The 143,871-nt window shown below is 34.8% G+C and overlaps 11 protein-coding genes, 3 long non-coding RNA genes and 1 pseudogene across 18 annotated transcripts; 10 read left to right on the top strand and 5 right to left on the bottom strand.

The window, feature by feature from the left end:
* Nucleotides 1-8,600: 8,600 nt before the first annotated feature.
* LOC132631512 (uncharacterized) lies at nt 8,601-13,990 on the top strand. Its single transcript, XM_060347086.1, has 8 exons — nt 8,601-8,884; nt 9,000-9,117; nt 9,304-9,671; nt 9,831-10,299; nt 10,380-11,279; nt 11,378-11,552; nt 13,315-13,352; nt 13,409-13,990. The coding sequence occupies exons 1-8, from the start codon at nt 8,601-8,603 to the stop codon at nt 13,988-13,990; spliced, it is 2,934 nt and encodes a 977-aa protein (XP_060203069.1).
* A 12,262-nt stretch (nt 13,991-26,252) lies between these two features.
* On the top strand, nt 26,253-26,942 carry LOC132631511 (secreted RxLR effector protein 161-like). Its single transcript, XM_060347085.1, has one exon. It carries the CDS (start codon nt 26,253-26,255, stop codon nt 26,940-26,942), a length of 690 nt encoding a protein of 229 aa, XP_060203068.1.
* Nucleotides 26,943-35,986: 9,044 nt separating this feature from the next.
* On the top strand, nt 35,987-39,485 carry LOC132633231 (protein DETOXIFICATION 16-like). The gene is made up of 8 exons (XM_060349499.1): nt 35,987-36,324; nt 37,229-37,773; nt 38,089-38,175; nt 38,280-38,336; nt 38,430-38,668; nt 38,764-38,882; nt 39,054-39,140; nt 39,239-39,485. The coding sequence occupies exons 1-8, from the start codon at nt 36,031-36,033 to the stop codon at nt 39,296-39,298; spliced, it is 1,488 nt and encodes a 495-aa protein (XP_060205482.1). The 5' UTR covers nt 35,987-36,030; the 3' UTR covers nt 39,299-39,485.
* Nucleotides 39,486-40,879: 1,394 nt separating this feature from the next.
* Nucleotides 40,880-47,966, top strand: LOC132633230 (protein DETOXIFICATION 16-like). The gene is made up of 8 exons (XM_060349498.1): nt 40,880-41,177; nt 45,677-46,221; nt 46,539-46,625; nt 46,731-46,787; nt 46,941-47,179; nt 47,275-47,393; nt 47,552-47,638; nt 47,724-47,966. Exons 1-5 carry the CDS (start codon nt 40,884-40,886, stop codon nt 47,167-47,169), a joined length of 1,212 nt encoding a protein of 403 aa, XP_060205481.1. The 5' UTR covers nt 40,880-40,883; the 3' UTR covers nt 47,170-47,179; nt 47,275-47,393; nt 47,552-47,638; nt 47,724-47,966.
* A 4,844-nt stretch (nt 47,967-52,810) lies between these two features.
* On the top strand, nt 52,811-54,945 carry LOC132634330 (alpha-1,3-arabinosyltransferase XAT2-like). The gene is made up of 3 exons (XM_060350595.1): nt 52,811-53,133; nt 53,231-53,317; nt 53,649-54,945. The coding sequence occupies exons 1-3, from the start codon at nt 52,995-52,997 to the stop codon at nt 54,830-54,832; spliced, it is 1,410 nt and encodes a 469-aa protein (XP_060206578.1). The 5' UTR covers nt 52,811-52,994; the 3' UTR covers nt 54,833-54,945.
* Nucleotides 54,946-57,582: 2,637 nt separating this feature from the next.
* On the top strand, nt 57,583-60,637 carry LOC132633228 (alpha-1,3-arabinosyltransferase XAT2-like). Its single transcript, XM_060349497.1, has 3 exons — nt 57,583-57,950; nt 58,319-58,396; nt 58,499-60,637. The coding sequence occupies exons 1-3, from the start codon at nt 57,809-57,811 to the stop codon at nt 59,677-59,679; spliced, it is 1,401 nt and encodes a 466-aa protein (XP_060205480.1). The 5' UTR covers nt 57,583-57,808; the 3' UTR covers nt 59,680-60,637.
* A 105-nt stretch (nt 60,638-60,742) lies between these two features.
* Nucleotides 60,743-72,829, bottom strand: LOC132633227 (DExH-box ATP-dependent RNA helicase DExH3). 4 transcript variants are annotated; one of them, XM_060349493.1, is made up of 19 exons: nt 72,158-72,829; nt 70,951-71,105; nt 70,718-70,805; nt 70,378-70,620; nt 69,092-69,187; nt 68,507-68,695; nt 68,255-68,414; nt 68,032-68,162; nt 66,751-66,921; nt 66,407-66,679; nt 65,433-65,627; nt 65,067-65,270; nt 64,514-64,583; nt 64,262-64,410; nt 62,989-63,294; nt 62,645-62,704; nt 62,365-62,517; nt 62,073-62,183; nt 60,743-61,871 (listed from the first exon to the last, which is right to left on the bottom strand). In XM_060349493.1, the coding sequence occupies exons 1-19, from the start codon at nt 72,536-72,538 to the stop codon at nt 61,401-61,403; spliced, it is 3,606 nt and encodes a 1,201-aa protein (XP_060205476.1). In that variant the 5' UTR covers nt 72,539-72,829; the 3' UTR covers nt 60,743-61,400. The 4 variants fall into 4 exon arrangements, with proteins under 4 accessions (XP_060205476.1, XP_060205478.1, XP_060205477.1 ...); XM_060349495.1 differs by lacking the exon at nt 72,158-72,829 and adding an exon at nt 71,870-71,889; XM_060349494.1 differs by lacking the exon at nt 72,158-72,829 and adding an exon at nt 71,783-71,800.
* A 3,221-nt stretch (nt 72,830-76,050) lies between these two features.
* Nucleotides 76,051-78,112, top strand: LOC132633224 (T-complex protein 1 subunit delta). The gene has a single exon (XM_060349491.1). It carries the CDS (start codon nt 76,210-76,212, stop codon nt 77,827-77,829), a length of 1,620 nt encoding a protein of 539 aa, XP_060205474.1. The 5' UTR covers nt 76,051-76,209; the 3' UTR covers nt 77,830-78,112.
* A 142-nt stretch (nt 78,113-78,254) lies between these two features.
* Nucleotides 78,255-81,226, top strand: LOC132633225 (T-complex protein 1 subunit delta-like; annotated as a pseudogene).
* A 69-nt stretch (nt 81,227-81,295) lies between these two features.
* On the bottom strand, nt 81,296-81,829 carry LOC132631510 (probable auxin efflux carrier component 1c). The gene has a single exon (XM_060347084.1). It carries the CDS (start codon nt 81,827-81,829, stop codon nt 81,296-81,298), a length of 534 nt encoding a protein of 177 aa, XP_060203067.1.
* A 3,360-nt stretch (nt 81,830-85,189) lies between these two features.
* On the bottom strand, nt 85,190-87,682 carry LOC132634329 (WAT1-related protein At3g18200). The gene is made up of 7 exons (XM_060350594.1): nt 87,480-87,682; nt 87,317-87,379; nt 86,906-87,022; nt 86,574-86,808; nt 85,988-86,146; nt 85,739-85,890; nt 85,190-85,486 (listed from the first exon to the last, which is right to left on the bottom strand). Exons 1-7 carry the CDS (start codon nt 87,680-87,682, stop codon nt 85,321-85,323), a joined length of 1,095 nt encoding a protein of 364 aa, XP_060206577.1. The 3' UTR covers nt 85,190-85,320.
* Nucleotides 87,683-94,349: 6,667 nt separating this feature from the next.
* Nucleotides 94,350-99,726, bottom strand: LOC132633223 (probable protein phosphatase 2C 8). 2 transcript variants are annotated; one of them, XM_060349489.1, is made up of 10 exons: nt 99,344-99,722; nt 98,398-98,506; nt 98,201-98,237; nt 98,023-98,067; nt 96,936-96,988; nt 96,156-96,317; nt 95,535-95,618; nt 95,151-95,240; nt 94,996-95,043; nt 94,350-94,864 (listed from the first exon to the last, which is right to left on the bottom strand). In XM_060349489.1, exons 1-10 carry the CDS (start codon nt 99,601-99,603, stop codon nt 94,751-94,753), a joined length of 1,002 nt encoding a protein of 333 aa, XP_060205472.1. In that variant the 5' UTR covers nt 99,604-99,722; the 3' UTR covers nt 94,350-94,750. The 2 variants fall into 2 exon arrangements, with proteins under 2 accessions (XP_060205472.1, XP_060205473.1); XM_060349490.1 differs by lacking the exon at nt 95,535-95,618 and having other exon boundaries at nt 99,344-99,726.
* Nucleotides 99,727-111,633: 11,907 nt separating this feature from the next.
* On the top strand, nt 111,634-114,259 carry LOC132634328 (uncharacterized). Its single transcript, XR_009580115.1, has 3 exons — nt 111,634-112,137; nt 112,889-113,012; nt 113,719-114,259. It is a non-coding gene; the product is annotated as an uncharacterized LOC132634328 (long non-coding RNA).
* A 9,171-nt stretch (nt 114,260-123,430) lies between these two features.
* On the top strand, nt 123,431-133,682 carry LOC132633221 (uncharacterized). Its single transcript, XR_009579609.1, has 2 exons — nt 123,431-123,839; nt 125,431-133,682. It is a non-coding gene; the product is annotated as an uncharacterized LOC132633221 (long non-coding RNA).
* On the bottom strand, nt 130,049-130,797 carry LOC132633222 (uncharacterized). Its single transcript, XR_009579610.1, has 3 exons — nt 130,661-130,797; nt 130,225-130,385; nt 130,049-130,118 (listed from the first exon to the last, which is right to left on the bottom strand). It is a non-coding gene; the product is annotated as an uncharacterized LOC132633222 (long non-coding RNA).
* Nucleotides 133,683-143,871: the final 10,189 nt, after the last annotated feature.

Genomic DNA, 143,871 nt, shown 5'->3' with positions numbered 1-143,871 from the left:
GTTGGTGTTTAATATGAGGACCACACTTTTTTTTTAATGCTTAACGGACGACGAAGCATGGGTTGAGACCCATGCTTCTATATAGGGATATTATGTTCAAAATACGATTAATATAACATTGTTGTTTGTGCTCCGTATTTAAAACTTTATTATATTAGTGTTTACTACGAATACAAAGTCTGCACTTTTTTTTTGACATTGTTTGTTTTTTTAATATGGGGATTCACTTTTTTTTATATTACTTGATTTTGTTAATATGGGGTCCACCTTTTTTTTTCCCGTGAGTTTGGAGAAGGTGGGTTCCACTTTTTTTACTTTTTATTTTTATTTTTTAATACTGGTTGATGTTTTTTTTTTTAATATTGATTGGTGTTTAATATGGGGATCACACTTTTTTTTTTCTAATGCTTAACGGATGACGAAACATGGGTTGAGACCCATGCTTCTATATAGTAGTAATATGTAGATTAGTTGGGGATATGTATTAGATGTTAGCCATTGTAGGTCATATGCTTTCTAAGGGCGGTTTAGCCTTTGAGAGATTTATGCGTTTAGAAAATATACACAATATCTAATATTTTGTATTGGCATTAAATTGGTATGAGATAAGTTTATATGGAGTAACATCTCGGTAAGTATTGATATGGTCGACCCAAATCTTTTGGGATTGCGGGTAGTAATAGTTGTTTTACTTGTAGTTAATCGTTTGAGCTTCTAAATCCCATCAATCCTGGTGCAGAATAGTATTCTTCATGATCAGCCGATCATGTTTTTCGTGGAATTAATCAGGTGGGCGCAAGCTAACCGGGCTCCCACCATTTCTCAAAAAGAAAACAAAACGCCTTCCTGATGATCCTATCACATCTTCACTTCACTATTCTTTATTGGAAGTTTCGCAGAATTGGTCTGTTTTCAAAAGCTTTACGGTAGGCTTGAAATTCTTTGACAAGATGTACAAGGAGCTAAGGTACTATCTAAGTCTAAAAACCACTGTATAGTGGAAAGTTTTTCCTTAAATTAGAAATTTTGTGACGGGTCAATCAATTTACACCAACTATTGTTATTCCAAAGTCATAGTCGTCCTAGAGATCGAAATATGCGACTCATCACTATCTTAAGAAAAAGATCTGTCTTTTTATTTTTGCCATCTAGAATCTTGTTGTAAGAGGGAAATGATAATAAACCCACATGCGTGTTCAGTGGGACAATCACACATGCACATTCCGAGCAAGCAGGATTAGTATCTTTCGGGAAGCGGAAAACAAGGAATTTTTGTCCTTATTTTTTTAGTAAAGCAGGCGGCAGCTCTGTTTTCTCCTAAAATGATGCTCCTTCCGTTTCATATTATTTGTCAATGTTACTAAAAATATTTATTTTTTTCACAAAATTAAAATGAGATTAATTATTTTTATTTCATTTTACTTTTAACATTAAGTATTCTGAAACATAACCAATATTAATTAAAAATAACAGAGGTTATAAATTTGAAGAGTTCAAAATAGATGACTATCGATTGATATTATGATTGTTTAAATACCAATAAGATCAGAGTAATATTGTTTTTAAATAGAATGTAATTTATCGGAGAAAAATAAGGGTAAAGTAGTAATAGTTTTTTTTGTTTATACTTAAGGGCATACAAAAGGAAACATAATATTAACTAATATGGGACTAAGAGAGTTTGATGGGTAAAACTTACTAGCATTGGGTGTTTACACTCAATTTAATTAAGTTAACCATAGAAGGCAAACTACAATTTCTCCCGCAATTCTTCTTCTAGCTCTCTGTTTTCATTTGTGATTTCATGAGAAGTTATGTTACCTTTTCAATGATGCAACTGGAAGTTTAATATATATTATTATGCCCAAAAACTCAATCAAGAGTATAGATTGGCTAAACCATTTTGCAGTTAAGCTTGGGATATTAGTTGTTGCTAAAGAGTAAGGAAAACTCAACCAAAATTATAATGTAAAGTGTGGAATTTTCTTTATATTTTCATTGAGTACACGAAACCAGGAAGGAAAAGTAGTCTACCTCTTCTTCTTTTTTATTTCTTTCTTCTTTTTCTCAATAATACGTAGTAGTAAACTGCATCTTTGTTTTGTTGTACAATTTGTATAATTTGATATAAATGTATGCCTACGGGTAGAACGGTTTTGCATCTTCGTTTTATGCAATTTATTGATATTCCTTGATCGATTTACTCGACGTTAACGTTAGAACATACCAAAGAATTACAAGAATTATTAAGTATTCTTTACATTATTATATATTTTACTCCCTCCGTTCCATAATAAGTGGTTTTTAGCCTTTTCAATTTTTTAAAAAATAAGTGGTGCTTTAGGATTTCAGAAGACTTTGAACAAATTCTTCCAAGATTATCCTTATTTAAATAGTCAAGATTCATTAACTACATTTTCTTTTTTAAAAAAATAGTAAAGTTTGATTAAGGGTAATTTAGTAAAAAAATTAGGAGTAAGCAATTTCTTATGAGGCGTGCATGAGTCTAAAAACACTTGTTATGAAACGGAGGGAGTAACAATCATTTCAAAACAAATTATACTTAACCATAATTAAGTACTAATAATTGTAGTTAAATGAAGTGACACATGTTATTTATCTATTGGTCGGGTGTAAAACACCCAGTATGGATAGTTTCCTGCCTTTCCGTAAATATCTTTTTTTCCAGAAGGCTGACTAAGAATTATATAATTTTTCATCACCCTTCTGAAGATACGCTGGAGAAAATTTATTGCACAAAATGCAATGAGCTAGATTTTAGTTTCATGCATCCGAGAAGCATATTTAATTTGCAAATCTCAACTCCCACCAAATTTGACTCGTTAAGGAAAGTGGTAATTAATCTTTCCTTGAAACAAATGTATCTAGTCTAGAATTAAGAAATATTGACAAAGTACTACTTGCTCGCAATAAACGATTAGCGCGTGCTATGTCAGCTTTTTTAATGTAAGTCAAAATTCACAAAGCTCAAATTTGATAAAATTTATTTATTAATTTGATTCGTTTTAATTCAGTTCAAATTTGATAAAATCTTTCCGTCGACACTCAATACTCTGCCTGCTAATTTGACAAAGTACTACTTGCTCACTTGATGAGAATTTGGGTGATATTCTATGCTCCAAATATCATTCAATTCATGTCCAAACGCCCATCAATTTTAACATTTAAAAATAAAGTAAAGATACACATCACTTGATCATGCATACGTAATAAATAAATATGTATTTTACTATCATTTATTTGACATAACATAAACACCGAAGTAGCATATGGACTGTGGAGCTATGATGTTTACCGGAGTTTTTGTCTTATCGTTTTGGTAAGGCAAATGTCTATTCCTTGTATTAAAACAATCTGCCTTCCCTAAAAATTACTAATGTATCATGCGACAAAATAATTTGACTATGACTTCCCTTATCTTTTTATACCCTACTGAAGGTATGCTGCAGAATAGTTTTTCTGGAAAACTCAATTAGATTTTGGTTTCATTGTATGCTAGTAGCATATTGGCAAAACTCTACTGGCAACAAATTTAACTCTAAGAAAAGAGACAATGTAGCTCGGCGCCGATCTAGTATAGAGGAATATTGACAAGCTCCCTCCAATATATTTACTTGTCATCCTTATTAAAAATAAATGATCCAAAATAATTATAATTTTAAAAAATAAAAATATAATTAATTACTCCCTCCATCCATTTTTACTTATCCAGTATGCTAAAAGTAGATGTACGCTTTTACTTATCTATTTGGAAAATCGATTTACTCTTTTTTTTTTATACCTATTTTGTCCTTAATCATAAATTTCAAGAGTCGTTAGTAATTGCACAACTTTTAATATATGTTTGATTGATTTTAGTTACTTAGATGATTTATAGTAATAATTATGAGTAATATAGTAGAATTGTCATTTTATTTATTGCTCCTTAAAGGATTTGCCAAGTTAAACATGAACAAGTAAAAATTGAAAGAGGGAGTATTCGTTTCCCATCTTGCTCAGTTAATGTGGAGACAGATTATAATATGGTTAAAATTGAGATAAAAAATAAATAAGAATAATTTAATTAAATTATCCTTTTAGTTAATGTTTTTGTAAGTGGTATGAAAAAAAAGACATGACAAGTAAAATAGACGGGTAAGGAGTACTAGCTTGCACACAGTACCATTAGCGCGTACTATGCGAGCTTTTGAACGTATAACTATGCTTCATATTTTTTATATCTATTTATTGATTTGACTTGTTTTAACTCGCTCATTCGAGACATCTCTGACGCAAAACACAAGCTATGCTAATCTAGTTTTATTCTTTGGAAAAGTGAAGCTGCTTTAAGTAGGATTATCTATGCTCTCTCCTTTTTCCTTTTGATTAGCTATTTAAACCAGCAAACTTTGTACGGTTGAGAAAAAGAGGTAAGAAAATTCTCGTACTCTAGTAATTGATTAGTCCATGTCGTCAGGAATTTTCTTGTTAGTGGTCTCCCTCAGAAAGCAAGAGAAAAAGGTGAAAAGTGAAAAATTATTGTTAGAATTTTATTAATTCTAATATGTGACCCAATTAATGTAAAACTCATAATTAGTATTTAATGAAGAATAAATCTCGTCCGTTAGATCGGTTACTTAATGAACGTACCAGATTAAGTCTCAACCCCTATAAATTGGTCCTCCCTCCACCCATTAGGGTTACCACATATTTCATATACTTTTTCCATCGCTGACGGCTGTGGTGACATAAGGCTAGGACAAGGAGATAGAAATCAATTTCAAACTTACACTTACGCTCTTATCTCTCTTATCTGCGATAATGTCTTCCGCATCAGGTATGTTTTCCGTATTATCTTCACGTAAGATTATTGTGTTCAAGATCCTGTGTACATTAAGTTAATCTTACATGTGGTATCTGATGGAAATCAGGCATATGCAGCGGAAGCAAACAGTCAGGATCGAACTTGCATATAATATAGACAACACATAATCAAAGATTTTAATCAAACATAAAATCGATACTTATCTCTTGGAGCGTGACTGCGCCTGCAAATCGAACCTTCAAGCACGAGCAAAAGCTGTCCACGTGTTCATCCTTCAGTTCCACAGTCTTCTGCTATGTAATCCGAATAATACCAGAATTTGCGAAATTCATGTGGGCGAATTTCTATGGAAAAGTTAAAGAAACTTCTAAAACCCTTGCCTCCTTATGGAATAAGACCCCTATTTTATAACCACAGGTTTAGGGTTTTCACCCCTTTTCAAAACCTATTGGGTCTTTATTTTTCACCAAGAAATAATATTCCATTTAATTCTTCATTATTCGGGCACAACAGGGACCACGGAGTTTAATTAACGAGGCTTCCCATTATGGAATTAATTCAAAAAATCTAAATTAATCCTACCATAATAAATTACAAATTATTTCACTAAAAATCGTAATTGCACTCCTCAGTTCAATTTCGAAATCATACATTAAAACTTATTTAACTCCCCATGTTAAGATTACAGATACCAATCAATTAAATTAAATTACTGACAATTTAATTCGTTGACTAATTGAATCATTTATATTTCTGCTTAACTTACATCATGTGACGGGTACAAAATCCACCTGCAGGATTTTCACATGAGACTTATAAGTATCCATAAAGGGGTATCATCAATCTCAAAGTCGAGACATGGATTCTATCAACTAATTATTATTTGACAAATGTAATTTGCCATTATCCAATTCACCAGGAATACATAGACCCGCAATTGAGTCGTACCTTTTAATAAATCAAAATAATGAACAAATCACATTGATCATAATAATTATATCAAGATTAAAAGTATAAATACATTTAATGAACTAGAGAATTTGTTTTATATATTCAGTACAAAAACACTTATCTTTACTTGGTCCGTTCAGTACATACAAAATGTACTAGCACAAGAAGACGGAACTATATCGTTCCCATAATAAAAATACATTATATTAATCTTGGGCTACAATCATACCAATGGCTTTCTTCAATTTCCATCTTAGATTGTGAACATAAATTTTATACTTATAAGAACCGACGATTTAATCTTCCGTGTATAAGCTAAACTCTATACACTAAATCATCTACTATATAAGTAAAGGACACACATACTAATACATGATCTATTTAATTCATTATTAAACACTGAATAAATATTTGTTCTATAATAAATACTATATCCAAACACATGGTTAATAGTATATATCCCAACAATCTCCCACTTAGACTTTTAACCATGACAATTGTTAGAATATACCATGTCTAAACGCATGGTTAATGGTATATACCCCAACAGTATCAAGAGCCTGGATATTTGAACCGATAATCTTCTTAGAAGAAAGACTAAATTTTATGTTGAATGTATAAAAATGTTCACGGTATTACCTTATTGCTTTCGACATCACGATATGATGCCCGTAATGATTTATTGTTTAACAAAGGATTACACGCTTTTGTTGTTTCTATTGATTTTCCCTATGATTGGAATCATTTATACTTGTTATAAAAGGAAAAAATAATAATTATTATTATGATTAGATTCCAACAGCAATCGTTGATGAATAAGTCTACCATATGAAGCTAATCTAGGTCTAAATGAATATGGCTTGGTAGCATGTTTGTTTTATGTCTCAGATTTTTTTTCTCCAGCCAGTAAGACACACCTCCACTTTCTAAGTGCACGCATTACGTATAATTCTAAATCTGCTAAAGGTGTTTGGTTGTTTTAAGCTCTGCCTATTAAGCCCACAGTTAAGGTGATAAAGTTTAGATCATATTTTTGTATATTATGTAATGACTTCACTCAGTTCCCGCATCAGTGCAATAATGAAAAGTGCTGGCTGCTGTATGTGTTTAAAATTTATACAATTTGTTAGTCACCAAAGTGGCCGAACTAGTATGTTTAAAATAAGCTCACACATAATATTATGTTTATTTTGTGCATGTAGTATGTTTATAGTTTGTTAGTCATCAAAGTGACCAAACTCGAATGTTTAAAATATTCACATGCATAAACTTTTTATGATATTTATTTTATGTGTGCATTTATGTTAATATAGTTTGTTAGTCACCAAAGTGGTCGAACTAGTATGTTTAAGAAAAATATGCATACACAAAATTTTCATTTATCCATTAAACTAATGAAATGTCAATTACTGAAAATGAATGGATAAATTAATTTTCACTATTGCTAGAACTTAAGGATTTTCCCAAAGGTTAATCAATTATTCTATGAGTAGTGAACATAATGAGGTGAATTAATATTATTTAATCAAATATGTATGTATATCCAAAGATGTCGTATATGTTTGATTGAAAATATTTAATTGCCTGTTAAAGTTGAAAATGACTTTTAAATTATGATAGTATGTCGTAGTATCACCCAAAGGAGAATTACGATATACTTTTATTATTTTGCTGAATCCACATTATTTTCTAATTTATGAGCACGTATATCTATTTTGCAACTATTCCTTTTAATTCGCTTGCTTCATCTGTTATTGTGTTCAATGGATTGAACTTCTCTGAGTGGCATGAACAAGTCCAGTTCCACTTAGGTATGATGGATCTTGACTTGGCTTTGCTGAAAGAAAAGCCTGCTGCTATTACTGATACAAGCAGTGAGGATGAGGAGTCTTTCCATAAAGCATGGGAACCCTCTAACAGATTGAGCCTTATGTTTATGTGAATGACTATTGCCAACAACATTAAGAGTACTATTCTACAGACAGAAAGTGCTTGGGAATACCTGAAGTTTGTGGAAGAACGTTTTTGTTTTGCTGATAAGTCTCTCGCTGGTACACTAATGGCTGAACTCACGACCATGAAGTTTGATGGGTCGCGTAGTATGCAAAATCATATCATCGAGATGACTAAAATTGCAGCGAAACTCCGGACCTTGGGGATGAAAGTGGATGACTCCTTCTTGGTTCAGTTTATTCTAAACTCATTTCCTCCTGAGTATGGACCATTCCAAATTAACTATAACACTATTAAGGATAAGTGCGATGTTAGTGAATTGTCTAGTATGCTCACTCAGGAGGAATCAAGACTTAAGAAACAAGGAGGTCATTCTATTACAGTGGGTTATAAGATAGATGTTTTTGACCCAGACCCACCAGATCCAGGCCTACTAAATGATGTAGAATTCTCCATTGTTGATAATTCTATTTATAAGAATGCCATGGAAGATATCAATATGGAGAATGAAGAAAGCCTGGATATTATTGCAGAAGACAAGAACACCTCCAATTCAGATGATGAAATAATGAGGAATTATCCTAGCAGATCCCACCAGGATGGAGATGCCAACAACCAATTTCAACAAAAGGTCTCTTTCTTCAACAATCTGTCTCCAAGAAATATGATGAACCATGGAAGCATCAATTTCCCAGCTGATCCTGAGGAAAGGATTAGCAGCAATCATCAAAATAACCCCTCCCTATAATATTACCAATGATTAGCTTCATATCATGGAACATTAGGGGGATAGGGTCAAATGGATCCTTAGAAAGATTGAAAAACTTCAAATAGCAATACAATACTCCTTTTGATGTGCCTGCAAGAACCTATGGTTAATAGCAACAAACTTGACAAATACAAGAGGAAACTTGGGATGCAACATATGTTCCATAACTGTTCCAACAAGATCTGGCTGCCGTGGACTAATGAGATTATGATCGATATCATTCAAGACAAAGACCAGCAGGTCCTTATCAAAGTCTTCCTTAGTAATGTCTCAATATTTTTCCTTACTATTGTCTATGCTAAGTGCTCTGAAGAACTTAGACAAGAACTATGGGAAAATTTGAGAACTACTGCTACTTCCATCTCTGGTGCTTGGGGGGGTTACAGGTGATTTCAATGTCATAACCTGTAGTGAGGAAAAACAAGGTGGAAGACCCCACAGAATGGAAGAAAGGTTAGACTTCCTTTCCTGTCTTCATGACTGTGGCCTTCAAGATGCAAGATATAGTGGATCTGATTATACTTGGTGTGATAATATGGAACCTCCTATCACTATATGGAAGAGACTGGATAGGTTGGTGTTCAACTCAGCCTGGTTTGACTTATTCAATATCACATCAGTCTCCCATTTGTCTAGAACCTGTTATGACCACACTCCCCTTCTCATCAAAAGCAACAATGAAGTCTCTAACATCAAGTATTTCAAGTTCCTCAACATGTGGACTGAACATCTTGATTTTACTCACAGAGTCCAAAACAGTTAGGGCCAGATCATCTATGGTAATCCCCTTTATATTCTTCATCAGAAATTGAAAGTGACTTGCAAAGACCTAAGTATATGGTCAAGACAAGTTTATGGAGATATCTTTGAGGAGCCTAAAAGGTTGGAAAACCAAATTAGAGTACTGGAGGAAAACTGCACAAACAATAACTCTGCTGAAAATAGAATGGAACTATCCAGATGCAGAGCAGAATTTACTAGATACCTCAAGATTCAGGACTCTATCCTTAGACAAAAAGCTAGAATTAAATTGTTGGAGAAAGGTGATGCAAATACTGCTTATTTTCGTAGCATTATTAAAGATAGAAGGAGAAGAATCACCATCAAGAAGATTATGGATGATAATGATCAGTGGTTAGAGGGAAATGACATTATTGCAGAAGCTGCAGTAAGGTACTATCAACATCTGTTCTCTAATGATAGTCCAACCACTTCTCAAGACCCTCTCAATTGCCTCCAGAGTTGCATCACAGAAGAAAACAACACTTTCCTAATGGCACATCCCACTATTTAGGAAGTTAAAGATACTGTTTTCTCCATGGATATTGACAGTGCGCCTGGTCCAGATGGACTTAGTGCTTGTTTCTTCCAAAAATCTTGGACAGTCATTGCCAATGATCTACATAATGCTATAATAGCAGTCTTTGAAGGTGCCTCTCTCCCAAAGTTCTACACTTATACTTGCCTTGTAATGATCCCTAAAGTGGATAACCCTCAAAAGTTTAGTGATCTCAGACCTATAAGTCTTTGTAATGTGTCTAGAAAAATAATCTCTAAGATTATAAATGCTAGATTGGCTACCATACTGCCTAGGATCATTTCTAAGAATCAAAGTGGCTTTGTTAAAGGAAGAGCAATAACTGAAAACATCTTACTCACCCAAGAAATTTCCAATGATATCAAGAAACCAAATAGAGGGAAACATATTGTTGTCAAGTTGGATATGACTAAAGCATATGACAGAGTCTCTTGGAACTTTCTATGCTCAGCCCTGAGGAAAATGGGATTCTCAGAGACTTGGGTTACTCTTATTCACAGATATATATATATATATATATATCTAACAATTGGTATTCGGTGATTGTTAATGGAAATAAGCAGGGTTTCTTCAAATCAGAGAGGGGATTGAGACAAGGCGACCCTTTATCACTATCCCTTTTTTTCTTGAGTGCTGAACTCCTTTCTCAAATGCTTAATGGGTTAAAAAGGAAGCCTGGTTACAAAGGTTTCTACATGAAAGAAAATGGACCCCAAATAAACCACCTATCATTTGCTGATGATACTATTTTATTTTGTAATGGTGGCAAGAGGCCCCTGAAGATGGTTTTGGAAGTGCTTAAGACCTATGAGAACATCTCTGGGCAACTCATTAACAAGAGCAAAAGTTGCTTTGCAGTTGCTGAAAATTCTTCTCTTAGCAATATTACTAGATTGCAAAATATTACTGGTATGAAGCATCAAAAGTTTCCGATCAAATATTTGGGTTGCCCCATTATTTCAGGTAGGAAAAATCTTGCTCATTTTTCTGATATTGTTACAAAAGTGATCTTATTGATCAGAGGATGGCACACAAAACTTCTTTCTATTGGGGGCAGGGCTATCCTTATAAAACATGTTCTCCTTGCATTGCCTATTCACCTCCTATCTACTGTTACCCCTCTGAAAGACACTCTACAAACTATTGAAAAGTATATGGCGAGGTTCTTCTGGTCAGGCCTAGACAGTGGTGGTAAACACCATTGGGCCTCTTGGGAGAACCTATGTTACCCTTTCAAAGAAGGAGGTACTAATTTTAGAAGACCGGAAGATATCTGTCAGGCCTTTAACACCAAGCAACGGTGGTCACTAAGATCTACCAATTCTCTATGGAGTGACTTCATGAAGAACAAATACATATCTGGAAATCATCCTGTCAAGTCTCAATGGATAAGGGGTCAAGCTTTATTTTGGAAAAATCTCTGTGGCATCAAGGATGACATGGATCATAATATCCTTTGTAAGGTTGGTAAGGGAATATCTCCTTTTGGTATGACAACTGGCGTAAGATAGGCCCTCTGTATCAACAAATTGGCAACAATAACATGCTTACTGACATTAAGATCAATGAGATCTTACAAAATGGTATCTGGGAGTGGGACAAGCTGAGCACAGCCTTAACAGATGATATAAAAGATGGAATCATTGTTGAGAAAGTCAACATCAATAACAACAAAGAAGACACTCCAATCTGGACCCTTTCTCAAAATGACAAATTCTCTATTGGTTCAGCTTGGAGTGAGATGAGATCGGAGAGGAACACAAATCAGATGGACAACAGGATTTGGCATTCTAACATCTTCTTTAAGATATCTTTCCTTATCTGGAGGGCAATACATAACAAACTCTCAACAGACCAGAGAGTGGCAAGATTCAGAATCTCAATGGAACCAAAATGTTATTGTTGTAACCAAATAGAGTGACTACTGAGTTTGAATCAGTAGATCACTTATTTTGTACTGGTGATATTGCTAAAAAGCTCTGGTTTTATTTTACAGGACCTCTAGGCATCAATCCCAGGAACAACAACTTGAAATTAACCTTACTCAATGATGTGCAACACATTTTATGCCTTTGTAACTAGAAGTGTTGCTTGTTTTTAAGTGTTTTTATATTGTTTCTTATGTTATTTTTGTGTTTTATAGGGTTGGTTGACTAAGGATCGGAAATGATAAGAAATGTTGAAAAATGGACAACTTAGAGCTAGAGGACGGTCCGTAACTCATGTTACGGGCCGTAACGAGATCCGTACCAGAGAGGATACGTGCCGCTATAAAGGACGGTCCGTAACTCATGTTACGGGCCGTAACGTGTACCGTAAATGAAGGATAATTTCCAAAAATTTGCCTAAGTAGTGTCACAGGTTACGCCCAGAAGGATGGTCCGTAACTTAGGTTACGGGGCGTAACGTCATGGCATAACGCATTGGCCACTGAAGACTGAGGCCATGATCCGCTGGGAGATACGGACCGTAACCTGTGTTACTGTCTATAACGATGCCGCGTAAGGGTGTTTTTGTCCAGAAACTTGGCGCGATTTTTGGCCCTATAAATACTTAAAGTTGGGTTTTAATTCATTATTCTGATATTTCTTTGGGAGCATTAACTTTAAGTCTTGAATATTTGAAATGGTTGGAGCATTTAAAGCAACAACTTCACTTCCATTCCGTATTGTATTAGCATTGTAAGTATATTATGTTAACTTTTAAGCTTTCTTTGTTAACCAAAATGATGAGTAACTAATTTTAATACTAAAGTTGTGGATCCCATGATGGGTATTATGTGAATGAATTTCTACTATTGATATATGCATAATGGTTGTTAGTATTTATTCTATCTTTGTGCGTTAGTGATGGGTAATGATTGCAAGCATTAACCTAAGCCATTATACTAACTTTTCTTAGGAAAGAGAGTCAGTATTGGTAAGATTGAATAACAATGACTCGGGGCGTTAACCCTCGTTTAATAGACTGACTTAGAGATAAGAACAAGTCTAAATTGGCATTATTGGTCGCTCTTCGATTTCAACTCTTTTACATCTGGAAAAATCATAAAGAGGAAATACGACCTAACTGTTGGGAAACATTAGGAAGTCCTTAAGAGATCAAGTGCATACTCTTAGAACAACCATTAGAAATATATCACATTGAAACCTGAAGCATAATATCTAATTAAAATGGAGAACACAACCTTAGTCTCTCTCTCGCATTAAGTACAATTCAAGTCAAAGTATTCAATTACATTACTCAAAAATTATTTCAAACTGTCCAGAATAGGATTAAAGCCTTTAAAGACTAGTATCGTATACAATTAGTATCCTTTTCTCCCCATATTCCCTGTGGGATTCGATCCCAACCTTGTTTGCGTTACTATATTTGACAACGTCCGCTTTACGCCATTAATAGGTGTAATTTGAGCGTATCACTCAACTGGTGGAATCACAAAACAAAGAACCCCTTTTGTGCCCTTATTGTCAAAATCATCCCTGGTTTCATCTGCAGGGAGATATGGAGGGCAAGATGTAGCAACAAGTTTGAAGGTATAAAACCTTACCCTCCTAGATTAATATCTAATGTTGTTTCCTCTATGGTGCAGGTTCTAAAGAACAAATTTGTCAGCGGAAGACTAGGAGAAAACTGGAGTACAATATGCCAAGCATGTGACACTAACATCTATCAAAGAACAACTTTACTAGTCAAATGGATAAAACTAGTGGCCAACTGCCTCAAACTAAACAACGATGGAATTTGTGTCCAAGGTATCTATGGAGGAGGAGGGACAATTAGAGATCACAATGGAAAGATTATTTTTGCCTACTCTATTCCATTGGGACCAGGGACCAGCAATATGGCTGAAGCTGCTGCCTTACTATATGGACTGAAATGGTGCTCAGGAAATGGTTTTCACTCCGTCTGGGGTGAAACTGATTCCCTGCTTCTTATAAAATGCATCAAGAAAGAGTGGAAACCACCTTGGATGATCTCCAACATCATTGAGGATATCCAGAAGCTAGTTGAAGACCATGAATTCGTTATCACACACTGCTATAGAGAAGCAAACAAGCCTGCAGATAAACTTGCCTCTCTAAGACATGGATTTGATGAAATTCAAATTTTCAACTCTTTCTCTGAAATCCCTTCATCTGTACGAGGATCAATATGGATATATGGAATTTAGCCTCCTTTAGGATCAAACAAATAAAAGATAGCAATATCTGTTATGATCCTCCTTAGATTAGCAAGACACAGTATTTTTGTTTATATTAGTCTCATCTCAATGATCATGTAAAGTTTGGAATGCCAAACTCAAATTGTATCTTTTTGCACATCAATGATCAATGGAGACAAAGTTTAACTAAAAAAAAAAACTCATGCGTCAAGGAGCTGGTAAAGGACTTAAAGTGAAGGCCAACAAGTTCAAGAAGAAGAAAGCACCTACTAAAGTTCAACAGGATGCTCATAAGGAACTCAAGGCAGATGTGTGTCGTTTATGTAGAAAGGAAGGACACTATCAGAAAGATTGCCCGAAACGTAAAGCTTGGTTCGAAAAAAAAGGTAATTCTAGTGCTTTTGTAGGTTTTGAATCAAATTTAGTAGAAGTTCCTAATAATACTTGGTGGCTTGATTCTAGTGCAACTACTCATGTATCCACTATTGCAGGGATTTCTTACGATCCAAACTACAAATCCAAATAAGGATTTCTTGTTCATGGCAAATCGTATGAAGGCTCCAATTAAAGGCACAGGGACTTATCGTTTGATCTTGAAGACTGGACATCACCTTGATCTATTACAGACTCTTTATGTTCCTTCAGTTTCTAGGAATTTGGTTTCTCTTTCAAGACTTGATGTTTCTGGATTTGATTTTAAGTTTGAACATTGATGTTTCAATTTATATAAGAATGTTGTTTTGTATGGTTCTGGTGTTCTTATTGATGGTTTATATAAATTGAAACTCGATAATGTTTTTTTTGAATCCCTTCTTGCTATACATCAAAATGTTGGAATCAAACGTAGTTCACTGAATGAAAGTTCTGCTTACTGTTGACACCCAATTTTGTCCCTCTTTCATTTAATTTACTCGGGTTTCTAAATTTTCTGACGAGATAAATACTTTATTTTTCACAATATTTTATTGCCACTACTATTAATATCACTACTTTTATTTTCAACATTATGATCATTACTTTATCACAAATTTTAAAAGGGTTCGTCATCGTTGCATTTTTGGGATTTGTACTCGTTAAATTAATTTTACTTTGTTAAATCCTTACTTTCTATATACTAATTACTATTTATCTTCACATAATAAATATTGTACTAGTTGTCAAATTAGAAGCCCACAAATAATTGAAACAAAGAAAGAAGAACTCATTTTCGGACCAACAAACGGACCAGCCCACATTATTCCCCTACCCAAAATAATTCAGCCCATACCCATTACCCGACTGGCCCAACTCCTTATCTTCTCCTTTACCCTAATCTTTCCCCTTCTCTTTCTTTTCCCTTTCTCTCCTTTTCTCCTTCGCCGCCGCACCCCCCTACCCACTTCCCCTCTCCCACCATTTCCGCTCCTCCTCTACCCTACTTTCTTTTCTTTTTCTCCTTTCATCATCATCATCATCGATGACCCCACTCCCGCTCCTCCTTGCCCCACACCACGCTCCACCCCACTCAACACCGACGACCCCACTCTCCACTCATCGCCGCTCCAAACTGCTCCTCTTTCTCTTCCCTAAAACCCTAGTCACAATCCTATAAATAATCTGAATTAGGAGGAGAAAAGGGGAAAAAAGAATCAACGGAGAAAAATCAACAAGAAAAACAGATCGAAAAAAAAAACAAATTTTGGGGAGCGAAACCTAGTCAACTTTAGACAAAGGAGATCGGAAAAACCCCCAGATTTGGAATCTATAAAATTTCCCTACAAAACGCTAATTTCGGTCGCCTCAAATTTCCCCAGAAGTCCTTAGATTTTATTTGATTATCATTCTAACTTTAAGACTATCAAACATTCATTTCTGTCTTGGTGGACTTTGGCCACGACAGAAATCTTTGAATATATTCGAGCAAGGTTCGTTCTGTTCGAAACGAGAGTAGATTCGAGGCCTCGACGCCCCACTTCACTGTACCACAAAAAGGTAATATCGTCTGCTGTTTAGTTTCTTTAGCTGATAATGTTGTGTTGAAATCATGTTTGGACTTGAAACTGTGTATGTTCTGTTGCTATTCAGTATTTCCAATTGGATTCTTAATTCTGCGTTTCTGTATTATTTAGAGTTCAACATGGCTTAATCGATTTTATAAGCATCGTAGCTTCACTTTGCCTTGGTCTGTGAATTGTGAAGCATGATTTATTCTGATTATTGAGTATTTGAAATGGTTTTACATGTAATATTATGAGACTGATTGTTTTAGTCGTTAGTTTCTATTTTAGTTAAAATCCCAGCTTATTTCTGTTTTCTTTGTAGTAATTATGTAGTTTCTTTGTTATCCTGTTATTTGCCTGATGTTTGGGTGCTGTTAGGATAGGATATCGATCGCTAAAGGATTGGGATTAATAATAGTTTACTGGAAGAAATATAGGATTTCTATTGAACGCTTTGAACGAATTATACAATATGGTTCATCGGACTGTTTAATTCCCTGTAGTTGATTTAGAAATATGGGCGTATTGATGTCGTTTAATTTTTCACTTGTTTGTCTATTTGAGTCATATTTGCAACATGAAGCTTATGTGGATTTATGGGGATGGAGTGCAAATCTTTCTTACTAATGCATCAATAGGTTTAAAATGCTCCATACTTGGATGTTGGCTTGTTAGCATTTGGCTCTGATTCTGCTCAGAGTTTGTTTAAATAAATATAAGCAGTGCACATATTTGGTCCAATTAGGTGTTCTTGTGTCTGGCTGGATTCTCATAAACAGATAGTCTATGTGAAGTGTTTGTTTCTTCCTCGGCTTCTCTTTAAGTTGTTGGAGTTTGTTTTCAACTTTACTCATGTATCGGTGTTCTAGAAACTGAATCAAGGTGAATGAGCAACTAAATCATTATCTGCCAGTTTTAATTCTTCTAAATTCAAGGTTGTTTGGCTGCTGGTCATTTTCAACTTATTGTTCGCCCTGATTATTAAAACGACTAGTTCGTACATCAAGAGCTGAAACTGCTATCTTTTAAGAAATTTCAGAGATGATTTGATTGCTTGATCGTATTTTGTTTAGTAAATGAGGGGTACCCGCTCTTTGAAATCAGTAGGAATATAAAATTATTCAAATCTTCCAAGAGGGTTAGCTTATAAACATTAGGGTGATCTTGAATAAGTTCTTAAATTGAGAAGTTATTGATTTTCTCAATTTTTTTAAATATGTTTCATTTCACAAAATTCCTACTTGGATTGCAATACATTTTTTGGTAAACCTTTCAATCCTCAAAGATGAAAAGTCCTCTCTTGCAGGTCTGTCTAAATAATTTCCGTATGGGTGTTAGTGTATGTCTTATTTGTAAAATTCAGTGTCCCTGCGAACAGTTGCTATCGTCCATGCATGTTTGAGGTGCAGTTTGCCGCGGCATATTATGTAGTTTTCTTGCGTTGTTCACTACTATTACAGTGCAAGTTTGTCTGTTTTTTCTGGTGTATGTGTTCCCTTTTATTCTGTGGTTATCCCATCGTGCAGTTTAAACGACTAGAGAGTCATTTCCCTCTTGGATAGTTTAGATTATAATTTATCCATGCTTGAACATCTTCATGGCTGAAACAAGGCAAATGGTTCATCCCACGCTATCCCCATACTGGTTATGAGTTTCCCATCGTCAATAAATGCTGGTGTAAGAGTACTGTGTCGAAGTGTGCCATTGTGTATGTGTATACTGATATTGAACTGATGTGAAACCCTTCTCTTTCCTCTCCTTTTGTTATCTCAGTTAAGACCCTCCTTATGCTTGTTCTGTAAAATCATATGGCCTCCAAAGCATTTCATCTTGCTTGGTATTATGACCTGCATTTTGACCATGTACCCTAGTTTAGAAATCTGTCCTCCAACTGTTCTTCTTCTCTTCTGCTTCTTTGAATATAAATCATTCCATCTTCTGCCCAGTTCTCTTGATGGTAGTTGTTCTACTTACCTCTTGTTGCACCTTTTCTCTTTTTTTTTCTTGTATATATGTGTATATGACTGGTATACGTTAGCTTATACATCCTTATGAATGTGTACATCTGAGATATACCAAAATACACATAGTATATACACAATCTATAAACTGTTTTGAGTGTCTATTTTACGTGTTTAATTTTATTCATCGATTATGTACTAATCCTTTTCTTTTCGTTTCTATGCATGATATATCGCATATGAGTCCAAACGACTCGTCATCTCCTCCCGCATTTGGTGTCGGGCTAAAAGCCCAGCACGACTCCCCTTCTGTCCGCAGCCAACTAAGAGTACAAAAATCTGGGCTAAGCCCAGTAGCAACAGCCAATCTGTAGCAATCAGTCTAAATGGGCCAGTCCATTTGATTGCATGCCACTGGGCCGAAACCCAACAGCGAAACAGATTGCAGCAGCAACAGTCCAGAAACGGACTGATCCATTCGCTCTTCTCTCTCTTTGCCTTATTTTTGCTATGTATTTGACTTACTTTGTATGATTAACATCTTATTTTTTACCTCTTAGCTTTATATGAATTATAGGAAATAGTACGGGTAGTTCTATAAACATTGGGTAGTTACTTTAAGAAAACTGTTAGTTAGTTCCACCGGTTTTGTTCCCTTTTTACTCATTCCACCTTACTTATTTCTAAATTGATTATAGTACTTATAGTATTCGCTTTTATTAAAACAATCGATCTTTCAAGGGCGTGAAACCACGAACATATACTTTAATTATATTTTCATTCCTACTACGTTGGGAATCTAAAGGAATTACTGATATGTAAATATTGACCCAAGTATACTTTATAAACATTATTTTTAAGATTTTATCCGATTAGGCATACTCTAGACGAAGAAAATTAAAGTTAATGAAAAGAAACTCAGGTCCTTTATATCATATCAAAAAATGAAGCTAGCTTTTGTTTGCATTATCATATTAACACAATTTTGTTCAAAGTTTCAAAAATTCGCTAAACTTATTGCCTACACAAAGACTCTTACATTTCCAAATTCACTTTCAAATCTTTTCATGTAAATTATTATATTTTACAAGTTTTATTTTTGATAACATCATTACATTTTCCTTTAAAATTTTAGCAATATTTATAAGTTATTTCCCAAACATTTAGAATGCTATATTTACGCTTAGCCTGATTAAATTTGAGTCCGGTCGGATTAACCATTATTAATGGAATTTAGAGGATGCCTAATATCTTCCCTCTAGATTAGTTGAACCCTTACCTAGAATCTTAAGTTTCGCAGATCTTAAACAGAGCTGACTTTAAAATAACTTTAATAAATTTAGGTGTCCTAATTCACCATAAATAATTAGGTGACGACTCCTTAAAAACAACAAAAAATAGGAATCTCCAATATGTCGTACTTCTAATTTAACCCGGGTTAAAAAAGGGTATAACACTTACTTGTGGCATAGGCGTTTGGGTCATATATCCAAAGAAAGATTAGTAAAGAATGAGATTCTCCCGAATCTAGATTTTACTGATCTTGATATATATTTGGATTGCATTATGGGAAAGCAAACCAAGCATAGTAAGAAAGGTGCCACAAGAAGCACCCAGCTTCTTGAAATTATACACACTGATATTTGCGGAACTTTTGATGTTCCATCTTTTGCTGGAGAAAAATATTTTCACTTTTATCGATGATTTTTCACGTTATGGATATATCTACTTGCTGAAAGAAAAATCTCAAGCAACTAACGCCCTCAAAGTGTACGTCACTGAGGTTGAAAGGCAATTAGATAGGAAAGTGAAAATCATTAGGTCAGATAGAGATGGTGAATTTTATGGAAAATACAATGAATCGGGACAATGTCCAGGTCCATTTACAAAGTTCCTCGAGGAGCATGGCATATGTGCACAGTATACTATGCCAGGAACACCTCAACAAAATGAGGTTGCAAAAAGGCGTAATCAGAAACTTATGGATATGTTTAAGAGTATGATAAGTAATTCCTCATTACCCAAAACTTTGTGGATGTATGCTCTTAGTACCGCAGTGTATTTATTAAACAGGATTCCTAGTAAGGCAGTTTCAAAGACTCCTTTTTAACTGTAGACTGGAACGAAACCTAGTTTAAGACACCTGTATGTTTGGGGCTGCCCAAACGGAGGCTAGAATTTATAATCCACATGAAAAGAAATTAGATTCTCGAACAGTAAGTGGTTACTTTATTGGTTACCCAGAGAAATCTAAAAGGTATAGGTTTTACTGTCTAAACCATAGCTCAAGAATTATTGAAACTGGTAATGCAAGATTCATTGAAAATGGTGAAGTTAGTGGGAGTGTCGAACGTCAAATTGTGGAAATAAATGAGGTAAGGGTTAATGTTCCATTGCCCATGAATGTGCCTATTTCCACACCAATAACAAATATTGTTCTTGTTGTCGAAGAACACTTTAACAATACTGAACAACATTTGAATGAAACACTCCAGGAAGGAACTAACTCACAAATATCTGACGCAAATGAACCACAAACAATGCCATTGAGAAAACCTCAAAGGGAAAGAAAATCGGCTATTCCAGACGATTATGTGGTTTATTTACAAGAGTGAGATTTTGACATTGGACTTAATAAAGATCCGGTTTCATTTTCACAAGCCATAGAAAGTACTGAGTCTGACAAATGGATTGATTCCATGAAAGAATAGTTAAAATCAATGGAATACAACAAAGTCTGGGATCTCGTTGAATTGTCAGAAAATTCTAAAACAATCGGGTGTAGATGGGTCTTTAAGATCAAGCGCGATTCAAATGGCAATATTGAATGATATCAAGCCAGACTTGTTGCTAAGGGTTATACTCAGAAAGGAGGCATTGATTATAAAGACACCTTTTCACCGGTCTCAAAGAAAGACTCGTCAAGAATTATTATGGGTTTGGTGGCTCATTATGATTTAGAGTTACACCAAATGTATGTGAAAACTGTTGACACCCAATTTTGTCCCTCTCCTATTTAATTTACCCGGGTTTCTAAATTTACTAACGAGCTAAATACTTTATTTTCACTACTATTATTTTCACTACTCTTATTTTTTTTTAAAACATTACGAGCATTACTTTATCACAAATTTTAAACGGTTAGTCATCGTTTCATTTTCGGGTCTGGAATCGTTAAATTAATTACAAGACAACACTTTGTAAAATCCTTACTTTCTATATACTAATTACTATTTATCTTCACATAATAAATATGGTACTAGTTATTAAATTAGAAGCCCGAAAATAATTAAAATAGCGGAGGAAGGATCAACAATTTTCAGCCAATTAATGGCTTAAAATACAAATACAATATTATTTTCATACCCAAATAAATAACCCACACTTTTTATACCCAACCCACATTTTAAACCCACATTTTCAGCCCATGTTTAAATTAATGGGCCAGCCCAAACGGACCAGCCCATTACCCGCGACCCGACCCGGTCCAATTCTCTTCTTTACCCTAATCCCCCTTCCGCTTCCTTCATCATCATCTCCTCCTTTTCTCTCGCCCTCCCCTCTTTCCTCTCACCTCTCATCGCCTCCTCCGCCACCTGCCACTTCCACCACACCTGCTCCACTTACCTTTGTCCCCTCACCTCCTTGTCTGCTCCCACTCTCCCCTGTCTCCCTCACGTTCCCTCCACTAACTATTTCTCTCTGCTCCTCACCCTCGTCTCCCTCACGTTCACTTCCACCATGCCTGTCCTTCACTCTGCTCCACTTACCCTTGTCCGCCACGCCTTCATCTTCTCTCATACGCTCCTTTTCTTTTTCAAAATACAAATGAAACCCTATAAATAGAAGGGGAGTGGAACGGTTGAAAGGGGGGATTTTTCAGTATCTTTGGGGATTTGGGGGAGACAACACTCAACATTTCCTATTTGTGTTACTCTAAATCTGAGTTTGTTCAAATGCTCTTGTTAGAATTCTGGGAGTGAAAACACAGGTTTTAATCATAAAAGAGGGCCTTACTCAAAAAAATAACGGCCAACATATCACTCTATTTTCATTTGGGTTTGAAACTTTAACTACTTTAATCGGGATTCGTTCGAGTTCGAGTAGATTCGATGACGTCGACGTCCCACTTCACTGTACTTACAAAAGGTCAGTAAATCTCTCTTCGTTATCTGTTTATCAGTAGCTTAAGTATTTTCCTGTTTGTTTCATACGTTGATGCGTTCCATTTGTTCGACAGTTAGCTGTTAGGATAGGATATTAACAGCTAAAGAATGAGTTGAAAGATGTATACTGTAATTTGGATGCTTTAGACTAAATTTTCTAGGATTTAGAACCTATTTAAAGTCGAATATACATAGGGTATACAATGGTTTATCAAAGTAAGAAGGAGACATACATTCGATATACATCCGATATACACACTGTGGTGTATATATCTTAGGTATATTGTGTATGTAGTTAAAACATATCAGCACTGAGTCATCTCTATAATTGTCTTTCATCTGTAAGTTTAAGTTTCTGGTTGGTCTAATATTATGTCTAGTGCCACCTTATTGACTTCGGATGGATTAGTCTATTAATGGGCCCTTTATATATTTGTTTGATTGGTTTAGCCTGTTTTAGTTACTGCTTCAACCTCACCTGAGTTAAGATAAATTCACCTAACCATTGGCATTCCTATAAATTTTGTTCAAAGTGGAGATCATCCAATTAGGAATTGATTAGAAGCTGTTTAGTCCATATGCCTTAATAACTCTGTGCTTGATTCATATTTGTGTCTTAGCCTGTTGATTCAAGGTAGAATATTTACTTGGTTACTTTGATTACCTCTAACATGTATTTAGTTATGAGAAGGTTCATGTGCTAGTGTTTTGTATACATTATTATTTAACTCTAGCCTATGTTGAAATATTGTTTGGTTGTGTTAGTTATAGATGTCATTCCTATCTAATATAGATAAGTGATATTAGACATCAGCATACTTGTATCTACTTACTCAATATAGTCCCATGATATGAAGGGTAACTTCGTTTGGGTTTCAATCTGAATCTTATACATATTCACGTGCTGTTTTCTTTGTAGAGTTGATTATGTTAGTTGTCACATGATATGACTGATAGCATTTGTTTGTCTCCATTAGATTAGTTGATCCTCTGGTTAACCAGCTAGTCTGAAATTTCTGGACATTGTGTTCATGATGGTTTTAATAAGATGCATGTGTTTAAGCTGATCTAATTCTGTATGCTTAAAGTCTGTAATTTATCTAAATGTGTCGCATGTTGCCCCTGTAATTTATACATAAAAATGCATGATCCTTGTGCTATACATTTAACAAGTGTGTCGAGTATGCATATTTTCTGCCAGTCAACTACAAGGGATTGCATGCATAGAGTCCTGAAGTGACATGTTTAGATGGGTATAGATGTTTTGAGGTTCAGTATTGATTAATCAAGTGTTCAGAATGTCAGTTGCATCTCAAAATATTCACTCTTCGATGCATCTGAATCTGCCTCTTTCATTTTATTTTATTTTATTTGCACATTGGTTACCCTCCAAGCATCATACGAATCTATAAAAATGTTTTCCTTTTCTTAGAAATGCATTCTCCACTTTAATTGCTTGTGGTATATTTTTCTTTCATGTAGGATATGCTTATTTCCCTTCCACAGGTGCTGCATATTAAGTCCTTTGCATATTAGAATTATATGAAATACCCCAATGTATCAACCATGCATCTGATGGTATATTAGTACTGGATTGCTGTTTTTGTGCACATTAGGAATTGGGGCTGTTTGTGATTTGTTATGAAATAATACTACTTTGACAAATGCTACGCTTGATGGAAAGAGGTCATTGCACTTTGTCATTGTTATGGCTATTTGCTGGTTTGGAGTATTAGGTTGAAGAAAAGGTTGTTGCTTTATTAGAGGAACTGGTCTAGTTTCCAATGCCTCTAAATGCATCTCCCCCTCTATAATCTCTAGATTCTGTTATGAACGATGCCCAGACTGTTATTTGTTTACCTTCTGTGATGATTCCTTAATTTGGCAAAGTTATCAAGTCTTACATAGGCATAAGAATAGGTTGCTTGAGTCATTTTGATAATTGGTTGCTGGTTCAGTCTGTGTATGCTTGTCATTGGTGTAGAGGAACTTAAAATAGCAGGCTGTGGGTAGCAGAAATCATTAGAGGTTAATGTATTCATGCAGTTGACTGCTATACATTGGGCAGCGACTGAAAGAAAAATGCCCTCTGCCATATTGAACTGTTGCATAAAGAATTTAACTATATGGAGATAAACCTGCAAAAACATCTTATGTCTGCTTGTCCATTTTTACGCTCTTGCATCGCAAATGTGTTGCTATCCATTATATATGTGCATGTATACACGAGATATACATAATATATACATAATTTATTGGTTTACTTACGTTATATATGTTTAACCGTATTTACTGAGTGTATACTAATCCTTTTCTTTCATTGTTTATGCATGACTATCGCGCACGAGTCCGAAGGACTTTTTCCTCCTCCGCATTCGATGTTGGGCTAAAATCCTAACAAGATATTCTTCTCGTGTCCAGTCCACTCGAAGCAGTAAAAAATGTTGGGCCGAAGCCCAATGGTACCAGCAGATCATACAGCATATCGAATGGGTCAAACCCATTTAGCACATCTGTTTCTTTTATTCAATCTTTGTGTGTTTGCTTACTTGCCTAACATTTATCTTGTTTTTTTTGTCTTTCTTAGCCTAGATGAATTCTAATAGAATCAGTGGGATAGTCTAGTAACAATGGATAATTAGAGTTTTGAATTTGCTTTCACGGTTTAATAACTCAGTCTAGTTCGTTAGTTCAAAGTTTTCTGTTAATTGCTCTTTTACAGGTCTAAACAGGATTGAGTTGTCCGATCAAGAATTAAATTCGATTTTAACTACCCACTTACTTTAAATTATAACTTAACTTTATTTTTATAAAGTGTTTAAAAAGTTTTCCGAGGGGGTTCTATTTAAAGGGGTAATAATAACTATATCTCCCAAACGAATCATGTTGATCTCAAAAAATACTTTTAAAATGATCATTCTTTTAAGCATTAAAATCCTCTCCGATTTCCGACGTTTTCGTCATATTTTGATATTGTGAAACTTTAAAATTTCACCGATACTAATCTTGTAATAACTCTTTTAATTTGTGCGTCGGCATAGCTCACTTCTTTCCAAATACATATAAATATCATATATTTTGCTTCTTTTAGTTTATTTTAACTAAATCCTTTACGCAAATTATTGTGTCTTCTACAAGTATTATTTTTAAACAACACTATTACACTTTCATTTAAAACTTTAACAACATTTTATAAGTTGTATTTCAAAATAGCATTAAAAGTATTCTTTTATACAAATTATTATTTTCTACAAGTTCTATTTTAAATAGCATTCTGACATGTCTATCTATAACTTTAGTCATACTTACAAAGCTACTTTCTTTTTCTATAACATCATATTTACACTTAGCCTAATTAATTATAAGTCCGGTCGGTCAACCATTGTTAATGGGTCTTAAAGGGTGCCTAATACCTTCCCTTTAGACTAATTGAACCCTTACCTAGAATCTTAAGTTTCGCAGACCTTAAACAGAGTTAACTTTAAACATAACTTTAATAAACTTTAGGTGTCCTAATTCACCATAATTAATTAGGTGGCGACTCCTCCTTAAAACAAACAAAAACAGGAATCTCCAATATGTCGTACTTCTAATTTAACTCCGGTTAAAATGGGGTGTGACAAAAACTGTCTTTCTTAATGGAGACCTCGAGGAAGAAGTTTATATGGACCAACCAGAGGGTTTCGAAATTAAAGGAAAAGGTCAAATGGTGTGTAAATTAAAGAAGTCAATATATGGACTCAAACAAGCCTCACGACAATGGTATATAAAGTTTAATGATACCATACCATCTTTTGGATTTAAGGAAAACATCGTTGATCGGTATATATACCAAAAGATCAGTGGGAGTAAGTTTATATTCTTAGTCCTATATGTTGACGATATTTTCCTTGCTGCTAATGATTTGGGCATATTACGTGAGACGAAAGATTTTCTCTTTAAGAATTTTGAAATGAAAGATATGGGTGAGGCATCCTATGTGATAGGGATAGAAATATTTCGTGATAGATTACAAGGACTATTGGGACTGTCTCAGAAAGGCTATATCGAAAGAGTTCTTGAGAGATTTAACATGAACAATTGTTCAGCAGGAGTTTTTCCAATTCAAAAGGGGGACAAATTTAGTCTCATGCAGTGTCCAAAGAATGATGTAGAATGAAAAGAAATGGAGTCAATTCCTTACTCTTCTATTGTTGGAAGTTTGATGTATGCTCAAACTTGCACAAGACCGGATATTAGTTTTGTGGTCGGAATGCTAGAAAGATATCAGAGTAACTCGGGAATTGATCGCTGGAAAGATGCAAAGAAAGTTTTGAGGTACCTGAAAGGAACAAAGGATTACATGCACACGTATAGGAGATCCAACAGTTTGGAAGTTATTGGATACTCGGATTCAGATCATGGTGGATGTGTTGACACTAGAAAGTCCACTTTTGGTTACTTGTTCCTATTAGCTGAAGGAGCAATATCGTGGAAGAGTGCTAAGCAATCCGTCATTGCTACATCCACAATGGAAGCAGAATTTGTGGCATGTTTTGAAGCCACAATTCATGCATTATGGCATTGGAACTTTATTTCAGAACTTGGGGTTGTCGACACCATTACCAAGCCGCTGAAAATATATTGTGATAATATTGCAGCAATATTCTTCTCCAAGAACGATAAGTACTCCAAAGGTGCCAAACATATAGGATTAAAGTACTTTACCGTCAAGGATGAAGTTCAGAAACAAAAGGTGTTACTTAAGCATATTAGAACTGATCTCATGATTGCAGATCCGTTAACGAAAGGTTTACAACCAAAGATATTTAAAGAACATGTACATAGAATGGGTATTGCTTGTACGTATGATTAATAATTTCTTTATGATGTTTGACACTCTGAGCTCAATTATGTGTTTCTGATATACTTTAATGAATTTCCTGTTTCTCATAATGGTGTACACATTATTGTTTTGAGATATTACAGGATGAGTCTCAATGCGACATTATTGTGGGCCATAATGTTAAATGTTTTATAGCTTATGAACCTAGTATGATAAGTTGCTAATGTTGTAGTATATGGAGGGGAGTATGTAGCACAAAATTATGTATAACCGCCATAACTCGCATTAGTGGTTTGTCATATTAAGGTATGTATGATGGACATCATAGAAGAGATTTATTTTATGCGCTACTAATGTTTTATGTCATTTAGTATTAGTGTTATGTGGTCATTGGGCCAAGTGGGAGAATGTTAGAATTTTTTTAATTCTAATATATGGCCCAATTAATATAAAGCCCATAACTAATATTTAATGAAGAATAAATCTCGTCCGTTAGATCGGTTACTTGATGGACGCACCAAATTAAGTCTCAACCCCTATAAATTGGTCCTCCCTCCACCCATTAGGGTTACCACATATTCTATATACCTTTTCCATCGCTGACGGTTGTGGTGACGTAAGGCTAGGGCAAGGAGGTAGAAACCAATTTCAAACTTACGCTTCCGCTCTTATCTGCGATAATGTCTTCCGCATCAGGTATGTTTTCCATATTATCTTCACGTAAGATTATTGTGTTCAAAATCCCGTGTACATTAAGTTAATCTTACACTTATTACTTGGGTCAAGTAAAAGAAACATATCAGGTGAGTTAACGTTTTCCTTTGTCCCTCGCAAAGAGGATGCGATACATGTAAGGTTTGTTGGAAAAATATTAGAGATGATCAAATTAAAAAGAACAAATAAGATACAAATAAAATATAGTAATAACAACAACAATAAGAAAGAATTGAAATTCGAAAACTCGGTTCAAGGCAAGCTATGGATGGCCTTGTCTTTAGAGTAGATTTCTGTCGCTATCCCGGTGCAAATAGCAAAGTGACGTTCTACTCCCAAGATATAATGAATCATTCAAAATATTCTAATGTGCACTCAAATAGAAGTGCCGGAGAACCCTTTTAATCTCTTAACTGCCTTTGTAGGAATTCGGAATAAGAAGAAAAATGGAGTCTTTAAGAGAATGACATAAAAAATAGCCTAAACATCTAGATCTGTTGTTAATTTTTTTTGCAATGTGATTGTAATTATAGAAAGTAAAACACACCTCTTCATGAATAGATGTAACCCTTAAGATTGGATGACGTTTTTTCACAATGAATAGATGTATCCTTTAAGGAATGGAAAAGGGCCTAAAATGCCCTCGAACTATGGGATTTGGTACAAAAATGCCCTTCGTTTACCTTTGCGCTCTAAAATGCCCCTGCCATCAACCTATTGGGCCCAAATTAACCTTATTTTTAACGGCAAGAGCATTTTTGGCCCAATAGATGGACGGAAGGCAACATTGTGCCAAATCCAAAGTTCAGGAGCATTTTAAGTCATTTTCTGAAAAAATAATTTTTTATTTATTTATTACATGACACGTTTTAATTGGCTAGTTTTAAAATTAACCTAAACTAATTATAACCCAACACAAAATTCGGATCCACCTAACCCGCCCCGACTTAAAATGATGATTGTAGCAACATCCGTCCCCGCCGATGGGCCACCATTAGTCTCCACTGTCCTTTCCTCTATTAAAACAGCCCAAACCTCTATTAAAACCACCACCATAACATCGCTCATCCAAACGGCCCATCGAGCCACCAATAAATAGCCAATATTAGTGATAGTGTTACGGTAGTGATTTTAATTACCCTTAATTTCACTTGAAACCTAGTAACTATATAAGGGAAATTAATGGGAATGTATATCTGGCAAAAATGATTACCCTTAATTTCACTTGAAACCCAGTATCGATTTAAGGGAAATTAATGAGAATGTTCATGTGGCAAAATTGATTACTCTTAATTTCAATTGAAACCAAGTAACTATATAAGGGAAATTAATGGGAATGTTCATATGGCAAAATTGATTATCCGCAAATATTCATTTAAAAATATATCACACTTCATAACTGCATGAGATAACCATCCATGTAGTTCAATTAATAATCCGTTCTTTTAACATATTAGATTATTTGTCTACATAGAACCACCAGCTAAGAATATTCTCTAGTTAATGGTGGCTCGATGGACCGTTTGGATGAGCAATGTTATGGTGGTGGTTTTAATCGAGGTTTTGGGTTGTTTCAATAGAGGAAAGGAAGGTGGAGATTAATGGTGATTCACCGGCGGGGATGGATGTTGCTACAGTCACCATTTTAAGTCAGGGCAGGTTAGGTGGATCCAAATTTTGTGTTGGGATATAATTAGTTTAGGTTAATTTTAAAACCAACCAATTAAAACGTGCCACATAATAAATAAAAATTTAATTATTTTTTAGGAAAAGGGCCTAAAATGCCCCCGAACTATAGGATTTGGTACAATATTGCTTTCTGTCCATGTATTGGGCAAAAAATGGCCCTGCCGTTAAAAATAAAGGCAATTTAGGCCCAATAGCTTGACAGTAGGGGCATTTTAGAGCGCAAAGGTAAACGGAGGGAATTTTTGTACCAAATCCTATAGTTCGTGGGCATTTTTAGCCCTTTTCCATTTAAAGAATGGGTACCACCTTTCATAATAAATTGTGTCTGGCTTAGGGGCGAAGCTAGGTAGGTTTCAGGGGGTTCGTCCGAACACCCTAGGCAAAAAATTACTCTATATATAGAAGGTTAAAATTATTTTTTATGTACATATAGTAGATGTTGAACGCGCTTAACTTCTTCTTTTTTACTTCTTTATATTTTGAACCCCCTAAGTGAAAATTCTGGCTCCGCCACTGACCAAAATGTGCTTTTCAATTTTGAATCATATCTAAATAAATTCCAACAAGGTTCATAATGCTAGAACACAAGTGGTTGTAATCAACAAAGCTTGTGGTAAGTGCTTCTTCATCTTTAACCAGATATATTGAGTTTGAGCTCTGCTGGGTACGGAGTCGCCTTTGTTAGGGAGCGCTACCCTCTAATGTCGTACTTCCCAACACAAATCCGAAGTTAGTCGTGATGGAATACAGGCATACGTAGCGGAAGCAAATAGCCAGGATCGAACTTGCATGTAATATAGACAACACATAATCAAAGATTTTAATCAAACATAAAATCGATACTTATCTCTTGGAGCGTGACTGCGGCTGCAAATCAAACCTTCAAGCATGAGCAAAAGCTGTCCACGTGTTCATCCTTTAGTTCCACAGTCTTTTAGTGTGTAACCCGAATAATACCAGAATTTGCGAAATTCATGTGGGCGAATTTCTATGGAAAAATTGAAGAAACTTCTAAAACCCTTCTCTCCTTATGGAATAAGACCCCTATATTATAACTACAGGTTTTAGGGTTTTTTTTACCCTTTTCCAAAATCTATTGGGTCTTTATTTTCCACCAAGAAATCATATTCCATTTAATTTTTTATTATTCGGGCACAATAGGGACCACAGAATTTAATTAACGAGGCTTCCTATTATGGAATTAATTCGAAATATCTGAATTAATCCTACCATAATAAATTACGAATTATTTCACTAAAAAATTGTAACTGCACTCCTCGGTTCAATTTCGAAATCTTTTATTAAATCTTATTTAACTCCACATGTTAAGATTACAGATGTCAATCAATTAAATTAAATTATTGACAATTTAATTCATTGGCTAATTGAATCCTTTATATTTTTGCTTAACTTACATCATGTGACGGATACAAAATCCACCTGCAGGGTTTTCACATGAGACTTATAAGCATCCATAAAGGGGTATTATCAATCTGAAAGTCGAGACACGGATTCTATCAACTAATTATTATTTCACAAATGTAATTTGCCATTATCCAATTTACCAGGAATACATAGACCCGCAATTGAGTCGTACCTTTTAATAAATCAAAATAATGAACAAATCACATTGATTATAATAATTATATCAAGATTAAGAGTATAAGTATATTTAATGAACTAGAGAATTTGTTTTATATATTCAGTACAAAAACACTTATCTCTACTTGGTCCGTTCAATACATATAAAATGTACTAGCACAAGAAGACGGAACTATACCGTTCCCATAATGAAGATACATTATATTAATCTTGGGCTACAATCATACCGATGGCTTTGTCCAATTTCCATCTTAGATTGTGAACATAAATTTTATACTTATAAAAATCGCCGATTTAATCTTCTGTGTATAAGCTAAACTCTATACACTAAATCATCTACTATATAAGTAAAGGACATACATACTAGTACATGATCTATTTAATTCTTTATTGAACAATGAATAAATAATTGTTCTATAATAAATTATATATCCAAACACATGGTTAATAGTATATATCCCAACAATCTCCCACTTAGACTTTTAATCATGACAATTGTTAAAATATACCATGTCTAAACGCATGGTTAATGGTATATACCCCAATAAGTTGGACTCCAAATATGGATATCAAACACTGAGTAGGTGTAGTAGACCATCTGGTAATGGAAAATGATAATGGCATTATCTGTCGCTCATATACTGTGACAGTGACACAAGCTATACTAATCTAAAATCTTCCAATTTGAATAAAAAAGTTGCTTTAAGATTTAGTAGCATTATGCTTTTCTCTCTTTTTCCCTTTAATCAGTAGTTTTAAACTAGCAAATTAACTTCGTATGGTTGAGGAAAAGAAAGTAAATAGATTGAAATTAACATAACAAAAAGAAAGCATAGGCTAATAAATATAAGAAATACTCCCTATGTCCCAAAATAAGTGTCATCTTAGTCAAAAAAAAGTTTGTCCCAAAATAAGTGTCACGTTAGAAATTCAAGACAAAAATTAGCAAGTGTTTCTAACTATGCCTTTAGCATTAAAGAAGTAGTCCTCTTTAATATTGCTCAATTCTGAAAAAACTTTTAGTCCTAATAAATAGGGATAATTTAGTAAATTTCATATTGTATTTGTTGATTTCTTAATTGACGTAATTTTTGCTAACGTGACACTTATTTTGTAACGAAGGGAGTATATCTTTATAATTAACTAGAAAATTTAGCGCGTTTCGCGCGGTTGTTAAAAGACATCACTAAAATGACTTTTTTTTTTATAATCATTATAAAATAGATAATACTTTTCATATATCTTATTGAAAATGAGAAAGAAAACAATTACTTGCTTAATTTTCTTAACCCACACACTTGAATTGCTAATGTATGTCTCTCACTTTTAAATATAGAGATACACTAACTAAATATTCTTATTAGTTTCTTCTATCATCCTAAAGAATCTATATTTAAAAGTAATCTAAATTTCTTTCAGTACTATTTGTTTTATATTCTATTTGTATTTTTACATCGATTTCTGCACCTTAGTTAAGCCTGGATAATGCATAACCGCTTTATCTACTAAAAAAAATACAAAAATGCAATCATAAAAGGAAAGTATCTTTCGACTTGTCACAACAAATTTAAATTTCACAATGGAGATACAAGAAGAAAATGAAACTAAACAAATTTTCAACTTCAATCTTACTTGGAAATAAAATCTATAAGGCCTTAAAAATTCAAACTGAATAAACGGTGGTAACAGGCCATTCCCTTCAAGTTCTGATACCATTACAATTCTTTTGACCCCAAAATTTTCAGGAAAATTACATTAGGTCACCCAAGAATAACTCTTATAGTAATTGTCAATAACTGCTATAGTAATTGCCTAATAAGAAAACTAAAGGAATCCATTAAGTAAGGTATTATCGACATCAATCCGGGGAGGATAAAAGTCTAATTAATGTTAAGAATAAATTAGAAAACTGAAATAGAAAAGGAAAATTCATTCAGGTAAATACGAAAAGCAGAGTAATGTACTTCTATTTTTGTGCCAGGGAAATTGGAATGTTATATTACTATAAAATCTCTCCTGAAAATGAATCAAAGAAGAGAACAGAAAATAATATCCATCACATCTCAACCAAGAAGAAATATGTTTCACAGAGTTGGCAACCCTGTTGACAACCCAGCCTGTAGTAAGGTGATTTTTTTCTTCAAAACTCATGAGTTTCCTTACAATCTGCACACGCAAGGAGAATAGAAGAATACGCCATATTAATGGAATAGATCAGTAACAGATGGAGCCCACTAATATTTTAGCATTATTTAAATTAGTTTGTAGGGAAAAAAAAAAGGTGAGATTAGTCGCAAGATTACATTTCTAAAACATCATCATTAATTTTATTTTATTTTTGAATTGTAACTGTGTGAATATGGAGTACTATCAAGTAGAGCTTAAAGTTATAAATAATCTATTGTACATTTTCAGATCCATAGAGATCAGTTAGATGGAACTGCAGTAACTCCAAAAATACAATACAAAGCAAAAGATTAAGGAGTGAAAAAAAAAAAAAGTCTGTTAGAAGTGAAAAAAGGAAAAGAAATATCATGTTAGAAGTATTATTGCTAATCCATAATTGTCGCTGTCCAAATCATACAATTCAAAGTTATAAATTAACATCATATAGTAACTCTTTTAGCATGTTACCTACTGTTGTCTGTATTCAGTACTAAGTTTTTTTTTTAAAAAAAAAAAAAGGAAAAACAACAAAGAACATTACCTTTAAATACTTGTTATATGTCTGATCTACTGACAAAATAAAAACAAATAGAAATTATCCAAAACAGAAAATCAAATTAAAAGCAAAAGTAACTTAAACTACCAGATTGATGAGAGGTTAATATTTTGTTAATAATTCAATATGAAAAGAAAGCAAAATCTTCTCACCGTGAGTATGGAGTAGTTGGAAGTGCTCAATTCACTTGGTTTGGTCAAGATTTTAAGACTAAACTCTATCTTTACAGATCTTTCATCGCTAGGAATTGGCCTATTCACATATTCATATAATAATTTCATCACTTTTGATTTTAGAATGTTGAAATTTACCTAAAACAAAGAAGTTTTGTCTTCACATAAGAACTAATCAAAGAAGAGTTACAGAAGATTGGACATACCTGACCCCAAAATAGAAATGGGAGACAAACAACTGCATGCTTTCCACGGACAACCCTTAAATTATATTGAAGTGGTGTGACTTTTGGGTTTCTATAACGATTTCTTATTTAATTGACCGTTTTATATGATTTTAATATTTTGAATAGGTGTAATTATTAGTGGCAAGTGATGGCAAATATAAAGCTATTAAATGGTGAGGGAGTCATGATTGGAGGGATGAAACCTTTAATTGTAATTTTATTTAATTAAATAGAGAAATGAAGAGAAAAATGTCAAAAAATTGAGAAAAAAGATAAATTTCAATGAAAATCATAGAGAAATACCACATAGGATTGTTTATGTCTAGCTTTATATTATATATAGATTCGCATACCTTTTGCTCTCACTTTACAGAAAGCAAAGGAAAAAGGTGAAAACTTACTCATTAGTCCAATGAATAACGTTCTGTCCGTCGCAAAGCAGGATTCATTCACAACCACCACTTTTTGCATAAATTAAATGTGCTACTAAACTACACCAATCTTTAGATCTGAACTAAACTACACCAATCTTTAGATCTGAATTATGATTTATGACTTTTATTTGTCCGACTGCAACATAGGACGTCTGTTTTGATATCAATGAAATTTTACATCTAGGACTGAGCTCGGAATAGAGGCGGAGTCAGAATTTTAATTTTATGAGTTTTGTATTTCAAAACGGTGATTTCAAATACTAATAATTGAATTTTAAATTTTATACATCTACCTATTTAATAAATTTCTTTACACAAATATATTGTTTGAATAAAAACCATAGAATTCGGCCCAACGCATTTCTGGACCTCTACCTTTGAAAAATGTATTTACTTTGGGGATGGGGAAAAGAAAAAATGGCGTAAGGGCCAAAAGTTGCTCGAAACTATAGGAACTGAAATAATTTTACCTCGTTAAAAATTGTTTCAAATCTATTTTAGCCGTTATCAAAAGTGGCTCAAAATTCCCGTGATTTTTTTAAAAATTTATTTTCAATTAGTATTTTTAATCCACATTATATGCCACAGGTCCTACCTAAACCAGACCAGATTTACCCTAAAGTGTATGCAGGGCGGAGCTAAAATGGAGGAAGCGAGATCGGTAGAATTCAATAAGTTTGGTTCAAATTCTATATTTATTTTAAGAAATTTATTTAATATATATAAATTATTAATTTAGAGCTCAATATCTCAAGAGAATTAAAATCGCGAACTCATAAACTTTACATTCTGGTTCCACCTTTGCGTGTATGGCTTAGTTTTGGTTCCTCCTCCACCTCTCGGTTAGCCACCATCACGTAAATTTCTTAACCAAAATGTCATTTATATTATTGAACAAAAAATTCTTAGGGAACTTTAGTAATTAACCATTCTATAATAACTACAAATACATTGAACTATCAATTTAAACATTTTTAGATTATATAACCAAGAAATACGAGCATAATTTAATTAACACAATATACTAAGTTTACTAATTAGGAGCTAATTAACAAGTAAATACTTTCCAAGAAGACCAACAAATAACGTAAAGTCCTTTCTTGCCTTTTTAACTTATTTTTCTTTTTTGGTCTTTTTCTCCATCTTTTCGTGCACTACAAAAAAATTGAAATAAATTACGAACTTAGTCGCTAATTGCTCGTAGATAATTTTTAAAAATCTGTCGCTAATTTGTCTCTAAATAAGATTAGCGACGGATTTTGTTGTTTAGCTATAGAATTTGTCCGTCGCTGGTTAAATACTTACCCACACTGATTTAAATCGATTATTTTCTTAAATTTGGTTAACTAAAAATTATAACAATAATACACATCACTTAATTATAATTAAGCAGTAATAGATTAGTAAATGAAAGGTGGTAGGATGTAAACACCCGTGATTAAATTTTACCCTTTTGGTATGAGATTTTGTTGACCGCTAATTTTTTACACATTTATTTATATCACTGGCTGCGTGGTTGAGACTGAGACACTTAGAGAGATACAGAGGTGACCAAAAATGGAAGCAGAATATGGAAAGTCATCCTCTGTAAAGACTCCATTGATCATCGACGACCGTGAAAAACAGTGTGTTGTTGATGAAACAGGAAATAATGGTGGTTTTAGCAAGGAACAGATTGTTGAGGAAGTGAAGAAGCAAGTATGGCTAGCTGGACCTTTAGTCAGCGTTACTCTTTTGCAGTTTTCTTTACAGCTTATAGCCATCATGTTTGTTGGTCATCTTGGTGAATTGCCTCTCTCTGGTGCTTCCATGGCTACTTCCTTTACTTCTGTTACTGGTATTAGTCTCTTGGTGAGTACTTCACCTTCTTTTTCTTCTACTTTCTCAACTCAAAAAGATCTTTCTTTTTCATCTCTGGACATTCAAGTTTAGATTTTTTTTATTTACAACAATAATTACTACTCAACTTTAGTTTAACTTAAGAGTAGTTCTGAGTTTCTTTCAACATGTTCAAGTCTCTAGAACGACTTTCATTTACTGCTAATCATCAAACCACTTACATATTCTATTGACTAAATATTTATCCAATTTCAATGTCCCTCTATCCTGCTATCCATTTAGTATTATTTGCCTATTTCTGCAATGAGATCTTCCAGTAAGTTTGGAGTATTATGAGTGCCATAAAGATAACTGTTGTTTGTTTAGTCTGGGTAGATTCAACATGCCCAAAAATTAAAATAAAAAGAGATAGACTTGATTCAGTGGCTGTAGTGCGTCATCTCTTATCCTTTTCCAGGAAATTAAACAATCTTTACTTTATTGTTAGTAATGTCTGGATATTGCTTCCAGGAATGGTGATTTCAGAAGGTAAGGATAAGTAATCTGCTATCTCTTTGTGCTACACTCACCGCCACACTAGACCAATCAAGCTCATGAAGTGCGCGATTCAACAATCAATTATCACATATATAATTAGGGCAACATTTATGACTAACATCAAATCCAGAATGTTTAAAATGTAAACAAAAATAGAGAAATTAACATAAATAGTCACCCAACCAAAAATAGCCGGTAGATGTATAATACATTTATATATTTATGTATATTGGCTAGAGGCATAAATATTTTTGGCCGAGTGGCTAACTGTATAACTTCCCCATTTCTAGATTCTTCATGAATCCTTCATGACAATCTTGACTACATTTAATTAATATGGTAGATTCTAATGGAAATTCTTCTTCCCTGTTTACAATAGATGGGAATGTCAAGTGCGCTAGACACATTTTGTGGACAGTCTTATGGAGCAAAGCAGTATCATATGCTTGGCATTCACATGCAGAGAGCAATGATTATACTTTCACTTGTAAGCATACCTCTTGCAGTCATCTGGGCAAACACTGGCCCTATTCTGAAGTTTTTAGGCCAAGATCCTAGTATATCTGATGAAGCTGGTCATTATGCCTTGTATTTTATCCCCGGTGTTTTCGCTTACGGCTTGCTCCAATGTGTTGTGAGATTCTTACAAACACAAAGTATTGTCATCCCTATGGTGCTATGTGCTGGAGTTACAACCTTAATCCACATCCTTGTCTGTTGGATTTTAGTTTTCAAGTCTGGACTTGGTGGCAAAGGAGCTGCTCTAGCAAATTCAATCTCTTACTGGCTTAACTTCTTGTTTTTGGCTCTTTATGTCAAGTTTTCTCCTTCATGTGCCAAGACTTGGACAGGACTGTCAAAAGAAGCTCTCAAGGATATGCTTACTTTCATCAAACTGGCAATTCCCTCGGCCATCATGGTTTGGTCAGTCTACATTTCTTGATTTTCCTATAAGTAACATGAAAAGAAAGGGATAATTACATTTTTGGACCGCTCAAAAAAATATACATATAATATACATATCTTATAAATATACATATTGTATACAAAAAATGTACATATAATACATAAACAGTGTATATGTTTTGTATATTTTGGCTAGCACCGTAATTATTTTTGGCTGACGGGCCAAAAATGAAGAAAGCTCAAAAAGATCCAACGTATTATGTCACTGGATCATACTTGGAATACCGGTTTATTTGTTGATTTTAACCTGTCTACTTTCATGATTATCAACAGCTTGGAAATGTGGTCGTTTGAGTTTCTGGTTCTGCTTTCTGGCCTTCTTCCTAATCCGCAGTTGGAAACCTCAGTTCTCTCAATCTGGTTCGAATTGTGCATCTCTCATTTAATCCAGTATCTTCCCACTGGTTTATCAAAAAAAGATTTTCCATTTTCAAGCCTTACTGATTTGCTTCATTGATTCCTAGTCTTAATACAGCCGCAACAGTTTGGATGATCCCTTTTGGACTCAGTAGTGCTATAAGGTTAGTCATCGAAAATATGTATCTTTTTGTTTCATATTAATTATGAAGTGCATTTTTAGTCCTGTTTCTGAATCATATTTTTGTGTGATTCAGTACACGGGTCTCAAATGAACTAGGAGCAGGTCGTCCTCAAACTGCACGTTTGGCGCTGTATGTTGTCTTAGCGGTAGCTGTTATTGAGGGGCTTGTGTTGGGGTTAGCGGTGGTTTTGATACGTAACGTATGGGGATATGCTTACAGCAATGAGACTGAAGTAGTTAGATACATAGCCACCATGATGCCACTTCTTGCAGCATCAAATTTCTTGGATGGCCTTCAGTGTGTTCTCTCAGGTTCGAACTTAAATAAAATGCAACGGTTTTGATTAAGGCCATATACATGTAGTTAAAAGACTTTTTGAAACTATATAGTAATATTTCACATCCAGGTGCTATAAGAGGATTTGGATGGCAGAAAATTGGGGCAATTATTAACCTTGGATCCTATTATCTGGTGGGAATTCCTCCTGCTGTCTTGATGGCTTTTGTTCTTCACGTCGGAGGGAAGGTAACAATGTAACTTATTATCACAAATTAAACTGCACTGATAGTGTAAAAGATCTTTATGTTATCCGTGCATATATCTTAAAAACCTTTCTTTATCTTCTTGATGGTGCAATATTACTTCAATGTCATGAAGATTTGATTAATTTTTCCTTTCCTTTGCGATTACAAACAGGGATTATGGTTGGGTATTATATGTGCACTTCTAGTACAAGTATTGTCTCTTCTTTTCATCACCCTACGCACTAACTGGGAACAAGAAGTAAGCAACCCTCATCCTGCCTCCCTTATTAGTTGCCTGAGGTTTTCTTTTTTTTTTTTTTTTTTTGGTTACATAACTGATAAGTTTTTTTTTTTTAGGCACGGAAGGCTCAAGAGAGAGTAGAGGAAACAACATTACCAGTGGAGATAGTGTACTGAATGTGCAGTTTTTATCTAATTGAAGTAACTAAACAAAAGATTTTGACCTGTTAGACGGTTTATCGTCTAGGAGAAATGTAACAACTCTAATACAGTTTTGTGGTTCTGATATGTGGCATATCATGTACTAGAGTCTAGAAGGCCAATGGCTTTCTTAATATAAATTTAAACTACTTCCCAATTTAAATTCTCCAAATTGGAAAATATTGCGTATGTATCTTTCCATCTGGGAAATACATAGTAGGAGGTGTTGGGTATGCGAACAAAGTTTCACAATGGTAGCTGAAAAGAAAAGGGAGCTACTTATAAGGTGTTGAGTACTCTTAATGATGTGAGGCGTTTTGGGGAAAATCGTGCGGGCTTGACTCGAAGCGGACAATATCACATCATGTTAAGAGTATTTTTGGACCGTTTAGCTCAACAATGAGCATGTTGGTTTACGACCTTTATTCATAGTTTTGAAGAAGCATACACAGCCTCTTTAAACCGTTTGGCCCAACAGGAGATTTATCAATGGATCATGTTTGAACCAGAACATGGTATATATGTTCTGACCCAGCCCAAAACCTGTCCAATTAGTCCACGGACCACTTGCTACATGATTCTACTCCGTTTTCACGTGTAAAACTTCTCCATAAAATGGACAAGTAGTCCACTTTTCGAATTGCCGATCAAGCTTTAGCCAGCATTATACCAGATTAAACTTCATTAAATTTTAAAACGAAAATATCATTTGGATGATTATACCCTCGACAAAAACAAGGAAATTCGGTGCAACTTAAAATACGAGGGTTCCAGGAAATATTTTTGGAGTTAGAACTGATACGGTTGAAATTTCAGAAAAAAATCATGGAGTTTGAAATTTGAACTGTACGATATTCCGACTTCTATTAGTTGAAACTCCAGACTTTCTAGTTCTAGAAAAATCTTTAGTAATTAACCATTCTTTAATAACATAAACACATTGAACTATCAATTTAAACGTTTTTAGATTATATAACCTAGAAATAAGAGTATAATCTAATTAACACAAGAAACAAATATACTAAGTTTACTAATTAGAAGCTAATTAACAAGTAAATACTTTCCAAGAAGACTAACAAATAAGGTAAAGTCCTTTCTCGCCTTTTTAACTTATTTTTCTTTTTTGTTCTTTTTCTCCATCTTTTCGTGCACTACAAAAAAAAATTGAAATTAGGTACTGTACGAACTTAGTCGCTAATTGCTCGTAGATATTTTTTAAGAACCTGTCGTTAATTTGTCTCTAAATAGGATTAGCGATGGATTTTGTTGTTTAGCTATAGAATTTATCTGTCGTTGGTTAAATACTTACCCAGACCGATATAGCCAATCGATTATTTTCTTAAATTTGGTTAACTAAAAATTATAACAATAATACACATCACTTAATTATAATTAAGCAGTAATAAATTACCAGTAAATGAAAGCTGGTAGGATGTAAACACCCGCGATTAAATTTTACCCTTTTGGTATGGGTTGGTATGAGATTTTGACTGCTAATTTGTTTACACATTTATTTATATCACTGGCTGCGTGGTTGAGACTTGATCATCGATGACCAAAAATGGAAGCAAAATATGGAAAGTCATCCTCTGTAAAGACTCCATTGATCATCGACGACCGTGAAAAACAGTGTGTTGTTAATGAAACGAGAAATAATGGTGTTTTTAATAAGAAACAGATTGTTGAGGAAGTGAAGAAGCAAGTATGGCTAGCTGGACCTTTAGTCAGCGTTACTCTTTTGCAGTTTTCTTTACAGCTTATAGCCATCATGTTTGTTGGTCATCTTGGTGAATTGCCTCTCTCTGGTGCTTCCATGGCTACTTCCTTTACTTCTGTTACTGGTATTAGTCTCTTGGTGAGTACTCCACCTTCTTTTTTCTTCTACTTTCTCAACTCAAAAAGATCTTTCTTTTTCATCTCTGGACATTCACGTTTAGATTTTTTGATTTACAACAATTATTACTACTCAACTTTAGTTTAACTTAAGAGTTTCTTTCAACATGGTCAAGTTTCTTGAACGACTTCATTTTGGTGCTAATCATCACACGACTTGCCCATTCTATTTACTAAATATTTATCCCATTTCAATGTCCCACTATCCTGCTATCCATTTAGTACTAGTATATGTACCCGCGCGATGCGCAGTCGTTTCAAAAGAGAAAAGGGTGGTGAGAGATTTTTGTAACAATTTTGGCTTTAAATTCTAATCATCCGAAATAGTGCTAACAAATTAAGAAAATATACCTACATAACATTGTAATAACATGAAAGATGTTGAACAGCAAAATGAATTCATCTTAAACTTCTTAGTGATGCCCACAATTCAATTTTCTAATTGCCTGATGCCACCATTATCGTGAGGTTTCGGATATACACAGTTTGAAATAAATTGTGATTTCAATATTCGAGATTTCAAATGGTTTAGTTTCAAGCACTTATCTTTATAAAATAGAAATAGAAAGCTGTTTTATACCAGAAATATAGACAATACGAAAAACATCTTTTTCGTGACAAAAATAATTGCTAGAAATAAAATAAAAATCTGACATTAACTAAACATACTTCTTTAGAATCACTAAACTATATTTTATTTTCATTGTTCCAAATTTTATCATCTCAAATTAAAATATTTTTGTCTTTCATTCAGATTAAATATTTTATATTTCAATTCAAATTCAATTTTGGCTAGTTCAAATACTTTTATCTTTTTATCCCAATTAGATTTTTTTTTTAATAATGCCTATTTACTCTGTTGTTTGGAATTTCTTTAGTTTCAAACTCATATTTTTCTCTCAAATTAAATATTTTTATCTTACCATTCTAATACATGTTTTGTAATATTAATTCAATATTTTTTTTCTTATTACACATGCTTATTCACTCTGTTAATCGGAGTATTTTATTGTTTAATTATTTTTTATTTTTGTCTTTAATTATTAAGATCTCAACTATGCAGTATTATTACTGTATGATTTTTTGTATCATAATTTGAATATAATTTTTGATTTCAATCAAATAAATATTATCATGCAAAACTACTTTCTTAAGCACTTTTTGCTTCAGCCAAAACATTAATAAGAATGTCAGATAAGGAATAAAAAAGGTAAAAAAAATATATTAATACTACTGAAATTGTTCAATGGTCGTGCTGTAAAGATAAAATGCTCATTTTAGGTGTGATCAAATTGTACTTTTGATATTTTGTTATTTGAGTCCCTAAAACAATTAAATCTAAATACAAATCACTAAATAACAAAACTGTCACAAATGGAAAAATATTTAAGAAACTATGATGGAAGATACAACTTTCAAATTAGAAGAATAATTATCTTAAAAATGTTTTTCCTTCTACAAATATAACAGCTATAAGAATAAAAGAAAAGGGATTAGCCAGTCAAACATGTTAGCTTATATAAGCATTTTGTTTGACCGTATTTTATACAATTTTATTTTTGACATTTTTTCTTAAATCTCAAAATATCCTTTTGCAAAGAAAAGATCGCTAACAGATTTATAACTTTTTGTAAAATTGTAAGGATATTTTAATTATTTGATTAAAGAACAACCTATTAGCATTTGTTTTACCAAATAGATTAATTGTTTAATATCAATTTCAACATTTCTATTCAAACACGTAATTAAGTATTTATAATTATAATATCAGTTTCAACACTTGAAAATATTCAACACTTAAAGCTTACCAGTTATTTAAAATAATGGAAGTCAAAGGGGCTCTAAGAATTGAATGGTTATAAAAGTCTTTCAAATCATAGAAACATAATTATTTTTTTCTATCAATAGACAACAATCCATTTTGCTATTACAAAGAGATCTATTCCTTTATATGTGTATATTTTAAATAGTATTAAGAACCAAATAAAAATTTTACGGGAAGGCTTCTATTATTGAAGTTATTCCTATGTAAATAACTTAAATACCTCACCTTCTAATTTTTGAAAGTAAAATCTTATTAACATACATAGTCATCATTAAATACAAATCAAAGTACTAATTTGATTCAAAATACATGCATCTGATTAATGTAGAATATACCATAAGCTAACTATTAAGAACAAAAATTTACCATAGTGTCTCTGAGTATCTTCAAATCCAACAATTTTTGGAAAGACCGGCAAATACTGCAAAATTTAATATCTCAAAATTTGAGAATTTCATGGACGCAATCAATTAAATAAAAAATATTTAGTGGTGAAGACAAAGAAAAATTTAATAGATGTATATGTATTGTTGATTTCTAAAGATCTAAAACATGAAAAATAAGAGCAAATTAGAAAAGCGTGCTTGAAATAACACCAAACACACTTAGCCTTGATGAGATGAAATGACAAATACTATCTTTATGAAATATTTATCGAGAATGAAATACACAACTTGTTATCATAGCTCCGTGCTATCAACCATAAACCCCAAATTGGGCCCATTAAATAAAGCCATTAATGTGGCGATCATCCTTTAAATGATTGAATTAACGTGTGTTAATTTTTCACTAGGATTCAAACTTCTGAAAAGTAGTTCAACTCTGTTGTAGTTGCTACTTGAAACTTGACAGACTCCAATAATGTATCCTTGTACGGATGATCACGCAGGAGTGAAATAAGGAAAATAGGGAAGTTGCAAACGTGGGCTTTGGGGTTGGTTTAGGTTAGTTTTTTTTTAGGGGGGTCTTTTTCTTATTTTTTCTTTTTTCTTTTGTATGTACAGTTTTATGTTTCCAAACGTAAGTTTTTTTTTTTTTTTAATTTTTATATCTCAATGGAAATGGACAAATAAATTAAAGATATATAAGGAAAATTGAGTTGAACTTTTCTTCTATTATTGTACTTTGGATCCTTTCTCAGGCAATTGTGCAGTTACTAACACGTGCTAGCACTTCTTGTTTTTTAAAAAAAAAAAATCATCTGTCGTATTTGTTCCTATATTTCTTTTTTACAAAGGGACGTGGGGGGTTTTGGTGCATGAAGTGGAATTAGTGGGCAAATTGGGTATGTTTTTTTTTTTTTTCTCTTTTGTATTTTCATATCATTTAAGTTTCAAAACCGTAGGCATTAACATAAATACGTTAGTTTAATTAACAATTATTTTTTAATTTAAAATAGTTAATATAAAAAATCTGATAACTTCCACATCAAAAATAATTAATAACTAATCTAACTACTTTTTATCCTAAAACTATCCTCTTTTTAATAATATATAGATATAGATTATTTGCCCATTTCTACAATGAGATCTTCCATTAAGTTTGGAGTATTATGAGTGTCATAAAGATAAGTGTTGTTTGTTTAGCCATTCAACATGCCCAAAAATTAAAATACAAAGAGATTCTTGATTCAGTGGCTGTAGTGCGTCATCTCTTATCCTTTTCCTAGAAATTATACAATCTTTACTTTATAGTTAGTAATGTCTGGATATTGCTTCTTCAGAAGGTAGGGATAAGTAATCTGTTATCTCTTTGCACTGATCATGTCTCGTACTCTTTCTTCAACTATGATTTTCTTCAATTCTTTTCATATATTGTAAATTATTAAGTATTTAGACTTATAATTATTAAATTTTCAAATATGTAAATTTTATTATAAAATACTTGAAATATCTACATTTAAAATTAAATCAAAGAAAAAGTTGTTTGGCTCTACAAGCTCATCAACCTTCAAACAAATTGGGACGGAGGGAGTATTTTGTTTGCTGCTATTCTAAATGTCTTAGAAGCAGAGATACCAAGAATTCATTAGTCATGTTATTGCTCTGGAATCTGAGACTCCCTCTTAACAGCCAGGAAGGAAATAGAACATAATGTAAGAATATTAACACAATAAACCCCAGATGAAACATGATAGTAGGACAAAAAATTAGTGTAGATTAGCAAGGATAATTGCAAATCTATTTTCTAAGACATAAATTAAAGACTAGTTTTCCTCTCTATTACCCTTTCACTGTATGGCGGCATCAATGGTACAACTAGTGTACACAACAAATATTGTGAAATAACTCTGATAGTGTGTATATATAAAGGGCTAGAGAAGGGACGTGGCTGAAATTAATGGAACCCTAGCCCTTCCCTCACGGGCCTCATCAGGTTAAGCCTACACTCATCGCCACACTAGACCAACCAAGCACGTATAGTGCAGGGTCCAACAATAAATTATTACACTTATAAATGGGCCTACAGTTATGGTCTAACATTAAACCCAGAACATTTAGAAAGTAAATAAAGTAGAGAAAATTAACAAAAATAACCTCCCACCAAATAAGTGTGTGCGTGTGTATATAATTTGACTATATTTAATTATATGGCTAGACTTCTAATGGAAACTCTTCTTTACTGTCTACAAATAGATGGGGATGTCAAGTGCACTGGACACATTTTGTGGACAGTCTTATGGAGCAAAGCAGTATCATATGCTTGGCATTCACATGCAGAGAGCAATGATAATACTTTCACTTGTAAGCATACCTCTTGCAGTCATTTGGGCAAACACTGGCCCTATTCTCAAGTTTTTAGGCCAAGATCCTAGTATATCTGATGAAGCTGGTCATTATGCTTTGTATTTTATCCCCGGTGTTTTCGCATACGGTTTGCTCCAATGTGTTGTAAGATTCTTACAAACACAAAATATCGTCATCCCTATGGTGTTATGTGCTGGAGTTACAACCTTAATCCACATCCTTGTCTGTTGGATTTTGGTCTTCAAGTCTGGACTTGGTGGAAAGGGAGCTGCTCTAGCAAATTCAATCTCTTACTGGCTTAACTTCTTGTTTTTGGCTCTTTATATCAAGGTTTCTCCTTTATGTGCTAAGACTTGGACAGGATTGTCAAAAGAAGCTCTCAAGGATATGCTTACTTTCATTAAACTCGCATTTCTATCGGCCATCATGGTCTGGTCAGTCTACATTTCTTAATTTTTCTATAAGTAACATGAAAAGAAAGGAATAATTACATTTTTGAACCACTCAAAAAAATATACATATCGTATATATGTACATATAATATACATATTGTATACAAAAAATGTACATATAATACCCATAACCAGTGTATATGTTTTGTATATTTTGGCTAGCATCGTAATTATTTTTGGCTGACGGGCCAAAAATGAAGAAAGCCAAAAAAGATCCAACGTATTATGTCACTGGATCATACTTGGAATACCGGTTTATTTGTTGATTTTAACCTTTCTACTTTCATGATTATCAACAGCTTAGAAATGTGGTCGTTTGAGCTAATGGTTCTGCTTTCTGGCCTTCTTCCTAATCCACAGTTGGAAACCTCAGTGCTCTCAATCTGGTTCGAATTGTGCACCTCTCATTTAAACACAGTATCTTCCCACTGGTTTATCAAGCAAATTTTTTCTATTTTCAAGCCTTACTGATTTGCTTCATTGGTTCCTAGTCTTAATACAGCTGCAACAGTTTGGATGATCCCTTTTGGACTCAGTGGTGCTGTGAGGTTAGTCATCTAAAAATGTACTATTTTGGCTCATATTAATTATAAACTGCAACCTCGCAAAAGATTAGCAGCAGTGATTTCCTTGAAGATGCATTTTTGGTCCTGTTTCTTTAATCAAAGATCTGTGGGATAACATATCTTTGTGCAATGCAGTACACGGGTCTCAAATGAACTAGGAGCAGGTCATCCACAAACTGCACGTTTGGCGCTGTATGTTGTTTTAGCGGTGGCTGTTATGGAGGGGCTTGTGTTGGGATTGGTCATGATATTGATACGTAATGTATGGGGATATGCTTACAGCAATGAGACTGAAGTGGTTAGATACATAGCCCCCATGATGCCACTTCTTGCAACATCAAATTTCATGGATGGCCTTCAGTGAGTTCTCTCAGGTTCGAACTTAAATAAGATGCAACGGTTTTGATTTAGGCCATATACATGTAGTTAAAAGACTTTTTGAAACTATATAGTAGCATTTCACATCCAGGTGCTGTAAGAGGATTTGGATGGCAGAAAATTGGAGCAATTATTAACCTTGGATCCTATTATTTGGTGGGAATTCCTTCTGCTGTCTTGATGGCTTTTGTTCTTCACATCGGAGGAAAGGTAGCAACGTAACTTACTATCACAAGTTAAACTGCACTGATAGTGTAAAAGATCTTTATGATGAATGTATATATAACTTAAAACCTTTATGTATCCTCTTTATAGTGTAATGTCATGAAGATTTGATTAATCTTTCATTTTTTTCTAATTACAAACAGGGATTATGGTTGGGTGTGATTTGTGCACTTCTAGTACAAGTGTTGTCTCTTCTTTTCATTACCCTACGCACTAACTGGGAACAAGAAGTAAGCAACTTTCGCCCTGTCTACCTCACTGGTTACTTGAGTATTTTCATTTTTCTCACAACTGATAAGCTTTTCTGTTGTTTAGGCAAGGCAGGCTCAAGAGAGAGTGGAAGAAACAACATTACCAGTGGAGATAGTGTACTGAATGTGCACTTATATCCAAATGAAGTAACTAAATAAAAGATTTTAGACCTTTTAGACGGTTTATAGTCTAGGAGAAATGCAACAACTCTAATAAAGTTATGTGGATCTGCTATGCACGGGGTGACTCGACTATAAGGCCAATAAAGCAATCGCTTGCGGCCTCAATTTTTTTGGGGCATCATTATTTCTGTATTTTAGATATAAACTGTTGTCTCAACCGAAAGAAATTTGTCAAAATTAAAATTGATAAAATCTTATCTAAGATCAGTAATGTCTCAAGAGAGATTGAATGGATTATATATATTATCAATTGAAAAGAAATTGTTAGAACAAATAGATTATAAAACAGTAATTAATGACTTCGCATATGAAAAAGTTAGAAAAGTAGACATTAAATAAAAATGTATATGACGATTTTTCCTTTAAAAACAACTAGAGCCTCTGTTTGAAGTTTCACTTTAGGCCCCAATGTTTTTGAGATGGCCCTACTGCTATGTGACGAAGGCCAATGGTTTTTATTAATATAAAATTTCAGCTACTTCCCAATATAAATTCTCCAATTTGGAAAGGGCAATTTGACGATTTCCCTTCATATGGACTGGTCTTTAATTTTTTGTTCCTCAATTCGCTGGTCTTTAATTTTTTCCCTTCGCTTAAAAATGTGGCAAAAAATACCTCGAGGTTCTGGGTTCGAAATCCAGCAGAGTAAAAAATAATAATAATTTCACAAGGCATAGATTTATAACTATTCGGGCGAAGTTACATAGAACCTATGCCCGAGACGGCAGACTTTGCCTTGTAAGACAGACTTTTAGTTATGCCTTAAGGCTGCAAAAGCCTTGTGTTGCGATTTTTTTTTTCTTTTTGACTGAACGGGAGTTCGAACCTAAAATCTCCGTATTTTCGGCCATTTTTTTAAGCGAAGGGAAACAAATTAAAGACCAGTAATTTGAGGGACAAAAATTAAAGACACCCCAAAAGTAGGACAACGACGATCCGTGCAAAAAAATGAATCGGAAACTATTAGGAGGTAGGCTTATCAATGGATCAGGTCTGAACCAGAACATGGTATGTTTGGGCCCAGCCCAAAACCTGTCCAATTTTAGTCCACGGGCCACTTGCTACACACTCGGGTCATTTGCACTTTTGTTCCTATTTTGGGCTGGTCATTAATTTTTGGCCCTCATAACAAATACTAACTTTTTCGCGGGATGTACATTATATTTTATATATCTCACAAGTTATGTCCTTAAAGAACTTATGCCTCAGTAAAAATAGTTCGATTGCTAAAGGGCAAATATTAAAGACCAGTCCATTTGAAGGACAAAATTAAAGACCAGCCCATTTGAAGGGAATTCGTGCAATTTCTTCTGAGTGAAACCGTTATTACGCGATGATTCTAATTCATCTTCACGTGCAAAACTTCTGGGAGAAATGGACAAGCTGTTAAAATTTACTTTCCTTCCGCTTCGTGATTTAATTAGTGGTAGAAATATTTACTTCCTTTTTTTGCTAGGAATATTCTAGAATATTTAGTTTCCTTCTAAGTCTAGTTACTACATTAATTATAGAATATTTAGTTTAGTATTTATAAGAAAAATATACATTTTCCTTTTATTTTATTCTCTTTAGTTCTCTATAAATAGAGATGTAGGGTTTTATTTTTCTATGCAAGAAACAATTCAAGAATCAATAGAAAGAGTTTTAGTTTATTCTATCTTCAATTTTCTCTCTAGTTTTTATTTATTCCATAACAGTGGTATCAGCGCCAAATTCATTCATCTCAATGGATCTGTGATTTCATTGAAGAAGAACGACTTTCAACTCAATTTTTACCCTTGGATTTATTTTTAATGCGGGGCTACTTTAAACTAATTTTAACCCTTGCTTTTATTTTTAATGCAGGGCTACTTTAAGCTAGTTTTAACCAATTTTTTAAACCATACTATTTTTAACCATATTTCAAATCGTGGCAAGAAATAATCTCTCTTTCAATGCCCCACAAACCTTCACTGGTGAAAACTATCAAATTTGGTCAGTTAAGATGAAGTCTTATCTTGAAGCTTATGATTTGTGAGAAGTTGTAAAGGAAGATAAACCTATAGAATCACTCCCTGAAAATTCTACTCCTGCCCAAATCAAAGCTCACTCCAAAGAGAAAAACCAAAAAGTACAAAACCAAAATTGTGATTAAAAATTCTGCTGTTGATTCAATTTTTTCTAAAATTATTGCATGTGAAACAGCAAAAGAAGCTTGGGAAACACTTGAAAAGGAATATCAAGGAAGTGAACGAGGCAAGCAAAATTAGATTTTGAATTCGAAAAGAGATTTTGAATCTCTTAGAATGCAAGAGGGTGAGACAGTCACTCAATATTCTGACAGAATTTCTTTGATTGTCAATAGAATCAAATTGCTTGGCAAGAATTTCAAGGATAACAGAATAGTTGAAAAAATCCTTGTAACTATTCCTGAGAGATTTGAGTCTTAAATCTCCGCTTTAGAAGAGTCTAAAGATCTCTCTACTATCTCTCTTGCAGAATTAATAAGTGCTCTTCAAGCACAAAAGCAAAAAAAAAAAAACCTTTCACACAAGATAAAGTTGTTGAAAGTATTTTTTATGCAAAACACCAAAAAGGAAAAGTCCACTATTCTCCTTGCAAATATTGCAAAAAGAAAACACACTTAGAAATTTTTTATTGGTGGAGATCAAATGCAATATGTGGAAATTGCAAACAAGCCGGTCATGTTACAAAAGTGTGCAAGTTCAAAGACACCCGAGACAATTCACAAGCATTACTGGTAGAAACAGAAGATGAGGAGGATCAACTCTTTTAGATTGGCGCAACAAAAGTAAGGAAGAGTGCGTTTTTCTAGAACAATCAAGTCTTCAAACTCGAATTGGATACACCAACTTGAGTTTGAGGGGGAATGTTAAAATTTATTTTCCTTCCGCTTCATGATTTAATTAGTGGTAGAAATATTTACTTCCTTTTTTTGCTAGGAATATTCTAGAATATTTAGCTTCCTTCTAAGTCTAGTTACTACATTAATTATAGAATATTTAGTTTAGTATTTATAAGGAAAATATATATTTTTCTTTTATTTTATTCTCTTTAGTTCTCTATAAATGGAGATGTAGGGTTTTATTTTTCTATGCAAGAAACAATTCAAAAATCAATACAAAGAGTTTTAGTTTATTCTCTCTTCAATTTTCTCTCTAGTTTTTATTTATTCCATAACACAAGTAGCTCACTATTTGAATTGCCGATCAACCTTCAGCTAGCATGATAACAAATTGAACTTTATTAACTTTTAAAACGAAAATATCATTTGTATGATTATACCCTCGACAAAAACAAAGAAACTTTAATTTCAGCGCATCTTAAAATACGAGGAATCCAGAAAATACTTTTGGAGTTAGAATTGATCATACGGTTAAAATTTCAGAAAAAAAAATCTTGGAGTTTAAAGTTCGAATTGCATGGAATTTCAACTTCTGTTAGTTGAAACTCCAAGCTTTCTAGTTCTAGGAAAAATTTTTAGTTTGTTCCCGATAAGAAAAGACTACTATAGGCTTGCTTAGTTCTAGGAATACGAGGGAAAAAAAAATAAGAATAGTCATATCCCATCTTAAAACATCATTATTAAAGACAAACATCTTGTTGCAAGTTTAAAGTCCGAAATAATGATCACCAAGGAAAAAACTCTAAGGAGTGATATATCATCCAACAAACAATGCAATGGCCATAATCATCTCATGGACACTTCTCAAAATTACAACATTTGTATCATCACTTAATCAAAGCGGTAAATGCAATCTTTTGTAAAATTTATTGGCACATGGATAAATCTGGCACATACTAAGTACTTGATAGTCTTTTGGCTTCTTTTTTTAAAAAAATAAAAATTGTTGAAGTTATTTTCAGCATATGAAGTGGTACGTCGTGGTAAGTCTTAAGTTCTAACACATCAATTCTTGATGGGAAAATGACAACCACCTCGTTGAAGAATGAAGAGCCTTATGTTAGTGCTTTCCACTTCAATTCTATAAGAAGAAAGCTGGTAATTAACCAAGGAACGATAAGCCTTCAAAGAGTCATTTACTGCATAATTCCAATTGAGATCAAGAATAAAAGTCAGCAGATTCCGTTACCACCTAACTCAAAATGATAACTAAAATATGACAGGCAGGTTAGACTTTTTTCAAAAAATATATTCTCGTCCACTAATTTCTTGATTAGGCTGCACGTAATAAAAAGGTACCACCTCTTTTGTAATCATATATAGCTTAATTGAACCATATGTTTTGGACCTAATTAACGAGGGCAGGTGACACGTTTATATTATATATGATTAGTTCTTTGACGGTGATCATGATTTTAGGTTGTTTATTACGTTTGTTCCTATTTATTTCCTTTTTCATCATAATATAATTGATTGCTGCTTGGTTTTTTAGTAACAACTTATTAAAGGTTTATAGGTAAGGCAACATAAATATTACTAGTAGAGTTTAACTTATGCAATGTTAATGCAAGAAAAAAATCATTGTCAGCTCACCTAAAGAGTATTTACAGTTAAGTCTCTATGAAATGTGAGCTTTGTTAAAATTAAAGTAAGACATATACCTGCTACAATAAAGATAAATTGATCGTGTGAAAATTTCATGGAATGAAGATGTATTGGGTTTAGACTCATACTAGTCCTGATATGTGTTCCTACCTTCTAGTTAGTGCATGTTTTAGCTAGTGTTTTGGCTATTATAAGTGGAAAGAAGGTGACATAAGTCAGCCAAATTGGTTGTCATTTTACTCTAATGGTAAGATACTTATAGTTAATTTACTTATTATAATTGTAGTAGCTGTTGACTCTTAAAAATTTCTAAGTGATTTCATAACAACTTTAGTTGAAAAGTTCCTTTCAATGCTGAAAATCGTGACACGAAATTGATACTCAATGAAACACAAACACAGCTAAAATTATAAAATAATATCCATATGATTGCCTTACCTATAACCAACAGTGTCTTTTTCCAATTCATTCACGCAAACAATATAATCATTATGCACTCACTAAGCAAGCTAGTTCAAGTAGCGACATAAGAAGTGATGTTTAAATAATAGCATCTTCTCTTTACTTTCTAGTAGATTCTTTGAGCTAAATTAAGTAGAGACAGTATCAGCCTTCGCCCTTCTGTCACAAGATTGGAAAAAAATGTATAATCCCATACTAGCAAAGAGCTTTAGTCACTATGAAAGAAAAACACTTGGATGGTATGCTTTTGTTGTAATGTTGATTGTTGTGTTTAGCAGTTGCATGGTTTTCAAGAACCATTTGTATCCTCAATCAGTTAGTAAGTCCTCTGCACTTAGCTATCATTTCCAGTAATAATTTTCTAATTTAACCTCTAATAATAGCTTTGTTATGCTGATTTTACTTTTGTTTTCTAGATGGTGATGCCATGAATTTACAATTATCTATAAATGCTGCTGAAGACATGCTTGTGATCAAGGACACAACCCTTCTCAAGAAATTAGGTAAGTCAACATTGGAAATTCAAGAATCTCATTGGAACTTAGTAGGCGTTTGGACATATAATGGGTTGAAACTTTGAAGTTAAGAAGAGCTTTTCACGTTGAAGTTGAAAAATGGAATTTGGAAGTCGAAGTCGTGTCTTAACATGCATTGCACATGAAAAAAAGTTTTGCGAGTGAAAAAAGATTTTCACTTGAAAAACCGGTTATCTTCCGAAACTAACAAAAAATTAGTTTAATGTACAACCAGACAATGTCTCGGGAAAAAAAAAATCTATGTCCAATTGGCTCCTTAAACTTCTTATATTGACATTTAGATGAAACTATTTTGCAGAAACAGAGACAAAGGATACAGAGCCAATGTGTAACTGTAATGTGTTTGAACCATTGTCTGATTACTGTGAGACTAAAGGGGACATAAGGGTCCAAGGAAATTCGTCATCAATTTTTGTTATGTCTCATGATTTCAACATCTCAGCTAAAAACAATTCATGGACCATAAAACCTTATGCAAGAAAAGGGAGTGCAGGGGCAATGTCAAGTGTTAAATCTTGGACAGTAAAATTAGTACAAGACGGCGAAAAAATCCCAAAATGCAGTATCTATCATGGCTATCCCGCAGTTTTATTTTCACTTGGAGGCTATTCAGGAAACCATTTTCATGATTTCTCAGATTTACTCGTCCCAATCTTTTCAAATTCGCAACATTTTGACTCAGAAGTGCACTTTCTTGCCACGGATTATAAGCCTTGGTGGATAGGTAAGTACAGAACATTGCTTAACAACATGTCTAAGCACAAAATTCTTGACATTGACAATGAAAACAAGGTACATTGCTTTCCTAGTGTGACAACAGGCCTTAAATCTCACAAAGAATTCGGGATTGATTCCTCAAAATTCCCAAATATGGTGTCAATGCACGATTTCAGACATTTCTTAAGGAGCTCATTTTCTCTAAAGAGAGTTGAGGCCATCAAGATTAAGGGTGATATTGTTACGAGGCCACGTTTGCTGATTATATCAAGGAAAAAATCACGAATTTTGTTAAATGAGGGCGATGTCAGAAAAATGGCTGAAGATTTGGGGTACGAGGTTGTCCTGGCTGAGGCTAACCTTAGTACAAATTTGTCAAAATTCGCGCAAATTGTTAATTCTTGTGATGTGATAATGGGAGTTCATGGAGCTGGATTAACCAACATGATTTTCCTCCCAGATAATTCTGTTTTAATTCAGCTAGTTCCATTAGGAGCAATGGATAATTTGGCTAAACGTGATTTTGGGGACCCTGCAGGAGAAATGAACATAAGGTACTTGGATTATAAAATAGGTGGGCATGAGAGTTCTCTAATGGAAAAATATCCACTTAATCATAAAGTTTTTAAAGATCCATCATCATTTCATAGGAAAGGATGGGATGTATTTAGATCAATTTATTTGGATAAGCAGAATGTGAAAGTTGATCTTAATAGGTTTAGGTCCACTTTGTTAGAAGCTAAAAAGCTTCTAGCCACTTCTTGATTTTTTGCACTCTAGTGTACATGTTCCAAATTTCGTCCGTTGTGTAATGGCATTTTTATCTACTTGAGTGATTTGATCAATTTAGTTTATGAACATCTTGTGCGATGACACAATTGAAGGGATTTAAGTTATCCTCTTTTATAGCTTATATTTTTGCGTCCACACTAAATTTTAACCTTGAAATTTGTTAGACATTTTATACTATTTACGCCATGTCTATTGTCTAACCATGTAATTATAGCGCAAAATAGCAACGAAAATAAGATAAAATATACTTCCAGCCATTGTTTTCGATGTTGATATTCTAGTTCAGGAGTCTTCTAAGCAGTCAAAAGCCTCACTCTAGATGGTATAAAGTTCGAAAGGAGTAATTTTTGTGCTAAGAGACCCTAAATCGGATATTTCAATTATATGACTATTTTTCCATCAAGAGCAGTTTTACTAGAGGGTAGTTTCAGACTGAAACGGGAGAAGTGGAGTTCAATTGATCCAAAATTTGGAGACCATTTCAAAGTTCAAATTTAAACGTGACTAACAAGCTAGTTATCATTTTTAGTAGCTTAAATTAATACTTAGCAAGAGATTTACATGTAATTAGTTAACTAGTGATCTGATTATGTAAATATTTTATACCCCGTCATTGCATACAATTTAAATTCTAATGGAAAAGATATGATAAATAAGAGTATAGGTAGAGTAAAGAATAAATAGTTAAATAAACTGGATATTCAAATCTTTTGGTGCTTCTGCATGCTACTTGACCTAACGTTGACTTGTGCTCTGATCAATTAGCACGATCGTTTTTATGTGAAAGATTTCAAAAAAATTGAGGAAAAATACAGAGGAATATTCTGGTAAAATAACGTCACGCGTGAATATTTATTTTGCTCCAAAATAAAATTGATTTCTTTTTTCAGGTACATTCTTCGTCACACTTGTCTATAATCTAGAGGATTCAAATTTCCTCCCAAACGTGGCTTCCACCATATTTGAGGAATGTTGGTAAAATGTCCTACTCTTAAGCCAAACAACTTTCTTGGACCATTCAACATAATTTTTCCACTGGCTCCCTTTCTATTTTCCTATTTCTACTTTATATTTCATTTTCTTTTTGTAAGATAGCTAAAAAGATAGAAATATCAACTTGATGTCAATAGAAATTGGGCAAATATAGCTCTTAGAAAATTATTTTTCTGTTAGATTCAGGCAGAGCTGGAGTCCGAATTTCTACTTTGTGGGTTTGAGATTTTAGAACGACGATTTCAAGTGTTGATAATTGAGTTCTAAATCTTATAAGTGTAATATTTAATGAGGTTTTTTTTTTATAACACACACATGTTATATGAATAAAAGCTATTGGGTTCGATCGAACCCGTATCCGGACTTCTACCTCCGCTTTTGGACTCAGGTCTAGTTTTGCTTATATATTGCTCAATCTTACGGACAAAACATTAAATTATCGCCTAATCTTTGCAATAATACACAAATTTCTAAACTTCAATCTAACATATTGACATAAGATTTTCAGTCTGCTCAAAAGATATCATTAGACTGGGATCTAAGAAATCCTAGGTTGCAAACAAAATAAAAATAATCCTTTACTAAGTAGTTATGTCAAAAAGGGACGGCCGACGAAAATTTCACGTTAGAAAACTTGGTGGAATGCAGCGGTTTGGATGGTAACAATTTATCCTTTCGTAAGCATATCCACAATTTACTCAACTGAGACAAACTCAATCAGGCTAACAACCGACATTTGCATGGCAACACGCTTCTAGTAATGGACTCCATATTGGTGTCTAGGTGAACAATCATTTAAATGGATTGAAGATATTATTAATTTATAAGATTTGAGACAATACTAGTACTAAAATGTTCCAAGTTACAATGTACTGGAAAGATAAATATGTATATATGATATAAATTTTTTAAATTTTGACCAAATAGATGAGGCATTTTCTTTATTTTTCTAAAGATAAGGAAAATACACCTAACTTCAATTGAAAGGCCGGGAAAAGGAAATTCCAGTTAAATGGAATTGAACACAGATAAATATAACTATTTCAAGGTTATTTGGAATTATAGAGACATTCTAATTTTCATTGGTGACTCAACTTTTCGTTATAGAAAGTAGTAGAAACGAACAAACTTAATTACCGGGAAAGAAAAAAAATAAAAAGATGCAACCATAAACATGAGATCAATAAGTTTATTTCTAGATATTTCATGATATGCACAGTTATTGTTAGACCTCATTTTAGGAAAACTTAGAAATAGTACTTAAGCAGCCATTAATTGAACCCACTTGCTCACACTGAGGCACTTAATGAGCAATAAAAATAAGCAAATATAACTCTAGACTCTAGTAATAGCAAATGATGACCTAAATTGGTATGTTGCATTAAAACTCATAGTCCCATACCACTTAAGCAAACTTAACAAGTTCTTGATATCTATATATATTGAACTAGTAATTTCTATCCAAATAAGAATATGAATGCACGTCTATTTGCCACCAAAATTCGACAAAATGCGTAAATACCAACCCATAAGGTAAGAATCAACAAAATCTTAATGATGTTTACCTATCGGGTATGTTTGGTAATTAACTGGTAAGTGAGTTGCCGGCCATCCTAAATCATGTTCTTAGACATGGGTATTAAAAGGGACACAATTTGTGACAAAACATTTATCTAATAGTCAACCTTGATATCTCTTTCAACGAGAAACAACATAGTATTTTTTTTATTTGCACAAATCCCCTAGATTTATGCAAAACGTGGAGAGCAATCACTAAAATTAGATAAGAGAAGAAAGAGCAATCTGTTCATTCATGCTAGTCACTTAGATATAGGACGACCTCTCTATATATCTTGAGAACTGCAAATACTAGCATTTTCTCACTTATTTAGATAGTTTGAGGGGTTTCAAAAAGCTTCTTGTTTTTTGTAGTTACATTATTAAGTTTTAGCAAAAATGAAGTATGATAGTTTCTTCGCGAGGAGTTTTAGCAAGCATGAGCAGAAGAAATTAGGAATTGGAGCTTTCGTTAGTTGCTTCATCATAGCTGCCACCTTTTGTGTTCTCTTCAAGCCTGAAATTCGTCATTTTCAAGTTGGTAAGTTTCTGGAGCTTTTCTTCATTTAATTTGCAAGTTGTTATTTACACCGTCAGTGTATATAAGTTAAAACGCTTTATCGTTTCCTTTTTTCAGAGTGAATTTCCGTCTTTTCTTCTTTAAGTCAAACTCCTTAAGTTTTGCTAACAACTATCTTTCTATCGACGTGTGGCGCTTCCTTTTAATGTTTTTGGCGTCTATGTCGTAAAGATTCAATTTATATCCACTGATAGTATAATAAATATTTTACACTACAATTGCTTTATTTTTCAGGTTACTAATTCAACCTAGCATGGATAATTACATATATGTTTGCATTATCAATGTATCTAAGTTGTAAATAACAGTGTTATGTTCTTGGCTTCCAGTGAATGTTAAGGTTTCTCTTCGTGGTGGCCCCAAAATTCTAGCAATAACAGAGGAAGTCGCCAAGCCAAAAAAGCCATGTAAGTATTCAAGTAAATTAGCATAATACTCTGCAAATGAGAAAATTTGCATTTTCCAACTTTGTCTAATATTTTACCATACATGTAATTTTCTGATTTCAGATTTTGAAATAGAACAAGAGAAACCAATTTGCAATGTCACACATCCAAGAGCTGACCTCTGTGAGATGAATGGCGACATAAGAATTCATGGAAATTCATCAACTATTTACTTAGTTTCAACTTATCAATTAGCAGCTGAAAAAAACAACTCATGGAGCATAAGACCATATGCTAGAAAAGGTGACAACAGAGCAATGGACAGTGTTACAAATTTAACAGTCAAAAAAGTTCACATTTCTCAAGAAATCCCAATTTGCTCTAGAAATTACACTGTCCCTGCAGTTATTTTTTCAACTAAAGGATATGCTGGAAATCACTTCCATGATTTCACTGATGTGCTAATTCCATTATTCCAAACTTCGCGACGTTTCAATGGTGAAGTCCAATTTCTGATTACTAACAAAATGCCTTGGTGGATCAACAAGTACAAACCGGTGCTACAAAGATTATCAAAGTATGAGATTATTGATATTGACAAGGAAAAAGAAGTGCTTTGTTACCCAAGTATGACAATTGGCTTGAAAGCCAATAAAGAATTCAGCATTAAAACTTCAGAATCTCCTTACTCTATGAGGGACTTCACAAAATTCTTGAAAAGTACTTATTCCTTGAAGAGAAAAATGGCGGTGAGATTGAAAAAGAATGCTGATGATCAAGGAAGAAAAAATATGCCCCGGCTTCTTATAATTTCAAGAAGCAAAACGAGACGTTTTGCCAACGTTGAAGAGATTGTTACATTGGCTAGAAGCTTGGGATTCAAAGTGGTTGTGGAAGAAACAGCGGAAAATTTGGCTAAAATTGCCAAAAAAGTGAATTCATTTGATGTATTAATGGGAGTGCATGGTGCTGGATTGACTAATATGGTTTTTTTGCCAGAAAAAGCAGCTGTTATACAAATAGTGGGATTGGGAATGGAATGGGTATCTAAAGTGGACTTTCAAATTCCAGCTATGGACATGAATTTGAAGTGTTTGGATTACAAGATTAGCGTAAATGAGAGTTCTTTAATCCAACAATATCCACTTGAACATCATGTGTTAAGGGATCCTCCTGGTAATATGATTTCTCCTCAAGGATGGGTTTCATATAGGAAAATTTATTTAGATCAGCAAGATGTAAAAATTGATGTAAATAGATTTAGAGGAACTCTCTTGAAAGCATTAGAGCTTTTGCGGAGTTGAGTGTTTTTTTTTTTTTGGTGTGTGTTCTCTAATAAACAAAGGCACAGAAACAGGAAAATCTTTATTCAATCTTTTCTTGTTTCACCATCGTTTTTTTTTTTTTTGGTTTAACTTAGATTGTGTAGTTAATTGTTCTTTCTCTTTTTGCTTATCCTAAATCCAGATGGCATATTTTTGAAAGTCAATTTTGTAGCTAAAAAAAAGGAATAGAGAGAAAAAAAATTAATATAAAAACCTTATGCATATTAAAAGGGGAAATAGGTAGTTTGTGTCCAGAGACTAATAAATTCAGTAATTGAAGAAGAAATAATAGCAATATAGGTTGACATTTAGATTCGCACGACTCTTAGAGCCTTCTTGAGTTTAAATATTTTTCACAATCGCCTGTTCTTTTTCTGTTTTCTAAATCAGAATAGCTACTTGTTAGAATAAATATCATAATTCAAACCAAGAGCAAGTGCATTTAAAATGATTTTCTGAACCACGGAAACCATCCATTGAATTTGAAAAAGAAAAGAAAAAAAGGGAGCCACTCATTCTTGATTAGTTTGACGTACTTTGCGCTTTCACTCGTACATTCATAAAGTCCCAAGAGAGTTGCCATAGACTATACCTTGTTTAACAGCTTAAATGAATTTAGTAGAGAAAATTTCATGGAGAAGTACGAACATTTTGCAAGTTGTTCAAGCTTTGCTCTATGTGAAACTCAGACAGAGAGCACCGTTCATTTGTTCTAACCAATTATGACAACTTCTCTTGAATTCCATTGAAACAACCTAACGGTTTTTGTTTCTGCTAGAATTTGAACCCCGTTCTCATTTCACTTCATGGACTGCTAGACCCTAGGGTGCTAACAGTTGTCTTACATTAGACGGTGACAGGAAGAAATCATCAACCCTAAAAGTGAAGCCATAAAAATTGTTACAGCTCCTAGCAATAATTTATCAATCCCCTTCTCCTACAATACACAAACACATTCGCATCTTGAGATTGTTTTAAGGTGTCACAGGGTAACACTTGCAAATAATCTGCACCAAGAATTCCCCAGCAATGAAAATCACAGTGAAACCGGAAACGCACCATTTATATGTAATCATTGTGAGTAGAAGGCAAATACATTCTTAGACATAGAAGTCTATATATCATGATCACGATCATTCACGAGTGTCCGTAATACAACTTTGTATTTGGTGTACAACTCTATTTTCCTCCTACAGATCCTTTCTCATAAGTAATAATGAATTAGAATCAGATTCATACAAGGTATAAATATTACTGTGTACCTTCTGTAATCCGAGCCTGAGCTGACCGTAGGTCATTGCACATCTGCGCATCCAAACTAGGTGGCCTTCCACTTCTCGGCGAAAGGATTGATCAACTAGGCCAAACTCTTACTTGAGAATTTGACTAGCCTTTGTGGCAGGAATGCTATGAGAACAAGACATCATGTAGTGAACTTTAACCAAAAGTCACCAAATAGGAAGATGCCGCATTGATTAATTCGTCCCACAATGCCTATACTCAAATACAGTAGCTCCCTCAAGATTATCTGCAGCCCGCTTAAAAAATGAAGGCCCAATAAGACTGATTATATACAACCTTCAAGCTGCATCTTCTTTGCCAAAAATAACTTATCCTTGTTCAACCAAGAAAAATAATGCCCGCAAGAACCTCTTCATCCGCGGGACTGTCAGGTTAGTGACCCTAACTTATGCAGACAATTACCTCCATTTTGTACTATGAAGTTGTTTCTTACTCTTGCTTTTCTTCAAAAGTGCTGACATATGTTCAACAGCTTTAGAAGACGATTGGGTCTCACCAGTCAACCACTGCAGAGCTTCAGCAGCTGCATCTTTTTCAGCTTCCTTCTTACTACTGCTAGGCTGGCCAGCAAAATTCAACCCATTGAATATTACAGTGGAGCGGAACTTATTATTTTTTAGTTGTGTTGTCTTGTAATTGGGTGATTGGTGGCCAGCCCGAAGAAGCAACGTCTGGAGATGAGACTTCGGATTTTCACCACCACTGCCCTTCGTTGGAATGATGGTTTTCTGTAACTCCTTTGCAGACTTCTTTGGGGTTGGTTTACGACCAAAAACAAATTTACCTTCACATTGATCCTCCGACACCAGTAATCTAACAGCTTCTAATAGCTCACCATGACTGCCTATATCAAAATTACGGTCCGAGAGCTGCCAGAAAAAGCAAACATCAGGAGAGAGAAGAATTTGTCATATGCATCCCTTGTACCATTCTTTCCGAAGAATGCATTCGGATAGTTACAAACAATATCATCCACTCACACAGTTGACAAGGAGCAACACTACAGAAATGTCAACTATGGAAAACTCAAATGGATGATAGCACAAACAAAGATGGAAAGATATACATACTTTCTTATGGACAAGTTCATTAAGCTCCCTCTTCAAGCTTACATAAGTATTTGCCAGTGAGGGGCTCATGAAAAACTCCAAGTATCCTCCAAGCATCATCAAGTGTCCATCCTAACAAATGAAAAGAGGGAGTTTTAAGGGAACACCAAATAGTAAATTGTACAGATAATCATGGAGGATTCAAGAACATGACAGCGGGAACTCTGCAAAACAACAAAGAAATCAACCTTGTCCCTGCGGGCAGGGGAGCTGGAGGTTGGGGTAGGTAGAGTCAGATGAAAGAAGAACTTACTAGAGCTTTTCCAAAAATGCTTCCGCCAAATAAGAGTACCACAGAATCAGATACAGCTGTAGAATCTCGCAGGAATACTGAATTCACTTTAACTTTTTCGTTGAAGACAAGCCATGGGTATGGAATCCTAGGTTCTTGGGCATTGACAGAGTTCTATGCAGAAAAAGGAAAAGCACCATTAAAAGAATGGAAAACTTTCGTCAAAAAATTACATGGCACGTGTAAAAATTTAAATGACACTAAAAAATTTAAATGACACTAATTATACTATGAAGCTTACAGAGTACAAAAGGACTCCACCATCCTCCATTGTTTTCAGTGAGATTGACTTCTCCTTGTTCTGTCAATCCAAATATGCTCAATTAGCATGCATAGATACAGGAAGGAGGGATTGCCATGAGATTTTGATAAAAATGCATAGGAAAACCAGTCTGACCTAGCTCAACACTAACCTTTTTATTGATGAAATAATCTAAGATGGAAGTGCAAACATGTATGCAGTGAGAGAGCAGAAGAGTTTAGCAATCAGTATCATGTACCAGCCAACTTTCATTTCATGTAAATACCAGATGAAGTGCTAACCTCAAAGAGAGAAGGATTGTTAATCAAAAGAGCATAACTCACCACAACAGAGCATATGCCAGGGAATAACCCACCACATATAATCGCTCGAACCAGATTTTGATCATTACTCCAGGCATTACAACTCTGAAAGCTATCAACTAAACCGATGTCCTTAAGCAAATGCAAAAATTGCTTGCGGAGGGAGTCCATCGCTCTGAGAGTTTGCGCAGAAAGGAAATTTCTCCAACAGTACTCATGACCAGATTGCTGCCTTTCAGCATCTTTCCAGCCTTCATAAGCTCGAACAAGAGCAAGATGATCACTGAAGTCACGAGCAGAAAACTGGGCTTTGGCAGACTCAGCAAGCTGCAAGAAGTGATAATTCAATACAGCAACCCAGAATATAGGGTGACCAATGGCTAATCAAAGAGGTTCAACATATGGGAAAATAGATCTCAGTTCAAACATTGTTCCCAAGCACTAGGATAAAGGAGGTGCAAAGGTTAGCAGTACACTTTAGCAAGTTTAGGACAATATAAAGATTCACGCAACTGAAATAGTTTTCTACTCAAAAATCCACAGGACTTGTGGCAATTCCCCAGTCTACTGCTGATAACTCAATAAAACTACCAAAATTCACATTAGTAAAAGCACACTCCCCACACCCAGTTCAAGATAGGTCAGGACCTCTATTTCTTCTTCACAAGCTCTACCGTTCTCTTCTAAAATATTGTTTAAATTTCCCGGCTAGAATTCAGCACCAACCCTTGTTTTCCAAATATAATAAGGTAAAACTGTGAATGTCAGCTAAATGTTTCATATTTTGCACATTCAAAAACTTGTACACAGAATAAAATGTTAGCATGATCCAAGTATTTCAGTAGCAAAGACCCTCAATCCTAGCACTAGCGCTGTTAAAGAAAATAAGTCCATCTCATTCTACAGTCCTCAAAACCAACTGGGAAATGTTGGCATAAGCCAGTTCTAGAGTGACAGACCACTATTCCCTTGCACTAATGCTGTAAATGGAGGGAGTAAATTTACATTTTACAGTCCCCAAAACTAACTTGGAACAAATGCAACTAAAAACCTGCCAAAAATAAAAGGATATGTTTACAGAGCAACTTTCGGGATGCATGCACATAAAACATATTAAATCTGTTGCTCATTAAGACAATGCACAGAGATTCCTTAAAGAAAGAAAGACATGCATGTATCACTGTAAGAAAAAGACAAAACAAGAACATATCTAACTTATTTGAGTCACTCTAAGAAACAAGAAGATGGTAAGATTAGTCATCTTCATCCATAAAATCAGAGAATATTAACTTACATCCTTTTTGTCAAATGGCATTAAAAATGGGTCTCTAGCACTTAAACCAGCAACAACTGTAAGAACTGGATCCAGGCAGTTGAATACTGCACCTAATATTATCATTTTCCCCAGTTTTGGCTCAACTGGAAGCATTGATAAGTTGTGTCCTACAGGAAAATCCAGAAGTCAAGTTTTCTTTTCCCAAAATAACGGTGAAGAAGCCTATGGAGAAAATGCTGGATGATTTATAAAATTCAGCTGTGCTTTTACCAAGTACTGTCAGATTTTCATTTTCATCTAAAGCCCCTATTGTCTTCAAATACTCAATAGCATTTTGAACCTGCAAAACAATAATCGCAATTACATGAGAATCAAATTAACCACAAAGCAAACAAGATATATGTCCATTAAACATAAAGCCAGGGAGCCAGAATTGTCAAACGAAGAAGTATACTAGACAACTTAAATCCAGGTCTGGTGAAAGGCAGATGATACGTATTCTTCACCTTATAGGATGCTCATACATTTACCCGCGTTTTCATGAGCAGAATGTGGAAATTAAGAGAGTTCAGTGGTTTACCAGTCTAAACACTTAGACATGATGCCATATGTGCATATTAGGTTGTTCGGTGTCACTACCCATTGAAAATTTTGGAATGAAGCGTTTGCAAGTTCATTGCTTTTGACATCCCTCCTGATTATTTCCCTCCCCAGACGATCTAAACCATTTCCCTCCATTTTACTTACCCTCGTTCTCTACTTTCACTCTCACAAACCACAACACAATTCAAGAAACTAGGTGAAAAAGTCGGTCCCAACTTACAGATAGTGGTTCTGGTGACTGAATTGCCTTGGATAGAAAGTCTGAAATACTTCCAAGTTGTAAGCTTTTAATCTGTAGACATAGGGACTGTAAAGGTGTTCTCAGAAGCTCTGGCAGTTGATAATCTGCAAAAGCTTCAAATACACATCTAGGATAGAGATGATAACACTCCCCAGATTGAACACGGCCAGCTCTTCCTTTTCTCTGCAAAGTTAAAAGGACATTCACTTATGATGTCGATTCCACAGCAGTTACTAAATAGCTCAAAAACACTAAAAAGCTGGGGGCCGGAGGACCTATTCCCCGAATTATATAATCATTTTAAATATTGCAAAGGTTGAAGCAGGTAGATCATATCTGTCTTACTTGTCGAGCAGAAGCTTTTGAAATCCAAGAAGGAAGCAAACATGGAGTGTTGTTGATTGCATCATAAGATGTCTCTTTTGCCTTTCCACAGTCGACCACAAAAACCACGTCATTTATGGTGATACTTGTTTCAGCCATGTTGGTAGCTAACACAATTTTCCTGATTCCATCTTCTGGCTTCTCAAAAATCAATTTCTGTTTGCAAGCGAACAGAGATCCAAAGTTAAGAGGGTACAACAATATGTAAATTACGGGAATAGCAAAAGTATTTAAGTTATAAAAATTAGTACTTAACCATAAACTAATGATTTCGACTAGATTTTAAAGCTCCCAATCGAGGAAGGATGAAACTCAAACTCAATTGACATCTCTAGTCCTCAGGATTATTTCAAATGAACTTAAGTTGGAAGGTAAGAAAGAACCTATTGGCGCCTAATTAGTTCCATGATAATTGTTAGTTGATGATTTTTGTCATCAAAACATGTCTTCTGTACTAGGATCAAACACAAAACACATTTAACAGAGATACCATGAGAATACACACTAATTCATTCTACAGCCCTCAAACAAAAGAAAGAGAATTCATTAAATAATTCATAACAAAAGATACGAAAGAAAAAGATCATCCACTATTCAAAAGAAAATTCCTTGATAACCACTAAAACAATATAAAAGAGACGAGCTCCTCAAAATCTCAATATTTCTTACATCAATAGGACAAAGATACCTCACCTTTAAATCCAAAAAAGTTAGCATTGGCTTTTCAGAGATACTGGAAGGGCCTAACAGATCACAGAATTGGTATGGTCGTTCTGCTTTTGAATAACCGAAATTCCTCCATAAAGCCATATATGATGTTCTAAAATACTGATTTTCTATGGAAGCTAAATGAATATAAAAACGACAACTATGGGAAAAGAGCATAACACTTCCTAACAATCAAAAAACAAATCAACACTCCAACTTGGCAATACCTGCTCCGCACTGGCCATGGAACCATGGCATGCAAGCAGCAAAACTCTGCTTGGATCCCCCAACAGTGGATGAGCATGCAGCTGGTCCTTCACAGCATTAATGTCATCCCAACCAGTCATAAAAACCAACACAGCACCAGGCCTTTCGTTTCTACATATGTGACAAAGCACATTCTCAATGAGGTTGAAACCAATTGAATCAGGATTCCAACAGGATAGTGAATCCCGAGTCAGAGGATTATACTGCCCAAAATCAGCTGCTTCTAGCGCTTCCTGTTTCAAAGCTCAAGTGTCAAACAAAAAACTATCATACAGAGCCCATAAACAGCATACAGATTCCATACCTCAACATCTGAAGCAATTTGGGTCTTCCTCTTCTTAATAGTCTGCTGTTTCTGCATTTTCCACATCTTGTCTTGACCATAATTATCAATTTGATTATATGGAGTTAAACGGTATCTAGTCATTTCCAGGATATTTTCCAGAAAATGACTTCGGACTGGATAAGTAAAACCCTGATGAGAACGAAGAGAGAGATTAGTCCCCCAAAAATGAAAGCATCCAGTTCTAGTTTTCAGGAACTCTACAGCAGCTCAATACGAAGCTTGTGTCATAATCCTTTGGCAACGCAAATACAAAAGATTCTGTGGTATTGCTGAAGTGTAAAAGCCTAAATTAAATCATGGATATTAACATGGATGATCGTAATAAAAGGATTTTATATGTGAAAAGTGAAAACTGAGTGCATCTTCTCCATTTCATTTTGTTTTAAAAATCAACCAACCAACCAACTACGCTGCAGTCCAAATTGGTTGAAGTCAGCTTTATAACTCTTCTTTTTCCACTCTATTCTTTTTTTTCTTTTGGCAAGTCAAAACAATTTTACCAAACACCAAGTCGGTTTAAATGTATTTCTACTATATACAGGCCGTTCTCATATATAAATCCTTTATTTCCGTTATGTTACATTTTTAGTTAAGCCTACATTGATTCCAAAGGATTCTAAGTTTCAGAATACAACTTCCTTCTATAAATTTTAGGTCTACCTCATCTTTTTTCCTTTTTTTTTAACCACATATCATGTTGTCGCAACAACAGTTAGTGCATCTGGATATCTACTTAGAACATAGCAAACAATCTTAAGCAACTTTTTGTCATTTTATACTCCATGTGTGCTACATGCATGCTCTGTTGCTAGTGATCATTCCTACTCTTGACCATTTGCATATGACCGCACATCTATTCGAAATAAAACTCTCATATTATACATGTATTGAGCCTTTAAGGCCCAATACTTAACCCTATGTAAAATTGCTGGTCTCAAATCTGTTCTATAAAATTTGTCTTTCAGTATGGCAGGTATCTTCCTATAGCATAGAATGTTTGTGTGATATCATCACATACAAATATCTGATTTGCATGCATTTAAAAGAAACTTCAAACATGCATAAAATTGTTTAAATACCGTCTACAAAAGTCTCCTAGAAAACCACTTCTATGAATGTTCCTATTTTCTCTCAATATATATTTTATTCTTTTTCTGGTCGCAAAGGAGGGCATCAGGATGGGTATCACATGACTGAAGCCTGCATCATGACAGACAACGTTTTAAACCTTCAACTTACAGGAATATGGATCATTGGAGCACCGCCAAAATAGGAAGAGAAGAGCTCAGCATTAAGAGTAGCACTCATCAGAATCAGCCTCAATTCAGGTCGACGGAGAAGGAGATCTTTAAGGACAATTAAAAGGAAATCTGAAAGGGAAGACAACTATAGTAAGCAAATTGGAGTACAAGAGTTTAAAATTTTAAAAGAATAAAAGCAACATTGCCAGGTGGGCAGATACCTTCATTCATTCCGCGTTCATGAATCTCGTCTACAATAACGTGAGTGACACCTTCCAACTTTCTATCAAGCAGTAATCTCCTCAGAAGAATGCCAGTGGTGCAAAATAAGAGGCGGGTATCCCTTCCTCTCATGCCCTCGAGCCGAACCTTATAGCCCACCTAAAAAAAATTGGAGAACATAACCAGAAAATTACCATTTTATATACCCAATGCAACACATATAGCAGATATAGCAAAAGCCAAAAACTCACAGATTCTCCCAGATTCTCCCCACGCTCAGCAGCAACTCTTTCAGCCACAGACATAGCAGATATTCTCCTTGGTTGAGTACAAATAATATTGCAAGTAGCTCCACGAGCAGCTTCTATCTCAGCTTCTAAAATGTACTGAGGCAATTGGGTAGTCTTACCGCATCCAGTTTCCCCAGACACGACTACCACCTGCACAACTAATTTCGGTCAGGACAATTCTTCACATGAACCATTATGCCGAGCCTAATTCTAGGAAAGCAAGTGTCAATCCGGTTAAAGTATTCCAACATATAAGTACCACTCTTTCACTCTAATTGATATTAAAACAATGGACTATCAGATATGCAGGTTAGAGCCATATCAGAACTTCTTGATGTGGTATTTTCACCATACTACAATGTCCACATAAAGCAACCAAAATTGTGCAACATTGTGATTGATTCATTGGTCAATCAAAATTGAAAGTGGAAGATTAAAATCAAGTAAAATAAGAAGCCTTGAAAGGGAGGCCTACTATTATTCAACCTAAATATACAGCATCAGCAAAGCCATACAAGTGAATAATTTGACAGAACTGCAGATAACCTGATTCTCAGAAATGGCTCTAAGCAATGCCTCTCTCTCTTTATACGCAGGGAGATTTCTTCGAAGTTCTCGCATCTTCTGGCCTTCTGGAGATCCCTACAGAAAGATGGCTGTTGTCAAATCTGATATTTAGGATAGTGCACAAAGATGAATTGTATCATTGCAGTACGCATTCAAGAGACAACTTAATAGTTACATTTTACAAAAATTCTACATGTAAATTACTGAGAACTTCAGATCAAGTATCCCTTGGTAGTCTAAACCAACTTTACAGTCTAATAACTAAGAATAAACTTCTAAAACCTTTAACAAAGACAAAAGTAAAATTACCTGTCAAATATAACGTGACCTTAATTAATTAATTTGTTCTAGTTTAAGAAGAAAACATATCGACCATCCATTCTCTCATGCACTAACTTTACAGTACAAAATTTGCTACAATAGTTGTTCATGGTTTGGTTATTATGCATTTCGTCTTTTTCTGCTTTTCCTTTTTTTTATTCTTTTCTTTTGTGATAAAAGTTATTGTGCATTTCGTTTTTATTTGCAACTTGCAAGAACGAACAAAGAAAGGATAGAAGACAGGGAAGCACATTGAGCATGGAGGATGCTTAAAACAGGTAGATCTCGACCAGAATGGGATATATTTATGAAGTCCACATGCATGGAATACAACAATAGTCATTAGATCTCTTGAACTTCCCACTCCAAATACATGATTCAGAATGAGTACCATAAACATGTGTAAAGGGTGCAATTGCAAAAGACCATGGAAGGTAAATGCTATAATGTTAAAGCAGCCCTGGTAGAACAGGACCACTCTGCCATTTTAAATGGGTCAAGATAGTTTTGACTCTTTAGAGTAATTCAACCTCCAAGGAGCACTAATGTGTAATACTTGAGAAATGGTAGTGAAAGATAAAATGTGGAAAGTTCTGGAATGCAGCTGAATTACAATAGAAGGCCAACTTTCCTGAAATACAGTTTACTTACTTTATGCCCTCTTAATAAATTCCATTTACCTCTTGAGGCCTCACTGGGCTCTGTTCAAGTGTCACGCCACTAGACATTCTTTATGTTAACAGTGACCAAGTTTTTCAAGGTTGTAAGATCCAAAACATTTTGAAAAGAGAGAAGAAGGCAGAAGCCTAACATGGCCCAGCTAATAGAGGAGAAATGAGGTCTGAACAACATACAGCTAACAATTGTACACCATCAAACAAACAAAAGTCCAGAAAATGAAAAAAGTGTTAGTTGCAACAATCTGGCAAAAGATAGAATATAACCTGCCAATCTTCTTGTTTATTACGCATCAACAAGCTCCTTCGCATGAGAATTCTCTCCGCAACAACATTTCGTGCAAATGGCTTCTCATTGTCATAAAGCCCTTTATCATTGGGAGAATTGCTGTCTTTGCTTCCTCTCAAAGAAGCATTTTGTGCAACATTTTCCTGGTTTACTGACTTTTTAGAAAGATGTGCTTCAAGAAGATCACCTACCCTACTTTGCAATCCGTAAGGCAACACTACCTAAATATCAACGAAGATGCATTAATTGAAAAATGCACTGAAAAAAGAATGAAGCATAAGGAACAGACAGCCTGACAAAAGCTTCATGTTAACCTACCTCTCTCTGTGGCCGCTTAACATCCAAATCTGGCCTATAATTTGGCAATGGGTCTTTGCTACACACAACTACTTTTTCATACTGGCGGCTGCATCAATATATATATATATATATATATATATATTAGAATTAAAGAAACTCACAACAAAGTGAACACAAAATGAATTGAACATCCTTCTTTCTGACTAACCATATGGAGAAACGAAAGTAAATGCTAAGGAAATTTGATATACCAGTGTAAACCCATTCTAGTTGCCAGAGCTGATATATGCTCAAAATCACGGCGGTCCTTTTTGTCCCGTGAGACGACCTCTTGGTCATCTTTTTTTCGCATTAGCATGCTTAGCTTCCACCTCCATTCTTCAATGTTATGAAGGGTTGACTCACCCTAGAGTTGATAACACATGAAAGTGAGAGAAAGGGATAAGTTTTTTTTTTTTTTCCTTTTTGAAAAGAGGAAAAAAAAGAGATGAGTTTTTAAATTTAAACGCACACAAGAAGACAATTGCTACTCCCTCCAACCCATATTAGTCGTCATGTTTCGCTTCTCGAAAGTCAATTTGACTGATTTTCGAAGCTAAATTAGATTAGAACAACTCAATATTTCACAATTAAAATTTAGATATTCAAAAACTATAGGACAAGTACTACAAGTTGCAAATTTTCTCATGTCAATTTGATAAACATACATATTTTAAAATGTTGGTCAAGTTTACATAGTTTGACTCACAAAAAGCAAAACATGAGAACTAGTTTGGGACCGAGGGGGTAACTAAAAAATAACTGCCCAGTCTGATAAGATTACAGAGAGAAAAAAAAGGCAAAAAGATTTATGGCCAAAAATGTAAACGGAAATGGTTGAATTTAAAACAATGCCAAGAAAAGTAACAGAATTTGAAGTATTCAGACCAAAGACACTTATACAGTAGCCATTTTAATCAACAAGACATATTTTTTACTACCGTACAATCCAATAAACTACAAAAATGAACAAATCCAAATGTTCGGACCAAAGAAACATTATAGAGTAGCCGTTTTAAACAGCAAGATATATTTTTTTATTACCATCCAATCCAATAAACTACAAAAGTGAGCACCACGATAGAATTTTTACTACCGTAAAATCCAAACGTTCGGACCAAAGACACTTACAGAGTAGCCATTTTAAACAACAAGATAGAATTTTTACTATCCCACAATCCAATAAACTAGTGAATTAGATGAAATACTTCCCTTTTCTCAATTCGTTTGTCTTACTTCCCTTTTTAGTTTGTTTAAAAAAGAATGCCTCTTTCCTAATTTGGCAACTCTTTTTTAGTTTAAGATCACATGATTCGAAAGTTATTTTTTAGTTTCTTAAACTCCGTGTCAAGTTAAAGTAAGACAAATAAATTGAAACGGCAAAACCCCAAGGATGTTAATTGAAAGTGGTAGACTCACCAGTTGCTTATTAGAGGAGTCAATTTCTCTATCAGAGTCGGACTCAGACTCATACTCATCATAAGCAAACCGCCCATACCCTAAATTCTGCTGATATAAATACGGAGAATATGACGAAGAAGAAGGACGACCATGTCTTTTCCGCCTCAACACAACAGACGACGAAGAAGAAGAGCCTTTAGCTGAGCAAAAAAATCCAACACTTGCATGAAGGCAACGTTTGTGAGGTACTACTATGGATTGAGGGAAAGTGTTAGTTTTATTAAAGTGGAAACGATTTGGACAAAATTGGAGACAAGTGGTGGAAGACATGGTGGCCAGAAATTGAGTGGCCTTGAGCCTCAATTGAATAAGGTTAGTGTAAGGCATGGGCATGGGCATGGTGGTGATATGCCTAAAGATTAATTTCAGTGAAACATTTGTGGTTAGGGTTTAGGGAAGGAGAAGAAAATGAGGAATGGAGACGAGGTGTTTGCATAATAGTCACACAAAGGAAACGTAGAGCGTGCAGTAAGCTTAGCAGTGTTCTGTAATTGGCTGATGAGGGGTTTAGGGTTTTGAGATTTGTTTAATTTTTCAAATGACAAGGATCTTTGAAAGGGGTGTGGTGGATGAGCTAGTACTCCCTAATCAAAGGTCTTGTATCCAAATCCCATATATGAAAAAATTCTGATTAGGAAGTGCTTTTGCGAATAGGCTCTACGCGACGGGAATTCAAATTTAATCGCCTTCATACGGATATCGGATACTGAATTGGAAAAAAAAAATCTTTAAATTATGACTTGAAGGGTGGGTGGTTAATGGTAAGTCCCCTCCACTTTTAATTCATAAGTTAAAAGAGTTCAAACCACATAAATAAATAAATAAATAGTGAGTTATATTCCAATTGTTTTTAAAGTGATAGTAAGAAAGAAATTTGTCAAAGATTTTTTAAAGTTAGAATATTTTTAAAGTCATCCAATTTTAGTACTTTTATAATCGAATATTTTGTGAAAAATAGTAGTGGATATTTAAGATTCAGTGGATGATATGCTTGTTTCTTTATTATTGTGTACTTTAGCTTAGTATATAATAAACTTTACAATTTCTTTTTGTACTAACATATGAATATAGTTCTTTGAAACGAAAAGATGTGCAGAATTTATAAACAAAATTTGATAGAATAAAACTATTCAACTTGTACTTTACCTCATGTTATTCTAATTTTTTAGTTCTAGTTAGAGTGACAGAGCAACGACATTGAGGCTCTACCTCATTTTCATTGTATTTTTTTTATTTCGAATTGTTTTAGATTAATAACGAGACATGTCGTTTTTTTCTCTTAATTACTTTTAGTAATTGAATTTTATACAAATTCTTGTCTATATTATTTGGTAATATATATATTATAAAGCTAGGCAATAGAAGAGTGATGTGACACCTCGATTTAGCCAAGGATTCTATTTTTATTTTTTTATTTTTTTGAATTCTTCTCTTATTTTTCTCATTTATTTTATTGTAAAAATAAAAAAGCATCTTCATAACTCACACCTCTGCGTATTCATCATCATAACTTATGCTCTTAATTAATATTAGTAATAGTAAAATTCATAACTGCCAAGCTCTTTATGTTTATAACCTCCCAATTATTTAATATGCAAGTTTATAACACCTTAAAATTATACCAAGATGGTATTCCTATCCAAATAAATTATGTTTGAGCTTTGCTATCTTATACTTTTGCTGTGCAATAGCCATCGAGAAAGAACAAATGGTTTGTTTTCTTCATTGCATGAATAATTCTTTCGAAAATGATTGCAATTTTTCTCTTTCTTTCTCTTTTAGCTTTTGAAGAAACTTCATGGTGACAGTAGAGTTCTTCTTTCTTCTTTAAAAATATAAGCATTTTTCTAAATTTTCATTTATTTATCTAACTTTTTTATTTTATTATTATTGATGTTGTCTCCGGGCTATGGATCTTTTTTTAGAGCGGAAGTAGGGGAAGGAAGTCAACGTATATGTGCATGTTGCTTAAGGAAGTATGTATCTCTCCGCAATTATGTTGATCAACTTTTAATAAGCCTATTAATAAAGCATGAATATAAAATTAATTTGTAATTTGCAGAATATAATTTAACTCAAAGAAAAGTTATTTATTAATATATTAAATTGCAATCCTCAAGTTTTTCATTTTATGTTGTTGATAGGAGTCCTCCAGTTTTTAAGGTTTTCATAGATCATTGTTATTCTCAAGTTTAACTCATATAAAAATTATTTATTGCTGTGTAAACTTATATTGCAGTTCTCAATTTTTTCATGTTACACTATTGATAAAAGTCATCAGGTTTTTCAGATTTTCACAGATCATTGCCGCCTATTATGTTGAGTCTGAAGCCTTCGAGCTTACTACTTGAAATAATGCAGAAATGTTGGTTCAGGGTAAGACTCTATATATTCTATAAAGTTGATCTTGGCGAAGATGACGTGGCACATCTCTAAAACCAAGATATTTATATATCTATTTTCTTACTTTTTTGCTCTTTTCCCCTCTTATTTTGCACAAAAATATCTAATTATCTTGATCCTTTTGGAAGTAATGGCTGCACATATTATTTCAATTAATTTGAAAACAGAAAAGAAGTTACCACTTAATTATGGAATTTAAAGGGAGACGTGAAAATTAAAATTAATTAATTATGGGATTTGAAGGGGTACAACACTATACGTAGACTTGTTTTGTATCCTCCGGAGTTTGGAATATGAAAAGGTCCGCCTTTTATAGGTGTATAAAAAAGATTTGATGAGAGGAAGCAGCTACCGAATCTTTACCATAAGCAAATTCAATGAGGCAAGTTTTACTTTTTTACACCATCAAGGAAGAGAAGAAGTAAAGATTTCAAACGAAGATGAAGTAAAATATAACTCTACATTTTTACTCTTCTTTTGATGAAATTATCATTCTCCCATATTTACTTAGTTCCAAGAAAGAACGAAAAGCAACTTCATGGGCATCAAAGCGGAACAAAAATAAGAAAATATTGATGGTGGTGGCGCTACAGTGCTCTAGAAAGCGAAGCAAAAGTGTAATTTCCTTACCATTTGATTTCATTATGTCAAATTTTCTATTTAAATTTTGTAGTTATTGGCAAAATGAAAAAGGAATAACATAAACGATATGGGTTTCAAACTTTTCCATAGTCGGTCATTGTCACATAACTTATTCAAGTTAAGGAAAATTTTGAGTTGGCTTTAGTAAATAAGGATTATTCGCCTTTGTAGTTTGTTAAATTTTGCTTATGTCATCGACAGGTTTGGTGGATTGAATAGCATCTTTCACCTTTAACTAGAAATTTCGAGTTTGCATGCTAGAACGGAAAAATTTCTGATAGAGAGTGTTTTCCCTTTTAATGAATTTTACGCTGTGCGAATCCAAATTAATCGAGATCCAACAACAGCCATTAAATGGGGAAGCAAAATAAGGTTTGTTTTTATAGCTCATACACGTATAATATTCTCATAGATGCGCGAAGCGCGAATATATTTTTCTGGCGGGAAATAAGAGAAGGTTACACAAACACTTGAACCTATAAGAAAAATACCGCACATAATTAATACATTTATATTAGTAAGTGCATTTATATAAACTCTATCGTCTACATATGATTAATCGATATGAATGTTCATCACAATCACTTAACTACGGTGAAGAAATGCCGTAAATACATGCAACTGATGCGCCCTTTTTTTTTTTTTTTTTTAAACACAGAGCAACCTGTTGTATCATGGGTCGATTTTTGGGTGAAAAATGTATCCATGGTTTAAATCGGGGTCGAAACAGAATAAAAAAATTAATCAAGGGTAGAAATAGAAAAATGAAAATAAATATCAGGAACCCTCTAGTAGAAGAGTTGAAAAAAGCCCAAAAGCACCCTCCAAAATTTCAATTCCTCCATAACTCACGCACGCTCTCTTCTCTCTGCTCCCCTAGGGTTTCAAAAACACATTCCTCATTTTCCCACTCCACTCAAAATCACCTCAATCCCCAAATCTCTCTAGGGTTTCCTTCTAACAAAATGGCATCGCCGGCAGTAGTCTCCGCACCACGCGCCGCCGCCACGTCATCCAAAACCGAAACCTTCGTCGACAACAAGCGCAAAGACGATATCCGTATGGCGAACATCGCCGCCGCACAAGCCGTCGCAAACGCCGTCCGTACAAGTCTCGGTCCTAAAGGTATGGACAAAATGATCTCAACCGCAAACGGCGAAGTAATCATCACTAACGACGGCGCAACAATACTTAACAAAATGGAAGTTCTTCAACCTGCTGCTAAGTTCCTCGTTGAACTATCCAAATCACAAGACGTTGTCGCCGGTGACGGAACAACAACCGTCGTTGTTATCGCCGGCGCGTTGTTGAAACAGTGTTTGTCTCTTCTTTCTGCTGGGATTCACCCAACTGTTGTTTCTGATTCGCTGCATAAGGCGTCTATGAAGGCTGTTGAAGTGCTTACTGCTATGGCATTGCCTGTTGAGCTAACGGATCGCGATTCGCTTGTGAAATCGGCTAGCACTGCGCTTAACAGTAAGGTAGTTTCGCAATACTCCACGCTTTTAGCTCCATTAGCTGTTGATTCTGTGTTATCTGTTGTGGACCCGGAGAAACCTGAGATTGTTGATTTGAGGGATATTAAGATTGTTAAGAAATTGGGTGGTACTGTTGATGATACTGAGTTGGTTAAAGGCTTGGTTTTTGATAAGAAAGTGAGTCATGCTTCGGGTGGGCTTACCCGTGTTGAGAAAGCTAAGATTGGTGTCATTCAGTTTCAGATTTCGCCTCCGAAAACTGATATTGAGCAGAGTATTGTGGTTTCTGATTATACTCAAATGGACAGGATTTTGAAAGAAGAGAGGAATTACATTTTGGGTATGATTAAGAAGATTAAGGCTACGGGGTGTAATGTATTGTTGATTCAGAAGAGTATTCTGAGGGATGCTGTGACTGAATTGTCTCTGCATTATTTGTCAAAGGCGAAGATTATGGTGATTAAGGATGTCGAGAGGGATGAGATTGAGTTCATTACTAAGACGTTGAATTGTCTGCCTATTGCTAATATTGATCATTTCAGAGCAGAGAAACTTGGGTTTGCGGATTTGGTTGAAGAGATATCTCTTGGGGATGGTGGAAAGATTGTGAAGATCACAGGGATTCAGGACATGGGTAGGACTACTTCGGTGCTGGTTCGTGGGTCGAACCAGTTGGTTCTTGATGAGGCTGAGAGGAGTTTGCATGATGCGTTGTGTGTTGTAAGGTGTTTGGTGAACAAGAGGTTTTTGATTGCAGGTGGTGGGGCACCTGAGATTGAGCTTTCTAGGCAGTTGGGTGCATGGGCAAAGGTCCTACAGGGGATGGAAGGGTATTGTGTGAAGTCTTTTGCTGAAGCACTGGAAGTCGTTCCCTATACTTTGGCTGAGAATGCTGGGTTGAACCCAATTGCAATAGTGACTGAGTTGAGGAACAGGCACGCACAGGGCGAGATCAACACAGGGATCAATGTGAGGAAGGGACAGATCACTAACATTTTGGAGGAGAATGTGGTGCAGCCATTGCTGGTGAGCACAAGTGCAATTAGCTTGGCTACCGAATGTGTACGGATGATTTTGAAGATTGACGACATTGTTACAGTGAGGTAGAGTGATGACATGTGAAATTGCCTGAATAGAAGTGTTTTGTCATATCTTCGGTTCTTGACTTGTGTCCTTCAAGAATTAGTGGTCCTCTAGTACTTCTCTATTTCGGATTATATGCTGGATTTTCAATTTGTCATTTTTGCTTAGCTAACTTTTACTCGTTGGGTTTTTCTCACTTGAATGCTTAGTTTAGAGTGCGCAGACTCTTTTTCATGTATTTTGATTGGTTGACATGGTGCAGTATGTAACATGTGAATCACTATCCGTTTATCGATATTTTTTGTCAGATGCTCTTTAGTTGGTGAATTTTGTTTCTGTCCAACAATTTGCGTTCCAATTAGTTATCAAATGGTTCTTCATGTTTTAACGTTTATCTGTACCATGTGCTTCTTGCTCTTTGCTGTCCTATGACCCACCAAGAGGAGCTTGCTATCCCTTTTACATTGGTGTGTGCTGACAAATGTTCTCAAGCACTACCTAGATCTGGTCCAGTTTTGAGATCTAGTTGCACATTACATATTTTATATGCTAAGATTTAGTTGGAGAAAGAACAAAAGCAAGTCTACTCGGTTAGTTTACATAGATATGTGTGCTGTGGCAACTGACAGTTGAGGTATAGTAAGGGTGATGTAAGCTCACCTAATATTGCTTTGTTATTAAAACATAAAAGTGTGAGATGTCAGCTGCGACCTATCAATTTTTTCCTCCGATTAAGTTTTGAAATGGAGGACTCTGTTTAGTGTCAGATTCTCCAACTTCCAATTGAGCTCAAGAATTGTAGCATCTTTAGAGTAGACTAATGCTGAGGTGCTTTGATTTTTCTTTACTGATCAGTTCTATAAACAACTTTACCTGAAACTGCTTTGAGCCTAGTGTCGTTCGTTATATTAAGTGATAGGATCGGGTTGACTCCGAATCGGCTTTTGTGGTTGGGTTACGACACGATTGAATTAATCATCCTTCTTTTCTGAAGAGTGGTTTGGTTTTATAATTTATCATATAAGCTAATTGTAATATCAGATTTTTGTCGGTTGAGATGCCTGCCTCTCTTTCTTCCTCGTCCTTGGGGAAATAGTATTACTGCACCTTCATTTTAATGCCTAAAGCAGAGAAAATGTTAGCGAACTATGATCTTTAAATTGCATGAATGGACGATTAAAAGTCAAATGTCTTTTTAAGGAAAAGGCAAAGACCAATAAAAGAGTGAAAATGAAAGCCCTTTTCTGTTCACTAAGTCGGGGCTACCTTGTTTGTTGGGGCATGGGTCTAGGTAGGAGATTAAGAATGCCATGACAAATGGCAGGGGAGATGGGAGCTTATATACAGATGCGAAGAGAAAAGGATAGACATGCAGCCAGGGACTGGTTTTGCTGTGACCTCTTGGTGATCAATGAATGAAAAAAGCAAATAGAAGAAATGCGAGTTTTTTTGGATTGTCTCGATTGGCTGACCTAAGGAGTAATTAAGTAAGTCGTTGCTCTAGTCCTGTCACTGCTTGTAAGATATGGGAGTTGCTACTTTGTCTACATAGGTAGTACTCTCTTAAGATTGTTAAGAAATTGGGTGGTACTGTTGATGATACTAAGTTGGTTAAAGGTTTGGTTTTGATAAGAAGGTAAGTCATGCTTTGGGTGGGCTTACACATGTTGAGAAATCTAAGATTGGTGCGATTCAGTTTCAGATTTCGCCTCCGAAAACCTAAGTTACTTGGACTCGGGTGCGGGAGAGTCCGATACGGGTGCAGATCTAGATGTCGGATCCTTCATGATCTAAATTTAAAGGTTCGGGGATACGGATCCAGTTATGGATACGGGTGCCTGGATTCGGCTAAAATTCAAATATCTAAAAATAGAGTTATAAAACCTAAATTATATGTGGAAAAATTGAAAGAATATTGATCAAGAGGAGAATCCACAAAGGAGATAAAAGGAAACGGAGTGAGAGAAATTTTTATATAGAAGGTATTCCATTTTTTTCAATTTCACCTTAGCTTTAGTTTTGATTAAAGAAATCATTGAATCTGTCCGGAATTTTTACGTCGATTTTGGTCAAAGTATCCAAAATCGGTTGACCAGATCAGGTAGGATCCCACGCCCACACCCGTGTCGTGTCGACACGGGTGCGGCACCGAAAGTGAAGAGTCCGAGTAACATAGCCGAAAACTGATTGTGGTTTCTGATTATACTCAAATGAATAGGATTTTGAAAGAAGAGGGGAATTACATTTTGGGTATGTTAAAGAAGATTAAGGCTACGGGGTGTAATGTATTGTTGATTCAGAAGAGTATTCTGAGGGATGCTGTGACTGAATTGTCTCTGCATTATTTGTTAAAGGCGAAGATTATGCTGATTAAAGATGTTGAGAGGGATGAGATTGAGTTCATTACCAGGACCTTGAATTGTTTGCCTATTGCTAATATTGATCATTTCAGAGCAGAGAAACTTGGGTTTGCGGATTTGGTTGAAGAGATATCTCTTGGTGATGGTAGAAAGATTGTGAAGATCACAAGGATTCAGGACATGGGTAGGACTGCTTCGGTGCTGGTTCGTGGGTCGAACCAGTTGGTTCTTGATGAGGCTGAGAGGAGTTTGCATGATGCGTTGGGTGTTGTAAGGTGTTTGGTGAACAAGAGGCGCTTTTGATTGCAGGTGGTGGGGCACCTGAGATTGAGCTTTCTAGGCAGTTGGGTCATGGGCAAAGGTTCTACAGGGGATGGAAGAGTATTGTGTGAAGTCTTTTGTTGAAGCACTCGAAGTCGTCACCTATACTTTGGCTGAGAATACTGGTTTGAACCCAATTGCAATTGTGACTGAGTTGAGGAACAGGCACGCACAGGGCGAGATCAACATAGGGTTCAACGTGAGGAAGGGACAGGTCACTAACATTTTGGAGGAGAATGTGGTGCAGCCATTGCTGGTGAGCACAAGTGCAATTAGCTTGGCTACCGAATGTGTACGGATGATTTTGAAGATTGACGACATTGTTACGGTGATGTAGAGTTACATCATGTGAAGTTGCTGAAAAAATTAGAAATGTTTTGTCATATCTTTGATTTTTGACTTGTGTGCTTCAAGAATTAGTGGTCCTCTAGTTCTTTTCTATTTCGGATTATATGCTAAATTTTCAATTTGTCGTTTTTGCTTAGCTAATTTTTACTCGTTTTGTTTTCTCACTTGAATTCTTAGTTTTGAGTGCGCAGGCTCTTCTTCATATGCCTTTGGATTGGTTGACAGGGTGCAGTATGTAACATGTGGATCACTATCCATTTATCAATATTTTTGTCAGATACTCTTTAGTTGGTGAATTTTGTTTTTGCCAGCAATTTATGTGCCAATTAATAACTAATGGTGCTTCCTGTTTTAACTTTTATCTACACGATGTGCTTCTTGCACTTTGCTTATCCTATGAGCCACCAAGAGAGCTTGCTATCTCTTTTACATTTGTGTGCTCTGACTAATGTTCTCAGGCACTATCTAGGCCTGTCCAGTTTTGATCCAGCAGTATCTGGAATTTGCTCAGAAATAAGCATTCTTGCACCTCTAAACTCAAAACAAAAAAGCATCAAAGTGTACCAAATAATACACTGTAGCACAACTATTTGCACCATCAAACTCCCAGAGAAATCACCATACATTCCCTTTAACAAAGGAACACCCATAACTAAAGTATTTGGAAGAGTTGATAAAGAAAAGAGTGTTATACTCCATTCTAAACTACCCCTTTTGCTTAAATTAGCACACACAGCAAGAGCCCCAAGAACAATAAGTTTCTGCGTAGTGTCAGCAGCAATGAACCTTAAGTTCATGTTGTATGGATTATTAACAGCAATAAAATGGAAGGACAAAAGTGGAACAGCAAAAAGTGCTACAAATCTGTTAATTCCAGAACACTGGTCTGGTGAGAAAATTTTCCACCATTTAACACAACCAAAAGCTAATATCATAGCCACATAAAGTGGCACAACAACAGTCATAACATGATAAAAATCAGCTAAAGTTATCATCTCTACTAAGTTCTTGAAATACCCAGATCAAGAAAAAATACAAGGGTAGAGAAGTTGAGAAATAAAAGAAAGTTTAGTAGAAATGAGGAAGTGGGGTTGGTAAATATGGGGTTGGTAAATATAAGCCAAGTTATGGAGGAATAAGAAGGCGAGCATGTGTTTTGGTTTATGGGGTTGTGGGGATTTTGCAGAAAGGAGCAATATTTTTTGGCATTAGAGAATAGAGATTACAGAAAGAATACAGCTTTGAGAGTTGTGAGCAAGCTTGCAGTCTCCAAGGCAAAGGGGGATTTTTCTAATTATATTTTTTGCCTATTACTCTCTTTGTTGTCTCCTCTTTGTTTTGAGCTGTGTTTGGATTGGAAAGAAAGAACGAGAAAAAATTGGGGTCTTATAAATTGGTATAATCTGGTATGGTAAGTTGGTATATGGCGCTATCTTCAATGGTTCACAGAGTTGTGTAGAGAAAAAGCATTTTGGTTGGAGGTGGTGTCCCTATAAGTACTAGTTTGCCGGAGCTTCTTTTTTAAAGTCATTTTCTTCTTGTTTTTGGCTTTTGGGCTCGTGGGCTGTTGATGGGCTACGTCTGTTGCTCTAGTGTTTATTTTTATCCCCTTTTATCATTCTGTAAATTAATAAAGTAGTGCAATACCATTAGATTATAGTGAAATATTGTTATAGAGAATGACGATTATAAAGAAATCTAATGGATTTTTTTTTTTTTTTGAGTTAGATTTCTTTATAATCGTCATTCTCTGTAACAATATTTCACTATAACGATCATATTTCCTTTGAAATCTATATTTCATATTATGTCCTATTATTTGTTTTCTATAATAATATTTCATTTGCATAAAAAAAGATATCCGAATAAAATAATTCTGTTATAAAGAGGTTTGCCTCTATTTGTTTTGCCTTTTTGCGCTTTTGCCAAGACAACCTTCTCATGCATGTGAAAATGATATAAAGCTGTTGTGGTTTGCGGGCTATTGCACAGGAACAGGGTTTATCTGTGCGGACCCAAAGGTAGCGGTTGCGGGTTCCCTTGTCATTAAAAAAAAAAAAAAAAAAAAAAAGATATAAAGCAGTATTTCCCCCTCACTGTTAAGTTCTTTATTAATGTAATAAAATATCTTCTATTTATGTTCTGGTAATGGTGAATCTTCAAGTCCTGATTGAGGCCTTCATGGGGTATTGTGACAAGAACAGGAACTAAGGAATAACAAGGCTATGGTGAAATTAAAGGTGCGTTTTTGTGGTGGGCCGGTTTGGTTTGTCCATTCCTAGTTCGGTTTAAGATGAAGAAGACCCCTTATGCTCTCTCTATACCTTGTTTCACTAAAATTTTGAAGTGACAGTTTGTTAGATGAGCTGGGGTAATTGAAAGCATACATTAGCAGGAGGTACAAGCCACCTAATTCAAGGAGCTTCAACATAGAATTTTCATTGTTGAAAGGAAGGGTTTGAATTAATCATCTTTCTTTTCTGAATAAGTGATTTGATCTGCACACTGCGTATGTTGTATTGGAAGCTAAGTGTGGTATCCGATTTTTGTCGGAGAGATGCCTGCCTGACTTTTTTTTTTCCTCCTGTTCCGTTGGAAAATAGTATTACTTCACCTTCAGTCTAATGCGTAAAGCAGAGTAAATGTTAAAGAATTATGATCTGTTTTCTTGCATGAATGAACAATTAAAAATCAAGGGCTTGTTAAGGAAGGGCAAGGCCAACAGAATGGGGAAAATGAAAGCCCTTTTCTGTTCACCCAAGTCGGGGTTACTTTGTTGGTTGGGACATGGTTAGAGGGGTAGGAATGCCATTACAAATGGCAAGGGCTATGGATGCAGAGAGGAAGAGGAAAGGATATATATGCAGCGAGGGGATTGGTTCTGCAGTGGCTTCTTGGTGATCAATGAGTGAAGAAAGCAAATAGAAGAAATGCGAGTGATGAGGGTTGAAGAGATTGATTTTGGATCTCCTGGTTTGGCTGATTTTGGATCTCCTGGTTTGGCTGACCCAAGCCTAGGTTGCTCGAGTCCTGTCACTGCTTGTAACATAGGAGAGTTGCTACTTTGTCTATGTATTTAGTACTCTTATCTTGATTTTATGCTTTTGTGTACTGCATTAGGCTTTAAGTAATTGCTTGGTAACCCCTATGTCTGCACAAAAACTAGATTGAATTGGCCTATTTCAACGACTGGCATTCTTGGCATCTTTGGAGATATGGGTATCTGTAGCTAACTGAATTGTTGGATCACTTTATAGTATTCAAGAGCCGCGAGCTATTATGAGATTGAACATTATGAGGTTGTAAGTCTTTTTTCAGGAAGAGTACTAGATGAACTGAGACTTTTAAAATTTATCTACTGCTTCGAGTCTCTTGGAAGAAACTTTTCAGTAAACCCTCTCCACCTTGTTGGTCAATTCTTATGTTTTTTCACTCATGCTCAATTCTTATGTTTGTTTTATGAATCCATTTGTCCCGATTTTATAATAATATAGATAAAACATTACTCCATTTGTTGGGGGCTCTGTTTGGGCCTTTGTCACGTAACTTTGCCACTCTACAAGTAAGAAATTGCACGGTTTTCCCTTCAAATGGAACTTATGCCTAGCGGGGCAGGGTATAAGTTCTTTAAGGGATTAGGCATAACTTGTGAAATATTTTAAAGCGAAAATATGAGTTTATGTCATGTGAAAAAGTTATTTGTCTTCGAGGACAAAAATTAAAGACTAGCACAAAATAGGGAATAAAGTGCAAGTGACCCAATTGTGTTAATGTGACATAACCACAGAGGGTGATTCTGTAATAACAAAGCTATCTTCTTAGATTACATTTTTAAGATAAACGTAAAGGAATAGACAAATGATAATGGACACAGTAATTATATGGTTCAATGCTTGGTCCTGCTGTTTAAAGAAATCAGTTGGGCCATGAAACTCTTCAACAGTTTTTTCTCGTTCGTAATACTGTACATTCAGTAATGTTCGACACTTTGCATTTAACGAGGTTCAACTTAACCAACAGCGAGAGCAACGTAAATGAATAAAATCCATTCATTTGAAAGTAATATTCAAAATCGGAAACTGTACACCAAAGGGAAATAAACAACAAACTGGAACACTTTCAAAAGTCATGGTTCCAGTGGAACACCAATTGACTGGGAACACCAATTGACTGATTCCTTCTCAAAGGTTTACATGGAAATATAGGTGTCCAAATAATGTTAAAAAGCTGTTAAGCTGTGCCAAACGACAAACTCAGCCCTCATAATCTGGACTTCAATTATTTTTTTTTTAATTTTTTTCTCTACAGTATTCCGCAACGCCCATGCCAGGTTACACTGAGCTTGTTGCTTTAATTTTAGAATGAAACCATAGAATAAGAACTAATATTTCAAGGAAAAAAGAAGATCTTTCCACATTTAAATGTTAAATGATGCTAGTCTTGTCCCAGATCATGTGTATAGGTGAAGTGTATTTGACAGATTTTGTTAGCAATTGTCAGCTCCAGCGGAGGATTCCTCCTTGTTTGAAGCAAGAAGGTGCTTTGTCAATGTTGTCTCTTCAGTATTATGTTGGTTGACAATTCTTTTCTCTTCATTTTTACCCCACAAAACTAGGTAAAGCCCAACCATTATCAGAAGTCCTCCAAGTATCCTGCATTTAAACGTTGATAAGATAATTAAGATCAATTTATGGACCAGATATCGTAAGCAAGCCGATTAATCTGACATGTGGTTATTGAATTTTATCCACTATAGCAGTAAAATAACAAAATTATCTTTTCACATTAAAGTAATTGAACTTTGCACAAAAATTTGGTGATTTTTTGTGTAACCATACGCAGGCGGGTAACTATCAACAATTATGAGCGAGTGTTGAATATTTTCCATGGATTTGTTAACTTACCCTCCAGAGTACAACTGATCACCAAGAACTACAAAAGCCATGACAGCAACTAATACTGTTTGCACAGGCTGGAATGTAGCAACATACACTGGTCCTCCTTTCTGAATGCACCAAGTCTGGAGAGAGATTACTATTCCAGAAGAGATAATACCCTAATAACAATTAAAATCCAATATAATTAGACTTTCATGTTAACTAAGATAATGTGAAACAGGGAATTGAGGCTTGGTTCTTTTATTAGGTTCTTACAGCATATAAAATCAGATATATTTCCTCTCCAGAGTGGATCAGCCATTTTTTTGGATCCCTTTCTGTAAAAGCTGCTATAGCTAGGAACTGAATTAATCCAAAGAAGCATGTAAATGAGGTAAGTGATAGCTTGGCTGGGTACTTCTTCACCACAGGTGCCTGCGTAATTTACAAAGTAAATAATAAGTTGTCGGCACTGACTTTGACTGTGTTATGGCTCCAGCAGCCTTGTGGAGACTGCTTGAACTTACTAACAATAATTGCAGCTTTGGTTTCAATATATGCACTGACAGTTTAAAGAACTTTTAATTTACACTATCAATGTAATTTAACTAGTTGTAGCAGGTATGTTGCTTGAACTAGCCAAAAATGTTGCCGCACTTGTGTTACATCATCCTCAAGAAACACAACTTTGGAGGATCCAGCAAGCACCCAACAACATTTTTGAAGAATCCAAGCAACATAGATGGCAGGTTGCTCGCCTTATTTTTCAGGCAACTAGTTCTACTTAATCTGAGCAGTTACTTATAATTATCTTGTGTCAATGCACATAAGTTGAACTCTCTTGCTGTTACATGAGGGATACCTGAAGAACCATCCAACCAGCCCAAGATAAGCAATGACCAAACAAATAAACACAACCCCATGTCCAATCCAGCACGTTCTCTTGAGAAGCAACCATATCTTCTTCAGAAGAATTGCTTCCTCCTAATAGGGGAGGCCCTTTGTAAAGAGTAATAATTGTGGCTCCTCCAACACTTGCTAGGGTTCCCAGAATCTTTGCCATGCCATCTCTCCTCATAAAATGAACTCTTTCTAGCCTGAGAGCATACAAGCATGTACTTTAGTCTAAATGTAGTTGCTATAAAATTTAAACGAATGAATGGAAATGAGTCTTTTTAATGAGCTCTTGCATACCTTAGACTAGAAGCCATGATGAAAGTAATAGCAGGAACAGAGTTTTGCATTGCTGAAGCAAAGGTTGGGGATGCATAATACAACCCTAAGATATAAAATCCTTGGTTTGCTGTGATCCTGGTAAGCAAAAACTTGCAATGATCAGCAAAATACATATCAGGAAATGATTTAACTTATATACACTGACCGTGTAAGGAAATTTTTTATTTGTTGCGTCGTTAACGTGTTGTAGCTGGTAACTTGGCTTATTTCCTAAGTTACTAATCCTACCTTTTTATTGACGGTTATCTATAGTTGTATCTTTCGGTTGATCTAATATTGTAAAAGTTCTTATCACTATCAGTGTATATAGTTGTATTTTAAAGAAAAAAAAAAAAAGGAAGTGGATAATTCCTCTTGCTACTTGCTTACCCTATTAATGCAAGAAAGCAAAATTGAGCCAATAGAGAGAATGTGAGGGGTGGTCTTTCTTTCCTGTATAAATCATAACACAAGGGAAGAAAAGGTTAATTACATATCAATAAAGAAGGAAAAGAAACAAAAAATCTGAGGTGCTTTGAAATCAAAGACTCACTTTTCCAAGAAATAAGCAAAGGGGCCTAACAAAAGCAATGCAATAATATTTCTATAAACTGGATACACAATCTTACTGACACCAATATTAAGTGCAAGTCTTGAGACTATATGAAATCCTGCGTAGCATAATTGCAAAACAAGCAATGCTATAAGAAGTTTCACTTTTCCAGGGATACTGCGGATTCCACTTTTTGGTTCCATATCTTTTGATTTCTTTCTAATTTTTTTACACTTAGATCCTCAAGTACTACAAGTACTAACAATTATCCTCATATATATACAAAGTTAAAGATTCCATTTGGAAAAAATAAGTGAATTAAATTGATGAATAATAGAGGACAATAACAGAACAGCCTCACTGGCATATGCAAAGTGATCATTTAGACATATTATTGTGAGATCCTGAATAATTTTTTTAAGTGCCTTAGTGTATAATGTGCATTTATTGATATAGTTGCTCTATGCTTTGCATGCAAATCTGTCCACTATGAGATCGGTTTTTTCTAAATCTTGTATATGATATATGATTCGTTGACTTAGACTTTGGACTTTGTTAGGGAGACAAACTGGGAGTTATGCATGTTGGTTTGGTAGTTATAGCTACACCTTATTTTGTGACCTTTCTTAAATTTATGGCAGCCATTAGGGAGTACATAGCTTTAATTAATTGGTGGGTTAGTTTGTAGTTAGTTAGTTCAAGTAAGAAACTAGAAAGTTCTTCTATTCTTTATTTTTTCAGTTATCCATCTAAGAAAGGCAATCAAAAATTTGCCAGTTGAATTAAGCTGCTCTTTTACCTTCATATATTTTGCAGTAAAAAATAGTTGTTACCATAAATTTTATTTGCTAGCCAAGCCTACCCATAAAATACATGTGACTAAAATTGATGATTTAGTGTATATGACAAAGTGCCAAAGAAAATATGAGAATTAGTCCCTTGGAACAGATCCCTCATCTGTTACCGGTGACCCGGGATTGTAGTGTAGGAAAGAATAGGAAGAGAATATTTTTCTTAGAGAACGCTTAAGTTGTATTAGGCTATTTAAGGCCACTTGAGATGACTACAATCATCAATTACATCTCTATTTATACTACTCAAAAAACCAATTCAAAAGTCTTGTACAAATAACTAGATACATGTATCACAAACTTTTAAAAGATTTCTTGAAAAACTAAGAGATAATATTGAAAGACTAAATGATATTCTTGAAACAATAAAGAATTCCTAGAAAACAGAAAAGTCAAGGATAGTATCCTTGTGAATGCATTAATTCCAACACTCCCCCTTAATGCATTTGCTTGACAACTCCAATGCGTTCTCGAAGATAGCAAAACTTTTCTCTAGGAAGTGCTTTGGTGAAGATGTCAGCAAGTTGTTCTCCTGTCTGGCAATAATGTAATTGAATTTCACCTTTCTCTTGTGCTTCTCGGATAAAATGGTACTTGATGGAAATATGCTTCGATCTTTCATGGTTGACCGGATTCTTGGCAATGGCAATCGCTGATTTGTTATCGCAATACAAAACAGTCCCTTCTTTTTGTTTTTTACCAATATCTTCAAGAATTCTCCTAAGCCAAATAGCTTGAGAAGTAGCCTTAGCTGCTGAGACATATTCTGCTTCGGCAGTGGATTGAGCAACAACACTTTGCTTTTTTGACAACCAAGAACAAATGCTTGAACCAAATAAGAAAGCATAACCAGAAGTACTCTTCATGTCATCTATACTTCCAGCCCAGTCACTATCAGAATAGCCAATTAAGTCCAAATCTCCATCAAATTTGTACATTATCCCATAATCCATTGTTCCTTGCAAGTAGCGTAGAACACGCTTTGCAGCTCCAAAATGCACTTGGCTTGGTTCTTGCATGAATCTGGATAATAAACTAGCAGCAAACATAATGTCAGGTTTTGTTGAAGTAAGATATAGCAGGCTTCCAATCAAGCTCCTGTAAAGTGAGCTATTAGCTTTCTTTGCTCCATCATCTTTTCTGAATTTCTCATTTGCTGCTAATGGTATGGCCACAGACCTGCAATCCATCATTTTAAATTTTTGAAGAATATTTTTAGTATACTTCTTTTGAGAAATAAAAATTCCTTCTTTCACTTGAGAAACTTCAATGCCCAAGAAATAATGTAGCAACTCAAGATCACTCATTTCATAGGTTTGCATCATATCTTGCTTGAATTTCTGCATCATCTTCAGATCATTTCCTGTAAAAATCAGATCATCCACATAGAGGCAAACAATGACAATGCTGCTATGTTCTTGCTTTACATACAAAGTGGCTTCGCTTTTACTTCTCTGAAAATTATTTTTCAGAAAGTATGTATCAATTTCATTGTACCAGGCTCTTGGCGCTTGCTTCAGCCCATAAAGAGCCTTTTTTAGCCTGCACACCTTCTCTTCTCCCCCTTGAACAAAAAATCCTTGAGGTTGCTCAACATAAATTTCTTCATCAAGTTTTCCATTTAGAAATGCAGACTTAACATCAAGTTGAAAAATCTTCCATTTCTTTTGTGCAGCAACAACAATCAAGGTTCTAATTGTCTCAAGACGTGCAACTGGAGAGAAAGTTTCGTAGAAATCAATACTTGGCTTTTGAGTGAAACCTCTAGCAACCAACCTTCCTTTGTGCTTTTGAATTTCTCCTTCTTGATTGAGTTTGATTTTGTAAATCCATTTTAGACTTACAACTTCTCTTTCTTTGGGTACATCCATAAGCTCCCAAGTATTATTTTTTTCAATCATCCGAATTTCTTCTACCATGGTTGTCTTCCAAACATCATGCTTTATTGCCTTCTCATAATTTTCTAGCTCAATACAGGCAAAGTTGCATCTTTGATAGATGTCACTCAACATTCTTGTTCCTCTTGGAGGTGGTTCTTCATCTTCTGGATTTGAGATTTCTCCCCCTTGAGGGACATCTTCCTCTTCCCCGTCCTCTTCTTGACTTGGCACATTTAAAGAAATGATAGAAGTATTCTCCACCTTTTTATCTTTCTAATTCCATGCTATTTTTTCATCAAAAATGACATCTCTACTAACAACAAGTTTGTTAGTTTTGACATCGAGAAGCCTATAGCCTTTTGTCACATCACTATAACCAAGAAATATACATTTTTGACTCTTTTCATCCAATTTTGTTCTTTTGTCAGCAGGTATATGAGCATAACAAATACACCCGAAAATTTTAAAATGACTTACAGAAGGCTTCATTCCACTCCAAGCTTCAACTGGTGTCTTATCCTTCAATGCCTTTGTCGGGCACCTATTGAGGATGTACACTGCTGTATGTACTGCTTCTGCCCAAAAATATTTTGGCAGCCCTTTCTCATTCATCATCGTTCTGGCCATTTCAACAATGGTTCTGTTTCTCCTTTCAGATACACCATTTTGTTGAGGAGTGTACCCTGCTGTAAGTTGCTTCTCAATGCCTTCATTTTTGCAATATTCTTCAAATTCTCGACTTGTGTATTCACTTCCTCTGTCACTACAAATGGTTTTGATGCTGCAGCCTTTTTGTTTCTCAACAAAGGCTTTAAATCTCTTGAATGTAGCAAATGTTTCTGACTTTTCTTTCAAGAAATAAACCCAAGTCATTCTTGAAAAATCATCAATAAAAATTAGAAAGTACATCTGGCTTCCCAGATGTCTGTATGGATTAGTTCCAAAAGTACACTTGCTCTCCAAGACTTCCCTTTTAGAAAAGACTTTCTATGTTGCTTTCCCATAATACAACTTTCACATGGATCCACCTCAGTATGTATCTCAGGAAGGCCTTGCACCATGTCCTTTTGCTTCAGAAGCTTCAAACCATGAAAATTCAAGTGACAAAACCTTTTGTGCCAAAGCCATGAATCATCTACAACTTCATTTTTGAATGCATTGTAATGAAGTTGTAAAGGAAAGTTTCTTTTTATCATCTTTACTTCAACAATGACTTGATTTGGCTCAATTTTATCATAAATTCTACAATAATTATCTCTAAACACAAGAGAATAACCATTTTCCATGAGCTGACCAACACTAAGCAAATTTTCTTCCAAGTCAGGAACATAAAGGACATCATGAATTTGCTTACCGCTACCTTTTCTGTTGATCGAAATGGTACCTCTAACTTTTGCATCAACTAAGGCTCCATTCCCCATTCTCACTTTAGAAGTGATGCTGCGATTAATTGAGAGGAAAGCCTTTTCGTCTCCAGTCATATGATTGGTACAACCCCTATCAACATACCATTCACTGCTTTTTGCTGAAGCATCAGATTGAGAAGCGTAGAAAAGGTTTTCTTCCTTTTCTTCCTCTTTTCCTTCACAGAAATTTACTTGCTCCTGTTGCTTGTGCCTGCAATCCTTCTCAATATGGCCAAACTTTTTACGAAAGCTACATTGGGGCTTGCCTTTGTGCTAATATTTTTCTGCATTATGATTAGTCTTTTTGCAAATTTTACAAAAAAGACTAGTACTTTTCTCACCTTTTTCTTCAACCTTCTTAGTAGAGCCATCACGATCCTGCTTCTTTTTTGGATTGTACTTCTTTTTTTGTTGATTCTTTGAGAAATTTTGAGAATTCTCATTGGTTCTGGACTGGAAAGCCGTCTCTTTGGGTTGATTCTCACGAAAAAAATCTTCGCTACTCGTGTGCACGGAACGATCCAACTAGCTCTTTGATGGAAAGGTTAAAAAGATCTTTCGTCTCCTCAATGATAGCAACAATATACTCATACTTTTCTGTGACACTAATTAGAATTTTTTTCACAACTTGTTGGTCAGAAATTTCATCACCATGATTCTATTGTGCAATATTCATGACTCTTGTGCAATATTCATCGATTTTTTCAGATTCTATCATCTTCGAATTTTGAAACTCTCTTCTAAGAGTTTGAAGATTGATAGTGCGTACCTTTTCGTCACTATACACCTCAGCTTCCAGAGACCCCCAAGCTTGTTTTGCAGTCTTACAAGTAGCAATTTTTGCAAAAAATGCTCTTGAGACTCCCATTTGAATTTTGCTCAAAGCCTTTGCATCTTGACGACGCTTAGCCTCAAGATTTTTCATCTCTGCTACTGAAAGTTCACCATCGTCTTCTGGCTTTTCATAGCCATTTGCAACAATAGTCCACAAACCTTCAGCTTTCAGATAAGTTCTCATTCTTATCTTCCAGTATTCAAAGTCATTTCCATCAAAAAATGGAGTAAGAACAACTGAAGAATCAGCCCCATCATTTGTTTTAGATGCCATAATTTTTTCTTCTTCACCTAACCCCAGATTAAGAACGAAAACTGCTCTGATACCAATTTGTAGGAAAGAATAGGAAGAGAATATTTTTCTTAGAGAATGCTCAAGTTGTATTAGGCTACTTAAGGCCACTTGAGATGATTAGAATCATCAATTACATCTCTATTTATGCTACTCAAAAAACCAATTCAAAAGTCTTGCACAAATAACTAGATACATGTATCACAATTCACTAGATACATGTATCACAAACTTTTAAAAGATTTCTTGAAAAACTAAGAGATAATATTGAAAGACTAAATTCTTGAAACAATAAAGAACTCCTAGAAAACATAAAATTCAAGGATAGTATCCTTGTGAATGCATTAATTCCAACATGTAGTAAGTAAAGAAAACATTGCAGATGGTGAAAATTATGTAAGATCAAGTATCCTCAAATTTCTGCACTGACAAAAAGAAAACTCATTTAATTACTCCTCATATGTCCAAGTCTTACTACGAAGAGTTATATCGATGCTGGCGGGAAATGATAGGTACCTAGTGAACTAGTTGAAATGTGTGCAAGCTACTAGAACACCGCCATTATTTAAAAAAAAATAGATAAGAAAAGAAAACAAGAAGGAATCTTAGATACCATGTGGTCCTTCCTTTGGTTTTGTCATAATACCATACACAACTTTGCAATATACAACTCTCTCCGTTCAATTTGTTTGTCTTAATTTAATATCAGACGGAGTCTAAAAAAATAAAGAAGATTGTTCAATTTTGTGGTCTTAATTTATATATATATATATATAATGTACCGAAATGTCTTTAATCTTATGGTCTTATACATGTCACGTGAGATGTTGAAACTAAAGAGTTGTCAAATTAGGAAAGAGACATTCTTTCTGAAACAAACCAAAAATAAAAATAAGACAAACAAATTGAAACGGAGGGAGTACTAGTTAGTTTTGAAACTGCTAAATTAACGTCCACAAAAGGAGGAGTGTGTCATTTGGCGAGGCCAACAAGGAAGCAATCAGAATCATATACAGAAATTTTATGAAAAAAGAAAATATATGAATAAAGTTTGCAACCGCAAAGACGTTGGATCGTTAGACCTTTGATAGAATCTTTTCACAGGCAATCGACGGAAATCATAGTTTGTCCTAACGAATCTTCAGTCAGGAGACAAAACCCATGTTATCCTTGTTATTGAATTTTCAGATTAGGTAGGTCTTATTTAAGAGATTCCCTAGCTTAGAAAAAGAATATTCTTATCTCATTTGTCACCGAAAAAGAAAAAAAAAAGAAAAAAACTTGGACAATTAACCAAGATGGCTTGTGGTTCATGAATGCGAATATTACTCAAAGGTATGTACATTTTTCAACGTTATCAAGTTGCTCTAAATTAGAACATGTTCCATTGTTCCCCAAGCAAAATATTTCTTAGGGTTGCGCATCAATCTAATTATAAGTATAAACTTGATAAAATGGCCTTTTGTGGATGTGGGGTGAGAGGAAGTCGTAGTTTTTTAAAAGTTTACCTGAGCTTGAGGTTATAGTTTCTATCACATTACATACTTTTATTTTTCAGTCAGCAATTTGAAAAGGTCAAAATAATGTGACCATGACAAAATAAGCAAAAGCTTCAAATAATCATCCAATTTAACGTAGAGGTAAAATACTGCATGAACCAAAGCTGATCACAACAGCTGATCAATAAAACAAACCAAAAAACTTTAAATCTACTTTCTACAACACAAGCAGCTTTGCTTTCCACCAAAAAGCTTGAGTACTCGTATGAAAAAGTTCCAACTTGAATGGTTTGCTCATACATATGTCTTGTGCTGGAAAAGATTTCAAAGACTGCGCTATTCTACAACAAATTGCCTAGCTTGGTCAAAAGCCAAGAGATCTAAACCGTACAATCTGCAACTAAATTAGATGAAAGCAAGATACAACCCACCATAAAACATGAACCAAAGAACAAGACCAGATTTGGTTGCCTAAATTCTAAGATTCTTTTCGAACAAATCTTGGAGTTCTACTGCTTTTTCCTAAAAGCAATTACAACAGCAGAGCAGTTATCTTTGCATTGACGCTCACGGACTGCCTCTCGCACAAGGCAGCGGCTCACAGCTGACACAGGTAGCCCCTCCTGCCAAAACAGATGCAAGGGTTAATCAAGCTGCCACCAGAAATCAGTTCTCAAAGTGCAAATCTTTTGGAGACTACCTAACTTTTCAGGGGAGAAAACGAGAGCGTGAGAGAGGGGAGGTGGTGATATACCTTTAATAGCTTCTGAACAAAATCAACAGCATCACTTGGGCCAAAAACCTACAATCATAGGGAAAGAATAATATCCCAGGGAAGAGCAACCAAAGCACAGTGGTTGTATGCACGACTAAAAGAATAATATGAAAAAACAAAAACAACAAAGATACCCCCCACAAGCCATCACAGCCAAGAATGATGAAGTGGTCTCTCTCGGTAAGTTCAAATGAATGAACATCTGGAGTTGGAATGACACCAACCTGCATATTGAATTCCTTTACATGAAAAAGATGGAATACACCATAAACTGCATGTTCAATAAGTAATTCAAGCATCTATTGAATTCTCTTGAGATATTTGGCAGCCACATGCACATAAATGAAAATCCACTATCCAAAAAAATACTCCTTCAAATAATAAAGCACCAATGAAGAACAAGCAAGTAGTGATTTGGTGGAACCAATTATAGTCATCATTATACCCAACAAAAAGTAAGAAGGAAAAAGAAAAAGGTTATGTCAACAAGGAGATATTTTCATATCTCAGCACACAACCTTCTTGAACTGCCGATCTCCAAAAGCTCTGGAAACTTCAAGGCGAGCTTGTAATCGGCCATTAGAACTGACAGATCCCCCAGCCTACAGGACCATGGATGTTCATCAGCAGAAGCTCAATACCCATAACAAGAAGCAATAGCAAAAAATTTGAAGCACTAAGTTCAGCTTATGACAAGAAAAATTCAGTTGGAAACAATTGGTCCTTTTAGGTAATAGCGTTGAATCAGGAAAGAAGTAACAGAGTAATCTGGCCATTATACATTAATGAGTAGCTTTTGGAGACAACATTCTCCCTTATATCTACCAACATCTGAAAGGTACATACAAGTGCTAGTATACTTCCCACGAGACTGTATCTGGATAAAATAATGGAACGCATTCCATTTGAATGTACCAAAATACGGAATCATTATCTAATTATGTTACCAAAATGGTTTAGAAATTATCATTAGCTAAACAAATTGTGGGATTACAGTGGGTATGTTGTTGTTGTAAACAAGTTCTGAACAGTCTCAAGAGTAATAAGACAAGACTGATAATCCAGCACCACTAGAAAAAGAGAATTGGAGACAAAAATAAGTATCAGATTGAAAAAGGTACCCATTGCTGAATGCTTACTTTTTGGATACGTGCACGTTCTTGAGGATATATAGCCTTGTGTTCCCTGGTCAAAACTATGGCCTTCATAGGAGTTGATCCATCAGAACTATTGTTTGAACCATCTGCAGGAGATGACCGAGCCAAAATTGCCTTTGCATCCCCTATATTAGCAATAAACACCTAAATGCACATGGTATAAAGTTCATTAGATATTCAACACAAATCCCTGAGAGCCAATATCAAACTGATAAGAAGGAAATTACGTGTTTGAGAGGTGCTGCTGCTTATTCAAAGAGTAAGTTTTACAAAGACATTACATAGATTAAACGAACCACTTTAGCAAGCTACTAGATGATACTTGGTTTAACGCTCAACATACACATGACTCTTTTGGGACCAAAAGAAACTTTTGATTGCAGAGACGAAACAAAGACACATCTTGGTAAAAGCGGCAGAATCTATTTACACATTACGTCACAAAAAGTTTGGCCCCAAAGATTTAAAGATCTTGAAATATGTTTTCAGCAGAAATAGGTTAGTTATATGCTTACTTCTAAATATTACTGTCAAATACACACGCGCGCGCGCGCGCTCTTGCGCTTTCTCTAATTATCTGTGTGTATGAGAGATAGTAATCATACCAGTCTAATATTGATGGAATCGCACTTTATGTGATTCTACTGTCAAAAACATCATTCCAACAAGTTCAACAATGAGGAAAGAGAATCATGGTAGAGCTCAAAAGCAAAACCCGAATCACTGATTGGAGTGCATTATCAATTATAAAATGAAACTTACTTTGGATCCTAAAACCCAAACACACACTGCAGCAGCACCATCTTGCCAACCACCTGATGATACATCTAACACCGTGAGTAAACACACCAAATTTTAAAAGACTCTAAGAAAACGGAAAAGAGTATATCGTTTGGAGTAACAAACACAGTTTGAAGACTGAAGCATGAATAAAAACAAATGACAACACCTAGATAATGATGACAGGCCTTTAGAGAGTTTGAACATGAAATATACTCTCCTGAAATGAAGAGTATACACTGAGCAAAATGCAAAATATACATAAGAAAAGTAGCAAGGAGATAAAGAATGTCTTCCGGAGGAACTAGTCCCTGAAACTACTTCAAGATTATTCAGTTCATTATTTACAAAAAAAAAAAAAAAAAAAAGAAGAAGAAACTTTCCCTGCCGCTTCTTTTACCTACTAATATTATATTATTTGTAAACCAAAGTACTAAGCAGTAAACCTTAGTTAATCCACTATACAACCAGGTTCAAACCCGTGAAATGCACCTGATGCACGCACACGTGTTGTATCCTTACATTGAACCAATGGGGATATTCGCTATTCTAACCTCATCGGGCAATTTGTCTATGTTTCTGATGTAACCAATTTTTGCTTCAGCATATATGATAGAAGTACAAGATGCTTGGAATAATTATGTCATAGAGGTAGACAGGTGGTTATGGCTCTTACATCTAGCAAGAAGTGAACCAGAGGCGGAGGCAGTGTTTCACAGTTATCTTTGTGGCGGATTTTATTTGATAGATGGCCGATAGGAGTATGAAAAGAGCTATAATTGATGACGAGGGATATGAGAGGCAATTCAGATCATCATCATCATGACCAGATACCACTGCCATGAAAAAATATTTCCATGTTTCTTCCTCCATGGGAGGAAATGATGTAGAGATCAGGTAGGACAGCTTCAGAACATAGAAATTAGGAATACCAAACACTAATCTTGAATGAGAGAACAAAATCACAATTACATTCAATCCTCGTGATATCAAATAATAAAAAATGTTCATGATGAATCTTTGAGGAAAACAAGAATGCAGAAAAATGTCGAACGGAAAATAAAGATACCTTTGGTGCTTTCCTGAAGAAGAGACTCGTCAGTTCTCTTAAAACCTGGTAAATATAAGAAATGGAAAAGAGATGATATTAATCTCCCTCTATGCACAATATCAAGAGTTGGATCACTTGAAAACGGGCTAAGGACCATGAATATCAAGTTTTTTTAGCAAAAAGCCAAGTAACATACCCTCAAGTATTGCCTTTTTGGCTGCTTTAACATCCAACTGCAAATTCATTGAAAGACTGACAATGATACTCTAATCCAGAGAACATAAACAAAATAGAAAACCGCTACCAGTAACAGAAAATATGGAACAAATAAGATATGAACAATGGTCACCACCAAATTTTAAGACCAACACTAACAAGACTAAGCAAACACACCAACTCACGTGGTAAGCCTGCAGATAGAACATTGGCATGTAAATGCTTCTGAGCATACTCAGCAGCTAATCGACCTCCATGTCCATCATATATTGCAAAATGAGCACATCTACAAAGGAAATAACATAGTTAGGAAACTTCAAAAATCCTAGAAGAGTAATATAGAGTATGAGATGTCAAAAAGTACATCAATTTCCACTTCATGTCAAATTTGTTTATTTCTCTTTTATATTTTTGTTCAAATGCCATAAACAAACAATGATTTCAAATCAAAACTTCAAATTTGAATTTTGAAAGAGAAAGAAACAAAGTAGAAGGCCAAAACAAAAAGATTCTGTATTCAAATGACAGCTTTCGTAACATAAACTCTTTCATCTCCCTCAATAATCAACTAACCCTATCTACATTTAGCTAATCGATATGTACAACAACGACAACATACCCTGTGTAATCCCACAAGTAGGGTCTGGGGAGGGTAGTGTGTACGCATACCTTACCCCTGGGACCTTTGGGAGGTAGAGAGATTGTTTCCGATAGACCCTCCGCTCAAGGAAAAGCAATTCGGGAAAAGAAATAGCAGAGGTGAATAAGCCATGTCAAAAATACTGTAGACAGCATGGCAAAGCAGTCTGAAAAAAGGAACAGTAACCTATGTTGCTCAGACTCTTCGTACTGTTACTCAGACTCTTCAAAAATGTAAACGGGTGCATGTAAGATTCTCCAAAAGTAGTGTATTTTTGGAGAACCCGCCACAGGTGCGGCATCGAGTCTGCGCAACTTAGACAGTAACTCCAACAAAATAATACTCCTGTGATAAGTCAAGTACAAGAAACAACCCATAGTAACAAAAATCAAAAGACAAGAAACTACAAGAGTAATACTAGATAAAGCTAATAGATACGTAAAATAGACAAATATATATTTGGGGTCTAGGGTTAGTTCAAACCTCAATTTGCCGGGGGTAGCATGAGGAAGAAGGACTGTAGCGTCCTCCATGGTGTGCCTGGAACCCTTATCCTCAGCAGCATCAGCTTCTATTTCAAAATACAATTCACTTCCATTTTTCGGGACTGTGATCTCAGCCTCGCTGCTTCTCAACTTCTTGGTCACAGAATCGGAATTATCAGAATGGGCTTCGCGTTTGTTATTTGATGTGGTGCTGACACTCTCTTTATCAAGTGATATCGAATGGGAACTTTCAGCCATTGCTTAGCAGCTATTAATAACAGTAAATAAATAAATCCAGTAGAGATCAGGAGACTGAGTGTGAACCTTATAGTGGTATTATTATTAGGATAAAGTTGAGGCAAAAACGACAGTGCGACTATAGTGGTATTTGTTTCTTTCCTTTCCCTTGTTTTGGGTTTGCCCCTAACTTTTACTTCAATTAAGACCCGTTTCGATATGGTTTGAAATTAGTGACTTGAAGTCACGTTGATTTAAAGTTAAAGTTTTGTTAGGACATGTAATTTATATTTATTAAGTTGTATGTTTTCTCACAAACATGAAAACTCCACAAATTGTGAAAAACTATCAAAATTTTCTCAATTTTTATATGCTATCTTACTAAATGAACAAATCATAGTTTATAACAAAGTTAATACGCTATCAAAAAACTTTTTAAAAAAAATACAACATCTATTGATCAAACTACCGTTTAATTAAAAAAAAATTGAACAGGAGTTGTAGTGTAACTACTCTTTAATATAATCTTCCCACATGGTACAAACAATCTCTTCATGTCGAGCATGCATTTCCCTATTAGACGACCAAGAAGACTAATCAACATTGCTACTTTGAGACAAGTTTTAAAGTTATATCTATTAACTTATAAATCTTTTTCACAAAATCTAAACTTATGGGTTATGTTTTACATTTAAAATTTTTTGAATCATAATTGGGAATCTCAAATCCTACATTTTGGATAATTTGGAATTTGCAATCATGATATAAAGTTAAAGTTGAGATTTTTATGCAAATTTCATAAACAAAAACTAATTTAAAATCAAAATATAAAATCAGACTCACACAAATCGTATGGTCAAACGACTAATTACCTTTCAATATTGAATAAAAGATACTAATATATATTTCTTCTTATCCAATACAGTAATTATTTTGCAATTGAAAACTTCAATTTCACGTTTATATATTTCCCTTTTCTCATTTTATAGGTGGTGATTTTTCTTTTTCACTTATCTAAAAAGTAATATATTTTCATATCTAAAGATAATTTAATTGTAAAATCATTATTTTATTCTTACCGAGATGATTGAAAGTCACACAATAGTGATATCGTGTTTTCAAAAGTCTTTTTTCGTTTAAATTCAGTATCTAATTAAACAATGGAATTTTCATAAATAGCATAGTCAAGATCTGACCACTCCTGCCTAAAGATGGCGGGTTACAAATTCTTAGCTTTTGCAATTAGAGCTCGTTTTTTACAAAATTTAGCGATATTTTGCTTATCTATAAACGTAGTATTTTGATTTCAAAACGTAGCAAAATACATAATATCCACGCGCATACAAAATTTATCCCAACTGAAATTGTACAACTACAATATCTGATTGTAACTATATTGCATGTATGCATGACCAATTGTATTTGTATGTATGTGTTTTTCAAAACAAAACTTGAATGTATGTGTGGCCAATTGTATGTGCATGTATATATGTATGTATGTATATATGTATGTATGTATGTATGTATATTCAATTGGGCGAAGACATCAACGATACGTGTGGCCAAATGGATTCAAAATATGGTATTGGCCAACTATATGAGAGGCCAATTGCACGTGAAAGGTATATAAATGTATGTTATATACATGAGGGATCCACCTATAAATGGTAATCTTCGAGCAGCATCGATTTTCCAGCAAGGCAACTGAAACGCCGAGGAACTCTGATAGTGGCGAACAAGTGAGTTTGAGGTAGGCATGCATGCAGTGGTGGTCGATTTTTATGAAACCCTTCAAAGATGGTGATCTCAGGTAAAACAACATTGATTTTTCAGCTACCAACTGAAACGCCGACGAACGGGTGAGGTTGGAGTGGGTAGTAGTGGCAAGAGTTTTTAAATACAAATATACTATCTAATAAATGGGAATAGCAAGCTCCTTTCCGTCAACATGACTACTTGTTGAAGCGGGTCGTTTGGTCATTTCATGCGCTGCTGCGGATATTTTGGTCATTCTGCCTTCCTTATTGTGTATTGTTTGGTTGTACTTTACGCTTTACTGCTTTCTTGCAGCCCACATATGTCAACAAACGAAATTTCTTTAGCTCCAAAGCCAAGCTTATCCTGTTTTTTATAATGTGGGCCCAGGAGGTTAGTTTGTAAATGCATTAAAATAGAGCAATGGTATTGGCCAAAAAAACTTATCTACTGTAGCTGTAGTATAAATATTTTGATGTCTTGACCAAATTAACCCTTTTGCTTATATCATCATCTATATTTCTTTCTGACACAATCAACTCTGATTACTGTGGGACCCATTGAACATTTTGTTTCACCCGCCAATATCTTACTTCAGCTTTAGAGAAATCATGCCAAGGCGATTACTGTGGGAACCATTGAACATTTTGTTTCACCCGCCGATATCTTACTTCAGCTTCAGAGAAATCATGCCAAGGCTTAAGCACACCTTTCTTTTGAAATTTTTTTTTTTTAGTAAACTGGATATTATTATAGATAATTAAGCCAAATCATTGTTTGGGGTTAACTCCTGGTCGTGCATTGTAGTCTCTGTTATAGAGTTAATATTACATGCCAAAATATTCCTGGTAAATACAGTTCCTACGCTGTCTGCTAAGATAGATTTGACAACAAACAATGGAGGAACAGTCCAAAATGTTATTGCATCAAAAAGCTTGTTCTTCCCCTTCTTTGGCTAAGATGTCTGCCACTCTATTTTGCTCCCTATACGTGTGGCGAGTACCGGCGCACCGAGCCTCTCCATTAGTGACCTGCATTAAAAAATAATGTTGTTATAACGGATGTGTCCTTTGTTGATCATGTTCATTACCTCAATGGAGTCAGTTGCAATTTCAATAGGTGTCAGCTGCTTCTCATAAGCCAACTTTAGACCCTGCAAAATGGCAAGTAGTTCTGCCAGAGAGTTAGTAGTATGGGTGTAATCATTTCGTGTACCCAATGACCCATTCCCCACGGTCATCTCTAATAACACCCCTGATATCGCCTATGTTGGGGTTTGAGAGTGTTGAACCATCGGTTTTTAACTTGTAACTACCCGAAGGAGGGGGTTCCCACTTAATGTCAATTGTGATTGATTCTTTAATGCTATGATTCTTGGTGATGAGTTGGTGATATTCAATAGCGCTGGCTATAACATTAAGGAAGAGATATCATTTTTTTTTATCATTGAAGAGATTGTTGTTTCGACAAATCCAGATCTGCCAGAAACAAAATGGTATGAGAGTATCTCATTTGAGATAAACATTGAAGTGTTTTCCTTTAATGGTGTTCCAAGTGTCAGTCCATTTGTAGTGATCAAAGTTGAGGTTATTGGGACTTATTGGACAAGTACTACGCTGACACATGCTATGCCAATTTTTTTTCGCATTGCTACAGCTGAAGAAGATATGGGGTATGTCTTGATGATTGCACACTTTGCATTGGGGGTCGACATTGATGCCAATTTTATGGAGGTAATGACTAGTTGGGAGTCTGTCATTATAAAGCAGCTATATGAAAGTCTTGATTTTATTGGGACAATTCATTTTCCAAATCCAACTGAATGGTCTAGACACGTTTATTGTACAGGTTTTGGTTTCATTGTCGAGCATTCTATAAGCACTTTTTGTGGAGAAAATGCCATCAGATGTGTGGTGCCAGATCAGTTTATCTTCCGCCATAGAGCTTGAAGGAATGAAGGGGCTAGAGATGGTGTTAATGACATTTTAGGGAAGGGAAGTGGAGAGGTGGTGCAAATTCCATATTCCATTAGAGTAAAGGTCAAAGACTCCAATATTACCTTCATTTTTTTCAAAGAATTTAAACCTGTTTCCTTTTTGGACAGTCCATCCGGTAGCTTTCCTACAAGTGGACCAACCATTAAGAATGTTTTTCCATGATCTGGAAATAGGTTTTCTAATGGTGTTATTCATGCTACAATTCTTATGGAAAAGAGTCCTGGCCCAGAGGAAGTTTGGGTTATTGTATAGTCTCCATGCCAGGCTAGCATGTAAGGCATTGTTTTTTATTTCAGATTTTTGAATATCTAGTCCCCCATCCTTTTTGGTTTTGGTTATAGTATTCCAACGTAGCATATACATTTTTTTTCAGTGGTTGTTCCCCAAATGAAATCCCTTTGGATCTTGTTAATGGCTTTGTTAATTTTGGCAGGCAGTTGAATGTCTTGCATGACATGATTGGGGATGCTATTAAGGGTTGATTTGGCCAAGGTAGTTCTTCCAGTCATATTTAGGAATTTGTCTTCAATCCAGAAAGTTTGGACTTCATGTTATCGATAATGAATTGGAAATCACTGTTTTCAGGCCTTTTGTGAAAGATATGAAAGCCTAGGTATTTTCCAAAGGAGTGGTTGCTCCTGATGCCCAACCTGGAAGCCATCTGGTTGTTTTGATCCGGTGTGCAGTTTGTTGAGAAGATCACTCTAGATTTGGCTAGGTTAAGTTTTTGTCAAGAATAGGTAGAATTCAGAGAGGATCCTAAGGATAGTGGTACAGGTAAGGCCATTTGCTCTAGAAAAAAGAGTGAGGTCATCTGCGAAAAAAAGGTGGGAAAGTTTTGGGCCAGTCTTGCTGGGACTAATGGGAGTCCAGTTTTTTAGTTTAACTTCGTGATCAATGTTTCTCGAGAGTCTCTCCATACACATAATGGAAATATAAGGAGATATTAGGTCCCCTTGCATAATTCCTCTGGTGGAATTGAAGTAGTTTATCTTCCCACCATACACTAGGGTGGATCTTGAGGTGGTGGTGATGCAGGACATGATAAGCTCTGATAGTTTTGGCGGGCTGTGAAAAAAGGAGAGCCTGTCACTAATGAAAGACCATTCAATCCTATCAAAAGCCTTTTCGAGGTCGATTTTAAGGATCATGTTGGGATACTTTATTTTCATTAAAAAAGTAGGTTGAGGTTACAAAGTCACTTAGTCGAACTAGAAAACTCTAAAGAAAGGGAGGCTAAGGTTACAAAGTAAGGTCAGCTGGTTAAGGAAAGCTCAGGTTATGAAATCGCATTCTTGCACTATGATTGCATGATTAGAGGCTCTTCGAGAGGCAATAAAACTCGCTTGAGTAGGGCCAATGATGGTTGGGAGAATCGACTTTAGTCTGTTGGCAGGATTGGCCACTAGTGACAATTTTGTAGCAGTGTTGCACAGTTCGATGGGTCTAAAACTCTTAAGCATAAAGGCATTTGGACATTTGGGGATTAGATAAAGGAGGGTGGTGTTCATTACAGGGTTCATAAAGCTTGATTCAAATGTGGTTCTACAGAAAGTGACAATTTTATCCTTTATTACTCCCCAAAATTTTTGGAAAAAACTAGGATGTAGGCCATTAGGTCCAGGGGCCTTGTTGGGTTTGAAGGATTGGATGACATTAGTGATTTTACTATCTCTAAGCGGGAAGTCCAGTGTGTTAAGCACTGCATCAGAAAATGGAGTTGTTGTCAGAGATGTGGTTCTGAAATGAGAGGGGAGAAGATGTGTGTTCAGTAATGTATAACTTAAGAAAATAGGAGCTGACATGGTTCTTTATGTCCTCATTCTCAAGGAAAATGTTCCCCACCTCATCTTTGAGAGAGAGAATTTTGTTCCTGCTCCTTCTATTTAAGGTTGATGTATGAAAGAATCTCGTATTAGAGTCACCCTCACTAAGCCAGCTTATTCTAGACTTTATTTTCCAAAAATCTTGTTCGCATTTGAGCATGTTGTCATATTCAGAGATGAGTTCTGATTCTAGGTCTGTGAGAAGTTGGATAGTGGGGTAGTGCTTGGATGTTTGGATGCCATTGAGTCTAGCTAGGATTGTAACACCCCAAAATTTTCTTTTTTGAAAGTAACACTGATAACGTCCAAATCCACCCTATTAATTAGAATGGGCACGGTCGTATGCAAATATAATTTACCCAACTATGAGTCGGGGTCGAATCCCACAGAGAACAATATGTAGGTGATTTAAGCAGATTAGGAATTATCACTAACAATAGCTATGCCCGAACGCATCAATGGTGGTTTTTTATAAGGTTTTGATAAAATACGGAAATATAAATTCTAATCTAGAAAGCAAGTAAATTGATCAATGGCAACAAGAATGGAAGGAGGGAAACTACTTCTCAAGTAACGATCCAATCTATTTCACGAATTGTAAATAATAGCAAATTTATGTTATTTAGCCTCGGATAATGACTCTAAATTAACTTCTTCCGAAGATTAACTATGTTGACACCCAATTTTGTCCCGTCTCTCTGCCAAAATACCTATTTTTAAGCTTCTAATATTTTGAAAAAAATAAAAAAAAATACATTCTGGTTACTATAATTATTAGCCTCTTATCAATACCGACATTTTATTATTCTATTATAATAATAATAATTATTATTATTATTATTATCATTATTATTATTATTATTATTATTATTATTATTATTTATTAATATTATTATAATTCACAATTCTTATCATTTCGGCATTTTACCAGCTTACGCATTTATCTTTGCATAAATAAATAATAGTATTTATTTAGTGCGGATTTTCAAAGAAAAGTAACATATATTATTACACGGCTATTATAACACCATATGATTTTATTACCCGAGTCTAGTAATCACATATTTTTTGGTATTAAGTAATATTTTGTCACCCTCGGTATGTTCATTAATTAAAATGGGTCTCTTATTCAAATTTAGAAGTCAAACTGTTTCTTGCACTCAGTCCGTGTTTTGACTTACCGGGCTCCAAATCAAAGTCCGATTAACCCCTAATATTTTTTGGACTAGTCCATATCTCTTATCTCAATTTTTAGAATAACCTGTGTTTTAATTTATTAGCCTATTCTTCTAATACCCGGTCTAAAAATTGACCCAGTCCATAAATGGACCGGGTCTGACCCGTTTCGCACCAAATAAGGGAAACCCTTTTAGGGTTTCCCCTCATTTCCGCCGCTCGTCACCTTCTCCTCTCCATCTCCGCCCCTTCTCCACCATCCTCTCCTCCTCGTCGCCACCCCTTATCACCGCCGCACCCCCTCCCTTTCTCTCCCTTTCCCTTTCTCCCTCTTCCACCTCATCGCCGCCTCCACGTTACCCCCCATCGCCACCTCACTGCTTCATCTCCTCCCCTATTTCCCCATTTCCGCCACATATTCCCTCCATTATCGTCCTCTCTGACACCTCTATCACACCCCCACTCATCACGTTACCCCCACTGCCACTTCACGCCGCTGTCCTCGCCACTTCACCTTGTCTCCACCCACGCGTCTGACACCTCCACTACCTCTACCACTCCCACGCGTCTGTTCCCCCCACGTTTCCTCTGTCACTCCACTTCCCTTTGTCCCCGCTCCTCTCAAATTCAAAAAAACCTAATCCATCCTATAAATAATCCTATCCTGAGTCGTTTAGAAGGGGGCTGGAATCGGAAGAATCCCCTTACAAAAACGAGTTCTTGAACCCCAAAACTCCACTATAAAGATAGGTTTTTCAGTCGCAAAAAGGACCGGAAAAATTAAAGCTCTGAAAATCACAAGAAATCCCCCATAGACGAGATTAATTCTTTAGCTGTATTATTCGATATCCAGTCAAAATCCACACCATTTTTGTTCTGTTTTGTCATTAGCATCTGTCTAGATTCGAAGGGTATACAAATTCGATTTTTTTTTTAGTGTTTCGAAGTAGATTTGAAGTGTTCGAGTGGATATCGAAACCTTCGCTCCACTTCGCTGCGCCCGAAGAAGGTAATTCTCCATTCCTTCTTTTTATTCTTTCTTTCTTTTTTTTTTTTTTTGCATTCATTGGTTGCCTTGTGTTATTTCGGTTTGTTATTCCATAATTCAAGCATGTTAGTTTAGTTCAGTTGATTTAGTTTGACAGCTAGCCTGCTTCTGTGTTGGTTCGTTTGTGTGGTTAAGCCTGGTTTCTATGATAATTTAATTTAGTTGATCAAGCATGCTCACTCAGGCTTATATTTTAGTTTTAATTCGTCAATGTTTTAATATGTGCTCTGTGTGTATTACAATGTTTAATATGTGCTGTGTGTGTTCACTCAGGTTGCATCTTTGAAACTAAAATGGCATGCTTAATAAGATATAAAGCTATCTATGCCATGAAGCTTAATTCATTTGGTTCATTGATTGGTTCCACAATAAGGATGCCAAAATGTGTTTAAGTATTGGAGTCTATGTCAATATCATGCCTAAACTACCGTGATTCTATACTCTTACCTTTTTTTTTAAAAGAAAAGCAAAGATCATGTATAAGTTCCTTTCAATATTAAAGTTGCTTCCCCTATGTTATGATTAAACTTTTCTGTTAAAAGGGATTCCAACTAAATAGTGAGTCAGACCTTAATCCATGATCCATCTTTTTCTTCACTCCTTGCTTGAATACCGGGAGAATGAATACACTGGTTTAACTGAGGCAGTTTGGCTCCCCTGTTTGGTCATATATTTATGCCTGGCATTCTTATTTCATCTCTTGCTTTAAAAGGAAGAAAGTTTAGGTCCTTAATATCATCTAGGAGGTTTGTCTGCCTTCATTGTGTTTTGGTTCAGTTTGGAGACATGTTTGAAGGTTCTTGATTGATATTTAGTTTGCATTATACTTATAGTAATCCTGTTAGTTTAAACATATCCGAGAGCATCATGTAATCTGTCCATGTTAAGCATGTATCTTGTGTTAGTTGAATAATCTAGCGTAGAGTCCCGATATGTTAAGTCTTGAATCTGACTGCAAATATGTGTTAGTCTAGTTTTGATTATCATCTGTTTGAATATTGGTTCTATTGGCCTATTATTATGGTAGATGTAATGCTATGATTGGTCTGATTAAGTTTAGAAGTTGAATGCTTATTATAGTTTAATGTGTTTTTAACCCAAATTATCCTTCATGTTTCGAATAAGTCTATTGTTGTCCAAAATATACTTGAGTATATATCATTCCGTAAGTTAATAAAGTGGAGCAGATCTGATCTATCACCTTATTTTTTTTTTGGGTTTCGGGTTTCTATGCAATCATGGTTGTTTTGATATGTATTCAGTTAGGTAGTTTGTTCTGTTTAATGTGTAGCTGGCATGAACTGTATTTAGCCAGTTTAATTTATTTACCTAGTGTGGTAGTTGAGAGGAAACTATGTTTAGTTAGTAAGTCTTGTTCTGCTCAATGTTGTAACCAGTACAAAAATTACACTCAAATGGCCTAGTTTGTTTTTCTCAGTTTGAGGTTGAGGTCCTGATTAAAAGAGTTATGGGTTGATTTGATTGATCCTCTGTTAATAGAGTGCGTAGTCAAAATACGATGCTTATTTTGTCAAATGGAAGTGTCCAAATCTCTGTCTATGTGCTATACACTATGTGACTTTGCGTAAGTCTCCAGTTAACTCCCAATAATGCGTATGTGCGCGCCACTGCTGTTTGCCTACGAATTACGCGTATGTTACTCGAAGTATACTTAATGTATATATACATCACTTGTGTGTAATGCATAGTTTATATTTCAGTTTGGTTTGCTCAAATTTTATGCGTTTGTTGTAAGTATATTTCAGTTGAAAATCTGCATATAAATGCATATCGAAGTTGTGTTCGTGAAATGCACTTGGATATACATAATATATATATAATCAACAGAGTTGTTTTGAATTCATATGTTTGTATGTTTAACCTTATTGATCATATACTAATCTCTTTTCTCTCATATCTTTTATGCATGAACCTCATATACGAATCCGAGGGACTCGTCTTCCGCATTCGCCGATGTTGGGCTAAGGCCCAACGAAACCGCCTCTCCTTTCCGTCCAGCCCCTCTTTTCACAGCAAAAAATGGAAAACATAAGTTCTGGGCCGAGGCCCATATGGCAGCAACAGTCTACAGCGAAAAAAAGAGATTGTTGGGCCAAAGCCCAATGGCAGCCGTGATCGCCACAGCTTTAAGAATGGGCTGAGCCCATTCCCAATTGCAGCAGTTTTTTTTAGAATGGGCTGAGCCCATTTAAATTACATCTACTCCTCTATTTTACTGTTGTGCATTTGAATTTGTATGGCATGATTAACTCTTTGTTTTATTTTGTTTTCTTAACTTAGATGAATTCTAGTAAATTTAGTGGGGATTAGTGTTAATCATGGGTAGTTAATTTAAGAGAAACCAACAATTAACTCCATAAGTTTCATTACCTTTTATGTTACAATTATTTATAGTATTTATTATTGGGAATAATGGATTTGCAAAATGGCATGACTAGATATTTCAAGTAAAGGGAATCATATTTTTACTATCATAGACATTTCAAAGCATTGTTAATACTCAAATATAAACTCTAGTATATTCATAGATAACTCTTCAAGTTTGAATCAATCATGCATTTAATTAAGCATAGTCAATAAAAGATAATTAAAAGAGAAAGAAAACTCACTTCCTTTTGCTTCCTATTTAAAAAATAGTCTAGATTTTTCTACATAGTCATATTCATATCACACTATCTTATTCAAAGTTTAAATTTGCAGAGGTCTTCTATTAAAAACTATCACTCATATGCAAATTATCTTTCACAAGTTTTATTTTAAAAATAGTATTAGTATTTAAAATCATATCAACATATCTTTAAGTATTATTTAGCATTTCAAATCTTCTTTTGCTAAACGGCATTTGAAAGTTCCTTTCTATGTAAATTATCATATTTTTTATCAAGTCTTATTCTAGCTAATATTTCTCATTTAAAGCCTTAGTAATACCTATAAGTATTATTTTAAATAGCATTATTACATTTCTTTTTCTTTTAAAACCTTAGCAATAATTTACAAATTATTTTCTAAATGTTATATTTGCGTTTAGTCTATATTAATTAACCTAAGTTTAGTCGGATAACCGTAAGTTAACGGATTCTAAAGGATGCCTAACCCCTTCCCTTTAGGATAATATAGAGCCCTTACCTAGAATCACACTGGTTAGCAGACCATTAACGGAGGTTTAGTTTTAACTTTACCTTAGTTAATATTTAGGTGTCCTAATTCACCATTAAATTAATTAGGTGGCGACTCCTTGAAACAAATAAACAGGAATCACCAATACGTCATACTCCCTAAATCAACCCGGTTAAAATGGGGTGTGACAAACTAGACTACCCAATTGAACATCCCTCAAGCAATTAGGAGCATTAAGAACACCCGAATATGGCTACAAGTGGTATTGCCTATTCCTAGGTCAACTTCCATTAGATGAGGGTTAACGCCCCAAATTCATGTTAATTATTCTATCCCAACTCCGTTCTTCCTCTTCCGAGTTTCAAACAAAGTAAATGGGCGAGTTCAAAGGTTAGCTAATCCAATGAAAACATTCAAGAACAAGAATAATTAAAATAGCAAAAACTTACTTGATTAAGAACAATGCAAATGAATAAATAAGCACAACAAGAGTATCAATCTTAATTGTCACCAAGAGATTTCCATCAACAAGGATTAAAAAGAAGAGAGAACATTTTTGTAGAAACCCTAGCCTCCAACTTGTGGGAGCTGCCAAAGATAATAATGTTTTTGCCCTAATTTTCTATTTATATGAACTGGAATGGAAGAAATCGTCAAAATTCGAGTTCTGGTCGAAATTTCCGAAAATCCTACAACGCGATCGCGCCATGTGTCTGCGCGATCGCGTGGATGACGTCAGCTCCCCTGCTCCGTTAATGTCGATCGCGTGTCGATCCTGCGCGATCGCGTGTCATTAACAACGCGCGTGGGCGCGGTCGCGTTACATTACAGCGCGAACGCGTGGAGTGCAATTCCCGCGTGGGCGCGATCGCGTGGGTACTATGCGCGATCGCGTAGAGTATTTTTCCACGGTATTTTCCAGAACTTCCAGTTATTTCCAGTTTTGCAACTTTTTTGCTTGTTTTCCACACTTAGGCTCTAGGGACCTCGTATTACCTGAAACATGACAAAAACTACGTAAAATGACGTAGACTTGCTTAAAAACAAGTAAAACTTATAGTTAAAAAGCATCGATTGTGGCGTAAAATCACGCCACATCAAACACCTCAAATTTTTTTAGAAGATTTTTTTTTTTTTTTTTTTTTAGTTATGTTTCGGGTGACCTGACTTCGGGAGGTCGTAACACCATCCGAATTTGGGAATTTGGAAAAACTCATAAAATGAAAGTTGTAGATAATTGAAATACCTTTCCAACCATATATTATGGGCTTATAAGTGACATCTGGATAAAGAGTTATGGACGTTTTAATGCAGAAAGGTCAAGCTGGACAGCAAAATTCGGCCCAACCCGATTCCAAGTCGGGTCAGGCCCAACCCCTTAGCCCATTAAGGGATATTTTCAGCTCCCTTCTTCATTTCCAGACCAAGAATTTCCAGAACCTCCTAGATAAAGAGAGAGAAGAGAGTAGAGAGAAAAAAACCAAGATTTGATCAAAATCTGAGCTCCGAATCCCAAAGCTCGTGAAGAGAAAAGTGTAGTACGAGTTTTCATCGCCATTTTAAGCTAAATATTGACCTTGGGGAAGGAGATTTTCGTGGTTGAGCTACTGCTAAGGTATGTATAATATTTATTTTATGTTATTGAAGTGTTTATTTGGAGTTTTAACGGATTAGAACGGAAAAAATAGCATTATAAACTCGTTTGTTGCCTTATTGCAATTTATGGATTTGGGGGCTGTTTTGTTGGATTTAAATGGGTGGAATTAATGGAGTTATGATGTATAATAATTGTTGATGTTGTTATTGATGTTGTTGATAAGTTGTTGTTCTTGAATTTGAGAGAATAAAGTGTATGAAGATATTGTATACAAACCCGTTTTTGGATTGGGACTGCTGTTAGTGTTTTTAGCATAACTCCTTGTATACAGATCCGTTTTGAGTGATTCAAGATGTTCTGGAAAGCTATTTCATAGACCTAAAACTTTCATCAAGGATGTAAAACCCAGTTTTGCCTTTAGCTACTCGAAAAGGGGTGATGAAGTGCAGGGGGAGGTGCTGTCCAGATTTCTGTTTTGAACATTCTACATGGACTGCTGTTAGTATTTTGAGCATATCTTTTTGTACAAAATTTCTGTAGGGGTGATTCGAATTTATATGAGACCCTAAGACATATATCTACAACTTTCATTGAGGACACAAAGTCCATTTTTTCCATTTACCCCTTCGAAACGGAACAACAATACAAGACAGTAGCGCTGTCCAGAATTTCTGTTTTGATAGTTTGGGCTGATTTTCGTTGATTTCGTGTTTAGTTGTGATGTGCTGGGACTTTTGAACTTAAGTAGATATTTATTTGTGTATTTAAGGTATATATGCTCTTGTACAAGCTAAGAGGAATTATTTGACGAAGTGGACTTTGATTGGTCTATGGCGTAGATGATTTGTACTCCTCGAGTTGTGGTAGAACTTGTTGTGTGGTAAAACGCCAAGGTTTGTGTATAAACTTGAACTTAAAATATCTTTATTTTTCTGGAATTTTGAAGTATCTTGATGAGTTATTTCTTTACTCTTTATATTATATTGTTGTATGGTTATTGTCTCAAGTATTGCAAAACTTTTGCTAAATCGCCCACTTGTACGAATCGCTTGATCATTTTGCATTCTTGTTGGGACTTTGTCCTTCTCGTTATGGTGACTAGTCATCGATATTGGCATGCCCCTAGATTCGGATCTTGCCCATCTTGACTTTGGATTTACATTTCGTCTTGACGATGGATTTTCGTCCATTTTCGAGTACGAGTGGAAAATCACTTTCAACATGGTTCTTGATTCTCTTGATATTAGGTGACGACCCTTCTTGATATGGGCTTCGGTCCTTCTTGATTTCGGGGCTTCGGCCCGTCTTGATATTAATTGTGCTTGGTGTGATGGCATGACGTACATATTTGGCGAAATTGGTTATTTGACAACTCTCTTGAATTGAATTATAAGTTTTCTTGATACTTGAGCCTTAGAATATTAGTATTGATATTTTGAAACTCTCCAAGGGTTGTATTCAATACTTTGATATACTTGTTCACTTGGGCTTATTGAGCCACCTACGGCGAACAAGGGAATTGGAGAATTTAATGGCTCCAAGCCCAAAGTTTATACACCACTAAGCTTCATGCTTAGCGATAGTTGTTTTCTATCGTAGGTAATGCGCGAGATGAGGTATGAAGATGACCATTTGGAGTAGACTTTTTGGGAGCCCTTGTGAAGATCACATCTGCATATGCATCTAGTTTTTGTAAATTTTTGGGGACTTGTACATGATACACGTGTGGCACTTACGTATGAAATTTTGAAGGCTTGTGGAAAACAAGACCATGTGCTTGTAACTTAAACTTGATGACTGGTTTTGCTATTTTAGGGTGTGTTTTTAACCCAAGTCATGCCATATACTGAATTTGTATTTTGTCTTGTAATTATGTAGAAAGGATGATAATAGTTTTGTGAAAATGACTAGTTTGAGTTTTGTGCATATTATAGACCCGTAATGGTGTTGATTTGGAAATAAAATTTCAAAACGAAGCTTCTTAAATGTGTTGACTATTTGAGAAGGGAATTACCATTTTAAAATGATACTCTGCTATTGTATTTCATCTAAGAAATTTTTCGGAGAGCGCAATGAAAAATAAAAAAATAAAAAATAAAAAAATAATAATAAAAAAATGTCGTACTTTCAAATATTTCCGCATGGGCCTTTTTCCGCTATTAAATATATTTGTGAATATCTTTTGGCATAAGTTTTTTTTTATAAACGACGTAAGTGTAAAATTAGCTTTTGTTTCGTAAGTGGTATCCTCCCAAAGGGGATGCTACAAGGATTCTCTTCGTATTGTGGAAAATGTTACCAAAAGTGGATTTGTTACAATCCGAGGCTTTTTCCTGGAACACATCAGTGGCTCTGAGTAGCGAATTTGGAGGGTCAAAGGTATCTTGAACAACTATGGGATAGGATGGGTGGTTGTACCACATGGGTTCAAGTCTAAAGGGCTTGTTGGTATTGCTAAGGTTATGGGTTTTAAGCTTAATCTGAAGAGGACAGTGGTTAAAGCGCGTGCGGGGTAAATATGTAACACTCGCATCCGGATAAGGGTTATCCAGTGGTCATTCGTAAGACACCCATCTAACCTTTCAAGGATAAGGTTTTGTCGGTTTCTATACCTTTTATTGGTCCAGGTGTACTTACTACCTTTGAACCCGAGGTCAACAAGTTTGCATTGGTTTAAACATGCCCAAAATAAACTGGCTCTATTATTATTTATGCAGTTCCCCCCTATACTTGTCTCTAGCCTGTAAAATTTTGTTGAAATCTCCCCCAAGCAACTATTTACCATTATAGAACTGGATAGGTCAACTAGGCTGCCCCAGAGAATTTTACTATTAGAAAAATTATTACTAGCATAAACAGTAAAAACTAACCAAGAAGTGGAAGTTTGGAGTACCTTGACCATTGCATTGATGCACTGAAGGATAATAGAAATACCCTCAATTTTGAGGAGGTATTCCTTCCACATTATGACTATTCCACTAGACTGACTAGAGGCACAGGACTGAATTTGTGCACCAAAGTTGAAGGCACCAATAAATTCTTTGTGGTCCGCCATATAGGTTTCAAAGAGAACAAGCATAGATAGTCTATTCATTTTTACCATTGCATCATAATGGTGATGAAACCCTGAGCTATTGGCTCCCCTCACATTCCAGATTATGAAATTCATTAGACGGTGTAGAAGTGGTGGGTTCAGTTCGTTGCCCTTCCCCTTCCCCAATGGGTCTGGTATTTTGAATCAACACGGGATCTAGTGTTATTGCTGAAGCATTCACCCCAACTTGGCTCCTGATTTTCATGGAGCATTGTGTCATCTCTTTGGGACAAATAGCAGTAAGTATTTCGCTCAATAACTCTTTGAACTCGACTGTCAACGTGTCTTCGAAGGGATAGATGTCCAGTTTTGGGATCTGAATTCTGCTGATAGCTTTTCTAGTTCCCAGTTGGTCTGATGGAGCTGCTTTGTTAACATATTTTCCTTTTCTTGGTCTTATCCTAGGTCCAGGTGTGGTGGCACCTGGAAGGGTGGTTTTGGTGTCGGTGCGTTCGTCCATGGTATGAACATTGGATTCAAAGGGAGGAGGTTGATGGCTAGGAAGAAGGGTAAGGTTTGGGTGATTTGGCTCATCATCCAGTTGATGTCCTGGGTGTTCATTTTGTCTAGACTCCCGTAGAAGTGGGATTGAAGGATGGTTTGTAGCTAGAGTTGGTGGCTGAAGTTCGCCAGGTCTTGGTTCATGCCCTCTCTGATTACATGAGATTGGTATAGTGGGTTTTGGACTATGATAGTGACCGGTTGTTGACCCATCATGATGTCGAAAGTTAGGGCTTGTTCTTTAAGTACTATTTTTATGAGAGATGATGGTTAATGGTCTGGTGGAAATGGTGTTGTTACAAAGGTCAACGGCGGTGACAGGTGATTTTGATTGTTCTCTATTGTCCAAGGGTGTTTGGTTTGGAGGAAAGAGAGAAGAGAGGTTATATTGACATGAAATTTGTGTGGTAGTTGAGTCATTAAAATCTACAGGTATATAGAATTCATGAAATCCGATTGAAGCGACTGTGTGTGTCACTTCATTTATAGGCGGGTAATTAATGATTACCCATGATAGTGGGGGGTGGGGGGGGGGGGGGGGGTGGAGCTTCAACGTTTATAGTGAGGGAGGTAGGGGAATTATCAGAGGGGTAAGGGGTAAGGGGTGAGTTTGAGTTTTTTGTTGTTATCGAGCCCCACCACCTAGGTAGAAGTGGGGGAGTCAGACTTGGGGCTTGTGTTAGGCGTGTGCGTGTGTGTTTTATTTTGGGGAGTTAAAGTGCATTCAATATACATGCTTCCATATTTGGTGAATTACTTTTTGTAGAAAGCCTTTGGGTTTGGTTCAGGGCTTTGGTTTGTGGGTTCATTATTTTTTGGGCCTGAGCAGTTGGGCTGTTGCAAGTGGTTCTCATTGGGATTTATGTGCTCCAACGTGCTGTCAGGCCTTCTATTTTTAGTGTTAGTGTTAGCATTATTAATAATCCCAGTATTATTCTTATAAGCTCTGTTAGTGGTGTGATTTGGGTTAATAACATCATAATGACTGAGTTCCAAGAACTTACCTGTTAAAGCATCGAACGTTTTTACCTGTACTTGTCGAGTCGGGCTGTGTGGTTGTTTGCTTTTGCTGGGATAATTTCCTTGAATTGTTTTCTTTCTCCCGAGAAACGCTACTGTTTGCCAATTGTTGGAATTTTCCATGGGTATGGAGGGTGAGCATTCTTTTGGGTCAATGGGTGTTTTTGGTGGTGGTGAGTATTGTCATTTCCCCATAGTGTGGCCAATTCTCCCACAACCTTTGCACAGAATTCCCTCACCCTTGTATACCACCTCTTGCACATGATTTCCTATCACTACCGAAGTCTTATCTGGGATGTCCAAGGGGACTTGTAAACAGATACGTGCATAGCGCCCTCTTAAATTGGTAGATGTACATGTATCTATTTTTAGAAGTGTGTCAGTCTTTCTTCCCACTTTTTCTAAGATTGCTTTGTCATAAATTTTCGTGGGAAACTGTGGCAATCTATCGCATATGGATGTAAACGTCATAAGGGTTTCTGCTGGCATAAAGTTTGGGACACATCTTCGAACGGAGAGGAAGCTCCCTGTGATGAACCATGGTCCATTCTGTAGGACATAAATCATGCTTGTTTCTTGACTGAATTTGACTATGAAAAAGTCCCACCCTAAATCAATAAGGGTAAGGTTTTCAGTTGGTTTCCATAATGCATTCAGCTTGCTTTTTAGATATGAGTGTGGGGTTTTTTTCCCAAATAATTTGACGATAAGGGAGAATCTCCATTGATGGTAGATTCGGTTTCCTGTTCGTCTGAGAGTAAGATAGGGTCCTTTTCTTCTTCCATAACTGCTTGTGTCGCTTCAATTCGGGGGTCCAATTAATAGTCATTATTTAGGAGTGCATCTTTTTCGAGTAGTATTTCTCGGAAGGATTGTTTTTTGTTAGATCTTCCTTTTGTGTTAGATCTTCCTCCATATTGGTTGTTTCATTCGGCAGTTTTGGAGGATCAGGTGGTAGAGGGGGAGGTGGGTCAGTGCTGGGGTGTGCGATAGTAGCCATACTCAGAGGATTTCTCTAGAGAGAGAATTTCTTTGCATGTTGTGCACTGATTTTTCTTTTGAAACTTTTAAATACCTACAATAGGAAAAAAAAAGTTCAAACAATTTTAGTAAGCAGATTCCTTTCAATTCATAGAGAAATATAGGAAAGTTGTATTAGCTTTTCCCTTATATTTCATTTGTTTTTGGGCCCGTGCTGATTTATAACTAGTATATGTATAAATGTGTGTGCGTATATATATATATATATATACATACCCCATCTATCCCAATTTATGTGATATAGTTTGGATTTTGAGAGTCAAACGAAAAAAAAAATTGACTGCCATTTATTCTTATGCCCTTTAAATATTTTAAATTACTAATTATTGTGACTGTACTTTTTATGTAGTTTCTACGTATGTAACTTATTTTTCAAAAAACTTAAAGATTATATGTTCAAATTCAATGTCAAAATAAAGAAGTTTGACTCTCAAAATCTCTGTATCACATAAGAAGTTTAAAAGTACCGCTTGTAGATAACTAAAGAATTTAAATATGTAAGAAATTCGGATTGTAGTACATTCAAGATATAATCGTCCAAATAAATAATACGGATTAATATCATTGGGTTAATTATTTAAGTCTGATAAATATGAATTTAATGAAGAATCTATTTTCATTGGGTTAGTCCATTGATTTAGACTACAACTGATGAGCCCACTTTGCCAAGCCCAAGATGCCATCTTATTCTAGAGGTCCAGTTTGGTGTCACATGTCGAGTGACGTGGCAAGCCAAGTCAAATATGAGAGCCACTAGGATCATGGCACGTGTCAAAATTATACAACATGCCTAGCGTATAAATGAAATGTACCAACCAATCAAATATGGCCATGTCACTTCAATCTGATTGGTCGAAAAGAGTTCGTCCTTATCACAACTCCTCCATCCTACAACTATAAATAGGGGTCTTCATAATTTAGAAAAGGGACCAGAAATTCAAACAAGAAGCCAAAGAGAGCTCGTGGATCAAATGCTGCAGATTTCTCTACAAGTTAAAAGCATTCAAGTACTCAAGTATTTCTCTAGAAGTTCTAGAGATCAAGACAAATATTCAAGATCAAGCTTCAAGCCCCTGAATCCAAGTATAAGTTCAAGATCAAGACCATCAGATTCAAGATCAAGCTCAAAAGCCCTTGAATTCAAGTACAAGTCAAGATCAATTCCAACAAGTTCAAGATCAAGCTAAAAAACTCTTGAATTTATTATCGAAAAGACGAATCGGAGGAATCATAGAGATTGTAACACTCATAGTTGAAATCAAATATAATCATTGTTGTGATATTTTCATGTCTTGATTATTATTTTCTCGACACCAATTTTATTGTCTACAAATTCTGGCAATCCTAGTGGGACAATCTCTACCTCTCATCTCTTCTTTTAAAAGTTGAAGAGCATCAAAATGACTCAAATGAAGAACAACCCCATATACAATACTATTGTGGCTGCTCACTCTAAAAGTGGATTAAAAATTTCCATGGAGATTATTGGCCAAATCAAAAGAACTTTGGCTTAACTTAATCTGCCACAAGAGCACTATTGCAAGTCTAACAACCCCTTCATACAAGAAGATGATGATGTCTTAGACACGGGATATACTCTAATTTCTTATCAAGACGCTCCCCGGTCCAAGTTTCATTTAAGATGATCCATATCATTCTTAATCCTCCATGATGGCCGTGCAAGCAATGATAATTGACGCTTTCACTATAGAAGAATAACTTGCAAGTTTGACTAAAGCAGTTGAAGTCTTGACTAAGCACGTGCATGAACAAGAACCTAAACTTTCCAAGCTGACAAATAAGAGGGATAGCATGATAGAGAGAGAATCAAGTCAAGAACCTATGAAGCTTCTTGAAATTCAAGAGAATAGAGAGTCCCCCAAAAAGTAAGCGACAACTAATAAAGAGATCCAAGTCTCCGCTGAAGGTCTGGTTCCTGTTAATTAATTGAAGGACTTCATCATAGAGGAAATCGAAGATAAATTTGAGTCATCATCCAAATATTCTCTCACATATGCAAAGCCATACACACAAAGAATCGATAGCTTGAAGATGCTCGTCGGCTATCAACCTCCTAAATTTCAACACTTTGATGGCAAGGGAAATTCCAACATATAGCGCACTTCATCGAGACTTGTAACGATGCTGGGACTTATGTTGATTATCTCGTCAAGCAGTTCGTCCGTCTCTCAAAGAAAATGCTTTTGATTGGTACACAGATCTCGAAACTGGTTCTATAGATTGTTGGGAGCAACCGGAGCAAGAATTCTTCAATCATTTTTGTAGCACAAGGCTAGTTAGTATGATTGAACTTACAAAAGCCGGTAGGTCCTGGGTTCGAGTCACACTGGAGGGGAAGTGTGGAAACACTATAAATCCTCCTAAATGGGGGGGTGGGGGGGGGGGGGGGGGAAGAAAGAAAAAAACTTAACATGATGGTGAGCCAGTTATTGACTTCATCAATCGCTGGAAGAGTTTGAGCCTCTGCTGCGAAGACCGCCTTGGTGAAACTTCTACCATTGAAATGTGCATTCAAGGCATGAACTGGAGGCTTCGCTACATCTTGCAAAGAATAAAGCCTAATACACTTGAAGAGTTGGCCCCCCGTGCGCATGATATGGAATTAATTAAGGTGGGCTACCAATGGAGATGAAAATGTAGAAGAACTCCATAGTGGCCACCCGTGCGCACGATATGGAATTTGCAATGTTATTAAATTATTATGTCTAATTAATGACAAATTATTTATATGCCGCTTACTCCAATGTAATTTTGTGGATATACAAAGTAACTGTCATATAACAAAATTAACTGAAGCATACATTTTCACTTATGTATTCCACCAATTTTTGTTTATAATATAAAGACGTTCTTAAATTTATATTATTACATAAAGATGTTCTATTAAATTTATATATTCAAAGTTCTGTTGGAAAATTATACATTTGCCAGAGCTGTTTGGGAGAACCAAAAATATCACTGGTGTTTAATTGTTAAAAAATGTGGAAAACAAAATATATTTCTCTTGCAATTTTAATTAGTTCATAATATTTCATCTACAAAAAAAATTCAAGGTAAAAAAGCCAACTCCGAGATTATAATTTTTTTTTTAAAGAATGAAATATAAATGTGATGCTACTAAAAAGTGTGAAAATTACTCTATACTTTCTATGTATGTTTTCTTTTTTTAAGTTGTATTCTCAGCATAAGAACAGGGTATAATCAAAATAGTCAAAACATAGATAGAGAAAAAAATGTAAATAACTAGAATATTAGTTGACATGCATGACGAATGACTGGTTTAGCCACTTTATATTTATTAATAAAGGAAAAGGTTATCATTCAATTAAAAAGAGTTTCATGTTATATGACTTTGTAATAGAAAATCAAAGAAAGAATAGGTAAGAAAAGAAAGAGAGTATCTCTTTTGCAATTCTAACTACAAGAACTTATTATCCTGATGCTATGTCAAAAGGATTGATAGGTTCCTTGCGTAGGTGATCAAAATCTTTCTTTTCATAAGTGAGCTAAGAATATGAAAACTTCAATACAAACCACTTTTGGATAATTCGTCTCTGTACATTTTATTATTTTATTTTAATTATAATTGTTAATCAAATATATATGAAATTTTTAAGTGAGTCAATCATTAACAAATATTGTACAATGTCAGAAATATTGAGACAATATACACAAGTACAGAAAGAGACAAAATCATGCATCATTTTCACATTTAAACTTAAACCTCAAATACTATGTATTTCAAAAAACATTATATAGTAAAACAATTAAAAAAAATTAAAGCTATCTACCGTGTTGGGCCCAGCACAATCATACTTTATCTAGTGGATTTATATAGATTGAGAAAAAGAAAGGGTGAGTGGCAATTTATTTTACGACGTGGGATCAGGTGCTAGTTGGCAACAATAAGCTGTTTACAACATGAATTCGGTGGCTGGATTCTTTCTTATCCAAGTAGAAGACGTCAACTAAAGCTATTTGACTCCTAATAGGATTTAATAAAAGTGGGCAGTGGAATTACATACGTGTGATGATATGTCAATTAAGCAAGTGATTGAAGAATTAATATTTAATTACTATAGTGTACATAGTTGGAGCAATATGACATGATGGGCATGCTTGTTGAGGCATCTGTAACGAATAAAAAGTCTTGATGGCATTCGTTAGTACTTCAAGGCTGCTATTAAAAGTATATCTAATTCGATAAGTCTTCAAGCAGGTGCATTTGTATATAACTAAATTTTATTAAATTTAAATTAGTAAAAAATTCGGATTATAGTAAATTTAAGATATATTGATTCAATAAATATTACAGATTAATATCACTAGATTAATTATTTAACTCCAATAAATATGAATTTGATAAAGAGTTCAATTTCGTTGGGCTAGTCCATTGATTTAGACCAATGTTTTAAGAGGCCAAGGCTCAAAGCTAGGCGTTTTACGCAACAGAGGGCGAGACAAAACCCCGAGACATGGGACGTACGCCCCATGGATCTACGAGACATATGTTTGATGTATCTTCAATTTTATAACCTTATTACTAAAAAAAATAAGAAATTCAAATAAATCACCATTGATATAAAAAGAATTATTATAATTATTATTTGAGAAAGGTAACAACATAAAAAATGATAATAACCTAGATAATCTTTAAAATGAAATTTTCATTCACTTCATTATCAATCTCCAAATCTATTAATCCTTCCCACCTCAACTAATATTTGCACAAAGTTTATTTATATATTTTAAAAGAAGAAGGGCAAAAAGTGTAAGAGCATGAAAACACAATGCTATTAAATCTCTATCATCTCAATTTTAGATATAATCATCTAGAAAAACTATTTATGACAGTATTGTTTTCTATGAGAGTTGCTTTAATTCTTTATTTATATATTTTTAAGAAAAATCACTACAACATGAAAACATAATAACACAAAGTATAAATATCATTACACTAATAATAAAAATCACAATCCATAGCAAAATTACTTTTAAAATAATAAAAAATAAATTTAATGCCCGGAACTTACGCTTTGCACCTTGAACTTACGACCCAAATTCTAAGGCATACATCCTATGGATCTACGCCTTCCATTTGCGCCCCCGGCCTTGCCCCGAAAACACCTTTGAAACATTGATTTAGACTACAAATAACCACTTTGCTAAGCCCAAGATATCATCTTATTCTAGAGGCCTGGTTTGGTGCCACATGGCGAGTGACGTGGCGCGTCAAGCCAAATATGAGACCCAACAGGATCAAGCCACGTGTCAAAAATGATGCAGCATGTTTAGTGTACAAATGACACGTGCAGGCCAATCAAATATGGCCATGTCACTTCAATCTTATTGGTCGAAAGGAGTTCAAAAACCCCTGAATTTATTATCAAAAAGACGAATTAGAGAAATCATAAAGATTGTAACACTCATATTTGAAATCAAACATAATAATTGTTGTGATTTTTTTATCTCGATTATTATTTTTTCGACGCAAATAAAGAGTTATAAAAGCCTAGGATACCTGCATCAAGTAATTTTTCCTTTAAAAAAATCCAAAACAACCGGGACATGGAACAGAAGAAGAATCTATAACATCTATCCATATCTATAGTATAGTTAGAGTAAAGTCAGCAACTTGGATAAAGCTCCACGTGCGACTGAACTGCCTGACGAAATTGAAGCGCGTTGCCCATGCCTTCCACGCATATCCCAATAAACTATCGCTACCATATCCTTCAAAGGAGTCGTGCCATGTAAGTACTAATTCCACGTCCACACAAATACTATATTTTGCAGTACAACAACATTCCACCCTTCAAATCAATCTTTCACTTACCTTTGATTTGTTTTTTTTTTTCTTCCTACTTCACCCCTCTCGCCACTGAGTATTGTTGTCGTCGTTGAAAATACCTAAGTATTGCAATTGATAAAAGAACCGGAGCAAAATTGCTGACTGAAAACAAGCATCCGAAGCTTGTTTATCCTTTTGCTAAATATTGGTTCAGCACCTTCGGCCTGTTTCCAGATTCACTCCTTTTTTCAGGTCAGAAAAAAATGTTATTCCTTCCATTATATTCGTTGGAGATGATATATATGCCGATTCTTCTTCTACTTTTCCGTTTTAGTTTAATTTCCTTGAAATGGAGAAAAAAGAATCTTTTCTTTTTTTCTTTATAATAATAGGAGTATAATATATCACCACAAGATATCATAGTCAAAAGAGTCGTCAATAGAGGGTCATAGCTAGTCAAAATTTACGGCATTTCTTCAATGAGGGCAGCAAAAATCACTGTCAAAGTTGTCGGACCAGCTTTTGACAGAACAGGAGGTGTTGTTAGGTTTTTGACAGGGTGTTAGCTAGTTTTGGACGGAAGTTGTTTAAGTTTTGTGAAAGCTTGGGGATGTTTTGTGGTTAAGATAAGTTTTTGTCACGATTTGGGGCCCGAGTTTGGATGGATTTATTGTTGAGAAAATAGTTACTAATATCTCAAAAAGAATAAATCATCTTCTATATAAAAAGTGAAGTCCTCCACTTATAAAAAGTAGCGAATATTACGTGAACTTAGTTATATCTTGTATAAAAGGTTCGTTTCGTCATGACGTCAAAATATTAATTTGAAGTCTGAAATTTTATTTCGACATGAATTTTTGATCTCAAAAGTTGTATGTATTTTTTTCTTCAACTTAAAATCTCCACAATTTATAAAAATTATCAAAACTTTCTTAACTAAATGGGTAAATCATAGTCCATAACTAAGACACCGGAATATCCTAAGCGCCACATTAATCAATCACATATCTCCATATGTTTCCTTTTATAAATGAATGGTTGCTATTATATGTTATTACAACCTTTAAATACACATAATTTTGCAAGGATCCACAGGTCCAATAAATAAATAATAGTAGTAACTAGTTATTCTTTAATAATAATGATACAATTTCTTAATGTCAAGCATGAATCTTTTTTTTTTTTGGGGCAAAATTTAAAAGGATGAGAGCTTGTTTGCAAAATATAACTTATGGGTTTAAGTTTTAATTTTTTTTAAAAATTGAAATCCTACCTTTTAGTTGTCTTTAAGATTTGAAATTTTAAAATTTCAAATTAATGTTGAAGTTTTGTTCAAATGTGATAAACTAATAGTGATTTCAAATCAAAACCTCAAATTTGAGTTTCAAATTGCATGGTCATGAAACACCTACTAAATCTATTTAATTTCATCTCATATTATGTCGTGAGATCCATCTAAGAAGTCATGTGCACTTCAATTAGGAACTTGTCACCTAAAAATTAATTAGGTTTGACCTGTCCTCATCAGCCCGCCATATGTCAAGGTGGCACAATTTTTGAGCTATGTACGTGAGTTTCGTGTCCTACTTAAAAGTTGATTTGAGTTAATGCTCGATGGTGGGTAACAAGTTATTTTTGTGTAGGTATAGTTCGAGAAGTTTGGTCAAATGACCGGATGAATTCTTCTTTCTTTGTCATTATTCGAGTTCATTAGTTATTCTGCTTTCCCTTTAAGGGTAAATCTGCGTCATGTTAAAGAATCTTCCTCACTAAGAAGATATCGTTTATGCTAAATTTAGTAATTAACCATTAATGATCCCACATCGTCCAATCATACATACAGGGCCAGCCAGAGGACGAAGACACTAAAGCGGGGATTTTAGGCTCCAAAATTTTGGGGGCCTCATTTTTTTAATCCAATGTTCGATACCTGTATTGAATTTTTCGATTGATTCGATTTCGAGACGCAAAGCTGGTTAAAGAGGGAAGCACTCCCTAACAAAAAATTTTTGTCCTAAGGCTGGAACCCAAGACCTCTAGGATGAGACCTAATTCTTACTTACAATAGATTTATAGGTTAATTTTTCTTTTAAAAAATATTTAGCAGAAAAAATAAGACCTCCCGTTAAAGTTGGCTTTAGGCCCCCGATTTTATTGAACCGCTCCTGCATACATACCCAGTTGTACATGTCCTTATCTTAGGATACATATGTTTTTTTTTTCCTTGGAAGAATCTTCATTCCGTCCAATTAGTTGAACGCATATTAAGTGATATATATGGCATTTTTTTTTTTTTTTTTTACATTATTAGATCATTTAAATTTATCCCCGATAGTGTAAAAATTCTTGGCATAACTTGTATATACACAAGTTGTACTAGAATTATAATGCAAGGATTACAATACAAAGATTAAATAATGACAAGATATTTGATAGATATATTTTTATAGGTAGATATTTGGTTCATTAGACTAAAAATGAGATATGCGAAGTATAATATAAAACATGTGTTTGTTTTTACTTACACTTGAAAAGGAATTTGGGTGCAAAGGCATTGATGCACAGATGTTTTCTCTAAAGGGGAATTGGGTCGTGGGTGGCGGGTCATGGGTCGGGTAGTAGGATAAGATCTGGTGGGGAGGGCCGGGGCTTTATTTTCGACCAATAAGGAGGCATCTCGTAATAAATTATAATAAAAAATACTTATAAGAACGGAGAGGGTAGTTAAGTTTAAGGATATAAGTGAGCCAAAATAGGTGGATGAAGTGTATTTTTAGACCAATAGATGGATGAAGGGTATTTTTAAATCTTTTGGGATAGTTCCGGGACATTTTTGGACCTTTTCCGTATAATCAAACATGTTCACAAGCAGAACTCCAAACATCAATAACAAATTCCATTAGAACCATTTCAGTTACAGATGCGATGATCAAATAAAATCAATCACAATAGACAATATCCGAAATTCCAGTTCTAATTTAAGACGCTAAAGTAACACCTTTAATTCTCGCATTTCATGAGTAGAACTAGTTTCATGAGTTACAGCAATTTTTGGTAGATTATATTTGCATCATACTTGCAGATTTGATATACAAGGTGTGCTTAATTCCTCCATAATAGTTTACTTGTTTCATTTAGTTTGACATAACTATATACAAGCTAAAATTAAGAGCCTGTTTGGAAAGCCACCCAGGTAATTGAAATTAGGTGTAATTGGGTGTAAATTACACAGTTTGGCCTGCTTGTTTGACCAAGTAATTACACAATTAGGTGGGAATTGGGTGTAATTGAGAGGGTGTAATTACACTCTCCAATTCTCAAGGGGGTTGAGAATTGAGTGTAATTACACCCTGTAATTACATGGTTACTTTTTAGTTTGTTTCTTTTTTGTTTATTTTAATTTCTATTATTTTAATTTCTTTTTATTTTTAATTTCTTTTAATTTTTAATTTATTTTTATTTCTATTATTTTAATTTCTTTTTTCTTTTTTCTTTTTAATTATTGTATTTTGAAAATGTATTTTTTTTTTTTTATGTATTTTTCATTTCCTTTCTTCCCATTCCCAACCTTTACTTCTTGTGGTTCCATGTAATTGATCGTATTTTTTATTTATTTTTTCATTTAGCATAACCATGTTATTATTCTAATTTTGGAAACTACACCTCTTAATATTGGAAAGAATGAATCATTAACAAACTTGACATACAACGAGTGACGTTATTAAAGTAGAATTTCGTTGTGAATGAGGTTATAGACGTGTATTTTTCCTTTCTTTTGAATGAACTTACTTATGTAATATTGGAATTTGACATAAGAGTATTATATTAAACTTTTTCTTTTGGATTTTGAATTTATGTTATATTTTCAATTTTAAGTTATTTGCTTTTTGTTTATTTGTCACTTGCATTTGATGGATTTTTTGTGTCAAACATTTGAATAACATTATGATATTATATTTATAAATATTATATTTTTGTCAAACATCCAATCCATGACGTTCTTAAAAAAAATCTTCTTTTAAGTTTTATAATTAATTAAAATTAAATACTATTAATTTGAAAAATATATATCCATTATTTTTTTACAATATTAGTTACAAATATATGATTATTAATTAATATATTTTCAAGAAACAATGTGTTATTAAATAACTAATTTAATATCATTTATAAGGAAAACATTTTTTATATATTAATTTTAAATTTTTTATAATTAAATTTTATTTTTAAATTAAACTAAATGTGTAATTACACTTGTGCAATCAAACAACACGCTTGTAATTACACTGTAATTACGTTATGACAAACAAACAGGTCGTTGTAATTACACTACTGTGTAATTACTAGGCTTTGTAATTACTACCCTAGTAATTACATCAATTCCAATTACCAGGTGGCTTTCCAACAGGCCCTAAATTGAAATTTTATTATACTTAAATGATATAAAGTTGATTCTTGTAAAATTAAAATTTTGTGCTCTTTAGAACAGAAAGATGTATTGGCTTACCTCTTGGATACTCCTAGAATAATGATAAAATATGCGTGGAAGAGATTTCTATTTCAGAAAAGTTGACACAATTTTCGGATCCCTCTTTACTTCCCAACGGAGAATATAGGTAGGGATGACAGGATTTGGACCCTAACATGTTTTACCCCAAACAAGGCTATACCAAACTACTCTACATCCCTTTCAATTGGTCTACAATGTAGAAAATCCCAGCCCACCACTCTCCCTGTAGGCCGAGCCTCCCTTTCAGTCGCTCTCTACATCATTTAGGGTAATTCAAGGAATTAGACATTTTCATTAAAAATGACCTTAGGTCTATTTTTTTTTTTTAATAAGCCATTACCTTAGGTTGTGATCCCTTAGGTGTGGGGGGTTAGACTTGACCTCTATCAGGTCCATTAATGCACAAAAATGTTACACATGTTAGAGGGGGACATGGGCCAAACCTCTAATCATTAATTACATAGGGAGGATTTGACCTATACAAGTTCCATCCCTACTACTACATTAAGAAAATTAACTTACAAAGAAGTTGCTTTTATCATATCTCCTTCTCATTGATGGAAAGTGCCATTTATCCAGTTGAATTAAACCTTTAACTTCTTGTGGCAGTTGATGTCTTGAAGTATAAAAGGTTTCATTTCTACTAGCAGCAGCTAACTTTGCAAAGTAATCAGCAATCTTATTAGCTTCTCTGAAGCAGTGTTTGAAATCCACCACTTCACTCCTTGCCCAAGTGCTCTGAACCTTAGGTCTAATTCAATCTTTAAAATTAGCTCATGAATTAAGAATTGCTCAGAACTATAAAAAAGACCAAGTCCCCCATCCACAATTGATGTGGGAAGCTCAATAAAATTAATTAAGGCAAGGAATGAATCTTAGCTTTCGTGTTTCTTCTTCAAATAATTAATTAACACGCTTAATCATGAAACTTGAGTAATAATCAACTGCAATATAAGACTTACTATATCTGTTTTGGTCATACAACCTCCAAGACAAATAAGTTCAAGCACTTCAATATTTTCATACACAAAAAATCATATTTTCTACAACATTATATTGCAGTGAGTTCCTCAAGAAGTTTTAATAGTTGGATCTACCCATCTAGTTTGCTGAAGAAAACTTTATAATAACTGCTCCTCTTGGGCATCACAATCATAATTAGAGATAATATCTAATGAATTTTTTGGATATATATATATATATATATATATTAATCATTAAACTCTTTTATTCACCACATTTACCTAATTATATCCAATCTGAAATTGCGCAAGTACTTTATGGTAGTTTTTAGGAAAGCAGCATTCTCAAAAGCAATTAGTAGCACGCGTGTTGTTGATTTAGCATAAAGACTCAAAGTGCAGCGTGCTTCTTTTGCTTACATATATCTGGTGATTATCCCAATTTAAGCCACTAATTTGGAGATTATTGTTGCCTCTTTGTCATTTACCTTTGCTAATTTTTTTCACTCATTTCATGGAGACTGTATTTAGCGCATTCTTCTATTCGTGACTTTTTGCTTGATTTTTTAAGTTTACTACATTGACCTTTTTGCTGTCCTGTATGGCCGGTTATTTCAAGAATTACTGAGTTTAATTATTTCAAGCATCCATAAGAACGATAAAATAGTTTGAGACTCTAACTTAGGGAATAAATGATGCTCCATATAGGAGGAGAAAGAACTGAGAATTAGATCAGAAGAACCATAGTTCAACTAACTTAATATATAGGCTACAAAGGCAATTAAGATGATTTCAAGCTTTATTAATCCTCTTTGTTTAATCCGACCATATATAGTTGTCAACTACTAGCCCAAAATCATGCTTTCTATGGATTATTGACTAATATGTATCCGGTCAATTACTAATTAAACTATAATCACCTGAGCTAATATGAGTTCAATCTTTAATTTTTTTTAGAATTCATTATATTTGTGAAATTATGGGTTGAGACTTACTGTTTTAGTTCATTTTTCTACATAAATGTATGTTACGAATAAAAAGAACTGAGTTCAGATGAACCTGGTGCCGCAGCGCTTCATCCATTGATACTTCTATTCAATATATTGTGTGTGTGAGAGAGATTAATAAGTATGTTACGAATAAAAAGAACTGAGTTCAGATGAACCTGGTGCCGCAGCGCTTCATCCATTGATACTTCTATTCAATATATTGTGTGTGTGAGAGAGATTAATAAGTAGCTGTAGTTTCTTAATGTCCCCTTCGAAGGACTTGTCTTCAGGTACATGGCAAAGGACCAGAGATTCAAATGATCTGTTTCGAGGATAGCTGCAAGCTTAGGGCAAAAAATTAAGAACATAGATTTATAACACTAAAGTACATTAAAGTTAATGATAAACCGACAATTTGTACATGAGTTTTTTAATTGAAGTTGGGCAGATCAAGTAAGCTTAGCACAAATTAATCAAGCGAATATATACATAAAATAATAAAAATCAGATTAGTGTTCAGATCTTCCTTCCGACAAAATCTGCACAGCAAAAGAGGACAGAAAAAAAAACCGTAGCACTCGATAATTAATTTTTGTGTGAAGACGACCCCACCTTTCAATTTCTTTCCTTTTATAGTAGTAAAGATTTGCAAGAAATTTCCCCAATAAGAAAACCTAAAATTGAACAACTACCATATATAGAGAAAGCAAAAGAAGAAAAAGGGGAAAAAAGAGGCTGAACATGATGACCGAAGCATAGAGAGCACAAATGAAGTGATATGCTTTTGTAGTTTGTTGTTGGCCTCTCCAGATTTAGCATGTCATCATATGTGCTCTCTATCTTCTGTCAACAATATAGCCAATTTCCCTTATTCCTCTTCATACTATTCAATACCCTATACACATACAGCTAATAATTAGTAGTACAGCAAAATGTTGAAGAAAAACATGAATTTTGGGTGGGTGGGTAGGGTTGGTGTTTAATGCAGACAGGGAGGAGTAGGGTAAGTTTTGGGTTGGGAGATTTATAGTAGTATTAATTTTGGGGGACTACCGTATTAAGGACTAGCAGGAGAGAAGGGCCTATTTATAGAAAGAAAATAGTACTACTATGAGAGTAAATAATTCATTCCAGTACCTGTCCCCTAGATATGTTCGTTATTGACGTTTTTCACTGTAAATACACCACCGCCACAAGTTCGCACTGTTACTTTTAATAACCCTAAATTCAGTTTCTTTCTGGTTAACCATACATTCCACTGTGCTCACTCAACGTTACAAAGGCAAAAATGCCACAAAGATTCTTCCAACACTAGCCTGTTTGGCTAAGCTTCTAACTTTTCAAAATAGTACTTGTGACGAAAAATAGTTTGTGTTTTGTCAGTTAATTTAAAAAATATTTTTGAACAGTAATAAGTGTTTGACCAAGCTTTTAGAAAATATTTATAAGTGCATTTTTATCAAAAATGTTTTTCAAAAAAATATTTTTGGACGAAAAATAACTTTTGCTACTCCCCGGTAGCTCTTATTTTTCTCCCAAAAGCTTGGCCAAGCACCTCACTTTATTAAAAGAAAAAAAAACACTTTTGAGGGAAAATAAGCTTGGTCAAACAAGCTATAAATAATAAAAATTTGTCTGCGATTAGCACGCATTGGTGGTGGATTATCAAAATATCCTATTTACAGAGTTTTTTTTTTTCTGAAATTCCGTAGTCAATTTCTATTTTTTTTTAGGTGAAAAAAAACAACAGAAGTATAAGAAAAAGCTTCCCCATAGAAATTAGAAGAACAAAGCTTCTGTTCCTCATTTTCTGGAAGAGTCAATATCTCTTTTATTACAATTTATATGTGAACTGTTTTTTTTGTTCATTTTGAAAAGAAGATCCTTTTTAAATTTAAAAGGAAAATTAATCTTGTAATTTTACACTTATGAGAAGATTTTATATCATTTAACACTCCATCCGTTTCAATTTACGTGAACCTGTTTTCTATTTAGGTAGTGCCAAATTAGATTTGAAAACGGATTCATTTTTTAATTGATTTATAACGACACAAATATTTTTGACTTGTTTCAACTCACAAATTTTAAAAGTCTTCCTTTCTCTCTTAGACTGCTCTCAAAAATAGGTTCACATAAAGGAGGGAGTATTATAAATTTCAAAATCTTAATACCTATACAAATATTATGACATATTTAATATCATTACGAAAGAATCGTCTTTCTGGGGGACTTTCTACCGTCAAATTGAAGTAGGAGTAAAATTTATATGCGATTACTGCAGATTTTATACATGTGGGGTGACAGGTACCTGGTGCTTCCTTTGGGTGAAGTATTCATAAAATGAGGACTTCGGTTCCCAATTATTCTAGAGCAAAAAAAGAAATCGTTCTAGATATTAGTGGTTGTAAAATCTAAAAATCATTTTCCCGTCATTGTAGATCTTAATTCCTGGGGGTTGTATGTATCTTCTGATGGTGATCCAAACTGTTGTATAATTAGCAAGTCCTACTGCATCTGGGGTTTTCTCTTCCGAGATCCTTGGCAACTTTATTTGATTAATTTGAGCATGAGCCCCTCTCTTACAGAAATGCAGAGTAAGACTGCATACAGTAGACTTTTGTGGTCTGTTTCTTCCGCGAACATGCACATAGCCTGAACTTAGTGTACCGGGCTTTTTTTTTTTTTTTTTTTTTTTTTAAACTTTGATTTGAGCTCAGCTAGAGTTCTGCAAATGTTAGCGATTGCCGATTTGTCTCCTTTTTTTTCCCCCAAAAATCCATCACCATCGTAGTGATGGGGGGTTTGGCAGGACCCCTACCATGTCCATTGATTCCAAAATACAGTTACATTGGAGGGGGACATGGTACCTTACCTCCTTAAGTCAGTTAATGCATTTCGCCTAAGTCACCTCACGGAGGTTCAAAGTACCAACCTGCATTCTTTTTAACTCTCCTCCTAAAGGAAGGAAGGTTGAGCTTATTCATTCTGAGTGGTCCTCTAACTTCCATCGGCAAGTCACCTTCAACCAAAAAAATTCTAGGGACTTGTATTCTTGTTGCGTATTTAGCTAGGGCATCTGCCACCTCATTTCCTTCTCTATAGCAATGCTGTATCGAGATGTTTCTATGAGCCATCTTTGACTTAATGCTTTCTATGATGCCATGTAACCTCCAAGGAGGTTTAAGGGAACCCTCAATCATTTGTACGACCATCTTGGAATCCAATTCTACTTCAAGGGCTTCGAAGGGATGATTGACACACCAAGAAATACCGACTAGAGCTGCATATGCTTCACTATAATTGTTAGTGCAGAATTGGGATGGATGTGCAAAGGCCATGACCATATCCCCATTTCTGTTCCTAACAATACCGCCAGCTCTTGCTTTGTTTTGATTTTCCATGTAGCTTCCATACGTGTTGAGCTTCCAAGTGTTACCTGTTGGTTTGCTCCACTTGATCATCTTACTTGTTATCACTGCTTTGAAATTTTCTGCTTGTAAACAAATTTTGCTCCAGTTCCCCTTTATCCCCGGAATAATATTCAAACTTGTTATCACTGCTTTGAAATTTTCTGCTTGTAAACAAATTTTGCTCCAGTTCCCCTTTATCCCCGGAATAATATTCAATCCCTGACTCCACGTTCTTTACTAAATTATATTTATCGAATATGTATTCTCACCTTAGTTTATTACTTAACAATAGTAAATTAATAGGGTTGATACAAACACCTGGTATAAATAAGACACCCGATATATATGAATTAAGTTTTTTACTAAATTGCTTCAACGTTTGAGTTTCTCTTTTAATTTGGTTATGTTGCTGCTTAAGCTCATGTCACATACAATTTTCTTTGGTCTAGTTAGTTGAGTTACACTATCTTTGAGTTCAAAATGTACTAACCATGTGAATTTGTGCTCTCAATTATATGATACTGTTTCATTTTCCTCTCCTTTTTTTGACTGCGAGATTTGCTTCTAGTGTTATATGTTCTCTATGTTCAGAAGTTTGTAAGTATAGAAGCCTTCTAGTCCACCTTGACCCATCCTTATAAGTCTACCCTTCGTTAAGGACGTCACACAGACCCCCCATAGGGACTTTGCTTTTGTACGGATGTTTTCCGCACAATGTACTGTAGGAGTTCTGCTCTGATACCATATCTATTATGAAGCCTATGACGGCATATATTATTCATTTTGGCCCAATTGGCTTCACGGATTGTATGACTTCATCTAGCGTAAAGGCATGTGTACCATGTGGATCTGTGTTTTGTCTTGTATAGCAGCTTATTTTTCTCATATTTGACATAATATTTACCTATAGTGCCATATATACCCTTCTTTGAAGATTTATCTCCCGAAAAAAATAGTAGTTTTCACTGTGACTTCTTGCTTTATTATGCTCATCCTTCGTTTGGGGGGGGGGGGGGGGGGGGGGGTTCATAAAAATGCATTTGAAGAGCTAGGTCTTTCCGACTTTGTGCTGCTTCTTTTTTAAATTAACGTTATTATTTTTTATGATCTCTGCCCAAGAAAGGATAATAAACTAATTTGTGGGTAGGGATGGATTTGCATTAATCAGAAATAAACGAAAAAAAAATTGAACCAACCTTTCTTTTTGTTATTTGTTTTGGTTTTTGGTGGTTTTGATTAGACTAAAAATTATGGTTTTCGGATTTTATAAAATAATAACTGAGAAAATGAATTATTTAATAGAGTATTTAGTACATTTATATGTAACACATGATTTCATTCTTGGTAGATGATCAGCAAAGAAATTGACTGGCATTCAATAATACGTACATTTTGTTTTGATTATGAAATACATTACACTGCAAGTTAATTCCTGCTGACTTGTTCTATATGTGAATTAAGTCTTTTTTTTTTAAATATTTAAGAGATTTGAAATTATCACTTGTCATTCTTTATTCTTTCTTTCTTTCAAATATAACTACATATTCGATTATGTATATTTGCGTTTTATCAAAAATTCAAACTGAAAAAAAAAGGAGAAAAATCGAATCTGACCAAATTTATTTTAGTTCGGAGAACGACTTCTTTTCAAAATACAAAATCGCAAAACCAAAATCAAATGATACAAAACCAAACAGGAAAAACGAATGTGTGGTACATTACATCTGTGCTTTCCGGAATTTCAATAATAAGAATAAATAGTATCTTGAATTTGACTGTCCATGATTGACGATATAGTCCTTAATGGGGTAGCTGGTTTTCAGATGGGTGAATATAGACAGACTTGTGGCTCGTGGGATAATATCAAAATTCTCATATAACAAAATGTTGGATATCTACGCACTTTCTCTTTTAAAAATGTTATAGTATGATAAGAAGAGATAAGAAATGGGTAGGTGAGGAGAAAATTGATATCTTTGGCATTTTAATCGAGCCTTGAGACAGTACAAGTTGCAAGAAACAAGTAGAAGAGAAAATTCCAAAAGTGATCCTCAACACATATGCCTTTCCATCCAACCAAGACTTTTTTCTCGGCTAAAAATTAAAGTAGTGATCAACAAGAGAAAGAACAATTCAATATTCATACGTGTAAATGAAGCAGTGTGACAATTGATAAATGCTTGTCAAGAATTTCCTAGTCATTCCACTTAACGTGTTAAAACCCCTCAAGCTTAATTCATTGATCTTTGATCCCATTGTGGGGCTACTTGATGTAAAAAACTATACAAGAAATGGACTGGCCCGGATATATGTAGCTTTAATTAGAGTGGGTCTTGGGGAAAGCTATATCTCAAGAATGGAATATGACCAAAGATATGTATATATGTTTCCAAAGATATGTATATATGTTTCTGTACGTCTGGACTTCTTTAGATATATAGATTCACGATAAAAAAAAGTTGATCTTCTAGTAGATTGAATGGCGATCTGATACGGGTGTATAATGAAATATTCTTCGTCTTCATCAGAGAAATGAAGTTCGCTATAGAAGCACAATGGGTGAGAATCAGATTCAATTTTACCACGTAAGTCGGTCTAATTTTGGGGTATGGGTCGATATGTTATTGACATAAATATTTCACTTGACGTGATTAATATACTCCCTCAATCTCAATTTATGTGTCATTATTTGATTTCACACAAAAGAAAGAAAATAATATGTTTGAAATTTGTGAACTAGAACAACCCTTGGATATTTGTGCGATTATAAATAAAGGGAAAATTTCAAACTAAGTTGTTTCTAAATATGAAAATTAACATTCTTTTTGGAACAGACTAAAAAGAAAATGTTGTCACGTAATTGAGACAAAGGGAGTGGGGCACATTGTGTTAAACAAAATCTAAGAATGATAACATATCCAGTGTTTTCAGAGGCGTTTTTGGGGAGAGTTTCGGGGCGGGGCGTACCAAAAACACTTCGGGGCGTAAATAAAAGGCGTAGATCCTAGAATTTGGGGCGTAAGCCCAGACGCAAAAGTGTAAGCCCCAGGCGTAAAGGCGTACGTTCCGAGCGTTAAATTTGATTTTTATTGTTTTAAAAGTATTTTTGCTATAAATTATGATTTTATTATACTTATACTTTAGGTTATCATGTTGTACTGATTTTTTCTAAAATATATAAATAAAAAAGCAAATCGCATAGAAAATAACACTGCCATATATATATTTAGATGATTATGCCTGAAATTGATGATAGAAATTTCATAGCATTATATTCCTGAAGCAACTTTATCCATTTGTTGTCATTGCTCTTATGCTTTTTGTCTTTCTCCTTCTTAGGTTATACAAATAAAAGTCAGTGCAAATATTAGTTGAGGGTGGAAAGGACTAATAGATCTAGAGATTGATGATGATTTCATTTTAAAGATTATCTAGGTCATTATTATTTTTTGTGTTGTTACCTTTCTCAAATAATATTTATAATAATTCTTTTTATATTATTGGTGATTTATATGAATTTATTTACAGAATTTTAATGAAAACTTTACTTTTGCTTATTTTTAGTAATAAAATTATAAACTTGAAGATACAGGAGACATACGCTCTGTAGATTCATGGGACTTACGCCTCGTGTCTCAGAACTTACGCCTTGCCTTGTGTTGCGTAAAACGCCTCGCCATCGCCTCTTAAAACACTGAACATTTGAATCTTTTACTTTCATGCATCACATCATACTCCATCCGTTCGCTTTTATTTGTCCAGTATTTTATCATTTTTACTTGTCACTTTTAGCATATTAAGATAAGACAATTTCTTTTTTCCTATTTTACCCATAGTATTAAATACTCACTTCAAATCATTTTTCAAATCCAATAAAAATATGCACCATTTAATATGAGTACATTGATAAATTATGCACTTTATTTATTATTTCTTAAGGGGTGTGCATAGTCAAAAGTGTACAAGTACTCCCAAAATCATGGCAAACATATTAAAGCGAACGGAGGGAGTACATATTAAACCTCATTGATAAATGGCAAACATATTAAACGTAAAATCTTAGGAAAAATGTTACTGCAAAATCATGGCAAGAATCGATAGAAACGACATGGACCGTTGCCTGTTATGTCTAATCACCAAGGGGTCCTTTGGTTTTGGCTTTAGAAGAGCTAGCTAATATCTACGTTAAAATGATCAGCATGGGCTTCTATATTAATGCTTGATTGGGATTTATAAACGGCTTGGCCAAGTATTTGGAAAATTATAAGTAAAAAATGTTTATTTTAGAAAGTTGAGATGTTTGACTATGCTTTTAAGAAAGAAATAAGTGCTTCTGAGTAGTGATAATAGTAATAATCATAAGTTGAAAAAGATAACTTTTTCCTCGAAGGATTTTTGGATATCTGATCAAGCATAAACTGTTGTTATAATATCAATAAAAGTATTTTTTAAATTAATTAGTCAAATACAACTATTTAAAATAAGTAAATTTTGAAAACTTGGCCAAGACAGGGTATAAATCACCACATAGAAGCGACATTAATTAATAGAGCATTAGCTGTAACTCTCATGAAAGTTAAAGGGTTTGGACTTTGGAGTCTTAAAATAAATATATTTAGGGGTGTCCATTAGCATAACAACACTATCCAATATTCCGTTCAACTGTCAACTCTTCTTTTTCTTTTCTTTTTTCCTCCCCCAATCATTCGATAAGAACCCAAAATAATTGGAGTAATTCGTTTCTACATCAATATTGTGATCCAAATCTACAGTGAGACCAATATGAAAATGAATCTGACCTCACAAAACATAATGCCATTTCGGTGGAGGAGATATTTTGGTGTTTGATTTGCCCTTTTTGGGCTAAACCATATGCCTGAAATTCTTTATTGATGTGACATTATTATTAATTTTAAATTAGTTGAAGTAATTTATATTGTTATCATATAATTTATTTGATTTTTTTCCTAAGAGATTATTTAAATATGGTTATTTTATTTTTCATCATTATTAGTAATAATCTGCTCCATATAATATGGTACACTCTGCTTTTTTTCCTTTAAGGTGATCTTATACAGAACACAAATTTTGGTTAGGTCTGATTATGCGGGAAAGACGGTGAATACTGGAGCTAGTGAAATGGTATTGCTTTACATAGTGCATAGCACATATATCTTCTCGAAATAAGATACATATATTAGAGCCAGTGAAATAATCTTGAGGAATTTTCACAAGACTATTTTTTTTTCATAGTTACATTTTTGCTAATTATATTTCGTAGCTACAATAACATGTATTCAAATTCGACTGTATTTCAATTTGGTTGTACTTCGCTGTATTTAATTCAGGTGTATTCAATTCAGATGTATTCATTCGTAGCTACTTTTACAATATATTCAACTCATTGTTTTTAAATTCGGTTGTATCCAAATAACATAAGTGCAAAAAAATATAGGAATATTCAGCTATATTCAAATTCACTGTATTTATTCGTATACAAAAAATTCTCCTTCGAAATACAGGCGAAAAATGCATAAAGAAACACTACATTTACACTAAAAAATAACGAATACACAAATACATTCAAATCTGAGATACAAGAAATAAAATATTCAGTTCTAAAATACATCGTTAGAGATTTTTCCACCGCCGGCAACAACGACAATCTGCTATAGCTATGTCGTCGCGTCTGCCCCTGCTTACCGTCGTCTCGGTCGTCAGGTAAGGATCCAACCAGATACCATTTCTTTCTATATATTCAACACAACTACAAATACATCTTAAGCAACAACAATGATAAATCTCTAGCCGACAACTCGCAAACTTTTGATATTTACCAAACTCGTCACCGGAGAATACACTCAAATCTAAGAAATACCCTCATATATGAGATATACACTCAAAAAGCTTGTTCATGTCACGTTGGAGAGAGAAAGTCCCCCTTCTCTCTAAAATTTTATGACTGTTATCTTACAAATTAGCCAGTAACCTTCTTGTTTTTCCGATGGGGACTCCGGCCGGCGGTCCTCCATCAAATCCCCCAGTCAATATTACTAACTCACCAGAAAGAAATCTCAATTTCAACATTCCAAATACCAAATCTCCATCCTATGCTTTTTCTGTCACAGATCCCTTTTGTCAAGAACAAGGGATAGTGATGGCGCGAAGAACTATGCACAACGGGCAGCCAGCACTGGTCTTCAAAGCTTCAGAATATTACGGTGCTATGACATCCCCGTGTAGAAGAATGATTGTATGAATATTTCTGAAATTTCGCCAACAAATGACATTCTCAGATCAAGGTTCTATGAAACTTATCCTCTAAAAGGGACAGTTAATATCAGTGTTTTTGACAATTTTAATATCTTTCTTACTTTTAACAATGATGCGGATCTCAATTTTATATTATATAAAAGAGTTATTGAATTAGATGGTTATCAAATATGGTTGCAAAAATGGACTTTGAATTTCAAGCCGGAGAAAGATACTGTCACACCCCTACGAGGACTATGACGGGCTCCGACCGTTGTCACACACCTACGAGGAGTATGACGGGCTCCGACCCATAGGTCGGGAACCACCTGACTTATCCGTTACTTTGAACGTTATAAACCATAACTCAAAGAACACCTGCACGCAGAAAAGACCCAACATAGGAATATCCGCTCATTCAGCACATATGTACATATGCGGACCGACAAGGTCGCTACAACATAACGTATATCATAAAGCCGGCAAGGCTAACAATAAAGTATCAAGAGCTCAAAATAAGGCCGACAAGGCCACCAATATATTATACAATAATATGAACCGGTGGAGCTACAAAACATCTAATTGTACACACACGTCTACGAGCCTCTACATAGAATGCAAATGATCATAAGGACAATACCAAATAGACTGCAGCTCCGAAGTAAGTGGAGTGCTCCTGAGAATTCGCTGATAGAACACCTACGGGTCTGATCCGTCTCCCTGTCTACCTGCAGGAATGAGCGCATCGTCCACAAGAAAGGACGTCAGTACGAATAATGTACTGAGTATGTAAGGCATGAATAACAACATAATATAGATATAGAAGGTAACATGGAATAAGATAGATAACCTGTACATCGGGATGCCTCATAAGGTCATGCATGCTTAGCCTTTAAAAAAAATATTTCTATACATATACATAGTACCATGCCCGGCCATTAAGGCTCGGTGTCATATATATAGTATCATGCCCGACCATTAAGGCTCAGTGTCATATATATAGTATCATGCCCGGCGTCCGGGGCAATATCATAACATACCCACTGCAGTGGTGTGCACATCTACGTGCCATGCCCGGCCGACTAAAGCGCGGTGTGAGAAAATACATACATATATATATATATAAAGCATGCGTGAGAGCCCAATCAAAAGCCACAACTATATCGGAGTGACGTAAGGTCGGTAGCCTCCGATTATATTATGGATCAATCATCATCGCTCTATCTCACCTTGAAGGAACAATTATTATAAGGTGAGACCAACAACAATGAATAAAATCGAGAAAATCATGAAATAAGCTCAATAATTTCATAAAAGCATTGATCTCATAACTTGAGACTGTTAACCATAAAATCATCATCATCATAATCATCATAGAAAATATTCTCATCCTTGACATCATCATTATCATCGTAAAAAAACATGTTCATCGCTGTTATCATAAGAGCTCACAGAATCATAAATCTATGGTTTGGAAAATACGGGCATTTTGGAAAACATTTATGGATTATCAGGAAAGGAATCATGCCTTGGAGTCATAAACTTCTATCTTTTGAAAACAAAGAAATTATGGAAGCATTTATGAAATCGTACCATAGGGATCATGCTATTGAAAGAAAGGGACGAGCCTTAACATGACTTTTGGTCTCCTTAACTGTTCAACGTTTATCCTTCCAAGCTCGTAAATCTACATGTAAACTATTCATACTATTGTTAAGCTCATTGTCACATGCTTATCTTAAGCCTTTAATTTAAATCCATTTAGAATCTACCGAAATTCGGGCAGCATCTCCCCTGTTTATATACCTAGCCCGAAATCACAATCCAATGACCAACAACAATACCAACATCACAACAACATTATCAACACCCATAGGCTCCATAAAACATCTCACACGATGTTTTCCAAGTTTCTCAACTATCCAACTTGTTATACGACTATTTAATAACTTTATCTCCGTAAATAAATTGAAATTAATATTAATAAGGAGAGATTCATACCTTATTATTGCTAGAGCAGAAATATCTTCAATATCTACTTTGAATCCAAGCCAATTCCAACGCAAGACAAAACTATAATCGCGACTACACATTACCTGGACCTCGATTAATATCCCGTCACTTAAAATTACTCAAAATCCTCACTTTTATGAGGTAAATATGCTCTCTTTTGCTTGCTGATTTTTTTGGAATATTTGGGAGATTATTATGACCAAAAGAGGGATTTTAACCCTTTTATAGGTGGGTAAAGTCGGTGGCACTGTAGCAGTAATGTAGCAGTTACTGTAGCGCACGTTTCTGCTCTGTCAGCCTAACTTGTAACGTCCATAATTCTCGACTCCAATGTCGTATCGACGAGCAGTTTATTGTATTGGAAACTAGACTCGACGAACTTCGTTTTAGGCTTTAGAAACACCTTAAAACTCCTTATATACTAGGAGATATATCCCTCCAAAATTGACTAAAAATCTGCCCAAAATCTTGTCAACTTTTTTCCAAATTTTCGTCAAACTTATTTTCTTCGATTTGCTTGATCCTGAAATCTTCCGAAACTCTCCATACATGATATTTATCACTAATCATACTTGATAATGGTTATGTCCTTTGGTTCCAAGGTTGTCCTTCCCGGTTACGACTTACAAGATCATAACTCATCCTTTACTTAAATAATATACTTAATAATGTTTCGTTCCTCACACTCCAAAGTTATTTTACAGCCATAACTCGAGATACTTACATTCAAATTTAACCAGTGCTTCTCTGAGGTATGGGGTGTAACACTAAAAGTGCGGGGTAACAGATACACCTATCGTCCCTGTTTGGGTTTTACTTCCAGATCTTCCTTTCCATATGCATAATTGGAATTACGTCAAACAAATCGCTAGTGTTGTTGGTACTCCAATCGAAGTAGATGCAGCCACCAAAAACATGAATAGACTTAGTATAGCTAAGGTAATAGTGGAAATTGATTTATTGAAGCCTCTAATTCATTATTTTTGAGTGGGAACTGAAGATGAGAATTCCCCTTTGAGAGGATATTCTCAAAAAATTGAGTATGAAAACATTCCCAAATATTGCAAACATTGTAAGAAGCTTGGGCATTCTATGATTGACTGTCATGTGTTAATAAAGAAAAAAGAGATGGAAAAAAAGGAGGCACAGTAGAAGGATCTGTTAGATAAGGAACAAGAGCATATCAATGGTACGGAGTAACCAAAACAGTCCACAAAGAACCAAGAGGAACCTACAATCACTTCAAAAAGGGGTAGAGAAATACGGAATAAGAAACCTCATAATAAAAACAAAACGAAAGGGAGGAGTGAACCATCCAAAGATATGTACAAACTAACAGGGAGCATATTTGGGAAGGATAAACCACATCCAACTTCTACTGCTAGTTTTGTGAATAAAGAAGAGGTGACAAAGGCAACAAATGCAGAAAAAGAAGCTGATCAGTCTAATAAGCAGCTAGAACATCATAAAGATCCAGTAGAAAACTCTAAGAAGACAACTGAGGATGTCCAACCTAATGAGGGAAAGGAAAGAGAAAAGGATATGAATGAAAATCAGAACTTTAACATGGAAGATGAGATTCAAGAAGTCCTAATTAATCAAGAGCACAAAAGTCCCATTCCAATTAAGAACTCCAATGAATTGCAAGTTGACATCTTTGATGGAGAATGGGAAAAAGTGGACAACAGGAAAAATAGGAGGAAAAATGGAAAGAAATCAGGTTCACAAAGAGGAAATCAGACAACGAAAATATTCAATGATGAGGCAGTTGCAGCTACTACTCAAAACAGTTTTGATGAGCTAATGGAAAAAGTTGAGGATCAAATGGCAAGCACTAGCAAGTCAAGACCAAATAGCAACATAAAGTCATGAATGCCGATAAGGAAGAGTCAGATTCTCAAGCTGAATGGACAAATAGAACATCATCTGAAGAATAGGATAGATCAGAAGAATCATCAGAGGATGAGGAGGAGGAAACGCCAAAAAAAGGAGAACTGAGTATAAACAAAAGAAGGAAATAGGAGGTGGTAACAGATATTGAAAGTGGCAAACATGATGAAGCTTCTACTAAGCACAACCAGAATAATAGGAAAGAACAGAAGAACGAAGTCACTCTTACCACCAAAAATAAAAAAGCGGACACTAGCA

The sequence above is a fragment of the Lycium barbarum genome, chromosome 3 (genome assembly GCF_019175385.1).
Source record: "Lycium barbarum isolate Lr01 chromosome 3, ASM1917538v2, whole genome shotgun sequence".
NCBI lineage: Eukaryota > Viridiplantae > Streptophyta > Magnoliopsida > Solanales > Solanaceae > Lycium > Lycium barbarum.
The sequence above is the reverse complement of the archived record's forward strand: the minus strand, read 5'-3'. Positions and strand labels throughout refer to the sequence as shown.

Excerpts from the sequence above, each read along its gene's own strand:
- LOC132631512 (XM_060347086.1), top strand. The coding sequence starts at position 8,601 with ATGGTTAATAGCAACAAACTTGACAAATACAAGAGGAAACTTGGGATG. Across the intron at positions 9,118-9,303 it reads ACTTATTCAATATCACATCA|AAATTGAAAGTGACTTGCAA; the intron begins GTCTCCCATTTG and ends ATTCTTCATCAG. Across the intron at positions 13,353-13,408 it reads ATGTAGCAACAAGTTTGAAG|GTTCTAAAGAACAAATTTGT; the intron begins GTATAAAACCTT and ends TCTATGGTGCAG.
- LOC132631511 (XM_060347085.1), top strand. The coding sequence starts at position 26,253 with ATGGAGTCAATTCCTTACTCTTCTATTGTTGGAAGTTTGATGTATGCT.
- LOC132633231 (XM_060349499.1), top strand. The coding sequence starts at position 36,031 with ATGGAAGCAGAATATGGAAAGTCATCCTCTGTAAAGACTCCATTGATC. Across the intron at positions 38,337-38,429 it reads GGACTCAGTAGTGCTATAAG|TACACGGGTCTCAAATGAAC; the intron begins GTTAGTCATCGA and ends TGTGTGATTCAG. Across the intron at positions 38,883-39,053 it reads TTCTTCACGTCGGAGGGAAG|GGATTATGGTTGGGTATTAT; the intron begins GTAACAATGTAA and ends GATTACAAACAG.
- LOC132633230 (XM_060349498.1), top strand. The coding sequence starts at position 40,884 with ATGGAAGCAAAATATGGAAAGTCATCCTCTGTAAAGACTCCATTGATC. Across the intron at positions 41,178-45,676 it reads TTACTGGTATTAGTCTCTTG|ATGGGGATGTCAAGTGCACT; the intron begins GTGAGTACTCCA and ends GTCTACAAATAG. Across the intron at positions 46,788-46,940 it reads GGACTCAGTGGTGCTGTGAG|TACACGGGTCTCAAATGAAC; the intron begins GTTAGTCATCTA and ends TGTGCAATGCAG.
- LOC132634330 (XM_060350595.1), top strand. The coding sequence starts at position 52,995 with ATGTATAATCCCATACTAGCAAAGAGCTTTAGTCACTATGAAAGAAAA. Across the intron at positions 53,134-53,230 it reads TTTGTATCCTCAATCAGTTA|ATGGTGATGCCATGAATTTA; the intron begins GTAAGTCCTCTG and ends TTTGTTTTCTAG. Across the intron at positions 53,318-53,648 it reads AACCCTTCTCAAGAAATTAG|AAACAGAGACAAAGGATACA; the intron begins GTAAGTCAACAT and ends ACTATTTTGCAG.
- LOC132633228 (XM_060349497.1), top strand. The coding sequence starts at position 57,809 with ATGAAGTATGATAGTTTCTTCGCGAGGAGTTTTAGCAAGCATGAGCAG. Across the intron at positions 57,951-58,318 it reads AATTCGTCATTTTCAAGTTG|TGAATGTTAAGGTTTCTCTT; the intron begins GTAAGTTTCTGG and ends CTTGGCTTCCAG. Across the intron at positions 58,397-58,498 it reads CGCCAAGCCAAAAAAGCCAT|ATTTTGAAATAGAACAAGAG; the intron begins GTAAGTATTCAA and ends TTCTGATTTCAG.
- LOC132633227 (XM_060349493.1), bottom strand. The coding sequence starts at position 72,538 with ATGCCCATGCCCATGCCTTACACTAACCTTATTCAATTGAGGCTCAAG. Across the intron at positions 70,621-70,717 it reads TTAAGCGGCCACAGAGAGAG|GTAGTGTTGCCTTACGGATT; the intron begins GTAGGTTAACAT and ends GTTGATATTTAG. Across the intron at positions 61,872-62,072 it reads ATGAACTTGTCCATAAGAAA|CTCTCGGACCGTAATTTTGA; the intron begins GTATGTATATCT and ends TTTTTCTGGCAG.
- LOC132633224 (XM_060349491.1), top strand. The coding sequence starts at position 76,210 with ATGGCATCGCCGGCAGTAGTCTCCGCACCACGCGCCGCCGCCACGTCA.
- LOC132631510 (XM_060347084.1), bottom strand. The coding sequence starts at position 81,829 with ATGATAACTTTAGCTGATTTTTATCATGTTATGACTGTTGTTGTGCCA.
- LOC132634329 (XM_060350594.1), bottom strand. The coding sequence starts at position 87,682 with ATGGAACCAAAAAGTGGAATCCGCAGTATCCCTGGAAAAGTGAAACTT. Across the intron at positions 87,023-87,316 it reads TGCTTTCTTGCATTAATAGG|GATCACAGCAAACCAAGGAT; the intron begins GTAAGCAAGTAG and ends TTTGCTTACCAG. Across the intron at positions 86,809-86,905 it reads ATCATGGCTTCTAGTCTAAG|GCTAGAAAGAGTTCATTTTA; the intron begins GTATGCAAGAGC and ends GTATGCTCTCAG.
- LOC132633223 (XM_060349489.1), bottom strand. The coding sequence starts at position 99,603 with ATGGCTGAAAGTTCCCATTCGATATCACTTGATAAAGAGAGTGTCAGC. Across the intron at positions 98,507-99,343 it reads GCTACCCCCGGCAAATTGAG|ATGTGCTCATTTTGCAATAT; the intron begins GTTTGAACTAAC and ends TTTCCTTTGTAG. Across the intron at positions 95,044-95,150 it reads GCTGTGATGGCTTGTGGGGG|GTTTTTGGCCCAAGTGATGC; the intron begins GTATCTTTGTTG and ends CTATGATTGTAG.